General features: G+C 39.5%; 2 protein-coding genes and 1 pseudogene across 8 annotated transcripts in view; 1 reads left to right on the plus strand and 2 right to left on the minus strand.

The window, feature by feature from the left end:
• Adamdec1 (ADAM-like, decysin 1) overlaps positions 1–16,807 on the minus strand; it is an 18,686-nt gene extending 1,879 nt beyond the window's left edge. The window contains exons 1-13 of the mRNA NM_021475.2: positions 16,694–16,807; positions 15,272–15,390; positions 13,889–13,965; positions 12,586–12,664; positions 11,822–11,898; positions 7,814–8,000; positions 7,561–7,620; positions 6,488–6,559; positions 6,067–6,233; positions 5,627–5,708; positions 4,806–4,936; positions 3,446–3,620; positions 253–335 (exon numbers count right to left, since the gene is read on the minus strand). Of these exons, the coding sequence (NP_067450.1) occupies positions 253–335; positions 3,446–3,620; positions 4,806–4,936; positions 5,627–5,708; positions 6,067–6,233; positions 6,488–6,559; positions 7,561–7,620; positions 7,814–8,000; positions 11,822–11,898; positions 12,586–12,664; positions 13,889–13,965; positions 15,272–15,390; positions 16,694–16,781 (1,397 nt within the window). The 5' untranslated portion in view covers positions 16,782–16,807. The remainder of the gene's footprint in view (positions 1–252; positions 336–3,445; positions 3,621–4,805; positions 4,937–5,626; positions 5,709–6,066; positions 6,234–6,487; positions 6,560–7,560; positions 7,621–7,813; positions 8,001–11,821; positions 11,899–12,585; positions 12,665–13,888; positions 13,966–15,271; positions 15,391–16,693) is intronic.
• Positions 16,808–39,732: 22,925 nt separating this feature from the next.
• Positions 39,733–90,624, minus strand: Adam28 (a disintegrin and metallopeptidase domain 28). 7 transcript variants are annotated; one of them, XR_001781095.2, is made up of 24 exons: positions 90,374–90,623; positions 84,143–84,246; positions 82,402–82,478; positions 81,571–81,649; positions 78,992–79,068; positions 76,751–76,943; positions 73,881–73,952; positions 72,797–72,868; positions 72,066–72,235; positions 69,546–69,630; positions 67,846–67,976; positions 65,340–65,517; positions 63,764–63,853; positions 61,512–61,707; positions 56,819–56,921; positions 54,452–54,611; positions 52,830–52,910; positions 52,427–52,505; positions 45,633–45,741; positions 44,593–44,671; positions 43,842–43,910; positions 42,652–42,698; positions 42,111–42,268; positions 41,147–41,331 (listed from the first exon to the last, which is right to left on the minus strand). XR_001781095.2 is itself a non-coding variant. In NM_001048175.2 (23 exons), exons 1-23 carry the CDS (start codon positions 90,423–90,425, stop codon positions 41,310–41,312), a joined length of 2,325 nt encoding a protein of 774 aa, NP_001041640.1. In that variant the 5' UTR covers positions 90,426–90,577; the 3' UTR covers positions 39,733–41,309. The 7 variants fall into 7 exon arrangements, 5 of the variants coding, with proteins under 5 accessions (NP_001041640.1, NP_034212.1, NP_899222.1 ...); NM_001048175.2 differs by lacking the exon at positions 42,111–42,268 and having other exon boundaries at positions 39,733–41,331; positions 90,374–90,577; NM_010082.2 differs by lacking the exon at positions 41,147–41,331 and having other exon boundaries at positions 41,614–42,268; positions 90,374–90,577.
• Positions 78,285–78,659, plus strand: Gm52094 (annotated as a pseudogene).
• Positions 90,625–143,849: the final 53,225 nt, after the last annotated feature.

Genomic DNA, 143,849 nt, shown 5'->3' on the forward strand with positions numbered 1-143,849 from the left:
TTAACTCGTTTCATATTAACTTGTCAACTATAGGAAATTATACCAATTTTAGCACAAGTTCCAGGAACTCTACTTTCATAAATAACAGAGTAATCCATTTTCTTATATGGGTATGATCAAGCACATAGCCTCAGTTTTGTGTATAACGCATCCTTTCTTCATGACAAAATTAAGTCATTTAAAGAGTGTAAGTGAACTTTGTTTTAGGTGTGTTGTTGAACCCAGTGGGAACAGAGAGAAGATGGTGCTCACGTGATGTGGTTGGATGCTTCACTGCAGTCAGGTTGAGATTTCAGCCTACATGTCAGGGGCTCACAGCAAAGATTGGTACATTCCTTCAAAGAACAAACAAAACAATCCCTGTATTTAGTACAAGACAACTGTTAAAGAAAATTTTACTGTTAAAGTATAATATTTATTCATTATTTGAGAATTTCATATAACTATCTATATTTCTTGAGACAAGTTTGCTCCACATGACCCAGCCTGTCCTAGAACTTCTTATGTAAACTTAGCTAGCCTTAAACTCACAGATCTGCCTGCCTTTGCCTCCTGAGTATTGCCACCATTCTTGGCTTTCTTCTACTTCTAAAATCCTATATATAACTAAGTGTGGAGCCATCCACTATAGTAAAACCAAATGTTATGGAGGTAGCCAACTGCTTTCTTGCTGGACACAGGAGAAAACTCAGATCTGGGCACTGGGAACCTAGCCAAGAATCCATGGCCAAAGAGATTACAGGATCCAAGGTTAAAGGTAACTGTTATCCTGCTAACTAGACATAATCAGCTGCCCTCTAAATTCTTATTTTTATTCTTATAGATTAGTGCAGCTCTGAGGCCTCATCAGAGAAGTTTCTTGTTTTAAACCTACTTACTCTCTTGTACCAATTCCAGTGACGATAACCAGGTAAAGTCAATAACAGGAAGAAACGCTGTGCTCAGTGAACACTGTCTTCAAAGACCAAGGGGTGGAGGTCACAATTAATTTTTTTCAAGTAAATTTTGCCTAGAGGGTATCACATTTTAATCTGTCAAAATTTTCAAGGATGAACTTTTTTAACTATCAAAATGATGTAAAAATAGAGAAAAAATAAAATTAAAATTTGTTTTTTTAATACACCTGGGTAATAATGTTATTAAAATGTGTAATGATCACATTCACATATGCACACACATGCACACATGTATGCATGTAAACACCTACACGTGCACAGATGCATATGTACAACACAAAATGCACTGTGTCTTTTAAACTCTAATTTATCAATATAGTAATTACTTCATCTGTGTGAGTTTTCTTAGTCCAAAATGTAAGGATTCCTGATCATACAAATAAAAGAAATGCAGCCCATCAAATTAAGAGATTTAAAGGAGAAACAGGTCCTGATATTTCATTAAGTAGCAAAATTAGCAGATAATTTTGGCATCCAAATTTGAGGTATTAAAACATGATTTTGCACACATATACACTGTGGATAAATGAGAGAGCATTATTATTAATAAATATAGACAACAAATAGCCAAAACCACGTCCAATAATATGAAAGATAGAGCAACAATTCTTTATAATGTATATTTTATGGAAAATTTAATAAAAGCTAAGACACAAAAAAGATAAGAAGATATAATAACCAAAAAGTGTAAACCATATTTTCATTGTGTGTGGGATATAATTCTCTACATAGAAAAACTGAAGTCAATGCTTAAAAATATTTGACAAATCAGTAAGATAATTGTTCATGATAACAATAAAATGACGGGGTGGGAAAAGTAACAATAAAATGACATCAAAGGTAATATCTATGAATTATAACCTACATCAGAAAGAAAAATCTTAGACATCACAAAAGAAAATATGAAAATACTTCATAATAAGCAACCAAATTCTGACAAAACTACATTAAAAATCGGATACACAATTCAAACTTCTGAATAAATGCACCGAGATGACAAAAACCTAGGACTCTTTCTACACTGTCAGACAGCTGTCAAAAATAATGGGTAAGTCACAAGTTTCACCTGTGTTCACCAGTTATGCACTCTGGTCTCTGAGCTGAATTCTTTGGGTTGTATGAACCTTATTTTCTTAATTAAAGATAATGGCAATCTCAAGTTTGTGGATTTGTTTTGCATAACAAATAAGATGTTGTCTATGGAGTATTTTACAGATTGTCTCATTTAAGTGTCTTCTAGCATGAATGCCTTTTTAGATCTTAAAAGCAACATAAGATCACAAAGTAGAATCCTCTAAAAGCCTTGTATGAGCCACACATGGTGGTATATGCCTGTAATTCCAGGACGCATGAGGCTGAGACAGGAGGATGGTGTACTGGAGGCCATCCCAGACTAAAATGCAAAACTCTGTCTCAGAAAAAGGAAGAAAAAACAGGAAATTGTGGGCACCAGTCTGAGGCATTCAGCTGCTGCCTTGAAATTATATAAACATTAGTGAAATCAAAATAGCCATTATCCCAGAAAAGTGGTTACCAACCTTGCTAATGCTGAGACCCTTTAATGTAGTTTCTCACGTTGTATTGATACCTAACCATAAAATTATTTTTGTTGCTATTTCTCAACTGTAATTACCTACTGTTATGAATCATAATGTAGCTATTTATGATTTCCAATGGTCTTAGGTGACTCCTGTGAAAGGGTCAATCAACCCCAAAGGGATCCCAACTCACCACTTGAGAACCAGTGTTTTATATGGTCTGTGCTAGGAGCCTATACTCTAGAGGTTCATGCAATTTTTTAATCTTTTTTTTTTTGTTATTATCAACCACCTATGTCACATGCTGATTTTGTGAAAAAAGAAAATTCCCATGAGGACACCATCCATCTCGATATGTGACTGACTGTTCAGCACATGACTGACTGTGGCCTGAAACGTAGACAGGTCTGAATACAGTGTCTACGAGGAATGTGGCATGCAATGGGTAGTGGCTCACTTCTTCACATGTGGCTTTGTACTATTAGCTCAGAAACCAGATTCTACTGTTTCTTTTTTTTTTTTAAGTGCATTTCATAGGATGGTTAACTAAAATCAAAAGCAAGACACAAAACACCAATAAATCTATGTCACACTCTGATAATGATATCGTTTTTCTCCAGAACGAATTTCTAAAGGAGCACTAGGAAAAGGAAAAGGGGGCTAGAGAGATGACTCAGCAGCTAAGAGTACATGTTGCGTAATCTTGAGGATGAAGGCTCAGATCTCGGGACACATTTGCCAGTTCAAAACCACTTGTATCTCTAGTGCCAAGGAATCTGATTCCTTCACACACACACACACACACACACACACACACACACACACACACACACATACACACCATAAAAAATCCTTTTAAAAAATGAAAAATTAAAGTGTATAATTTTTACCCAAGGAGATCTATTTTAATATCTTAATAAATACAACTTTAAACCTCGTGTATTTTCATACCTCAGGAGAGCCACAGTCACACTCTTCTCCCACATCCAGGACTTGGTTCCCACATGTTGGTTTTATTATGTTTTTAGGGTCAGGTGCCAGCAGCAGACACCTTGCATTTCTAGATGAGAGAAACCCTTGAAAATGAGAACGGCTGACGGTACTGAAATCCTTGGGGAATTTTGAACTGTAACAGAAAAAGTAGAATAGCATGATATACAGTATAGAAGCTTGTGGATGATAAACAGAAAAATCTAGTGTATCTCTCTGTGGGACTCAACTCAATGGAAACCACAAATAAGCCAACATCTAGGACCTCTCTATGCTCCTATGGTAGGGGGTGAAGCATGTGTAGTATTCCCATTCGATGTTTTCTCCTAGCAATTCAGAAAAAAAAGAGGAAAGAATTTAAACACATTGTAATTGTTCTAGTTTCATTTCTGTGATAAAACATCTTGACACAAAGCAATTTAGGAGAGAGAGAAAAAAAAGAAGTCAGAACAGTTAGTCGCATCACATCCAGTCAACAGCAAAGAGACAGATGCATGCATGCTCACTTGCTTGCTTTTGCTCAGCTCTGTTTCTCTACTTTTATATAGTTCAAGACCCTTATCCTAAGGACTAGTGCCACCCAAAGTCAGTTCCATATTCTTCCCCAAGGCAATCCCCCATAAGACCCACAATGCAGACAATACTTCACTGAGGTTCTTTCCCCAGATGATTCTAGATTATGTGAGGTTAACAGTTAAAGCAACCATCACAATAGTTCAAGGCTATCCAAAGCAACAAGAGAGATTGGCATTACCATTGTTACCATCTACTTATCCCACACCGAGGGATGAACAGTAAGATAAGGCAATCATGATCTAGTTAAAGGAAATAAATGGAGGTTTCCATAGTCCATGAGCAAACTTCTTATATGTGAGCACCTCAACAACAAAAATACTATACCTACTTTTATATCCCCAATCTTGGTAAAGTAACTGGAATTATTTAGATAATAAATAATTATGCTAAAATAGACCGTTCAGTTGGTGATGGGGATAAATACATGCTTATCTTGAGTGTCTTACAGTAAAACTATCATCTTAATAAGGCTGGTATTTTTTAAGGAAAATATGGAACCACTTTAAATTAAAACAACCCTAAGTTAAAATGATGTAGTCACCATAGTAAACTCTGTGGTTGGATATCTAGAAATCTTAATGCATGAGTCTTGAATTTGGCAAAATACATTCATGAAAAAGCTAGAGATTGAATTATTAGGATACCCATCATTTGGAAGATAATATTTCTCCCACATATGCATAGATCATTTAAACTATTTAGGAATGGTAACTTTTCTCTTTACTTTGGGATGATACCATCTTACCTCAGGTACTGATTCATCACACAGCTGCCAGAGGGACACTTGGTATAATATGGAACATCCTTCATACCAAGGGCGTGGCCCAACTCATGTGACATCAGTGCAACAAGAGCCACATTATTCTTTTTTTTAGCCTGGAAAAAAAAAAACAGAAGCATCTGTTAGTTCTTATTTTATTCAGTTATTTCTCAGGTCTTCTCAAATCATAATGTCTAACATGAATAGCTTGAGAAAAGAAGAATAGTGTATCTGTAAGCTCATTTTTCCGACATTGCTTTTTGCCTGTTGGGCCTGGTATGACTGGCTCCTATGAAGCATTGGGTTTGTGCTCAAGCTCAGTCAATGACAAAGAAACTACTAGATGCTGAATTCTCAGTAAATCTGGCTTAGACTGTTACATTCTCTATGGAAAGTGCTATTAGGTGCTATGGTATGAACTCACATCCACAAAATTGTAGTTGTGATTCTTATGCCATTAATAGCAATGGGCACATGATACCCAGTATGCACACATTTTTCTTGTCCAATCTCTGAACAGCTATACAAATGATTCATTTATAGCTATCTGATGCCATAGAGGTAACCTGGCTGCCCTTTCTACTCAACATGTGGTCCTTATTCTTTAATCCAAAGTGAAGTGTGAGGCCTTTGTCAGGCTAATATTCACAGTCCAAGGACTCTTCAGAGCAATGTTCAATAATGGTTTCATTTCTACTTTGATTTATCAATTTAACTGATGGTCATGGTGATTACTGTGGTGCAGTATATTATTCTCATCTTCATAAAGATGGAATCACAGGATGTGTTAATAGAAGTATACAAACCTCAATTACAGACACAGACGATGTAGTACAAAAGGAATTCCCAGCTGCCATTCCCACACGTCCATGGCGGAAGCTAGCTCCACTGTGTGAAAGGTAGAGAGAACCCATCACAATCTGACTCTGAAATCAGTAGCTTTGGGTAATAAAATCATACATCTCCTTTGATGTCCCCTAGCCTTCTGTATGTTCATGGGGCCCCAGGGAAGCTTCTATCTTATTACAGCCTCACAATTACAGGTGGATATTCTGTATCCAAGTATCGTTTTATTGATCTTATAAGGACCTTCACGTACTTCAAGGCCTAATTGCTAAAGATAGGAACATCAGGATACTCACAACCTCCTGGAGAGATATGACTGTGTAGAAATTCTTGTCAAGAAACCCTGGAGAAAACCATAGACTCTGCCTGTGTGTCCCCACCCTGGCAAGAAGGGATTCACCTGAGAAGCTGGGCGTGGTTATGGATCCTTTTCCCCAGGTTAGAATAATGCCATCTCATGAAGTGTGTGAACGTGGCACCAAGGTTGGGCTCCACCTTTATCTTGTCCTGGTCAGACCAGATCTCCATGCCCACCAAAGACACTTGAATATTTATGGTTTTATAAATCTGTGGAAAGAACATTTTTTTTTTTCATGAAAACACCCAGGATCACTTTCAGTGCACTTGTTGACCACAAGTGATAGATAAAGGGATGTGATATTATAAATTTACATATTGGAAACAGATATGATAGAAAAAGGCTTTGTTACTGTCTATGTTTTTTGTCTTAATAGGCTCTTGATCTTAGCCCTTCAGAGTGGAAGGCACAGGTTAGCCCCAAGCACAGCTGTAGAGACCCACATCTATGACAAATGTCTTACCATATTGAGCAGATTCAGCACCTTGAACAGAAAGGTTCTCATCTGAGTCACATTCCCATTATACAGCTTATACTGAAAATTACAAAATATAAAAGGTCAATATTAAAAGAGAAAATTGAAGCGAGAAGGCTTACGGGTACAGAATTGAATAGAAAATTCACATGTTGGAACATAGTTAAAATCTACTCAGTCATTGACTACCTCATATCATATTCTATTTCAACAAATTCTACTTAAAAATATATATCTGAAGGGGATCTAAATGAAATCACCAAATAACTGAGAAAATAGAGCCCTGATTGGCCATCTCCTGTCACCCAGTGAAACTTTCCAAGGATTGGGTTGCATATTTACATAACAGCTATTAAATTGATATTTATATTTTATGGTAAAACCGTAAAACAATCTAAAACTTCATTAATACACTTTTCTTTAATTTTTTTTACAGTTGATTGCTTTCAGGTAGGTGATGGTTGATTTTTGTTGACTTGACACAATATAGAGTCACCTTAGAAGAATCATAATTGAAGAAGAGCCTTCATCAAATTGACCTTTTGAGCATCTCTGTGGAACATTTTATTGATTGATTATTGATGTGGGAGGGTCCAGTCCACTGTGGCCTGCACCATCCCTAAGCAGCTGAATATGAGCTGTGTAAGAAATGTAGCTGAGCAAGCCAGGGAGTCAAGCCAACTGCAGTGTTCCTGTATGGCCTCAGCTTACATTCTTGCCTTAAGTCTCTGCCTTAGCTTCCCTCAACAATGTACTGTAACTTGCAAGCCATATAAACCCTTCCTTTTCCAAGTTTCTTTGGTCATGATGTTTACCAGAGCAACAGAAAGCAAACTAGAGCAGAACTATATGGCATTAAGTATATTGCCATTATATATGTATTTGGTGATTGGTGGATAGTAAGTGGATGGCATGGGTGAATGCTGTTGTCAAACAAGCAACCAGAGCAGCCAGGGAATCTAGTTGAACAAAAACTAATTTTTAAGTAAAAAGGCTATGCCTTCTTTTACTTTTAAGTTATAAGTTGAACTAAGTAAGAAGTACCCATCTTTCATACTCACATAGGCATTATCCAGCACCAAAAAGAGACCAATGTACTTCTGTCCTTGAAGTAAGTCTTCCTGTTTTCCAAATAACAAGATAACCTCATTAATACTCATCTCTACTCACAATGATTCAGGTGCTTACAATTTTTCTTCCAAAACAAATAAAAGAAGTAATTTTATAGACCAGACATTTCAGAACACACTTATGTGTCTCAGATCCTTGCTTAGACAATCAAAATACATAGTTTGAAAACAAAGCTGTACTTGCATTTGGGTTTTTGAGTGACCTGGAAGTTCGAAGATGGCTTCGTTTCCTGACAACTTGCTTCTCAGCATCCTTGTCATGAACTGTGTCTTGTCCCTTCCAGCTGTATGGGAGAACAGCATGCTCTCCCTCATCTGTGCTTTGTAGAGGCTTTATTTGATATCTCTGATCACGATGTGTGAAGTACCCTCTGTGGGATATGAGTTTGTGAATTAGGATAGCCTGACACGCCCATTCATACATCCCACTAAGAATGGAGTGATATTCTCCCTCCATCCCAGTTTCACACATAGAGTTTTCAGTCAAAGACTCTGCTATTCAAGTTACATCCATTATTTCCTCAATACTGAAATGAAGTTCAACAATTAACAAATGGGAATCTCATGAAACTGAAAATCTTCTGGACAGCAAAGGAAACCATCACTCATAAACAGCAGCAGCCTACAGAATGGGAAAAGACTTTTACCAACTCCACATCCAATAGAGGAGATAATGTCCAAAATGTATAAAGAACTAAAAATATCATATATAAAAAAAAAACAACAAGCAGTTAAAAATAGGGTAGAAATCTAAACAGATACTTCTCAAAATGGAAAAATCAAATGGCTGAGAAAGATTCAAAGCCATCAGGGAAATGGGTGTGAACTACTTTGAGATTTCATCTTACATTTTTCAGAATGGATAAGAACAATAAAACAAGTGAGAGTCCACACTGGTGAGGAGAGAGAGGAACATTAATTCTTTGCTGGTGGAAGTGCAAACTTTACAGCCTTTTATGAAATTAGCATGATAGTTACTCAGAAAAACAAGAACCTATCTTAATCTACACTTCATCTTACCACATAAACACTTGCTCAACTGTCTTCACTGCCGATCTATTCACAATAGTCAGAAACTGAAAACAACCTAGATGTCTCTCAACAGATGAATACATTAAAATGTGCTACATTTACACAATAAAAAATTGTTCAGCTGCTTTAAAATGACAGGCAAATTCATTCACAGGCAAACTAGATGGAACTAGAAAAAATATCATCCTAAGTAAGGTAACCCAGACTGAGAAATATATTTATTTGCTTATATATGGATATTAACTGTTAAGTCAATGGTAATCAAGCTACAATCTGTAGAACCACAGAGGTTAGATACAAAATCTATACCAACAGGGGGTACAGATAGAACTCTCTAGGAAAGGGAAATAGAATAGATAGTTATGAGTATATAAGAGAGACTGAAACAGGATGGTCAATGTTCAACTGGGAAGGGAAGAGAAGACAAAGGAAAGATAGCTAAAATTAAGAACCATTTGAGAGGTAGTATGAAAACTTAATACAGATATATATATATATACATATATATATAAATACAGATATATATATATATATATATATATATATATATATATATATATATATATATATGAGAAGGGGATCTAAATGAAATCACCAAATAACTGGGAAAATAGAGCCCGGAGTGGCCATCTCCTGTCACCCAATGAAACTTTCCAATTTCAGGCTTTCCAAGCTTTCAGTTTGGGTTGCAGCAAACTGAATTGTTGGACAAAAATGTCTCATGGGAACCCCTAAATAATCCAGCCTGTTGTCATGGATATAGACTAGTACCCACAAACTGACAGCAAGGCCCCATTACTGAAGACAACACCTACCTACACCACACATTGAACGTGGAGAAGCTGAACTGGTGCCTACATAGAGCCTTTACCCCTAAGGACTATCATCTTTGATACATGAAATTATTCTACGTGTTAGCAAGAGAAATGTTAACATCAACCTAGTCATAAACACTTAGATCTATGATGCGATTCTGTCTGCCAGATATGCTAAGGCAATGGGGAGCACAAATTTTGTGAGAGTAACCAACCAATATCTGATTTGACTTAAGATATACTCCATGTGACACTGCTTAGGTGACCAAGAATCTGAAACTAGATAGCTCAGAGGCCTAGAATACAACCAAAAACTACTGTTTTAAGCAAACAAAAACCAAAACAACAACACCCTCCCCAAGCACATGTAGCTATAAAATGACTTCTAAAGACATTCTGCTATACTCATATAATAATTGTCTTCCTCAGTCATCATCAGGGAAGCACTCTCCTGCAACAGATGGGAACAAATACAGAGACCCACAGCCAGACAATATGCAAAGAGTGGGAGACCTTGGAATAATCATCCTTACACTGACTGTCTTGGTTGAATCCCCTCCCCTTGGGGCTCAAAGAACCTTAGGAAGAGGAGGCAGAGAGAATGAAAGAGTCGGAGGGGATGGAGGACACCAACCAATCAAGTTCTCTGAATCAACAGGAGTGGTGCTCATATGAACACAGAGAGACTGGGGCATCTTGCACAGGGCCCGTACCGGTCTGCACCAGATGAGGTCCTAGAGCTGAAAGAAGTAGACATATGTCCCCTTCCTTAACCCAGAAATCATCTCTTTTATTAAGCACTTGGAAATGAAAAGTTAGTTTTCTCCAAGGGAGTCTCACTAGGAAACCACTCTTAAAGGCAGGCTGCATGCCCAGCGGTAGATGGACAACAGAAATGAGCTCAGTGGTGTCGTTCCAGGTTCCTTGTCTCACGGTGTCCTTTTAAGGTTTATTTTTTTTTAAGTTTGTCTTCTTTTTATCTTATTCTACCTTACTTCATTCATTTTTTCTTGCTTTTTACCTTACATGCCTGTTGAATATATATTATGGCTTCCAGTTTAGTGTTTTCATGAGATTCTTGAAGTGTGCAGGTGAGTGGGTCTCTGTCTCTGTATCTGAATCTGTATTTATTGTATCTGTATCATCTGCATCTTTAGCCGTATCTGTATCTGTCTCTTGTGTTTCTTCTTGGGCTCTTTTCCTTCTATTTGTTTGTTTTATTCTATTCTAATGTAATCGCGTTCCTTTTGTCATGTTATATTATCCATTAGAAGAATTATTTAATTATCAGGAATTATTATTTGAGAAAAAAGTCTATTTTCAACAAAAGTGAAAAAAGAAGAGAAAAAAATGAACCTTATGTCATTTACCCAGAGTACTCTTAAGACTTATTAAAATGAAGCAATTTCAAAGACTTTGGAGTTAATACCATGAGTCTATTATTCTAATATTAACACCATGAGTCTATTAGTCCAATATTTTCCAACAGTTTGCTTATTCATTCATTACACATTTCTTGGCAGTTGCTATGACTAGAGTGGAGAATGGAATAAATGACTCGTCACCCAGAACCCTAGAGAGAACAAAAAGGGTTCATTAGAGCAGCCTGGCAACAAATTAGGACCAAGAGTAGCTTAAAGACTCTCTGTCTCTTAAATTGTTTAGTTAAGAACTAGAAAGTCACTCCATATGTTGAAATATTTAAAGCCTATTTAAATATTTAAATCTACATCCACGGAGGTATTTTTTATTAGATATTTTCTTCATTTACATTTCAAATGCTATCCCAAAAGTTCCCTATACTCTCCCCCCACCTTGCTCCCCAACCTACTCACTCCTGCTTCCTGGCCCTGGCATTCCCCTGTACTGGGGCATATAATCTTCGCAAGACCAAGGGCCTGAGGTATTTTTATAACATGGGAAAAGTGAGGTCATGCTAAACATGAACCATGCTAGACAATTACATATTTTATTTCACACTTTAATCACATGTTAGATAAAAAAGCTATACCTGTGATATATTATTTAAGAAGATATGGCATAATGGATTCCAGGGGTAAGGTAGATAAACTTGGTAATGGACACATGTCATTGAGGCCATTTAGCCCAATTATGAAATGATTGGCAGACTTTCCACAGTCAGGATGTAGCTTTGACAGAGCTGGGGCTGAATTCTAGAACAACAGTTAATGAAGTGACCTACCATGATAATTTATTCTTCACTTTAATCCAGCAATTAATGATGAACAGAAACAACTCAAATAGTAAGAAGACAAAGGGAAACATGAGGAAGATTAAAGGCTGTGTGACAAATGTCCCTTAGCATTTACTACTTCATTTCTCACCTCAACCCATCACAGGTACTGATCCTGGCCAGAGAGCCCCTTGCATTTTGGATGTGGCCTTCATAGTAGCAGGGTTTCTAGAGTAGAAAATACATCGCACTGTTGAAATGTAGACATTATAAATGCATGCATGCGTGTGTGTGCATGTATACAAAGAGGCATGCCATTAATGAGAGTGTATAGGTCACAATTGTGACAACTACCATTTTGGCTATATAGCTAAGCTCAAAGACTGACCAGGCTCTACCAATCCCCAGGAATGAAATGAAAAGGATATCAGAGGATTCCTAAACTGCTCTACAGCTGGCCCTGTGGCTGCTACATCTGAGCTGTTGCCTAACATGTATTTGAATGAAGATAGAATCCAGAAGGTTAATATTAGTAAGAATCTATTCTTTTCAAGATTTATGATATGATTGGCAGACTTTCCAGAATCAGGCTTAAACTAGCTAGGTTAGCTTTCCATTTTACTTATTATACTAGTGTGTGTGTGTGTGTAAAGGTGCATTGTGTTAGTGAGTGTGTTTGAATGTGTTAAAATGAAGGTTTTTCTGAGTCTGTGAGTATCAGTATGTGGGTGTGTCTAATTGAGTGTGTAGATACATGAGCATTGTGTATGTGTGTTTTATTGTTTGTCCACTCCTATCTTTGAAAAGTTTGCTGTGATTTCTGACCTGTTGTCTCACTGGCCATGTTAAAAGCCATCCTCAGACCTACTTATTTTACAGGGAAATGGCAGATCCCAGGATGAATTCAGAGCTTACCACATCCTGAGAGTGTCTGGTGCTCTCTTCTCCTCTGGGTGAGTAAGATGTTTCAGTGTAGTCTGGCCCCAGAAGATGCCTGTGCAGAGAATAAAGATGCAAAATGCACTCACAATACCAATAAGCACTGATTTATCTGACATCATCTTCTGTACTATAGGAATAATTGTGTGTACAGTTAGACTGTGCTGACTCTTGACCATTGATAATTTTCCTTCATTAACAGTGCATTTTTACACACACACACACACACACACACATACACACACACACACACACACTGGTATACCAAGCTAAGCCAGCTAGCTTAAGCCTAATTCTGGAAGGCCTGCAATCATATCATAAATCCTGAGAAGAATGGCTTCTCACTAACATTAGAAGGCTGCTTGGACCGTCCTGCTAAAGTAAATCAAAGTGTTTAGCTACATCTTTAACCCCAAAGGGGGATATTCACACAATTGCTTTTCTCTTGGAGATTCTTCATCTGTAAATATGAATGAGTTGGGCCCTGACAAGATTCTATGGAGCAAGGACATGGTCTTTGGAGGGTGCTGTGTCACAGTTGTGAATAACTGTGAGGACCAGTAAGAAATGCTTACTGACTTAAAAACTTGTGACACCCTTTCACTCTTACCATAGAATCTATTGCTAAGATGTGTACCTTCATTTAGGCTTAGGGATAAATTCTTGTGTACCTGTGTGTGATTAGGAGAGGGTAGGTCTGTATATGTATGTTTGTATATAATTCCAAAAGTTCCAGCACACACATGGAGATCAGAGGACAAACTCACGAGTCTCCTCTTGCTTGGGACAGGGTTTTATGTTTGTCTCCTGTCTCACTGTATAAGACAGGCCAGCTTCTGGAGGTTCTTCTGTTTTTGCGACTTGTCTTGGCATCGGAGTCCTTGTGGGTCTGGTTATGGGAGATTGTCTTGGGTATCTTAATTGATATGGAAAGACCAAGCCTGAAAGTGAGCTGCATGACACCACTCATTCCTGGGTTTGTCATCTTGGAGTGCATGAGGACAGACAAAGTGACCTCAGGAGAAGCATGCTTGAATTTCTGGCTATTTTTTTGAATACTGATATGATATGGCCAGTTGCTGCTAGTCCAACCACTGTGACTTCCCTGCAGTGGTGAACTGCCATCTGGAACTGTAAGCTAAAGCCACCCCTCCCTCCCCTAACTTGCTTCTGTTGCTTTTATCAAAGTCGCAGAAATGAAGCTACAGCCAGGGAGAAGTTTCCCAGTATTCTGCTGATACAACCAGTGGCTGGGCTTTCGGGAAGAAATTGTCCTTACTTGGTTCTCTTTAGGTGAAAAACAATTTCTTCTCCATTTAGTATGATCTGATATTGAACTTCTGGTGCATATTTTTCCTGAAAATATTTAATGATATAGTTATAACATGTAGTTCTCAGGCAATTTAAAAATAATAACTATTATAATACACTGTGTATACTATGCAATACAATAGCAGAAATACAGAAGTTAAAAGCATTTCACTTACATCTTATCTCTTTCTTATATCTAAAATAAATGTTATTGGCACATTCATATGGAATTCACAAAATATATTCACTTGAAAACCACACAGATTAATGAGGCTCTAATTTGTGACATAGAGACATGGTGTCTGCTTTAATGTGTAATATACTGTCCTGTGTACCATAAAAAAATTACCAGCAGGATATAAGGTATCTATTTTGACTTTAAAATAAATAGAATATATATTTTAAAATGGTTTTTAAAATCTACTGAGAATCAAGCGATAAATATTGCAGAATGAGAGACCATTGGCAACATGGTAGACTGCCTTTACATTGTAGAAAAGTGTTATCACTGGGGAAAGGAATGAGTGAAGAGAAGACAGGAATGAGAAAGGCTGAAAAGAAGCAATGTCTCCCTCAAGAACTATCTGCCTTGTTTGTGATCTCTTCTTCTCCTCCCACAGATTCGAGGAAACTGGATATCCAAACAGCTTTACCTTTATTATCTAGAGAGGCAACGGATTCTCTGATGTTAATTTATAACCAAATTATGAGAAGTCCTGTGCTCTCTCCTCCATAGTGTTAAGACTGCTGCTTAGACCACAGGACCAGGGGTGCTGGTGGAGGGGGCCCCCTCTCACAGTGACTGACAGGCTCCCTGCTTAGAGCACTGCCTGTGATGTTCTAGCTAGCTAAGAGACTTCCAGGTGACTGGATTCCCCACGTAAGGAAATAAGTGTATGGTTTGAGATACATTAAAGGAATGCCAATGGCCAAGCATACTGTTCCCAGCCTTGTTCCCTGTTCCCTAGGAATCAAAAAGTCTGGCTTTTCAGACATTGCTTTGAACACCCCAACTTCTTCAGAAATCTATTAGAGGGGACCCCCAAAGTTTCCTCTTGAGTCTGATGCCCTCCCAGAGGCCTGCCATACTCTCTTGTGGCTGGGTCACTAACTTTCTTTGGACACCTACCCATGCAGTTGTCTATTTGTTTGTCTGTGGGTTTAATGACCCTTCTAATAAGCTTCATACCCCAACAACCCTTCAGTGTCTCCCTTGATCACTACATCCAAGAACTGTCACACTCAGCTGATAGCTGTATTCCAAGATGAAGCTGCTGGTGTTGATTCTGATCTTACACTACTACCCAAAGCCTTCGCTTTTGTCTTCAGATGATTGTGAAACATAACTTACCTCTTTGCCATATCTCTCTGTCTGGTTGTTCTCAAGCCCTCTTTTCTGTGAAATGGGTAGTTTTTTAGGACGAACTATTTCGTGAGGCTTTAACTCGGGGGTTAACGTTGCATCTATCACTAGAGAAAGTCAGAAAACACTGATAAAGAAAGTTTTCATTTTGTTTTGTTTGGTTGATTGCTATGTTGTATGGACATGAATTAAGCATTCAGAACAAATTGGTTAGACTGATTCAACTTTAATGAACTTCCTTTACAGTTTTACCCTCAAAACAAAAACGGCATGAAACTCTGCAGTAGCATTGTAGAAAAACAGAAACACATCTTTTATGCATTTTGGAGTTTTGCAATGTTTTCACATGAGGTCAGTCTCACTGCTGAATGCTGTTTCCACAGCTCCAAGATAGATAGAGGGCGTTCAGGGTGTGACTTAATTAAACTACCATGCAAATTACAGCCATAACTGTCACTGCAGAGTGCACGAGGATGGACTAAAGGGACCTGAAGGATTCCATCAGTATGTATGCACATATGACGCAATTAGTGCCAGCGTTACTCTACTTTACCATCCTTGGGGATCTTCACTAGTGATTAACAATCTAAGAAACATAGAGACATACAAGGGCTAGAGCCAACCCTAGATAGAAACCTTTAGAAAGTATCACTGAACACACAGTGGTTGTTTTGAGCTTATGCAAACTCTTAGGTGTATTACTCAAGTGTTTCAGCGGGAGATTTACTCGTAATGTTTATGAATGGAGATGTGCAGGCTCCCAGCATTCGACTTCTTAGCCTGATTATGATGCCACCTGTAGCAAGATTGCCAGTGATGGCACCATCTGTGCAGTTAGCTTATCCACGGTGCAGTAAGGGAACAAATAACAGTTGTCAAGTTGTTGGCTCATCTCTCAATAATCAGCTTAAAGTGGGAAGGACTGACCATTTTGGGACTTTTCTTTTGACTATATTCTACTACTAAAAATCATTCCCAGGAAAAGATCCCAAAGTACCAGTTCACAAGCAGCCTTGATTAATGACTATAGTACCACAATTGTACTTACTAGTATAATGTAAATACAACAATAATCAACATACATTTTATCTATTTTGAAAAATATCACATCATACTCAAACATGATTTTTAGTTAGTGAAGTATATGAAATTTGAAAATATATAGAGTGGGATTTAGAATTCATGTTTCATGTGCGATCTAAAAATACCATCACATGTGCATGTATGTATGTGTGTGTCTGTATACTATTATGCATGTATGTAAGCATATAGTTCAGTAGAGAAAGACACAGAAAATGTACTGTATTAACTGTAGTGACCTTTACATTGTGAATGAAAAAGGTAATTTTTTTCCATGGGTACATTCTTCAAACAATCTGATTTTTTTTTCTGTAAGATGCCTATTCTTACCTTGGATTTGAATGATAAGCCACAGGACTGAAAGCAGGACCCAAGACATGCTGGCTTCTGTGGGTAGCCGAGAAGTCCCAGGCAGCATACAGCTATGGTCTCTCCAGTGGCCAGTTTTATCTCCTTCTAGTTCTCTTTAGAAGTTGAGAAGAAACATAAAGTCTCAAATTTTACTTTCAGTTTAAGGGATGTTTCCTAATTGTGTTGCGGACTAGCCAATGAGCTGCAGCACTGAAATCCTGAGACTGTTCCTCCTTTGAGACCAATGTTTACATCTGTGCATCTGTGGGGAGGCTCATTAAGGGCTCACAGCTGGGCAGTTCCTTATGTTGAGTTCCATCCCGATTGGAATGTGAACTCAGGGGCCCATGCACTTACACATACACATACACATACACATACACATACACATACACATACACATACACATACACATACACATACACATACACATACACATGTATAAAATGTCATTGTGGTTCCCATATTCTATGAAATGGACACAAAATACAGCTCATCTTTTTCTTTTATGTGCATGAGTATTTTGCAAGCATGTGTTTCTGTGTACGATGCACATACGCGGTGCCTACTAAATCCACAAGAGGGAACTGGAATTAGAGATGGTTGTGAGCTCCTATGTGGGTGCTGGGAATCATTGAACCTGGTCTCTCAGGAAGAGCAGCCAGTGCTTCTAAGAATGAGACATCTCCTCAACCCCAAGGGTGTCATTTTAAGAACATACCACCAAGCAAATTCTTACAAACTTGAATAATATAAATCTCTCTGTTTTTTTAAAATATGAAAGGAGATTCTGGCAATATCAACTACAAAGTTTCTTTTAAAGTTCATTAAGAGGTTATACAAACATGAAGGCATATGCACACACATACAGAACTGCAAAGTACCATACTATGTAAATGCAATGTTAGCTTCCACCCAACAACATGTATATGAACCTATTTGAAGTATACAATGAACTTTGCTTCAGCCAAATAATGTGCCTTTCTGATTACTCAAATGTTGTATTTTCATTCCTTGGAAAGAAGCATAGAGAACAATAAATAATCATACAAGGGCCCAACAACAAAAATGAGCTCTGTGGACATCTGCCCCGTTCATTTGTCTTTCATACAGTGATATAAAAAGGGACTAGTAAAAGAACACCAATCCCACTGCAGAAAGGTTTTAAAGCACTTGAAATTTTTCTATAGCATTATAATATAAAAAATCTTTATGATATTGAATAATAAGATGATACTTTAAGGACCTTTGGACATTTCCTTGTGCACATGTTACATGTAGCTCTGTGCATTGCTTTAATTCTTAGAATTTTTTTTTTTTTTTTTTTTTGTTTTTTTGAGACAGGGTTTCTCTGTATAGCCCTGGCTGTCTTGGAAGTCACTTTTTATACCAGGCTGACCTTGAACTCAGAAATCTGCCTGCTTCTGCCTCCCGAGTGCTGGGATTAAAGGCGTGTGCCGCCACGCCCAACGTTAGAGTTAATTTCTAAAGATGGCAATCCCTAGTTGAAAAGAAAAAAATCAGTTAGAAGTTAGTGTTTCAAATTGATTCAGTGTCTTCCGGGAGTGGTGAACTAAACTTACTTTTGGAAGCCTTCCCCAGCTTGCAAAGCTCCTAAGTGCTGACCAGACTTTGTGTCCTCATACTTAGATCTGTCTGCCCTTCATCTTCATCCTTCTCTTGAACTGATGCTGTGCAAGCCCATGTTTCTTTTTCTGGTCCAGATGGTAGGCATCATAATTTTAGCCTTTTCCACTTGTCATTAAAATGGTGATAATAGGTAATAATTTGACTTTTAGCAAAAAATACTAAAAAAGTTCCAGGAATGCCATAACACTTATCAATTTCCTATCTTGCATGCTATTTTCAAGTGTTTTAGTATCAATGAACCTGAGAGAGCAGATAAGGGGGTACATGGGAGGGGTTGGAATAAGGGAAGGGAAAGGGGGAATGATGTAATTATATTTTAATTTCAAAAGTTAAAAAATAAAAATACAACAGTAATAAGGATACTTCTAAAAAGAAAAAAAAAGTTAAGTCTGGGAAATATTTAGTTCATAAAGACTTGCAGGCTGATTGGTTGAAGAAGGGATACAAAGATCTGGAGTAGGTTCCACTGCTCACGCTTGAGTCCTGCATGGATTTTATAGCTGATAATTTCCTGTTCAGTGGATTGATAAGAGTTGCAATCTGTCAACCCACAGGAGAAGCCCCTCTCGGCATGGCCCTCAGGAGCACACACTGAAGCACATATTTTTGAAGGTAAAAGTTTGATAACATTCAGCGAGCAGATCTCCATGTAAAGATTTTGACAACAAGTCGTAAGGACCACGCAGATGTTTATGAAGTAGCTGAATATCAGTCTATAAATTAAAGCTGTGGTAAAAACAATGAAGAAATTGTTTACTAAATGCATCTGGAGGGGAGATGAGAAATGGCATGTGTACACACTTCTTGTTGGATATGATTCTCAAGAATCAACTAAACATAGACCTTAACTTATGAGCACAGAATTAAGGAATTTTAAACAATATCTTGATTATAGAGAATTTGTTCCCATAATCCTTGCAACATTTTCAGATATTTCATAATAAAGTTTTTGGGTGGCTTGAGGTTGCTGCCTAAATACTGTCTAACAAGAAATACATTCAGAATTTGTATATTCATAAAATTTACAATGATTCTCTTGTATATTTACAGACTTTCACATATTTTTTTAAAATTCTTTTCATTATAACAGTAGCTATGGAGTGTAGTTGAAAGACCATAATTCTCAAGTCAGTAAGAATTCTTATTCATAATTCTTAAGTCAGTAAGGTGTGGAAAAGATACTTGGAATCACAACCAAAGGATAGCAAATATTCTATGATGAAGCTCACGCCAAGACTCCTTGAGAGTGCAGGAGTTAGCAGAGTGGGAAGTGATGTCCTTTCTCTGAAGCAACTACCCACGAATTTATTTGCTCTTGACTGGTGTTAGGATAAAGATGGACTCATTGCCTTGGTTGATACATCAGAACATTGTCGTTACCCAAGCTGAACTTATCCAAACCTCTGGGAATCCACAGGGAGGCAAGTTATTTGGATAATGATCATAGCAAGCCACTGTACAGCTATATCTTAGCCGTTCCAAATACTGCTGAAATAAGCATGAACATGCATGTGTATCTTAAGGGCGCCGACTTCCTTTCCTTTGGACATACAGTTAGAAGTGGGACAGGTACATAATACAGTAGACCTAATTTTAGGTTTGTAAGGAGCCTCCATAGTTTTCTAACTCAGTGAAGAATGAGCATACAGTTGTTCATAAAGGCTAACTAATTTACTTCTCCAATAGCCAGCATAAAGTACCTGTTTCCACATTCTCCATTTTTTATGATTTTAATAATAAATATTCTGACTGGTGCAGTATAATCTCGGTTATACAAGTCTTGGTTTTCATTTCCCAGTGGCTGACTAAACTGAGCACTGTTACGTATCTGTGCACCATTTGCCTGATTTCTTTTGCAAAGAATCTATTTGGATCATTTGTTCATTTTAACTAGGTTGAGGTTTTTTTGTTTCATTTCATTTTGCTTTTTTTGGGGGGGGGTGTTAATTTTGAGCTCTCTGAATTAAGTTAGTATCACCCTTTGTCAGGCAGGTAGAAACCAAGTGTTGCCTGTCATGGGGCACTTTCTGTCTTTGTCCTGCGGATTGTTCCCTCCACTGTGCAGACTTGGGGTTTGATGGAATTCCACTTGGCTGTTTTTTGGGTGTGTTTCCTGTACCATTGGAGTCATATATTTAAAACAGAATTCATTGCTTATTCCAGTGTCTTAAAATTTTACCTGTATTTCTTCCTAGTAGTCTCAGAGTTTGGGGTGTTATACATTTAGGTCTTTTATCCGTTGCAGTTTATTAGAATATAAGATGACAGGTTGTGGTCAAATACTAATACTCTGACCCTGAACAATTAATTTTCCCACTATCATTTACTGCAAATGTCATCGTCTCTGTGATTTAGTCTTATTTTACTTCATAGGAATCAAGTGACTATGAAGGTGTGGGTTTATTTAGGGGGTCTCTATGCTTTTCCAGTGGTCTGAGTGTTTTCTGAAACCTGTACCACGCTCTTTGGTTGTATGGCTCTGTGACATGTTTTGAAATAATTTACTGTATTGTGATGTCTCTAGTTCTATTTGTTTATTTTCTTTGACTTATTTGGGTCTCTTTGTGCTACTATTAAATTTTAGAGTTTCTTTCCCTCTCTATTCAGTGAAGAATGTCATTGCTACTTTGGTGGAGAGTCCACTGAATTTGGAAATTGCTTAGGTCTTACAGACATTTTAATAAAATTGTACTACCCAACACATGAATATGTGCATGAGGGATGTTGTTCTGTTCCATTTTTTTTGTTTCAATGTATTTCATTTTTTAAGAAGATTAATTTTTTATGTGTATGTATGAATGTTTGCCTGAAAGCATGCTCACCTCACCGTGTAAGCACAGTGCTCATGGAACCCAAAAGGGGGCATAAGGTCTCCTGGAACTGAGCCAAGCCTGGCTGTTGTTAGCCACTATGTGGGTACTGGGAATTGAAACTCAAAGAGCAGCCAAGTACTCTTAACTGTTGGGCTCTCTCTCCAGCCCCATCATATTAAACAATAACCTTCATTTCTTCTCCTTTCCTAATTTCTCTGACAAAGATTTTTCTATTATTTGACTAAGTGAGTTAAAAGTTGACATCTTTATCCTGAACATGAGAGGATATCGTGTTCCCCACTCAGTCTGATGTTGGTGGTGGGTTTGTCATGCATTTTTTATTATACTTATCATGTAAGTTTTAGTATACTGAGGAATAATCCTTTAAGTCTAATTCATTCAGAGTTTTAATCATGAAGGGAATTTCACCTTACACTTTCCTATTCCTATTTAAATAATATAAATGTTTACATTCATTTCTGCTTATATCGTATGCTACATTTATTCCATGTATGTGCATTTTTTGGTATAAATCTCATTTGGTCATAATGAATAATCCTTTACACATGCTATGAGATTCAGTTTGCAAGTATTTGGTTGGGGATTTTGCATCTGTATCATTGGGGAAGTTTATCTGTAGTTTCTGTGTTGTTTCATTTCTGGTTTGGCAAGAGTAGAGAAGTAGTTTAGAAGTTTTATGGAGTGTTTGCTCTGCCTTCTTCTTCTAATCCTTTGGCTAGATTGTGTAGACTTTCATGGGTGGTGGGGTGGGCGTTATTGATATTTCTGGATCCATGGCTTCTTGAAATCTAGTCTGAGCAAACAGAAAATTTAGGTAACTTACTACCCTATCATACTTGTGGTCTGAGGTTCCAGAAGGCCTGTCTTCTGCACTTCATCTTTACAGTCTTATGTTGGATTTATAAATTCCATCTGGGTAGGGTTTTAGTTGGGAGTAAAGTAATAAAGGTCATTTACTCCGCCTATCTGATGGGATTGTTCTTCAGGGACGTTTCCCTCTTTTATTTAAGACTTACGTTTACTAAGACCTGGTCATCAACCTTTTGATATCCAAAGATCCATTCTCACACTTCCCATCCCCCATGTTAGCATTTTAATTTCCTTTTGTAGTTGATATGTTTTGGTAAAGGCTTATCAATTTAATTTTCTTTTTTGAACAATCTACGTTTGACTTTGTTACCTCCTTTAATATTTTATTATAGGCAGCTTTATCCTTTTTACTTTTAAAATTATAGTTCATGTATTTATTTTAATTTTTAAAAACTTTCTATCTGTACTGTTTGAAGTAATTGGGTCTCAACTCATGAAACATAGGCATTGGGGGCTATTTACTTCCTAGGACTGATTAGCAGAGTGTTCTCATTATCAATCACTTAAAATACTTTATATTTCTCTGACTCATGAGACGTAGTTGTACTACTGTGCCATGACTTGTGAGACTTATGCTGTCTGAAAATTTAGGATTTTTCAGTATCTCTTACTTAAATACATTTTTATTGTACTTCTGGAGTATCCTAAGAAAATGTTTCATAATAATTCTATTTATGAAGATATATGAGGCAGGTCTATTCTCATATTATGTCCTGATATAGGATCAATGTTTTTCTTTTTTAAATCATGTTTTTCTAGGTCCAAAGCAGTACTGTTGTTACAAGTAACTTACATTAGTTACCTAGGTGATGGCCTTATTCAAATGTTCTATAAATGTGATGTTCATATTCTTCTTGTTTCTTAATTTCTTAGAGACAGTCATTAAGTTGACTACAATTACTGGAGGTTAACGATTTTCCCTTAGCTTGGCTATATTATATTTTGAGCTTAATTACTAAGCATATAATTTTGGGATTATTATGTCTTCAAGATAAATTGAGTTGTAAGAAGTACTTGTATTATGCTGTCTGTACTAAAAACACTTGTACTAATATTTATCAAAACAGCTTTCTCATAAAACATGTTTGCATCATAAGATTTTTATCTTGGAGTTTATACTAGTCATTTTTCAACTCTTTGTAAAATTTGCATGTTATCAATTTAATCTGACCATTTAAAGCGTGTTAAATTATTAATATGGAAAAGAAACATACTGTGTGTGTGTGTGGCTTGCTGCCTTTGGGGTATCTAAATATTAGTCAATATTACAGTTTGATTTTTTATTGAATATTTGGTTATTTTTCATTGTAAACATTGTATAGATATTTGTTATTAGGTGGAATTCTAGGTAAAAATACAATAGGTCTAGCACTATAGGTGTGTTGTTCAAATCATTTGAAAAGTTTTAACAAACTCATAATCATAAGGATGAATACATTTAACAAAATAAGAAGAAAAATATCAATTTATATTTTTTCTACAAACTTGTAGGAGAAATATATAAAGTCTTATATTCCTATGTGCAAAGGAGAGTGCTCTTTGAAAATGACATTACACAGTAACTTTCCTCTCTGTTCCTTAACTTCCAGCTTTAATAATACTTTCACCCACAAAGTAAGTTAATTTGATAATTAAATGCCTAAACTCTACTTTTTATTCTTAAGTTTGGCATGGATCATAATTTATATGTGTTATTTATAAGCAATGTATTTCTGTATTTAGTTTTCCCCACGATCTCAATTTTGTCATTTCCTTGTGTATTTAAATTTACTGTTAACATTACTATCTAGGTTTGCTTATTTTAATTGTTTTGTCTGTACTTTTTTTTAGATTTAGGCATTTATTCCTCCCCCTCGCCCTCCCCCTCTCCCTCTCCCTCTCCCTCTCCCTCTCCCTCTCCCTCTCCCTCTCCCTCTCCCTCTCCCTCTCCCTCTCCCTCTGTGCATTATGTGTTCATGCATGCATCAGCCATAACATGTGTATTCAGAGAATAACTTGGGCAACCTAAATTCTCTCTTTTTAGCATGTGGGGTTGGAATGACTCTCTGGTCATCATGCTTGACAGCTAGCCCATTATCCACTGAGCAATCTCTGTGGTTCCATATTTCTTATTTTATATCTACACATAGCTTGCATATACTACAACACTTCACCCTGCATTCATACCCTTGTTCTTCCTGAGCCCTTCCTTCTGTTAATGATCTGTAAATGTGTATTGTCCTCAGTAGCTGATGGCCACATAGGCCTATTAAGCAAAGGGTTTTAAATGAAACAAAGTTTGGAGCTAAGACGAAAGGATGGACCATCCAGAGATTGCCCCACTCGGGGGTCCATCCTATATACAACCAACAAACGCAGACACTATTGCATATGCCAGCAAGATTTAGCTGAAAGGACCCTGATATAGATGTCTCCTGTGAGGCTTTGCTAGTGCCTGGCAAATACAGAAGTGGATGCTCACAGTCATCTATAGGATGGAACACAGGGCCCCCAATGGAGGAGCTAGAGAAAGTACCCAAGGGGCTGAAGGGGTCTGAAACCCTATAGGTGGAACAACAATATGATCTAATCAGTACCCCCAGGGCTCGTGTCTCTAGCTGCATATGTAGCAGAAGATGGCCTAGTCTGCCATCATTGGGAAGAGAGGCCCCTTGGTCTAGCAAACTTTATATGTCCCAGTACAGGGGAACACCAGGACCAAGAAGTGGGAGTGAGTGGGTAGGGGAGCAGGGTGGGGGGAGGGTATAAGGGACTTTTGGGATAGCATTTGAAATGTAAATGAAGAAAATATCTAACAAAAAATAAAATAAAATGAAACACAAACGAAACATTCCATTCTGCAGTTATAGAAACCATAGTTTAATGCTCAGTAACCAATGATGAGTAGCTAGTGTGCAGCACAGTGCGGATAGAGAATGCAGAGATCTCTGGCATCATGAGAAATCCTGATACACACAAGGAACCAAGGCCTTTGAATCACTGCAGTGAGAAATATAGTTTCTGCTTTTATTTGGTTGTTGATCACAGAACTTCACTTTAGGACATAGAAAGCTTATCAAGGCATCTGGTTATCCTGCTTCTTCTGCCTTTTACAGTACAATATGGGTTTATTCTTACTTGTTAAATTACTTAGAGGACCTCCTAGTGTTATTTTATATAATTTTATTTATAAGGTCCAATACAATGTATGTATTATGTAAATACAGCATTGAGAAATATGGCAAAGACAAATATTCAGTATTGATGCAATGCACCTGCATGTGTACCGTCCATCTATTCCTCTTTCTCTGTTGTATCCTTCTCAGTGTTCCTGTCCCATGGTTCCTGAGTCCTCTGCCCACCCCACACTTATTTATCCTTTCCAGATTTGATGGGTTCTCCTCACATTTTCTTCTACATATATATATATATATATATATATATATATATTTTAACTCTTTGGAGCAAGGAACTGTGTATGAGAAAGAACATTCAGTATTTGTCTGTCTGAGACTGGAATCCCTCCCTTAATGTAAAGAAGATTTAAGCTTTGATGACATAAATTAAATTAAATTGCCCCTCAAAATCTGTGCAAGCAGTCCTCATATTCTCAAGAGTTTGACTAGATACAACATCCTAACCTTTAAATTCTTTTCCTCCAAGATTTTAATAATAAACTTTCTGCTTTGTGGAATAATATTCACTTCTTTATTAATATTGCAACTCTCACAAGCCATATATTTCCCTAAAAACTCCTTTTAATATTTTTCTTTATTTTACTTCATTTTTATACTAATAGAATTTAAATTGACTTGGTAAAATAACAATAATATCCTGTATACTGATATGTTCTTTTATGCCTTTACTTAAGAGAAAATGTTTATGTCTTTTAAAACTCACTAATATTCTATACTAAAAAAATTAAATATCTTTCTGACTAATTAGTAGTAAGTAAGGTGCCCTCATACAAAATATAAAATGCATTCAGCATTATGAAAAGAAATTTTCTTTTGAAAAAACTTATGTCAGGCTCCTGAGCACCTCCCTGATCTGAATCTATTTATTTATATAAAATCCCTCCTTAAAAGATTCCTCGTCATTGATTCTTAGCAATCAAACATTCTTATTGTCACTAAGCATAGCCTCCTTGATTTGGTAAGAGCTTCTGACCCTGTAGCATTCCCTGAATGAAATACAGTCTTTGTGCTTGCAACAAGAATCCTGTGAGGCTGATTCAGAGGGAAAGCCTCCATAAAATGATTGCTCAGAGGGCCATGCCCTTCAGCCATACAGACTTCATTCTCTCCACCCAGTTCACTGGCTATATTTTCCAACTTACCCACACTAAACTCAGAATAAAGGCTGATTTCTTTCTCAAATGATATAATTACATTGTAATATTTCCTATATGCATCACAATAGTTCTGAATAGGTCCAGTAACCATATGTTAAATAGTTTCATACATTAAAATGCATTTTATTTTAATGGTTTTTCCTCTATTTGTGTGTGTGTGTGAGTATGTCTCTCTGTGTGTCTGTTTGTGTCAGAAGATGAACTCATTTGGTTACTGTTGATACAGTAAATAATCTATGCTGAGCTTGAAGCTAGACGCCATTCTAAATTCTTACAAGAATCCTTTTTGTCCCCATGTATTGTGTATTGTGGTATTCAATAAGATTTATGGTAGATCATTTAAATTATCAGCACTGTTACAGAGACCCTGAAATAAAATTAGACTGCACAATGTCTGTTCTGAGACAAAACAAAAAGAATGATCCCTGAAGATATAGTCCTCCTATACTTTAAAAAAAGCACAAGTATCAATATGGTAAATATAGGTGCACAGTCTTTACAAGTTTAACATATATGATATGAATATATATATATGGATGGTAGATCGTCTCTGGATGGTAGATCATCTTGCTCTGTGCTTTGTCTTTCCTTTCAGTATTTGTTTTTGTTATTTGATGCTCTCATAGAAAAATATCTCACTTTTATATGAAATGATTTTCATTCTCTCTAGCAATGCCTATAGAGAAGGGCGGGCCTTAGAGCTCAGCTAGAAAATCCTAGTCTGTAGGAAAGGCATGGATAAATTCTCCCCACTGTGGATGGACACACACACACACTTTTGAAATCTCTCTTTTTCTGGGTTTAGTATTACTTTAATTTTAGCATTTTCATCCTCTATAATCTCTGCTCTTCCAAATTTTCTTTCCTTTTGGTTTTTTATTTCCTTCTGCAGATTTTCTGTATTTTCTGACTTTCTACTTAATTTTATCTACCATCCTGTGCATCCCACACACTTTATTGTCCATTTTTCCTCATGCAAATTTCAAGACCTAACATGTCTCCCCTTTGCAGCTTGTATTCCTCCCCGACTGTGTTCCTCAGTTGCTACTGCCATCGCGGTCACGTCTGGTCTGGATGGTAGATTATATCATTCTCTGCTTTGTCTTTTCCTTCAGTATTTGCTTTTGCTATTTGATTCTCTCATAGATAAATATCTCACTTTTATATGAAATGATTTTCATTCTCCTTAGCAATGCCTGTAGAGAAGGGCAGACCTTAGATCTCAGCTAGAAAATCCTAGTCTGTAGGAAAGGCATGGATAAATTCTCCCCACTGTGGATGGACATTCTAGACATATAAGAACTCTATCACCACTTGCCAACACAGAGCCGTCACCTCAGCTCCTCACCTCTTGGCCTCAGATTGTTACTTATTTTATTGGCTTTAGAGGGGTTGGGTGCTAAGCTATCTGGTGTGGACCTGTTAGACACATTCCCCTAGGCCTCAAGATGTGGCTGTTTTTCTTTTACACTGAATTTACTTCTGAGTTCACCAGGCAGAGTTCTTGCTGCAGGGTTGAAACACAGTAGTGAGTACAAGGCAGTGACAGCGACTATCCAGAGAAGTATCTGGGTGCTTTCCATGACCCTGTGCCTCTTATAGAGTTGTCAAGCTGCTCGTTTTCTAAGCCAAAACCCAGGAAGGTCCCAAACAGCCCACTACATATTTTTTGAGGGTGTCTTGGTTTTAGGACAAGAATAAAACTTGAACTATGTCTTGCTAGCAATGTGCTGTACATTGTTTTTACAATGGTGCACACACACAGGCTCTCTTCATGGCCAAATTTACCTTCATTTTTCCATGCACTGGATCCTTAGAAGCCAATTTAGGCCATCTGAGCTAGAATTCTTCCTTTTTACTTCTCCATTTATGTTTTAAGAGGAAAGTCTAGATCACATGGCTCATGTGGTTTCTGTGGTGAGACCCTGCTGCATCCAACCTCAAAGATTGCTGAGGTTGTGTCATTCTGAGGTCATCTGAGTCAATGGGGAGAGAAACTGAAGAACTCAAATCTTCTATTTGTGGATTATCTCCAGTTCCAACAAAACAAAAAAGTACCTTCAATAGCTCAAGAGTCCTTGTCTGTCAAACATGCACATGAGAAATGCTTTCCAGCCATGTTCTTAGGGATTCCACACTGAAACCACACAGCTTCTCAAAGTGGCACAGAACACTAACAATGTGAAATGCTGGTGTTGTACCATTACACAGAAAATTTTGATGCCTACATTTGGTCAAAAGCCATCATTACATGATGAATACTTTCAAAGTTAATTGTTTTGTGCACAGGAAGAAAAAATTTTATTACTTCCTTATTTAATATCACTTGAGACAGAATTAATGACAAAGTGATTATAAAGATGAGATAAAGTTATTCTCATATGCTCAGTAAGTATAAATGAGCAAGAAGTACTTTCAGTCTAAGGGTGAATAAACAAAAAGTAATTAGATGTGGGTCTTTCAAGTATTTCTTTATGCTTAATTTTGGTGGGGAGTGGATACTGTCATGAATTTTTATATTCATATTCTCCAAATTTCAGATTTCTACTTCTGCAGTTCATAATTTCTGGAACCAAAATGTCTACACAATGTTTCAAATGTTAAAGACAATGACTCTACAGTAAGACAAAAATGTAGCCACGATCACTAAGATTGCTATGACTAAACTTTACAGATGAGAGGAAGCATCATTTTACATTTGCTTGGTGCTATGAATATCAAAGCTACTATTTTGGTTCTAAATTCATGGATTTTAGTTCAACTGTAAATATTTACTCACATGCCTATAATCCCAGCAATGAGGTTGAGTCAGGACAAACATGAAATATTGCATCCTGGACTATGCGACTATGCAGTGAAACACTAACTCATCAAAGAAAAAAAGAGACAGGAAGGGAGGTGGACATCAGGGGTCTCCATTTCCTCCCTTACTCTTGGCAATGCATAGTTAATGATAGAAGGGATGGATGGTGGATGTCCTAAGGTATCTGTTAGATTGCCTTTCCAAATGGCTGTGATCTGAGCGTGGTTCATGATAAGGAGATGCTGACTGCACTTACAGAGTGTCCATAGACCACCAGAGTGAGAATGTAAGCAAAAGATATAGACATGTCTCTGGCTTTATAAAACAGTAAGGGCATCCTGGAAAACTTCAGGTTTCAGAGCAGGAAGAGCCAACTCCTTCTGATACACCGTGTGTTCTAGCTCTCTGGTCATGCTTTGCTTCTGTGGTTTTCCTGTCTCTCATCATGGCTTCTTCTTCTTCTTCTTCTTCTTCTTCTTCTTCTTCTTCTTCTTCTTCTTCTTCTTCTTCTTCTCCTTCTCCTTCTCCTTCTCCTTCTCCTTCCTTCTCCTTCTCCTTCTCCTTCTCCTTCTCCTTCTCCTTCTCCTTCTCCTTCTCCTTCTCCTTCTCCTTCTCCTTCTCCTTCTCCTTCTCCTTCTCCTTCTCCTTCTCTTCTCCTTCTCCTTCTCCTTCTCCTTCTCCTTCTCCTTCTCCTTCTCCTTCTCCTTCTCCTTCTCCTTCTCCTTCTCCTTCTCCTTCTCCTTCTCCTTCTCCTTCTCCTCCTCCTCCTCCTCCTCCTCCTCCTCCTCCTCCTTCTTCTTGTTTTTTGTTTTTCGAGACAGGGTTTCTCTGTATAGCCCTGGCTGTCCTGGAACTCACTTTGTAGACCAGGCTGGCCTCGAACTCAGAAATCCACCTGCCTCTGTCTCCTGAATGCTGGGATTAAAGGCGTGCGCCACCATGCCCAGCTTCATCATGGCTTCTTTTGCTTGCACTTTATGGGCACTTGGCTGTCTTATCTTTCCAGTTTAACTAACATTTGTTTCTGGTAATGAATGCTGCTTATAAACATGTAACATTGTGTGTTTGATACTTCAAGAATCTCATCTGACCTGGGTTTTAAATTTCTGAAGTTTCCCTAAATTTTTAAAAAAATTTTGTGTTTTCTTTGTGCTATAAAGTTTTTAAATATAATTTTATGTACAAATAATATATGTGTTTATTTAAAGAATACTGCCATATGCAAATTCAGAAAAGCTACTCTAAACAAAACTCTTTGGTTTACTTATAGTCTTAATGATCTGTGTGCAGTGCCCTGAACATGCCATACTTTTGCTTGTAGTATGGCTTTTATTAGTCTTAGCATCTGTCTAGAAGGCCATATTTCATTATAAGTATATGATAATTTTCATAATTACATGATATATTTGTAAGTATATGTAATTCAATATTTACATGACAACTCCACTGACAAGTGTCTCCTGCCCATTTCTACTAAACATTCCCCCATGCCTCCTTGGAGCCATTTATCTCCATTGCAGCAACTATTTTATCCTCATATTTATTTACATAAAGCTTCACAATCCGGCTGCACAGCATATAAAGAGGTCCAACATCTTCCTCCTAATATCAGCATGGTAAATGGATGCTTTGTAAATATTTACCTTGGAGAACTAAGGGAAATAACTAGCCAAGCAAAACTGCACAACATGTTAAGTTTACAGAAAGCTTTTTTTAGTTGATAAAGTGAATATTAATCATCTCTATAATAAAGAAGGAGGATGAGAAGTAATTTTAGAAGGGGCTCTTAAATTGGGGTGATGTTATTTCAGCAAAACAAACTTCACAAATGTCTGTAAACGTTGTTAAGAGATAAAAATACTAGAGTTTGCATGCTTAACACTATAGTATTGCATGTGTTTTCTGTGCAAAATAGTTTTGCAACTGGTAAGATAGTGCTGCAGATGGTAAATCTGGAGTGAGGTGGGAAGGGTGTATCTTAGTGGTAGAGCTCTTGCCTAGCGTGCATGGCTTCCTAGGTTTGATTTTTGGTACTGAAAGAAAAAGTATGGATGAAGGTAGTTAAGTTTGTGTGCTGTTCCAATGCTTAGTAGCTATGTGATATGGGTGAAAACCATCACTTTTAATCTTTATATCAACTTTCTCAACTGAAGTATGTGACAATTTTTTCCATAAGATTCTTATAAAGTTAAGTGAACATAACACCCCCAAACCAAGGCGCACGTGTATACTTGTGTGACTACATTATGGTATCCTGTTTAAATGAACACTTGACCACAGTTTTTTCCTCTAAACACTTCTCAAATTTATTGTTTGTTGACTTACCATGATATAAATACAAAGTCATTGCTCCACACAGCCTCAGAGCAAGGAGAACGTTCGATTTGACATAGAAATTCTAACTGAGACTTAGACTTGATAAAAGAGAAGAAAACTGACTAGGGATATGAAAAAAAAATTCTCTAAGCAAAATTATATAACAAAATGGAAACAAAGGGACAATCATAGAGGGCTTACCAATATGAAATGTAAAAATCACTGAATATTCTAAGTCCACATCATTCTCAAATGTATGTCACATAATATCCTGTACAAGGTGGTTCTGTGATTGACATTTAATAGTAGTCCTCTTCCTGGTAAGTTATTAATGCCTATATACTATGTACCTTTCCAGATTATCAGAATGCTTCTCTATATATTTTGCTTTATATTTTCTTTACATGCTTCTTAGAAACCCCTCAACATTAATAAGAAGCAGCTATAATAGATCACCATGATGATCAACTAATGAAGAGAAAATATCTATATATTGGAGGTTTCAGTCAATGGTCAGCTGGACATATTGCTTTGACCATATTCTGACCCCATAATTTATGGTGGCAAGAACACAGTCATTCACCTCATGGCTAAGATGTGAAGGAGAGAGAAAGTAGGGTGCCAGGGTCTCCCAATGCCATTTAACGTGACTCCAATGACCTGACTGCTTCCCTTTGGCCTCTACTACTTAAACGTTGTACCCCTTCCCAAAACATCAAAACCTTTAAGTCCACAGAACTTTGAAGACATTCAGTATTGAAATTATACAACCCTCCTTGCCAGTGGAAAAGTTATGAATCTTATCTCATTTCACACATGAATAGATCTGAAGATGCTGAGAATGTTTAAATGATGGGCATCAGGCTAAAAGTTGGCTCTTGGCAATAACTTGACTGCTGACCCTTCCTGAGTGTGCTGTGGGCCCTGTGACATGCACATTTTCTGTTTTCCAAGTCTCCTGATTTCTTCTCATCATCTTTGCAGCATGTTTTCCTCTCATGTTCCCCTTTCTGCCCATTTGACTCTTCAGCTTTGTGGTAGATCGGCTCAATCATACTAATAGCATGAAAGGTTAAGAATATCTTGCTGAAGCTGGATCCTGAAGGCTCCATGCCCATTATAGGCACAGAAAACACACATGTCCCAGCAAGTTACCATGACAGCCAAAGATTTTAGAAGGTCAGTTTAGTGTCAGACATTAAGTTACATGTGGTGGGGGGTTCCTTGCTGAGTCCTAACTCTTGGGTTTAAATGGAAGCTTTCTCTGAGAGAAATATCGCAACTTTTGTAGGTCAGTGGCTGGCACTTCCTTCTTTAAAAGCAATTGGGACATCAAGGGGAGACTGACAAGCACAGCCATATTTTTTCTGTTTCCTATTTCACTTAGTTGAATTTGTGAACTTCCTTAAATCTTCTTTCCCACGACAGTTACAGAACTAAGATGTCAACATTGGTCTGAAGACCGATTCTTGGTAATTGCTCCTCCAACAACCTTGGAGATGGTTTATTTTAAGAAACAGATGTCTTTATCACAATTGCTCTATAGGAAAGCTTTAGGTCAGGCATGGTGATTCCACCAGAGGTTCTTTTATCCTTGAGAAAAGTTTTTGCTAACCTAGGTTTTTTGTTATTCCAGATGAATTTGCAGATTGCTCTTTCTAATTCGTTGAAGAATTGAGTTGGAATTTTGATGGGGATTGCATTGAATCTGTAGATTGCTTTTGGCAAGATAGCCATTTTTACAATGTTGATCCTGCCAATCCATGAGCATGGGAGATCTTTCCATCTTCTGAGATCTTCTTTAATTTCTTTCTTCAGAGACTTGAAGTTTTTATCATACAGATCTTTCACTTCCTTAGTTAGAGTCACGCCAAGATATTTTATACTATTAGTGACTATTGAAAAGGGTGTTGTTTCCCTAATTTCTTTCTCAGTCTGTTTATTCTTTGTGTAGAGAAAGGTCATTGACTTGTTTGAGTTAATTTTATATCCAGCTACTTCACTGAAGTTGTTTATCAGGTTTAGGAGTTCTCTGGTGGAATTTTTAGGGTCACTTATATATAATATCATATCATCTGCAAAAAGTGATATTTTGACTTCATCTTTTCCAATTTGTATCCCCTTGATCTCCTTTTGTTGTACAATGACAGACAAGTAGACCAATGGAATAAAATTGAAGACCCAGAAATGAACCCACATACCTATGGTCACTTGATCTTTGACAAGGGAGCTAAAACCATCCAGTGGAAGAAAGACAGCATTTTCAACAAATGGTGGTGGCACAACTGGTTGTTATCATGTAGAAGAATGCGAATCGATCCCTGCCTATCTCCTTGTACTAAGGTCAAATCTAAGTGGATCAAGGAACTTCACATAAAACCAGAGACACTGAAACTTATAGAGGAGAAAGTGGGGAAAAGTCTTGAAGATATGGGCACAGGGGAAAAATTCCTGAATAGAACAGAAATGGCTTGTGCTATAAGATCGAGAATTGACAAATGGGACCTCATGAAACTGCAAAGCTTCTGCAAGGCAAAAGACACCATCAATAAGACAAAAAGACCACCAACAGATTGGGAAAGGATCTTTACCTATCCTAAATCAGATAGGGGACTAATATCCAATATATATAAAGAACTCAAGAAGGTGGACTCCAGGAAATCAAATAACCCCATTAAAAAAATGGTGCTCAGAACTGAACAAAGAATTCTCACCTGAGGAATACCGAATGGCAGAGAAGCACCTGAAAAAATGTTCAACATCCTTAATCATCAGGGAAATGCAAATCAAAACAACCCTGAGATTCCACCTCACACCAGTCAGAATGGCTAAGATCACAAATTCAGGTGACAGCAGATGCTGGCGAGGATGTGGAGAAAGGGGAACACTCCTCCATTGTTGGTGGGATTGCAAGCTTGTACAACCACTCTGGAAATCAGTCTGGCGGTTCCTCAGAAAATTGGACATAGTACTACCGGAGGATTCCCCAATATCTCTCCTGGGCATATATCCAGAAGATGTCCCAACCGGTAAGAAGGACACATGCTCCACTATGTTCATAGCAGCCTTATTTATAATAGCCAGAAGCTGGAAAGAACCCAGATGCCCCTCAACAGAGGAATGGATACAGAAAATGTGGTACATTTACACAATGGAGTACTACTCAGGTATTAAAAAGAATGAATTTATGAAATTCCTAGGCAAATGGATGGACCTGGAGGGCATCATCCTGAGTGAGGTAACACAATCACAAAGGAACTCACACAATATGTACTCACTGATAAGTGGATATTAGCCCAGAAACTTAGGATACCCAAGATATAAGATACAATTTGCTAAATGCATGAAACTCAAGAAGAACGAAGACCAAAGTGTGGACACTGTGCCCCTTCTTAGAATTGGGAACAAAACACCCATGGAAGGAGTTACAGAGACAAAGTTAGGAGCTGTGACGAAAGGATGGACCATCTAGAGACTGCCATATCCAGGGATCCACCCCATAATCAGCTTCCAAACCCAGACACCATTGCATACACTAGCAAGATTTTGCTGAAAGGACCCAGATATAGCTGTCTCTTGTGAGACTATGCCGGGGCCTAGCAAACACAGAAGTGGATGCTCACAGTCAGCTAGTGGATGGATCACAGGGCTCCCAATGGAGGAGCTAGAGAAAGTAGCCAAGGAGCTAAAGGGATCTGCAACCCTATAGGTGGAACAACATTAAGAACTAACCAGTACTCCGGAGCTCTTGACTCTAGCTGCATATGTATCAAAAGATGGCCTAGTCGGCCCTCACTTGAAAGAGAGGCCCATTGGTCATGCAAACTTCATATGCCCCAGTACAGGGGAACGCCAGGGCCAAAAAAAAGGGAAAGGGTGGGTAGGGGAGTGGGGGGGGGAGGGTATGGCGGACTTTTGGGATAGCATTGGAAATGTAATTGAGGAAAATACATAACAAAAAATATTAAAAATTAAAAAAAAACAGATGTCTTAAATTCAGATTGGAAAAAAAAAAAAAACTTTATCCCAAGTATCATAAAACATGAGCGCTAGATAGTATAAAAACATCAACTTAGGTTTGTCTCCAAAAAAGGACAAGTCGAAAGGAAAAGTTTACAGCATTGTTTCAACTAGGAATGGGACAAGAACGAAAGTGGTGTTGATATGTGTGGGCTCCCGGAGGCACACACATAATCTGTAGCAGTCCGATGCAGGGAATAAATAGGAAGCATTAAGTTGATTATGTTTTAAAATAGGATGTGGCCTAAATAAATGCCGCAGCAATGGATAAAGCTGGAAAGCATTGTACTAAGAAAAATGATCAGGGACAGTCATACACACACAGACACACAATTAATTAATCATATATATATATATATATATATATATATACATACACACACACACACACACACACACACACACACACAGATAAAGATGCTCTCGAGAAGATTGGCAAGGACTAGGAACTGGTAGAGGTTAAGGTTGCATGGTACGTTGAATGTAGTTAAAGCCACTAAATATATCATATATTATATGCTCTGTATATTTTATAAAATTAAAAATCTAAGAGGAAATTAACTGGAATTGCTGAAGCAAGAATATAGAGAAGGAAGCTTGGTGGCTATGTAATCTGAGCTTCCAGTTCTCCTTATATAAAGTGGTCAGAATAGTACCCATTTCACCTCTGCCTCCGTCGGGCAGCTTTTACTGTGGACACCATCTGTACTAGGTAGAGCTTGAGCTAACATCCAGCCCCATGCCAGGGCTTCCTGAAGCATTCAAACTCAACATCCTGTTCTCCACCATTAGAGACAACTCTGTTTGATGCTTTATCTCTGGAAGGGTGTATCTGGAGAGCAGATCCTTAGACACAACTATAATCAATACAGAAAGGCTGGGAAAGAGCACGTGGAATAGATTTTATGTGCTGTAATAGCAGAAATGCCCGATCTCAACCAAGACACTCAATGTGAGTCTCTTCTAAGCATGGAGAGGTTTAAGAAGTAGACATTAAGAAGGGAAATAGCTGATCCTATGATGGGCTAATTGTTGTTTTGTTTTGTTGTTCTTTGCAGTGTTATGACTCTTGTGCATCCCAGTGGTTATGATGAACTATGCTTACTTAGGTAATTGTGCACTAACCCCATTTGGGGCTTGTTCTTGTGGCATAAGCCGTGAGTGAACCAAGTGATTGGCTCATAGTCATCCCTGGGTGGATTCTGACAGGTAGCCACATTGAAGAGCCTTCATTGTACTGAAAATGAAATGATGCTCATGAAGTTCACTTGTCAACCTGGCTTCTGAAGCTGAGATACTGCAAATCTCAGGACTCAAAATCCCAGGCCCTTCAGACTGGGCATTTGACAGTTTTTCCTGAGACCCTACTCTTTACTAGTCCTCAGTTTGAAAGGTATCAGTTCATGGAACTCTGTTCAAGTGAAGAGTCCTTAAACTCATTGCTGAACCCTTGGTGGCATCCTGGATCAGAGTGAAAACCACCATGTTCCAAGCCATTCAAGGAATTTCACCAGTATTTTGTAACCAATCAGTTTTCATTGACTTGTGTCTTCATCTATTCCTTATTCTGTCTTTACTTTTTGTACTTTTGTGTGAGTTGTGACAAACTGACCTGTTTGGGTACCATCTTTGTTTTATTAGTCATTAACTTCTGGTGAGGCAGACCTTTGGATGCAAACTTATATATTAACTCATCTTCACAATATCTTTGAATGTTTCTCAGCTACAACTTTGGAGAAAGCTAAGGGTATACAGAAACATCCCTGCCTACCATTTTTATGATGTTAGCTGGGCATGCTTAGAGCCATTTTTGCATGCCATCATTATCACTTAAACTGAGCATGTTCAAAGAATTCCTATCTACCATTTGTCCTTTTGGAATATATGTTCTATTGCCTTGAACTAAGCATGTCCAAAAATGTGTCCGACATCTTTCTTTATGTAATGATGACATTATGCTGAGCATGCTTAGGAAGAGAGTCAGTCATCCACAACTTTCTATATCATTATTTATAGAAATTATAAAGAAAAATCCTCATACTTCCTTGTTTTGGGGTATACAGTTATTGCTTTAGATACAATTTCAGGTTCTCCTCCCTACTGTAGGAATAAATATTTATTGTTTTATTTCTTGGCTGCACTTGTCTTGGGCTTTGTATTCAACAAGATGTAAGCTCCCTGAATTAGGTTACAATTTATTTAAAGAATAAAATGATTTATCCCTCTTGGAGAAAGCATAATTCTTGAGGTTAAAATTGCCCTCTCATACTAGAGGACCTTGTGGTCTAGTGTGATACTTATACAAGGAGACTGTTATAACTGTTCAATATATGTCAAAGCCTTCAGATTTCAAGAAAACTACTTAATAAATAGGTAATACACAAAGAAAAAGTGTATAAATAAAAGCTCACCTAGGATATATGCCAACATACCCATCTAGCATTGAAAATTTCCCTTGTGGTTGCCAGTGTCACCTGCAAAGAGCCTTCAGCCTTTCTTGGAAATTACAACCATTTATAAAAACAATCCTGCCTAAGGCCTCATCTCCGTTGGTAGAACTGTTCTTTGTGGTTGATTGCCATTAGAGAATAAAGGCTTTTTCTTTTTATTCTGATTTTGCTCCATTCTAATACTCCTGCCATGATCAAACCTGGAGACTGGCAAGTTGAAGCCTTCACTGAGACATACTAAGCCCTCCTTTTATGCTGCCCACTCTTGCTTCCTCACTTCCCATCACACCAACAGTAGCATGAACACACTTCAAAGTCAGTTTGCTAACAGTCCTCAGAATCTGCTCCTCCAGTAACACAGACTTCAACACAAGGAACTTCAGGAAGATGATATTTGTGTGATTTTCCATCATTGCATGTACTTTGCCCTTAACCTTAGCCAAAGGGCTGAGAAGTGATACTGTATTAACTTTGGCAGAAAAGAGTTTCTGAAAAGGACTATCACTGCTAACCAAGCAAATTTGAGAAACACTGACAAAATAAATTAGAACCAAGAAAGAAGACTGACAACATAAAACCAGTAATTGTGAAAACAAACTGAAGTTCTCCATACTGATAAAGGAGTCAGACAAAGAAGAGTGAGAGATAGTGTGTGAGATAAATGAAGGAATGGGATGTTGGCAAGCTCAAGAAGATTGTGCTAATTTTTAAAAGAGAGACAATAAAGAACATACACATACACACCCGCATACACATGCATGTGCGAATACACACACACACACACACACACACAGTGTGATTAGTGCATGTTAGATGTATTAAGAACTTTTGAACTATTTGGCTAATCAAGAACAAAATAACATCATTTATTAAACCATAGTACATTCAAACTCTTTGTGTGTGTGTGTGTGTGTGTGTGTGTGTGTGTGTGTGTGTGTGATATTAAATGACTAACTTTTAGCTCCAGGATACTTGAGAGTTCTAAGCTCAAGATTTTTAATTATTCAACATTATAAAAGATAAAATGAGGGCTGGTAAGATGGTTTGAAAGGTAAAGGTGCTTTCAGACCAAGCCTGGTGACCTGAGTTCAATCCTTGGAACCCATATAAAGATGGATAGAAAGAACGGACTTTACTAAATTGTCCTCTGAGCTCCTCATATATGTATGTAGGATGGAGACAACGAACTCCTGAGAATTGTCCTCTGACCAGCACATCCACATATAGCAAATAAGTATAGTTGCTTCAAAAGCAAAACAAAACAAAAATGACAAAGTTATTTGTGTCAGAGAGTTATTAACACAAGGAAACAAGCAAGCAAGCAAACAAAGCCAGCAGAGGCTTAGTGGTTACTCACAAGTAGATTAAGACGTCACGTGAAATAGGAATGTATTTCCAGGTCAGAAGAAAGTGTTATAAGTTTACAGTCTTAACCTCAAGACGCAGCCATACTTAAGTAGCTCTGTTCTTAAGAAACTCCCACAGGGAAAGAAAGAATCCAACAATGAGAGCTGATAAGTGGACTCTAGAATTACTGATTCTGGAATTCGGGCCTTGAGATACAGAATGGAAAAAACTGTCAGAAGCAAGGGGTGTTGGCAATGGATGCAAGGACACAAATATAACAAAGGGGAATGCTACCACGATAATAGAGGAGCATGCACCTTAGCAGTGGTAAAGCCACTTAGCTCGTTAGAGTGATTGCAGCTTCATGTGAGAGAAAACCCAACTCGACATGCTTTGGACAACAAGGAAAATTTATTGATTGTACAAGAAGTCCCAGCAAAACGTGGACCTAGTTCAACAATTGTTCATCTACCAGTTCATAACATCTTAGAAAGTGCACTTGGAGTTTGTTTATCTCCCTGCTCTATCTTGTTCACATCATTCTTGTCTCCAGATCACAGCACAGCTGCAGCAATACCAGATGTCAACAACCAGAAGAAAAGATGAATGGAGAAATACTCCTCAGAAATTTCCCAAAATGCTTCCTCCCTCATCCACGAGGCCACAATGGGGAGGTACCCATCTACTTACAAATCTATGGCAAAACAAACTCATGATTGTTATGAGTGTGTTAGCATAACATGTACGGAGTGGTGCCCATCATTCTAAAGCTGGACAGCTAGAGTAAATTAGAGTTCTTAAAGCAAGCCAGTCAGTATTTGGTACCGATTCAACCATGTTGGTTCTACCATATGTCAATGAAGCTGAAGATGTTAAAGACAATGTGGTTATGCTGTTGACAGGCTCTCTGATTTTTTTTTCTTTTAATCCAGGAATTTAGATGCTTATGCAAGATCTCACAACTTAAAATTTATTTCTATGAAACCAAAAACAGTTTAAAAGATAAACTCTGTGAGGTCAACATCTTTAACTTAGACCAAATAAAACACATCTGCCATCCAAACCCAGCCAACAGGTCTCCAGTTTGTAACTTCTGGTTTATGCTCATTTCTCTAAAGAAACAATCTCTATTTAGAAAAAGAAGCTCATTTGTTGGCATACTACATTTTCTAATAAACATATTTTACTGGATTGTAGAACACTCCCAAAATAACAAAGTGAATAAAAATTTCAGAAGAAAGGGAAGCAAGGACATAGAATAGGGTGCTTACATATTTTTTTTAAACAAACTGCATGTTCCAAGTTGACAAATTAAAAGAATCAAGACGCTGCTACTTAACTCCCCCACCTCAGTGGTTTATGATTTTGTTTTGTCCTCTCTGTTCTGTTCCGTTTTTTTCTTTTTCTTTTTCTTTTTTTTTCCTCTTTTCTTTTGTTTTTGTTTTGTTTTGTTTTATTTTGTTTTGTTTTTGTTTTTTTTGAGACAGGGTTTCTCTGTGTAGCCCTGGCTGTCCTGGAACTCACTCTGTAGACTAGGCTGGCCTCGAACTCAGAAATCCGCCTGCCTCTGCCTCCCAAGTGCTGGGATTAAAGGCGTGCACCACCACTGCCAGGCTCTGTTTTATTTTCATTAGAGGGCACATCAATCCCCTCCAAATGAGGACATTAAGGGCTTCAATATATTTGAGCAGTCAGTCAAGATCATAGTAAAAATAAAGGGGGAAATCAACTAGAGTTTTACAGTTTATACATTCCTTTAGCCATGTCCTTAGGAATATGGAAAGGAAATCATTTAAATTAGCACAGAGATTTTCAAAAGTGTATCTTTCTTTTAATCTCCTCAAAATACAGCACAAACCAGAACATGCTAACCCCTGAGGGTTAAGAGCGCTAGTAATAAAGAACTAAGCACATCTCTTTTTCCATCCAAAATTTCGAGGCTTCCACTCTGACCATCTGATTAACTGTTGTTTCAGACTTTTGCATTTGGGTCCCTTAAAGAAAAAAAAAAAAAAACCTCTCAGATGATCATAGCATCCTGAAAAATTAGTTAAGTAGATAAACAGATGTAAGATGATACTAATAAAAAAGAAAAAACTAAAAATTCCATTAAACTCTTTTCTCTAGTGTATAAACTAGGTAATGCATCAGCAATGAAGAATTAGAAGTAGTAGTAGCAGAAGGTCAGGATGTATGTCAGGATGGAAGGTGAGAATCTCACTCTGCAATTCAAATGCTGGTGCAGGTAGTTAGCAGAGTAAGAACAGGGGCAGGGAGGGGGGAGTTAAGGGCATAGAGAAGTGGTCCATGGCAAGTAGCCTACACAGAGGATGAGGTGCAGAGTTATGGATGTTGGGAGGTTGAGTGTGGGATGCTTCATTTATTCCCACCATCCTTGTGCACTATTATTAAAAAATGAGGAATTGGGGGTCACCATGACTTTGTAGCTGAGATGTTTTTCAGTGTCCCTTATTTAGGGTATTGAGAAAACTTAGAGTCAAGACACTTATGCCAGTCCCTTCCCCATAGTAAACACCTCAGGTGATATGGTTGGGGCTTTTCTCCTTGGTATTAGTGCAGTGGGAAGAAAGACAATCATAACTTCATTATAGATATCTTATGTGGGTGCAGAAGTGGGCTTACTCTAGAAATAGTAAAGGAAGTGCTTTTGTGTTGCTAGGATAAACCAGAAAATAGGTCTTCACTTAAATGTAACCCACTTTCCAGGGGTCAGTTCACACTCCGAACACCCTGTGAGTGGTCTTCTGCTCACCAGCTCCATTCATGTTGATACCACAGTGCTTTCTCCTCAGCATCTCACACTTTGGCACAGATAACAGTTAAGGAGCTAGTTACTTCAGGTACACGCGGCCTATTTGCTGACTAAAAGGATGAGGTGTCTTGACAAAAGGAACTTTGGCTCTTCCTGTCCTATATACAACAGAGAGCTAGGCATAAGGAACTACGCATGAGTGGATGAATATTCGTATGTTTGCTTTTCATATCTGACCTCTTGCAAAATTAACAATAATTTCATAAATATCTAATTTTATAGCCTCTAGAATGAGCATCCAGAAACAATTCTTTACAAGACATTTGCCTTATATAATAGTTATATTAATTATTTTTCAAAATTTATAAAATAACTTTATTTATTTATTTATTTACAGCAAAGATTCAGTGGCCATGGGAAATCAGTACAGAAGGAGGCCTTGCCTTTCCAGGTTCCCCAGAACAAACATGCTAGGATGACATTAGGTTAGCCTAGGGAGCACTGACAATGAAACTGTGGATTGTGAGCATCTGATACTTACAAGGAAACAGGAATTGGTGGTGGTGGGAAATTTGGCTTTGTGATTAGCTAGTAGGAAGAAAAAAAGGGAAAATCAGATTGGAGTAGTTTCTTCAAAAACAGGTATGCATGCTGAAAATGGCTAGCTAGTTTTCAGGGAGAGAGACTTTATAAACTCACCCACAAGAATATTTCTATACCCACGAATTTGACCCTTTCAGTTAGTTCTGAGCCTATTGTTCAGATATGACCACAGTGCCAACAGCTATGTGATGATAAGGGTTACTGTGGACTTAGTTTTGTACGTCCACGCAATTCGCATGTTAAAAACCTAAGCCCTGGTGTGATGATTAGATTTGGGGCATTCACACCTTGGGGGTGGAATGCTCACAATTGGATCCATGTCCTTAAGTGCTAAAATGCAAAGAGATGATTTTATCTCTCCTTTCCCTAATCTTTCCCCCCTCCCCTTCCTTGTTTTTGTTTCTTTCTCCTGTCCCCTCAATTAAAAAAACCAGAAAGCAGCCCTCTCCAGACACCAGGAACTTGTAGCTCCGTAATCTTAGAGTTCCTAGACTTAAGAATGGGCGGAAATAAATGTTGTCTAATCTATATAACCTATGCTGGTTTTGCTGCATCACCCTAGAGTAAGATTGTACTGGTTGGCATTTGTCAACTTAATACATACCTAGATGTATCTGGGAAGATAAAATATCAATTAAGAAGATGCCTCTACAGGATTGACCTGTAGGCAAGTCTGTGAAATATCATCTTAATCTATGATTGATGTGGGAGAGACTAGGCCAATATGGGTGGGGCCGGCCTTGGCGGGTAGTCCTGAATTGTATAAGAAATCAGGCTGAGCAAGTCAAGAAAAACAATTCAGGTAGCAATACTCCTCCTTGACTTCTGCTCTGATGCCTGCCCTGGCTTTTCCCAGTGACAGACTTATAAGACATGAATATTCTGTATTATCAACTTCCATCTCTAGGTTCTTAATTTAGGGGATAAGTTCGGAGGTAAAATTGTAGAGGGATATTCTCACATTTAGCATTTTAGAGAAGACTTGCGGAAGAGTCTGTGTTTTATGTTAATATGCACACAAATCTCAAGACTCCTCTGAATCAGTAACTGAGCAGTGTGGGCTATGTCTTTTGGGAGCATTCCCTTGAGATTGGACTGGGTGGAAGAGAAGAGAAGTTGCTAACTCACGACATCAGGTGGAGGCTCCGGCTCTTCAGAGGGCAGATCAGACACATGGAGCTTTTTCATCTGACTCATCTAAAATGAAGAAGTCAAACTTTACAATGAAACCATCCAGTGCCTAAATACAGCTTGCCAGCAAGTGACCCTTTCCTAGCTTAACATCCTGTAATAAGTAAGACAAACAAGATCCTAGTAGCAAAGCTGGACCATTTATAGGAGGATTTCCCTAAGCATACCATGGATAACTTCCATCAGAAACATCACTACTGATGCTGTCCTATTGGTCTACTTCAGCTGAAAGCCCTAAACATGTAAGACATGGCAAGGGCTATGTCATACATGTTACATATTAAATATACAAATATATAGATCACTATATATATAGAGAGAGAAATTTACCAGGAGTATGAATAAACTTAGAGTCAGAGTAGACAGAATGAGAGGGGAGAGGCAGGGGAAAGAGAGGATGGGGGGGAGGAGAGAGGGAGGGAGAGAACCTATAACATTTCCACCTTTATTCCCTTTGTATTTCATGAGCTCTACAGAAGCTTTTTTTTTTTTTTTTTACTTTCTAGGATTCCCTTTCGTGTTAACAAAACACTAGGGAAGATTGTCAATGTGGGTGTACAAAGCTCATAATTCTTACTATTTGTTGATGTGTGGTTGATTTCTAGGCATTGCTATGCACAACTGACAGACATATGGTCATAATGTAAGAAGGGTGGAGATGACAGACTCAGGCCAAACTAGAATTCACCTCCTGGGGTTGAACATCCTTCACCTTTTGGGGTCTACACTTCTGATTGTGTAGCTTGGCATCCTTGGTGGATGGTAGCCTGTAAAAGAAAACACATCCTGTGAACTGGACACCACCAGCCAGAGAGATCTAACAGAGATTTGACAACTTCTTTGGCCACTGTGCCATGCTCTGCTACCAGGGTGGTTACTTCTGCTTCCAGATCATTCCTCAGCTTTTAGTTTTAAGTTAGGCACCATCACTATCCTGCAATTCATAACTACTACTACTACTACTAGACATTTTCTTTTGTTTCTTGGCAGAACCCTGATCCCTAATAGCAATGGTGTTAAGTCAACCTTTGTCTAAATCATGAGATTTAATTATTCTTAATTCATCAAGTATTTACCTAAGAGTTATTTTGTGTGAATAAGTTCTACCAAAATAAGTCAATCTTGGAAAGTAATGAAAAAAGATCTTGTTGTGTTAAGATGGTGTGTGCAAGAGAAAGGATCTTCATACCGACGAAGCCTCTGCTTCTTACATTGGAAGCAAAGGGCTTCGTTAACCTTTCACTTGCCCCCACACTCATTGAAAGTGATTTCCATACCCTTAGGAGACACAGAAATCACATTCATCCAGAAAGTGGGAATATTGCAGCTCACTCATAGAGAATCTGCTGCACAATGTTTACTAGACAACTGTCAATCAATAAATGTGTTCTCTTATAATAAAATGAGAAAATATTTAATAATGAGGGCTAATGTCAACCTTGTCATTAATTAAAAGAAAAGGATGCATATCTTGCTGTGAAAGATTACCTGGTAAAAGGGACACTTAGACTCTGCTTTGGAAAAAACAAACAAAAAGCAAAAACAAACAAACAAAAACCACCAAACCAACAACAACAAAAGAATGCAAAAAGAAAAACCCCCAAACCCATGATATATGGTTTTCTTACTATTTGAAATAAAATAAAATTAAATCTGAAGGATTAAGTCATAGACTCCAATGTCAGATGAAGTAGATGACAGAGGGTCCCCAAAGCACAGGAAGCTTACCTCTGAACTCTCCTCTGCTTCCTTCTGGCACTTTGGCGCTGGATCACTATAGCAACCACCACAAATATGACTGCTAGGGGGAAAAGCACGCCAACCACGATGGAGAAGTCTATAACAGAGAGCACATGAATCATGTTGAGGACACAGGATCTTACTTCTCTATAGTCTGTCTCTTTCCTTCCTTTCTTTCTTCCTCAATTCCTTCCTTCTCTCCACCCCTCCATTCCTTCATCCTTCCCATTCTGCTTTTCTTTCTTCCCTCTCTTCCATCCTCTATCTTTCCTTCCCTCCCTTTCTTCTTCCTTTTTGTTCCCAGAAAGAATCCAGTCATGTAGCCCAGGATAGCCTTATACAGATTATAAGACTAGTCTCAAACTTCCTGTGATCCTCCTACCTCCAGCTCCCATGTAACAGAATGGAATGCCAATGAGCCTGTCCTAACACTTCTATATGTCACAAAATTTATATAGCTTTTTCCAAATGAACCTGTCTCACTGGAGAGTTTCTCACAAATATTATAATGGTTAATCTTCACTGCCATGGTGTCTATGAAATGGGAAGGGGAAAGACCCACATGAACCCAGACTGAGCTGAAAAGGGAATGAGCAGAAAAACCTTTGGACACTGTATTTATTTCTCTCTGCTTTTCTGACTAAGTATCATGTGACCTGCCACTTCCTTCTCCCACTACTATGTGTCTTCCCCCACCAGGATGGACTGTATACAAAACTGTAAGCTAAAGCAAGCCCCCCCCTCCTTAAGACACTTAACCAAAGAAACAAGGAAAACTAACAGAATTGCTAAAATGAAAATAGTGTTGATGAAGATTACAGTGCTAGTGTTTAATAAAGAACAAGTAAGACAGAAATCTATAGGACACCTTCCAGAGAAGGTGGGCTAAATGTCTTCTTCCTGAGAGGTCTTGGAAGAGAGGAAGGGTGGCTGCAGTAGTAGGAGAGTGAAGGCTGGGAGCTTGCAAGAAGATTTGGACTAAGGAGGATGGCAGAGCAGAAACAAAACATATCTTAAACCCAGCCTTGAAATGAAAAGAGAAAGAAATTAGAGCCCTTAGATAGCATTGCTCCCGTTGCCAAATAAAGAGTCAAGGCATGAGCAAATACTGATGGAGACACAGTTCCTGTTTCATCTTTGTTCCTTACCCACCAGCCTAAGCAATAAATTCAACCTGAATCCCTTGCCATCTCATGTATTCATTTCTTTCATACCTATCTGAAACCATCAGAGACCAGAAAGTACACACATCTGAAGAACAGAATAGTCACTCCTCTTAGCACATAGGTTAGTAATCCAGTCACAAGAGTAACAGTTTCAAAAATGCAAGTAAACCTTACCCGTGTGAAGACACAACACACAGGAGGAGGTAGACATTCCAGAAAGCAGAATTCAAAATAAGAGAATGATGTTCATTCAAGTATGTAATTCTCTTCAACTTCATTAAATTATTGTTCAATGAAGTCAAAGGAAAATAAAACTGGCATTTCTGCTAGATACAACTAAGCTTCAGAATGGGGGTGTGAATGAATGCATTTGAACTAACATTAGAATAATAAGTATTTAAAGAACACAAAGGACATAAATGGAGTGCTTACAAACACTTCAAATCAGAGAGAACAAAGTTGTGGCTTAGGGAAACAAACAAACAAAAACAAAATAACTCCAAAAAACAAAAACAAAAAACCAACTAACCAAACAAACAAAAATAAAAGACAAAAAAAAAAAAAAAGACAGTGTGTAATTTAAGATAGAAATAATTAAACAGCAATACTAGGTTCTTCTATAGCGAATAATGATCTTCTTGATCAGCATACACCATGAAGCTTTTACATAACAAAAAAGTCCTCAATCCATGAAAGTACTAAAACAGGAAATCTTTCTTTGTAGGCATTAATGAAGGGGTAAGCATTTAGACCAACAAGGGAAAGAGTCAGTTTCCTTTGCTGAAGTGGCCCCTAGGAGGTCAGCACACTCCAGGGCAGGCCCTACCTCCAGTCACAGGATGAACTAGATGGCAAAGAAGAGAAGACAATGCCTGGAAATTGGGTTGGGAGGGAAGGAAGGGTAGGGAGGGTGAAGCTGGGAGGAGTTGGGCAACATGGGTAAATATGATCAAAATACATTGTTTGGGACTCTCACCACATTAATACAAATACAATTTAAAGAGAAGACCGAGAAGAAAATGATCAGAGAAAGTGGGTTCAGTTGTTGCTTGGTGGGAGAATACTTGTATAGTGTGCTCAAGGTCCTGAGTGCAATCTCTAGGACTGACAAAAGAAAAAAGAAAAAAAAATGAGAAGGAAGAAGAGAAGGAGGAAGAGAGGACGAATTGTATAGAATCACAGAAAAGCAAAGAAAGCAAATGAACAAGGAAAACCCAGAAGAACTGTGCTTTGGATGGCAATGTGGTCTCACTCTAGGTTTATTGACTATAAAATGTACCACTCTACAGTAGGGGCACAGGGGCATAAAAGAACCCTTGAACATTGTACTCAATGGATACACAACTACTTTAAAACCAAAATCTACTTAAGCAAATACAGAGAGGTGGAAAATTTTAGGACAACTAATAAAAGAAATTTTAAAAATGCCTATCCTCCAAATTAATAAAAGAATGGTTACTAAAATGGCCAACTGGCTTATACCATAAAATGAAATAAGAAAGAGTAAAAGGAAGCTTAGATTAGGCAAAACACATAGAGACTGTGCAATATAAATGAGGATTTGTGTCCTATCATATTAGTAATATGTTCTTCAGCTTAACTTTGAAAAGTAAAGCTAAACTCAATGGTGTATGAGACAGCAAGGATTTTAATACTACATGATTTTCTTAAAAGATGCAAGCTTCAAGAGGACTCAGAAAGGATGAATGTAAATGTGAAGATGTTATAGCGACACAAACACACGAAGGATTATGTCTCAGCCAGCTTGGCCTCTGGGAACTGTAGACTTTGAAAGGCAAGAAGCAATAGAGATGGACAGTGTAAGCTCAAAAGATGGCTGTGTACATCTACTGAGAACATATAACTATTCTAAATGTGTATACATTAGATAACAATATCTTGGTTTCTAATCAGATAGTAACTGACAGTACCAAAGGTGTAATATATATAAAAAAAATCAGTCAATGTTTTATTTTATTTTATTTTATTTTATTTTATTTTATTGATGAATGAGAGTTTTATTGTATGTATGCATGGGCATCATGTGAAGAAGCTGGGAGAACTTGACAGGTCCCCTAGAACTGGAGTTACAGATGGTTGTGAGCTGTCACATGAGTGCTGCGAATCAGGACAGCATTCTTTGGAAAAGCAGCGTGTGCTCTGAACTGCTGAACCATATCACCAACCCCCCAAATACACCTTTAGATTGGTTAGTTTTAAAAGTTCTACACAGCAACAGGCATAACAAAGAATCTCAACTATTAGTTGGGATTATATGCAAGCAATGGTACTGGCCAACCTGAACCAGGTAGGCATAGGAGGACATAGTGCAAAGTAATGTTAATTTTTCCTGTTCATACACAGAACACCTGCATACATGATTGCATGCTTAAGCCATAAAGTAATCTTTAATGAATTTTGCCATATGCTCCATATAATATGTTCTCTGATTGCCATGTAATCATTCTTGGTGTTAACTAAATAATTACTAGAAAAAAAAAACACATTTTCTTGCATGGTAGGAAACAGGAGGTGGTAGGATGCTGGTGGGAAGGGTCATGGGGGATACTGAGATATGTTGTAGTCAGCTAAATTACACACTAGGAATAATATAGAAGGAAATTTACTGGTCAGCTGAAAATCTGGCAAAGGGATTTATTGGTACCTGTTACCATACAGAAATGATGAATGTTCCTCAATGAATTTATCTGATAATGTATGTATGCATCACGTTGACCTTTTTGTACTTATGGCTCATTTGATGTTTATGAGAAGTTTAACTTTTGCTTTTAGAGAGTATTATCAAGTGACTGGGTAGGGAACTTGAAACATGGCAACCATGTTTATAGAAACTAAAGTCTGTTCAGAGGCTTTTGCTAGGATGAAAGTCAGATTAAAAGCAGCGCTTTGCATATCACATAACTATTTAAAAGCTGTAAGTCAAACTGGAAAAATCATAATATGCTTATGTTTCTAATTAGTGGACACAAAATGATTCATTAGAAAAAATTCATGTACCATGACTTTTCAAATTTCACTGAATAAATTTGAAATATTTCAGCAGAAACCAGGAAATGTAACAGCAAAGGGAATATTAAATGTTTGAAGAAGCAAATGTGTTTAAACTTACTCCAAAGTTATATAATATAAAATGTACCAAAATATCACATGGGATCTCATACCCAAATAGAAATATTTTGTGACATAAATAAATGTTTTAAAATATATTTTAGATAGTTGGGTGAAGATAATCTTTCTGAAAGATTACTCATAGGCTTCTCAAGTTTTACTGTCCTAAATTGTTTATTAGGTATAGATTTTACCACAACCATCACGGATATTAATGGTGGCAATGGGCCCCAAAGGTGCTGTTTCTTCTCCATGCTGAATGATAATCACCACCCACTGAAGGGTAGAGCTTGAGGTCTTTCTCCAAGACCATACATAAATCTTGAAGCCTACATATGCCAGCCCACCATGTCTACATGTCTGTGGACTGGTTCTGGTGATCCACTGGGTGTCAATATTTCTTCTGAGCTTTATAGAATGGATCAGTGAGGATAGTATCAAATTTGTGTGTGGAATCTTTACCAACAACGTAAGACTGAAGAACTCCCATAGGTTAATGAATACATAAAAATAAAGGTTGTGAGAAGAGCAAAGTCATGGTGTAAGGCTATTTTAGTGAAAATCAGAGTCATCAAAGAGTTTTCTAATTAAATAGTTGATTCTGTTCTTAGTGTACCCTGCAACCCCAGCCCAATCATGATAATCTGAAGATAATAATATATTGCATAATAATATCATCTAACCTTAAAAATAATGGAGTTTAGGATCTCCATGAAGATAGAAAGTAAAGGAATTTGGAAAAACAGAGTAAGTTGAAATGTAAACATTAAAATTAAGTATTATTATTTTGTTTGAAACTCCTTAAAAAGCAATTGAACTTGGGACAAGCAGTTCATTCAGGCCTCTTCCTAACCACATTTCCATTCCCACCCTGTGAATATAGAACAATATTGGTTCATGAAGTCTAGAGACAAAGCTCCAGGAATCTTTCCCTGAACACACTGGGGCTCGATACACAAGTAACCAATGCTGGTTACAGACAACCACCTGGAACCATGCAGAACAAGGAGTTGAAGGGGAACACTCAAGAAAAAAGAAGAGGAAGGAGAAAAAAAGGAGGAGGAAGAGACAGGGGATGAGGAAGAGGAGGAGAAGGAAGAGAAGATGATGAAGTTCATAGAACTCTCTTCTCCTTGTGGAGTAAGTATTCTTTACGATGGCAAGTGGGAACAAAGTTCCCAGTCCATCTCATTCCCTCCTTTAAGACCTAGAGGGAGGCCTGCCTCCTGTTCACAGCTTGATCATCTACCCAAAGATGTGTCAGTAGGAGCATCAAGCAATCCAAAATGCAAGGAAAAGCCATGCGGCCAGTTTCAGTAATCCTATCACTTGTTCTAAAAAAAGATGACACACTCCAAAGAAGAGTCCAATGAAATGTGGGCAGTATGTGAATGAATAGGACAGCCTACCTGTAGGTCATGTGAGTGACCAGTATAGCTGAACTGTAGGCAGCTTGTGAGTGAGCAGAGCAGCATACTTCAAAATACAAGAATTCAGAGAACAGAACCCAGAGCTACCACCATAATCCAAGTCATGTTCTCAAGGAGTCCCGTGACTTAATATTAGCTAATATCTTATCTACTGTACCAAAGGGGGGAAAAAAAAACAGAAAGCAAGAAAATGTGATATATTGAAGATAGCTTTCTGTATGAAAACTGACAATGCAAGAGTGCTGAAAATATGATTTGAATATTGCAAAATTGATCTTGGGGTTGGATAGCACATGTTCTGTAGTCATAGTGGATGGCTCCAGGAAGACAGCATGATCCAGACACACATGAACGCAACGAGAGGGTGACAGCATGCGCAAGACCTGAATAAATCCACAAGAGACAAAATCCCAGCAGGGAGAAGAGAAAGTAGACACAATGTCCCACTCCTAACCAAGAAAGCTCTTTATAGTCGATATCCACTTAGGGAGGGAAGTCAGTTTTCCCAAGTGGAGTCTCACTGGGAATGTTAATCAAACTCCAGGACAGACCCTCATGTCTAGTTGGTCAACACAACATAGAGTCCACGTGTTTCCATGAAGTTTTGTATTATTTATGTTTTGCTCATTTCTTTAGTTTTGATATTTGGCAAAGAGAGAGAAAAAGAGAAAGAGTATCAAACAGGGTGAGTAAGGAGGTAGAGAGGATGTGGAAGGATTTTTTTGAAGGAGAAAGAATATAATCAAAATACATGCTATGAAATGAATTGTAATAAAATAATATTTATAACAAATGAAGAGAGGTGAGCACTAGAATTCATGTTTTCTGACTGTGGCATCAACGTGACCAGTTGTCTCATGCTCCCCCTGCCACAATGAGTTTACCCCATAATAAATGTCACCCTTAAACTGTGACCCCAAATAAGCCTGGCATGTCTTGAATCACTTTTGTTGGGTAGTTTTAATCACAGCAGCAGGAAAATAACTAATACAAACAGATGGGAAGAGCTTGGCAGAAGGGAACAGTTTGCTCAGGCCGGATGTGCAGTGTTACCTACGGAAGACTGTGGCTGAATTCTCGCAGTCAGGAGGGGCCCATCCTTCCTTGCACTGACACTGAAGCTCATGGTCACACACCTAGTGGAAGATGGATGCTGTGAGTGCCACCATAAGACTTAGGGGACCCATCAAGGCCCCATACTTCCACATGAGGTTGGTTTTGACATGAGAGAGACCCCTGCTTTGTTGGCTTGCCTCTGCCAAGATGAAGTTTGAATGACATACAAGGATGTCAGTAATGGACGCTCAGAGGAAGTCTCCCATCCTATATCCTCCTAGAGTGTCAGATAAGCATAATAACTGTCATCACTAAGTGCTGAAGGTATTCTCTCTGCTTCAACAGAACATAACTAAAACTGCATAAGACACAGTGAACTGGAGATGCTGGCTTCCCACACTTACTGCGTGCCCCTTGCACTTTGAGGAGCAGTTGGCTGACTTGTAAGTCTTCTCCATGTCCACACACTCAGCATTAATGCACACCTGAAAGGATGTGGAAACATGAGCTTGATGAAACAGTTGCAACATTTCCATCTTGGTCAACACCTGGGTGGAATTGAGTCTTAATTTTTTCATCAACTCTGTCCTCAAACATGCCTTTTTAAAGGACTTTTTATTACTTCCTTGGTCCTTGAGAACTTTCTACAATGTGTTTTGATCATATTTATTCCCCTAACTCTTCCCAGCTCCAGTCTCTTTCCTACCTACTCAACTTTGACTCTTTAATACAAAAAGTTTAAGACCAATTTGTGTTGTGCAAATATTCTTGGGTGTGTGGCCTTCCACTAGAGTATGGTCAACTTTCAGGGGGTAGGGGGTAAATGCTTTTAGAGAGAATTGACATTCTTTCATCCAGCAGCTACCAAATTCCAGTGGGACCCCCAACTAGGAATGGGACTTTGTGCCTACCTTCCCTCCATCTGCTGTGATTTTCTATGGCTTGAGCTTACACAGGTCTTGCTCATGCTATCACAATATCTTTGAATTCCTATGTGCAGATGCCTTGATATGTTCATTTGAAATTTGTTATTATTTATCCATGTGTCTGTGAGTGAATGGCATGTGTGTGTTGGTGTCTGTAGAGGCCAGAAGAAAGTGTGAGGTCACTTGGGTATGGAGTTACACATTGTTGTGAGCTATATGGGTTCTGGGACCCAAATGTTGGTCCTATGGAACAGCAGCATGTGCTCTTAACCACTGAGTCATCTCTCAGTGACCAAATTCAAACATTTTATTAGGAAAACACTAGCAGGTTTTGAAAGAGAGAGAATAAACTATAATTTTTAGTAAATAATAAAATATTTTGAAAGCCTTCCTTAAAATGGCTTTGCTTTTTCCTGATAGGTACTTCAATATACTACAAGTTGACACTACAAACAACTGGGTCATAAAATTCTACTAATGAAAACCCATGTTATGTTGGTAGTCATATTATGCTTCAGAGGAAAACATCCTCTTTTTAAGAAAAGATGCACAGGCTAGAGAGGTGCCTCAGTGGTTAAGAGCACTAACTGCTCTTCCAGAAGTCCTGACTTCAGTTCCCAGTAACTACCCACATGGGTGTTCATAACCATCTGCGATGGAATCCAATGCCCTCTTCTGGTGTGTGTGGTGACAGTGACAGTGTACTCACATACATAAAATAAATAAATCTTGAAAAAAGAACAAGAAAGAAAAGGTGCACAAGGACAGCCTTGTGTTTCCTGCTTCTACAGTACTGGGTGGTGAGCACGGGGCATGTTGGAAATGTCAGGTGGCAAGGAGAAACAGCATTGGTCCTTGGTGGTAGCATTGCATCGCCAAGTTTACCGTGAAGGCTCTTACATCTCTGACCTTAGTACGGTGTGTGTTAACAACTGTACTAATAGTTTTCATCTCTTTTAGTTTCTCTTTTGTGCCTCTATAGCCTTTATCACCCTAGGAACATGTGGACTGTGATTACAGAATTTGTAATAAACAGCATTGAGTTAAAATCAAGGTCCATATGTGGGATAATCAACTGCCAAGGCACAATTTTGACTTGCCTTGTTAGTTCCACACTTGGTTCCATTGGCCACCATGTCTACTCCTTGACTTGTGTCTTCAGGATCAAATAATTTACATGTCAGGAAAGATATGGTAAGTCCTTTCCAGGGCAAATCACCTGATCCGCCTTCACAGAACAATTTCCCACACATGGCATCTCTACAAACAACAACAACAACAGCAAATTACAAACTTTATCCCAGGATTCAAATTTCAGTTTTAAACAAATGTAAACCAGCATTGGCATTTAATAAGTAATATCTCCCTTATAGCTTCTAGTTGTACCCATGCAATGTCCTTATTCTGCACTAATAGGATATATATATTGTTTCCCAAGTAGAGATTCCTTTACAAGTAATTTTTGCCAACTGGCTAAGTTATGGCTAGTGGGGAGAGGGCAGAATCTTAATCCTAAATCCTAGAAGGTGGACTTGAATAAGGGAGCATGCCCCATTTATGGGTACATTTTTCAATCAGTTTTGATGATGAAATGTGTACTGATTAGTTTTTATCAACTTGACTCAAACTGGAGTCACCTAGGAAGAGAGAACCTTAGTTGAGGACCTAACCCCTTCAGACTGGTTTGTGGGCATGTCTGTGTGGTAGTTTCTTGATTAATCATTGCTGTAGGAAGGCCCAGCTTCACTATGGACAGTACCATCCCTGGGCAGGTAGTACTGGGTGGGGTGTGTAAGAAAGCAAGCTGAGTAAACCGTGGTGGCAGTAATTAGAACTCCTTAGAGCCTTAGCATCAGTTCCTGCCTTCAGTTCGTGCTCTGGCTTCCCTCAATGATGGACTGTAACATGGAAGTATTAGTCATTCAAATCCTTTCTTCTAAAAGTTGCTCTTGGTCAGAGAGCTTCCTCACAGAAGCTTATAACAAATTAGGAGTGAATGTGATGGGTGGAGCTGGCGAAGCCATCACTGACTGAGATAAGTCCTTGGGGATGAAGCTAGAAGATGCTCAAAGGGCAGATTCCTGACCTTGCAAAGGTGCCTAGATAGTCATTTTTTTTTTTATTTTTCTTCCCTCAGAGAAGCTCCAAAAGTAAAATGCCTCAATTTTCCACAAGAGAGTGGTCAGCACAAAGCCAGAGGTCTCTTGACATTTCAAAGCATTAAGTATGGCGCTCAGAGGTCTCCCTCTAAACCTGCAGATTAAACTGCACACGGGGAAGCCATCGGCTGATCAGCACAACATGTAAGAAAAGCCAATCAAGCCATAGTCAACTGCTTTATATGACATTCAGGGGAAGCCTGTGACCGCGTAGTCTGGAAGGGAGAGAGAGACTGTGCTGCTAGTGCTCATGGTTAGAGAAGAGATGGGTGGTGAATTAGGAAGGCACAGCTATTCCACACTCTGCTGGGTGCTGTTCAAGAATCAGACAATGATTCATGACAAAACTGTAAGGATGGTACTGGACATAGAAAATGGGGAGATGAATGCCCACCCCAGACAATGGCTACTTGGTGACTAGGTGGTGTCTGAAGGGGGATAAAATGTCTGAGCATCATGTTACACTCGTTATCTGCTGTTATCACAGTTAAACAGGCTAATATGATACTCATAGGCTACAGAGGAGGGATGGACCAGCCCTACGACCTTCCTGCACACCCTCCCATGTATTGCTTTGCTCGACTCTGTGTATTTCCTTTTCCATAACTGTTTAATTCACACACTAATATATGAAAATAAAATGAACACATAAAGTAACATATTTAGGTTGAATTTAAGTTGTCTTAAATTTGCAGAATAAAAAAAAATGTATACAAAACTCTCAAGTTCATCTGGTGTGGTTTTTATCCTCTTTTTAGAATATCAATACTGAAATTAAAATGAGTTACTTGAGTGCATTGTTATTCACTTTTCTTGCTATAATCTTGCTCATGCAAATGTCAAGACAACTTTAAATACAGTTATATATGTTCTGCAGTGGTTGTTTTCTGTGTAGATAAATATTTTTACCCAGAAACTCATAATGAAAAGCACAAACTTGAAAAAGTACCTAAAGTGCATCCAATCTCTTTTCAAAAATTTCTAATCATATTTATTATGGGTGTATGACTGTTTTGTCTGCATGTGTGTATGTATACCACATGCATGCGAGGTGCCTGACAGAAGTCAGAAGAGGGGTTCAGTTCCCTTGGAATTGTAGCTACAGGTGTTTGGAAGCCTCCATGTGGATGCTAAGAATTGAACCCAGGTCTTCTGTGATAGCAAATAGTCCTCTTAACCTCTGAACTATCTATCTAGATTAGAAGTCACTTTCTCTTGAACTAGAATAAGACAGCATATGTGGGGAAAAATGTGCCACTGTCCCGGTGGGGATTGTGGAGAGAAGATTTAAACAATACAGCCACTTACTTTGCTTTGCAGGGCATGTGTGTGCCATTCTCCACATGACAGTATCCGTACTTTGTCCCACCTTCATTCTGCTTGTAACATGATGTATTTGCAACCTTGGTTCCTGGGATCAGGCACAGATGAAAGTGGCATATTTGAAGAGAAAATCAATAAGAAATATAATACTATGAAGTATTAACAAAAGAAAGTTAGAATTAGAAGTACAGATTGAATATCCCTTGTCCAAAATCATTAAGACTGGAAAGGTTTTAGGTTGCAAATCCTTTTATACTTTGAGGTATTTTCAAATAAACCTTGTGATAGCTACAGAATAGGGGTCAAGCCCATACATAAAGTTCATTTAATGTTTCATATATACTTTAAATGCTTGAACACATAACTGATGGTCATCATGGGCTACACCATAACACTATAATTCATAGGATTGATGAGACATTTAAATTTAAATGAGTTGAACGTGTGTGTGTGTGTGTGTGTGTGTGTGTGTGTGTACCACTGAGAACCAGGCCTATTCAGTAGTATGTAGGTGGTAAATCCTAGCCATTCTTACTGCATCTCAGATTATCAATAAGGAAGTGGAGATTCCCTCCAAGTAACACAGAAAGATACAGAAGCCAGTTTCACCCACCTCTTCCCAAGCTGAACCCCCAAACCCTGACTATAAGCTGCCCCACTCAATGATAAATAACTCTTATACACTGGCAAACATTAGATAAGCCTTTGATTGATAATTAACAAAAGTAAAAAGGCAAAAATTTGTAAAGAGTGTATTTTTGTTTTCAAGAAAAATAAATAATGTTGATTTATAAACTTGTAACATTTTTAATGAATTTCATGTTTTGATAGTCAAGATGATATAAATATTTGTGATTATATTTCCTGGATCATTTGGATAATTCCTTATTACAACAAAACAGATGTATACTGAAAACAAATAACTTCATGTATAATCAAAGGAAACATAATCAAAATCCCTAACTTCTGAGTTACTGGTTCTAATACTTTGGAAAGTATCATTCATATACCCACCATCAAGCACCTTCATTGCTACCTTTCCTCAACCAGAAGCATCCTTGTACTTTCCCTAGATTTTAAACATCCTACAATTCAAAGAAGCAGGACTGATATTAGATTACTGCACTCTCAATTGTTTGATACATCTTTATTCTTGGACTTTAAAATTCTTCTTCAATTATTCATTGCCATAAAAACCAGCTTTGGCTAGGGTAATAAAGGGCAAAGCAATATCTTTAGCTGTGTGTTCCTCCTTCTTGTTGCTCCTTACAGAATTCTGTCCCATCTTTCTTAATGCCTGTCACAAGTCTTTACTGGGTCATAAATGTAGAAGGTTAAAGGTTAATTACTACTCCTTGTAGAACCATGGAGTGAAGATCGTTTTAGTCCTTATTAATTGAGCATTTTTATTTATTTTTTTATTAAATATCTGATTATATCATAATCACATTTTTGGTACCATGAGTTTTGATTTGCAGGATTATCTTGGGGGCTAAAACTGTGATTTTTATTATGAAATCATGTTATGAACTTTTTCAGATTAATTTAAAATAAATATGAACATTTGTGAATCACAATATTTGGAATTTGAAGACAAATCTGCTTTTCTCATATTTTATGGTGGCTACCTTTGAATGAACAATTTAATGGTCTTCTCCATCCAATATCTAATAAATATGTTCCATATTTATTCAATAAATAATTTTGACATCAACTAAAGTGAGGCACTGAAAACAAAACTATGGATAAAACATACTAGGTCCCTGGATAAGGTGGTAACAAGATTTGGAATAGAGTCAGATAGAAGAAATTAATACCATAACCATCCTTTCATAACCAACCTATTAATCAACATAACCATCCTTGAGGGTTACTAGGTAATAAATGCACAAGGTATGTTGAGCTTCACTTATGCATGTAGAATTTTCTTTCCTTGGATTGCTGCCATCTAAGGAAGCTATGCTGCAATAATCTCTTGTGCACTGTATAAAGGTTGTCTTTGTGTCCAGCACATCTGGACACCTGTCTCAATGTTTTGTAAACATCTTCTCCATCACTTTTAGCTTTATAAAGAGATGAATGCTGTGTAGCAAAGCAGAAGATAGGTGAACTTCTGGGCAGAGATAGGAACTCTGAAAAAGGGTCAGAGAGGTTAGCCAGATAGCCATGGAGAAAGAAACAGGTGCTGTGACTTAGTGAAAAGTAACTAGCAAGCCATGTGGTGCCATAGAGGAAGGCCACTGATTTGTTTGAGTTAATTTTATATCCAGCTACTTTGCTGGAGTTGTTTATCAGATGGTGGAATTTTGGGGGGTCACTTAAGTAAACTATCATATCATCTGCAAATGGTGATATTTTGACTTCTTCCTTTCCAATTTGTATCCCCTTGATTTCCTTTTGTTGTCTAATTACTCTGGCTAGGACTTCGAGTACTATATTGAATAGGTAGGGAGAGAGTGGGCAGCCTTGTCTAGTCCCTGATTTCTAAATGCCCTCATCCAGCTTTATTCCTCCAATTCCTGTGTCTTAAGTGTATGATACCCTCAGCAATAGGTCTTACTTTCAAGTTCTGGGAGGCAACCAAAGGTAGTGGCAATAGCATGTAATATTGAAGGGATTCTATGGGATATCCCCTGAGCTACAACTCCAAGAGAATTTTCTGTTGCTGCTCTCTAGGGTATTTCATAAATATTCTATGGCTCCTGGGGGGAAGTGTTATTACTCAATGTTACACAATTTCTTACACACACACACACACACACATTCTTAGGTGATATTATACAACATGTGTCCCTGTGACCTAGAATCCTTCCCTCAGAAGTATCAGAAGGTGCTTTGCAAACTGCCAATGGAGATGTTGTTCCTTTGACCACAAAAATGACCAGCTCAACAGGATTTCCCCAATGGTGCAGTAATGGCACTTATATATTGGACATAACCAGCACTATCTAATTAAATTTAATGGCTAGTTCAATACAAGGAAATTCATAATTGATACTACCAATAATTTATAGATGGAAAGGTTATAGACACTAGAGGAGAAATTACTATTGCAATTTATTCTAAACCAATACACCATCTAACTTTATTCTAAACACTTATTCTTATACCCATTAACAACTGTAGCTTCAATCCCCTTATCAAAGTAGCTTTAATTAATTAATTAATTAATTAATTTTGTAGCAGCAAAAGACAGAGGCTACTATAGAGATCCAAATATGGTCAAAATTTAGAGAATGCATGACTGTCCTGGCTGGTTTTGTGTGTCAACTTGACACAAGCTGGAGTTATCACAGAGAAAGGAGCCTCCATTGAGGAAATGCCTCCATGAGGTCCAGCTGTAAGACATTTTCTCATTTAGTGATGGGGGGTTGAGACCCAGTCCATTGTGGGTGGTGCTGTCCCTGGGTTGGTAGTCCTGGGTTCTATAAGAAAGCAAGCTGAGCAAGTCAGGGAAAGCAATCCAGTAAGTAGCACCCCTCCATGGTCTCTGCAACAGTACCTGCCTCTAAGTCTCTGTCCTGTGAACTTACTGTCCTGACTTCATTTGGTGATGAACAGCAATGTGGGAGTGTAAACTGAATAAACTATTTCCTCTCCAACTTGCTTCTTGGTCATGATGTTTTGTGCAAGATTACAAACCATGACTAACACAATGACTATGGTGTTCCTATCCTTAGAAGATCAACACCACAATCCCTACACTTCATGCTCCAAGAAGATTATGAAAAAGAGGGCAGAAAAATATAAGAGCCAGAGGACCGAGATGTCTGCTGCAAGATAGTGTCTTCTAGATATGTCCCCATGAAATCTCAACAGTTTCATTGCCTAAACAAGTAATGACCACATCATTCAATACACAATGGAAATAGGAGACTACATAAGACATCACCCCTAGATTAAAAAAATAAAATTACAGGAGCCAATGGCTGTGGATGGAGGAAGAATCAGTTTCCATCACGTATGAGTACCTACTATGTTATGCAATATCAAGTGGTTAACTCTAAACATGTCTATGTATGAACAACACTAAATGGATTCAATAGGTTGTGTGTGGGGGGGTTGTAGGAATATAGGAGTTGAGAGTGAGAGAGGTGTTAGATAAAGGAAGAGGTGGAATTGATGTAAATACAGTGTACTCATGTATAAAACTTCCAATTAAATATGTTAAAGGCACTTATTTATAATTTTGAGAAGTGACATAGTTTCTAGGAGGAAGGGGATGGCTTGATTCTTTGGCCAAAGTCAAACCCTGTTACTAGGCTGATGTAAACATGGAGAAGAATTTGTCCCTGTGATACTCATCCTCATTAACCTGATGAGTTAAGGGTTGAGATCACCATGGAAACTCACTTCTGGGTATATGAAGGAGGATGTTTCCAGAAATATTTGACTAAGGAGGGAAAGCCCATCTTGAGTCTGGGTGGCATCATCCCTGAGCTGTAGTCCCAGACTGCATTAAAAAAAAAAAAAAAGAAAAGAAAAAGAAATAGCTTAACTGAGCCTGGGATTCATCTTCTTCTGCTTCCTGTTTGGGGAAACACTATAACCAACTGCCTCCTTGACTTCCCCTTCCTGAAAGACTTCCCCTGGAACTGGGAGCCAAAATTAACCCTCATTTTGTTAAATTTCTTTCTTTAGGTGTTATATCACAGCAGTAAAAGATCCAAATCCTTACCTGGACCCCACATGTCCATGCACTGCTGCTGCAGGGTGGGACATTTGCCCTTCAAGCAGTAACCATGCCCATTTTGGCAAGGGGAGCCATTGACTCTGAATCTGTCACCTGGGCAGTGGCTGGATTTACCATCACACACTTCAGGCAGATCACACTCATCTTTTGCTGCTCTGCACACAACCCCAGGTTTTTTAAGCTGCAAGGAAGCAGAAATAGAGAGCATGTGTCACCCTGTCCTTTGCCCCAACACCTTAGATTAATACAAACAAACCGTTTAGTCTTCGGGGCCATGGCGTAATTTTAATGTGATTCATTTTTGCACTACATCCATATCATGTCACTTGTGCTGATGTTGGCCAATAGTCTGAGTCTTCAAACAACTAATTTTTGAATTTGCAATACAAACTCTGAAGACACATACAATAATATAAGAGACACATGGGCAATATCTCAGATGGCAGGCAGGGAGTTGTATCTCTCCCTTTGTTGAATGCTTCTTTGTCGTGATTTACAAGATTTAAGCTTGTAACTTCAGGATTCTCTAGTGAAGTGAAAGGGAGACAAATCTGCAAACAGCAGATCCGCATACCTCAAGACTTTCCCAGGCATCGAGTTTCCTCAGTTCTTTTCATCGAAGTGTAGGGCATTTCTTGTCACCTCTTGTTATGGAATGTTGTGTTGTGAAAAAAGAAATTGCCAAGTACTGTCTTGCTATATGAATTCTGTTGCAACAGTACCATGAGTTTTGCCCTTACATCCTTAGAAAAATCTTGATAAACCAAATTCTTCTTCCACTTCAGCAAATCAAAGGAGGGCCATCCTTTGCTAGCTGTGTGAGACCACATGCACCAAACCACTTCCACTGTTTTACTGGTTAAAGGATCAGACCAAAACTGCAGCCAGAATTTACCAATCCTCTGAACATAAATCTCAAAGCTCCAGCCTGCTTGGTTCTCTTAAAACAAACCACACAGAGACCCTCCCATCCTCTCTTATCATTTAGACATGCTTTCATTTGGCGCCTAAATCTAAATCTAAAATCAAATCATTCCGTTTCCTGATAAACAAAAATGTTTTCATGTTAAGTATTCTCTGATCCCTCCAGTATAGATTTCTGGGCTATGAATGAGGATGAGAGAAGCTCCAGTCAATTTAAAATACTTTTATAACAGATCTATCAATATAGGCAGGTGTCGTATGATGTGGTCTATCTAGGGAGGCCCTGCAGTATGAGAAGCAGGGTAAAGAGAAACTCTCAATGGCTGGCTTTGAGCGAGCCATGTTTGCTCATGTTGCTTTGTCTATTAAATAGTGACCACATTTTTATTTCTCAAAGATTATACTGTATGAATTTAATGTGAGAAATATGGCATTTTGGTGTGTGTGTGTGTGTGTGTGTGTGTGTGTGTGTGTGTGTGTGTGTGCATCTTTATAGTGAAACAATTATGGTCAACAAGTTAGCATCAATCTCATATAGTTAGTTACCTTTGTGTGGATGTGTGTGGATGTTTATAGCAAGAATATCTGAAATCCACTCTCAGCAAACTTCCACTACAGTACCCATTACTTTTTCATGCATGTAGGCACTATGTACCTGCTGCACACTAGACCTCCAGTTCCATTAAAAATTGCATGTTGCTCTCCCTTTGCCAACAGCCCCTTATTTTCAACCACTGATAACTGTGGCTTTACTCTGTATCTGCACAGTCAACTCTTTTGTTAAATGGAGTCTGATATATTCCAGGCAACCTTGAACCCTTTACATAGCCAGGGTATAATTTTGAACTTCTGATTCCCTTACCTCCACCTCCTGAATGCTGAACTTAAAGGCATGTGCCACCATAGCTAGTTTATGGTAAACAAACACTCTGCCATGAATCACATACCCAGCCCTAATGTCAACGTTTTAAGAGTCTGTATCAACAAGAGAGCATGCAGCATTTGTCTCATGGATTCTCTTTTCTTTCACTTGGTATAATGTTCTCATGGGTTATCCTGGCTGTCACTAATAGGAGACATTCTATGTTTCACAATTTCTCCCCTAAGACTCCATTTACTCAAAAGAAAATGAGATAATATCTTATTTGCATTATTGGATATCTGGCTGAATTTGTAAAGTACCCAGTGAGTGATTGAGTCTTTATTTTCAAGGAAGAAAAACGCTGCCCTGCCTGTTTGACTTAACGTAATCACTGAAACATTAGTATAGAAAAATAATCATAATTATAAGAAATGAAACATCTGAATCTTACTTGGCATTTCTCACAGCATTCCCCCAGGGCACACTGGAAACCTGCTTTAATTTTACAGGTCCTTGCATCACAGCATTTGTTAGTACACTCCTAGGAAATATCAGCCACAGATGAAAGCAGATATTATATTAGTACAATTCATTATATAGATTATTTGTCACATATAATTTTTATCTATTCTCCTTCATGGTTTGCAACCTCATAGGAGGAAGAACAATATCAACCAACCCGACCCTCTTGAGCTCCCAAGGACTGAACCACCAACCAAAGTGTACACATCGAGCAACCCATGGCTCTAGTCACATATGTAGCAGAGGATGGCCTTTTTGGGCATCAACGAGAGGAGAGGCCCTTGGTCCCATGAAGGCTTGATGCCCTAGTATAGGGAAATGCGAGGCTAGGGAAGCAGGAGTGGGTATGTGGGTGGGGGGACACCCTCATAGGAAAAGGGGTATAAATATTAATGGGTTCTTTTTTTCTCGATAAAATAAGAAGAAAAACAAAAGGAAAAGGATGGTTTTCAGAAAAATCCAGCTTAATTAAACCCAACTTATCAGTTATGCTTCTCTCTCATCTTCAATTCAATTCCATCCTCAACATAGATATTGAATATTATTAAATTAGTCTTTGACATACATGTTTTGTCCATTAATTCAATTCTAGTACATATCCCAAAATAACCACTAATGTGGTCCAACACGTTTGTCAGGGACATCATATCCCCATGTCAAATAGTTGGACTCCCATGAAAGCAATATAATTTATTTTGGTTTTGGTGTTTTTGAGAGATCCAAACTCCAAAGCCTTTCTTGGAGATGCTTGATAACCAGGACCTCAGGCAACTTTCATTGCCTTGGTCAAGATTCCTACTGAAAAGAAAGACTTCAACGGTTGCAATATTTTTAGAGCTAAAACTACTTCCCTTAATTTAAATATAAACACCATCAGGGGAAGATAACCCTTGAAGGAAGAATGAATAAATCTTTAATCTTATTCTGAATTCACTGAAGAAATCATGCATCACTCCTGATAAATGCAATAATGGGGTTAGGGCAGAACCCTACTTAGAATTTTGGCTGGCCTATGAAGAGGATGAGATCTGGACAGAGATTGTGATACCAACAACTTCTGAATCTTAAAGGATGTGAGATATGTGAAATAGCAATCCATTCTGCAAGTGGGTGTGGAAGTCATTAAATAAGACCTGGTTCTATATCTTGATTCTTGCTCTAGTCAATTCTATCAGCCTTGGAGAGCAAATGATTCACTCTGTCTAAATAGTGCCATATTGCTACACCTAAAGTGATGTTCAATGACATACAGTCACTTGAGCTACCTGAAGAATTTCAACCAGAATGCTAGAGATGAAGACACAAAGTCCATATTGGTAAGGGATGTTGCAAAGGATGGAAAGGGATCTAGTGAGGAGGATAAAGAAATAGTAAGCTCTGCACATCCCATGTAATTAGCCTGAAAAATGCCCATCTATCCGAAAGCCCTAAGATGTTCAGTTTTATGATGGGCCACATAATCTTATTGGCAAATGAACTAGATTATTTTAAAAGTCTAGCAGTACCTTGGGTGTGCCACAGTCACAGTCCTCATTCATTTCCAACAACTGGTTCCCACAGACTGGGGTGGATATGATATCTGATGGCAATGGGCTATTAAAGAGGCAATGCGATAATTTTTCTTCAAGAAACTGTTTGTAATTGACACGACTGCAGGAGCTGAAGTCTGTAGGCATATGGAACCTGTGCAGATAGAGAAGGAGAAAAACCAGTGCAGTCATGTTTTCCATACAGGAAGTAATGGCTAATATCAGCTACAAGGATACTTACAAATTACCTCAAAGGTCAAATCCAACACACCAGGTGCTAAATGTGAGACCATCTACATTTCTAGACTCACCCTCCTGTGTGAACATAAACATCTCAGCTTAGTGCGAAAACAATTCTCAAAGTGTAGCATGCACCTTGACCTGTCTATGTCATACTGTCATCCCTAGGTTATTTTGGGATAACTAGATCATATTTACACATAGATCTAAGAACTCATATTCCCTTAAATAAGTACTAGTTGCCATTTTATTCGTTTTGTTAATGAAGGTAAGGGTTAAACATATTTGGGAGAGATGACAACTGTGCAGCTGGAGGAAAGCCAGATCCTTTGTGTGGAAGGAACATGAAAAAATAACCTAATAGCATGTGCAGAAAGGTAAGAATAGAAAAGAGGAAGTGTGTGTGCACATGTGTGTGTGCACATGTATATGTACACATATGTGTATACAGAGAAAGAGAGAGAAAAAGAGAGAGAGACTGAGAGAGAAATTTTTTCAGTAAGACATAGATATAAATATCTTTTCCATTTTCTTTCCCGTGAGAAGTTTCTTCTTTTTCCCCTTTTACTGAAAATAGACTTTTCCCTCACATAATATATTCTGATTATGATTTTCCCTCCCTTTATTTCTCCCAATTCTTCCTCTCCCATCCAGAAAAGAATTGTCTTTTAAGAGATAATTCCAAATATATAACAAAACAAAATATAATATTATAAAACAAAAACTATCACGTCAAATTTGGACAAGACAAACCAATAGGAAGAAAAAAGACCAAGAAAAGGTACAAGAATCAGAGACCCACTTGTCTGAACACGAAGGAATCCCATAAAAACACTACACTGGAAACCATAATATACACACAGACAATGTGCAGGGCCCCTGCAGGCCCTGTGCATGCTGCCTCGGCCTCTGTGAGGTATTCTCTACCCCCTCTGGCACTAACGCCCTTGGCACCTCATCCTGCATTGATTTCTCTGAGAGGAGGAACAGGATCTCACTGAGGGCTAGTAGTTCCGAATTTCTCACTCTATGTCTCACATTAAGTCTCTTTATATGTTCCCCTACGGTGGTGCAAAAGGAAGTGTCTCTGATGCTGGCTGATCATGTTTGTCTCTCTGGTTCTGGGTTACCTCACTCAGAATGATTTTTTTCTAGTTCCATCCATTTGCGCGCACACTTCATGGTGTCCATTTTTTCTTTGTTTATTCTTTTTTTGGTTTGTTTGGTTTTTTTTAACAGCTTCATTGTGTATTCATTCAATATTTTCTCTATTCATTCTTCTGATGAGGGACATCATTAGATTTTTCTTCAAAAACTCTTTCCTTATCATCACCCACTCTGAGTTTATGGAAAATTTGACAAAAATCTAAGCATATTTTGGCACCATACACCATGTAGATGACACAAGAAAAAAATGACAAGCTGCCCTACCCCAAAGAGATAATGTATGTCTAGTATGACACATTTCTTTTTAATTACATGTTGGGGCTGGAGAGATGACTCAGCAGTTAAATCCATCCACTGGCTTCTCCTCCTGAGCATCCTGGTTTGACTGCAACCCCCCACATGGCAGCTCCACAACTGTCTGTAGCTCCAGTCTTAGGAGATATGAAGCCCTCTCCTGGCCTCCAAGGGCACCATATGCAAGTGGTTCACAGACATACATGCAGGCGAAACGACCACCCACATGCAAATAATTAAAAATAACAGGTAGGTGCAGGTTAGCTGGTATGGTACAGGTTTGCCATAAAAGGAGTCAAACATTAAATTATTATGAACTAAATGAAATGAAGTAAAATGAATGACTTTTAAAAACTTACATTAATGTTTGGTTGTCAATATCATTTAGCCTTATGCATCCTTTGTCTGCTTAGGCCTATCCAGTACTCTTACAGAAGTGTCACCGAGGCTGTGGGAACGGTGTTTGAGTCCAGAGCTGAGGGGCTCTATGAGCTGTGTGCTACCCAGTGTGCCTTTGTGGTCACACTTCTTCACAGTGGCTCTTGAAAACCTGGGTTATCTCCTGATTTCTGAATGTTTTCCCATACAAACCTTTGTCCCTGTGACATTGTCCTTTGCTCATTATTGAGTGCTATATAGATTCAAGTTATAAACATATGAGCTGGTTGATTTTACTAATATTCTTCTAAAACATAAAATCTTGAACAAGTTGATGACTGTGACCTTGAGGATAGCACCAACCACAGTACCAGGATACACAGCTTATCCCCAACACCCTCACCTTAGTGACTGCTCCATTACACAGACTTCAGATGGACACTTGCAGCTCAAGTAGTCATGAATCATGCCAAGATTGTGACCCATTTCATGAGCCATTGTTCCTGCGACTCGAAGATGGTAGTTACTGTGGTCCTAGGGATAATAACGGGGAAAATGTCATGTACTTCTCATGCCCAGTTCAGCAGAAGAGCTCTCTCTCTCTCTCTCTCTCTCTCTCTCTCTCTCTCTCTCTCTCTCTCTCACACACACACACACACACACACACACACACACACACACACACACACAGAGGAGGAAATACACGTAAGGAAATAAATTTATTATTTAAACAGTAATACCAAAATGTCAGTGTATCTGTTTCAACATGAGACAAAGTGGACTCCCAAATAATCAGTATTTCACTGATGAATTTTAGGGATGAAGGTTTGTGAGGATGAGGAGATAATAAAGGGAAGAGACAATGATTGTACTTATCGAAACACCTAATGACAGAGCTTCAAAACCCAAGAAACAAAAACATGCAGTTGAAAGATAATAATGAGCAAACTGGCAATTATGCTTATATAGTTCAATGCCTACTTTCTTTTAAGACTCAACAGACCCAACAGTGATATAGATTACCTTGATACTATTGACAATTATAGAGCACTAACAGAAGACAATGTCGTGTCAGTTTATATGGAGTTACTAACTAAAGACCAATATCAAAAAATCAAAGTTGTACAGAGTATGCTCCAATGAATAAAAGTAATAATAGAAAGTGTTATATAACACTCATAAATAATATATGAGTTAAAGGCCAAAAGAAAAATTATGAAGTATTTAAGGTTAAAAGAGTCATCTGCTCAATGCATTGGTGCATCTAAAATGGTGTATAGTGAAGCATTAATTGTGTTAAAGAAGAACAAATTTAATGTGGTATAAATAGAAGAGAATTTTTAATACAAAAGCAAAAGTCAAGCTTAGAGGAAGAAACATTGAAAACATCAATGATCTTTATAAAGATAAAGGAAATTGATAAACACTAATGGAATCTGACCATGACAAGCAAAAACAGTATACACAATCAATATTATAAATAGATAGGCTTATAAGTTAGTGATATGGTAACTATTGTGGTAGATATCGTCAATCGATTTTGCTCATTGAAATATGTGGACATTCTTTTTTGAGAAAGATGAAACTCCCAAGGTTACTCAAGTAAAGATAATCTGAACAGTGCAAATAAATCAATGAATCAATAAAATATGATTTCAGAATGCTTTCCAAAGGAAAAGTACAGAGGCACACAGTTTTACTGGTCAATTTTGTTAAACATTTGGGAGAAATGGTAGCAATTCTATTCTAATGGTGTAGAAGATCAGAGTGCGGACTATATCCCAACTCTCTGAATGTGGCAACTTTCCTATAACATCAAAACCTTTAAAAATTATGTTACACACAAATAAAGCTGCAGGCAGATAGATACTGCCCTTGAGTCTAGAATGCAGAGATCCTAAAGTTGCATTACCATTGTAAATAAAGACAATAGTTTATGAATACATTGGATTTATACCAGAATACAAAGTTAGGTCAATATTTGCTATTTAGTTATTGTATGTACTCAGAAACAGACAGTAGGTAGCACTAGAGACCTTCTCTATAGATAGGGTAGAAGAATTTGGGAGATGCCTAGAACCAGCGTTTGATCTTCAAACAGACCTGAACAATGCCAACAGAATGGTAAGGTGAACACATCGACGACATGAAGGCTAGACCCACTGTTGATCCAGAAAAGTCTGTTGATCTATAAGGAAGAAAGTAACGGAAAGAAAAGTGAGAAAACTAACTTTTTAAAACTGAGCAATTCCTTTAGAAGTCTAAACAGGGACTAGAGAAATTTAAGTTTCCAACGATCACTTAAAAATTCACTCTGGCTTTGAAACAGTGAAAACATTCAATGTTCACCATGTGTTCACGATATTTTAGTTTTCATTTTAAATTTACCCCTTATCCTTTGTCAAGAAAGGAAACTTTTTGGCCTTTCGTCCTAACAAATGCTCCCCTGCAAATAATTGTTTAGTTATAAGCTAAATATAATGTTTTTTCAAATTTGTATCTTTCTCATACTTTATTTTAAGCGCTTATTCTTATGTTCTTTTTATAATGTTTTTGTTGGAGTAATATTTTAAACCTATTTATGTTATTAATTATTTTGTATCAAATACAAACAGATTAGGATCAATTACATTTATTTGATAATGGATTTTAGTGACTTTAATTTTGCTTTTGGAGTTTATTTTTAATTAGCAATGGAGACAGTGCCTTTCTTAGCCAATGTTCTGTTGCTATCTGCACAAGGCTTTGAGCCTTGTTGTTCACTTATAGAAATTTTAAGCACCTGTCAAAATTTTAATTCCATTAGTTGATTCAACTTACTTTTTTTCCTACTAAACAACACCAATGGGGTAAAATATTTATTCTGCCATGAAAAATGAGAAAATTAAGAGAATTTTTCCCTCAGTTTCCATTCCCTGTATATTTTGTTATTATTTAATCTGATTTTGCATACTTTTTATTTGGAAATTGTACTTCTGTATTTTGACATATTTAAAGAATTATTGTGTTGGTAACTTATTTTAAATTCATATTATAGATGATTTAATACTTGATTCTATGTTTGTATCATATCAGTTCTCAAATTGATAACATTTATAAAAATAACACCTTCCCCTATTCTGTAATTATCTATTTTGGCCTCTTTTCTCCATGAATAGAGTATACTTGGACATTCATATTCTTATTTGGTTATCCCTGCACATAGGCATCTTGTTAATTTTTCTAGTAAATAGTAAGACTTACAGTTTAAAATTGGAACAGTTAATCTTCCATCCAGAGAATTAGTGTCTTTCTTTTTCTTGTTTGAGCTCATCTCTTCAAGAAATCTCTTCTCAGTATTCCATTAACCTTTGCCTACACACTTAAATCTTGTCTATAATTTTCCTCTTTTATGCCATTACTCTGTAGCATATGAATATACAGCAATTTGACTGACTTAGGAGAGTTCAAATCATTTAGGTTTCTAGCTACTAGGATCATAGCTCAGGAACTTGCTAGGTTCCTTTTTAAAGAACAAACTCCACACCAAAGTGTGTCTCACTCTAGAAATCACTTTTCTAAGTGAAGGAGTTGTGTCTGCTATTCTCTACAATGTCTTTCAATGAGTCCTCCTTGTTGTGCTCACAGCCTGGCGAGCACCTTTAGCTGGGCCCTATAGTATGGAATTTTAGTTATGTTCCTGAAATCACTGTGGTTAAGAGCATATGACCATTGTGGTATACATCCATTGTGGTGCTGTGTAACCTTGAGGGTTAGGTCACAATGATCCAGGTTTCTCCTGAGCTTCATGGAATGGTGGTGTGGGAGAACGCAAAAACTTTTGAAAGATCCTAATATGTTGAAATGGCCATATTAAAGGAAGTCTATGCTAGTCACATGAAAGGTATATACAGAAATACAGCCTGGTCTCTCTCTCTCTCTCTCTCTCTCTCTCTCTCTCTCTCTCTCTCTCTCTCTCTCTCTCTCTCTCTCTTTCTCTCTCTCTGTAGTTAGGTTTATATTAACACATAAGTTTTGATCTGATTTGTTATCATCAATACAAATTACAAATTAATTCTACAGGACATAGGACACCCCTTCCCTCAAAGTGTTCCCCGAGGAAGCATATTCTCTAGCTATTTCAAGTCTACAGAGGCAGTTTCCGCCTGTCTGATGCCCACTGTAACTATAAACCTGTGCTGGGGGCACATTCTTGATTTCATACACCAAAGTGCAAGGCTTTTTTATTCATTATTTTTGTTTTAGCTCTTCTTATTAAATGCTCTTTCAGCCAAATAGTCTTAAATGTGGGGTTTTGATATAATACTCAATATTACTTTGATTCTATAAGTTTCCCCTAACTCAAGGCTAAAGTCAATCAGAGCCCCAATTCCTTTTTTCATGATCTACATTTGCCCTTCTTTTGTGTAGACTCAATAAAACAGAATTCTGATAAATGCTCGCCTTATCTATATTTAAGAAAAAAGCCACTACTTTACTTTTTTTTAAAAAAGCAAAGACATATTCAACAAAGACCCATTTGAGTATTTTTAAAAACTAACAAATAATCTCTGTGTAGCATTTTACATCTTACCTATGCCCTCATATATCACTCTCATTGTACCAAGAGGAAATCATACATACGAGATTAGCTGGGCAATATCATGATGCTTTCGTTTTAGCAGATCATTTCCCCTCCACTTAGAGAAGTTTTCCAGGGTGGTGTTGGCATCTGGTGTTATCTTTATTTTATCCCCATCGGTCCAGATTTCCACTCCAACTAAGGCCACGTGGGCATCAAGCTTATTGTAAAGCTGTCCAAAGAGAGTACATTGCAAAGCAATGAAGTATAATAGTGAACTCAGTTTTTAACATTCCCAATGTACTTTGTTTTTCAAAAACCATTGTATATCTTAATTCCTTTATCACCTTGAGCATTATTGGACTTCTCCAGATAAAATCCTCCTGAACAATTATAGTTAAGTAACTTCTTGAGAGTTATTTTCAAGATGGAATGAGAAAAATGTGGGTTAAGAGACATTCCACAGCTCCAGAGATGATAGGCCTATTTTGTTTCTTGTTTACTTTAACTCCCTGAAATGATTTTCTACTAGAATTTGGTTATCAGAATTTTCTTAAGTAGATTTGAAAAAACAAAATTCTTCCAAATAAAACTTGACTTATTTTTTGATCCTAAGAGCACATAGTATTAATAGCTAATGAAATAGCATGATACAGAGTCAATCCTTAAAGTCCCTGGTACTCATAGCCCCACAAGACTTGTTTTCCTTCCTAGATTCATGTTCATCCATAACAACGCTCAGGAACACCCTTCACAAAGTGTTTAAAGTTACATTTCCTAAATTATATCATACCATGTTGATGTAATTGGCCATCTCAAGCACTATCTTTCGTATTTCAGCAAGATTTTTATTGTATTTCTTAAACTAAAAGACAATGAAAAGACATAAATAAGAGCTGATAGAAATTAATATAATTGGAAGATTTAAAAAGACAGTTTAACTTAATTTACTGTGATTATAATTGTCAGTTATTAATAATTTACAATTAAAAGCAAATGGAGTCATTTTTCAATGTAAATTAAGGAGCTTGGAGAAAATATTATGTTTTCTCCCTTGAAATAGCAGGTCAGTATACAGATCTTAGAAATTTAGCCATGCATGGTGGCACACCTGTAATCTCAGAAGCAGAAGGCCAAGGCAAGGGGACCATGATTAAGGACAGTCTCAAGGAAGTAGCAAGACTGTCTCAAGCAAGACCTCAATAAAATAAAGCAAGGGATTACTCTAAGTATGTCTTCATTTAATTTCCATGGTTTCCTAAATATGTAGAAATAATACAAAGCATGGTTCACCATGTTTTAAATCTATGCACAGTAATTGAGGCCGACACAACAAGGCCAGAGATTTGAGTTCTGAGATAATTATTTTCTCAATCGTCTTGTGATCCAAGCACTTTCCTTGTTGTCATTAAACACACAGAGAACCTGTTTAGAAACTCACAATTAGAAAATGTGTACCTAGAAAAGAAATTAAATGATATCTATCACCAAGGGTTGCCTTTCTCCAAAAAGCCCACTCACTGGGCATTTTTTTAATATATTTGACTGCTACCCCCAGAGTATAAATTACATTACAAATGCACAAATTTATCAATAACAACATGACAAAGGAGTTTAAGTAAAAACTAAATTTCGATCTCTAAAGATAGTAAGAAAGGAGATTTTTAGGGCCAAAAATAAGATTTATGTATATTTGTCAGTTATTTCTGAGAAGAAACATCTGTAAGTTTTATTATAAATATCAATTTCTTAGACAGAATAATATCTCCATATGGTTTATATTCTTGATCTTTCTAAATGGGTCTAGGCATTTCTTCTTCACATAATAAATTATGAACAAGATAATTTTGTGAGATGTACTTATCTGATGTAATTACCTCACCATTATCCAGGACCACATAATATTCTATGTATTTCTTAGGTTCTTGAACCATCCCATCATTCAACTTCTGAAATAGAAGGAAGACCATGACTAAGGCAATATCTTTTGCTGTTGATCTTTTATTTAGCATGTATGGTCTTAGAAGAGTTTGGATTGTATCTGAGAATCAAGACAGACAATATTACTATTTTCACTTTACCACAACACCCCGGCATGTGTACAGACAAGGCTCAGAATGTTAGAAAATGAAGAGAAATGGTTGTCTTTTATGATTCCTTCATCAGAAACAAATTATATATGATAGATTCAAATACATTACCTAGTGAGATGTATATACCTCCCATTTTCCATAGGAAAAAATATTTACTATCAATTTCTATGCATTTACAGTACTCTAGAGATTGGAATAGATAAATAGACTTGGTCCATCAGTACAGCAGTTCACAAGAGACAAACAAATAGATGTAAGTATCAAGTGTGATTAATATTGTGAGTGGATTCAATGAGTGAGTGAAGGTGTGCGATTAGATAGTAATTTCAAAATAGACAATTAGAAAGGCATTTTTAAAGGCTTGGTCTATACAGCATAGTCATAAAAACGGGAAGCAAGCCAAGAAGTGAAAACGATTGGAATGTAATCCAGAAAAGATAAAACAAACAAACAAATAGACAAAACCTAAAACACAAAGATCTGCAGTTAGTTGCCAGTGAGAAAGTTGTTGTTGTTGTTGTTGTTGTTGTTTGTTATTGTTGTTGTTTTCAGAATAAATGGAATGTAAATTTGTAGGTGCAGGGGCAACCAATGTGGGATGCTGGGCAGAATCAAACAAACATTTGTAACTCAGGCAGTGGCCTGGATCTTACATCACATGTGGTGGTTGGAAAGACATCCAAGGGTTTTAACATGATGCATTTTATAATGAAACATCACTCAACATAGTACAAGGAGAGTAGACGCTGCTAAGGTGGGAACAGACATAGAAAGGACCGATGCAAGTTGTTGTCATGACGATCCTGGGAGACTGCCCGAGAGCTCAGTGAAGAAGTGAAATATGTGAAGAGATGGATACCGTGTGAGGGAAGAGATGAGAAACCAACAATAATTCCAATGCATGGGCCACAAGTAGTAATCAACCGTGGCAGTTTTTAACTGGGGTGAGGAAAATGGGGAAGAAGCATATTATATTTGGTGCATAAACAAGTAGTTCTATTTTACCACATTAATATTGTAAAATCAAGTATTTAAATGGCCACAAGACTGAAAATATGTGCAACAATAGCCAGTACCTAGCTCTCACCACCCCCCTTTATTTTTACAACCAAGGACTCATATATCCCATGCTGGCTTTGAATTCATTACATTGCATTGCCTCCATCTTCTAAGTGCTGGGATTTACAGGCAAATTCCATTCATTGTACCTGGTTTACAAAGTGCTCAGCATGGACCCTAGCAAAAATTCTACTAACTGAGCTACCTCCCAGCCCTACAGAGTCCCATTGAAGGAAAAAAGTATGGGTTGAATTAGACTACTGGGGATGAATTCCAAAGAAAAAAAGCAGAAAACAGTTTAACCAGGGCTTCTAGTATCCAGTGACCAACCAGAAGAGGGTGACCAGCAAGGCGCTTCAGAAAGCCAAGCAGCAGCACATTGGGAAAGCATGACCACTTCTACATGGCACCCAAAGACTCGAGATGGAAGACCAGAGGCTGGTGCCAACCAGAACCAGAGGTATATTAAGAGAAACATGTAGCCAGAATAAGTTTGTCTGGGTTCCTAGATAAGGCTGGCAAAATTTAATTCCATGGCAAAGAGAAACAACCTTGGGTTTTCCTGTTTGCTTATTTGTTTGTTTATTTGGTTTAGCCCTTGTTTGGGGTTTTTTGTTTGTTTTTTAGCTTAGATGGTTGAATGATTTTACTTAGAACCAGTCTGCCTGGTGCTTGCAGATTCTGAGAACACTTGGAAGAGATAGTCAAGCAATGAAAGTGAAATGACAGAAACATTTTAGTGCACACCTCACAGCTGAATACAGCTGGGTTTGTTTTTTTTTTTCTTCTGTGGTCATAACAGGATTCCACATAAGAAAGAATATTCTATGTTCCAACAGGTAGATCCTGTGTTTATGTTGTTTGCTACTGCATTCCCAGTTCACTGAACATCTCTGAGGACAAATTTCTCATATTTCCAGCTCAAAAGAAAAGTCTCTACACATGTGCGTTGTTGGGAGATTTACAGGGTAGGGTTGTCTACTCTTAGCTGTCAGATATTATATTTCAGGCTTCTTTTTAGCCCTTGCACATTGTTGATGATAAAAGCTTATGCACAGATTCTTACTGAGTAAATAATTAATGTGCAGTCATGTTTTACCGTGAGTGTAACTACAAACTATTAGTTTCAGTAATAACTATAAAATGGCAGCCAAGCTGACTGATAAGATTAGATCCAAGGGCTGGAAAAAGTGACTGAGCTGATAGAACCCTGCCTGTGACAATGTGACAATTTTCAAATGTCCAAACCCATTGTTAAAGATGGATGAGTATAGTGGCCTACCTCCAATCCAATTACAGAAAGGGAAGGGACCAAGGATTCTGTAAGCAAAATGGTTAGTCAGACTATCCAAGATGGCAAGATCTGGGCTCGTTGGGAGCCAATATTGTAATCATGCCTCAATATATAAGATGAGAATCATTTAAGAAATGCAAATAACAGCAATCTAGAGTCTCTACAGACACACAGACAGGGTCATGTATACACATATGAAAGCATATACAGTGCGCGCACGCGTGTGCACACACACACACATGAAAAGGACAAAGGTAAAAGATTAGAACCTAGGTCAGGACACAAAACAAACCCTACGCACAATCAACCTGGTGGCAGGGAGGGCCACGTCCTGATGCAGCCCTTGGAGCCATAGCGCATCATCCACACCACAGTTGCTCTTCTCCTGGTCTTCATTGGAGTCGTCCTTGAAGAGTGCATGTGCCTGTTCATCCAAGTTCTCCGAGCTCAAAGGTTCGATAAAATACTTTTCATCTCCTTGACTGATGTAACCCCTGAGGAACATAAGCATTCAGGTGTCTTAGCACAATGGTGTCGCTTTGGAGTTGTACAGCCAGAGTGCTCAAAGTCCTCTTGACCAGAAAATAACCCAGATCACCTGCTGCTGACACTAGAAATGTTTCCTCACTCATCCCCTACACTATAGGGACCTACACTACAGGGTTTGGAGTCTTAGAAGAGATTAAAATTCTAGGCCTATTTCCGGTTAGCTGTGAATTTAAAGTAATGTTATTTAACTAAGCAGCCTCACTTTTAAATCTGTAAGATAGAAGAGCCTAATGAGTAATAGGAGAGTGGGATGAGGTGGAACGAGAGCAGGGGAAGCACAGATTTCCAACTTCTTCACAAACCCTGGGACTAAAGTCCAAGCTGACTCAATGACTGCTCCACTCTATTTCCTGTAAATGGCTGATTGCTCATTAGATCATTTTTAAGATTTACAATCTTTGGTGCAAATGAAGAGTAATTTCAGTTGTAATTTCATCCCTTAATTAACCTAGCATTCCAATGATTTAAAATTAGTCTGTATTATATTTAATAAGACTCATTCTAAATTAAACACTGTACTAAAAACAGAGGCTAAAGAGATCTGCAGTCTCTTCCTCCATAAATCCTTCTATTCAAAGTGAGGAAAATAGACATGTAGAAATCATTTTTAAACTGTATATGTAATTATTTAGCAAATACTCATGTATCAACTATATCTAATCAGCATGAAGTAGAAATGCATGAGAATGCAGTTCCTAGACCTGGAAGACGGCGAGTGTGGGTGTTTGTTTCAAATGGTTTAGTTGAAGTACAAGGTAGTTGAAGTAGATGTCTCAATAGAGGCAGATGTAGTGACTAAGCAGGAAATAGTTAGAAAATACAGTCACTGGGGCTTGATAAGGAAATGGAGGCTGGAGGAATGAGACAGGGAGTCTTCAAAGAATTCATGATGCCTGACTGAGTAAGTTATTACTTGATTATTCCAGCCATGAGGTCAAAGATACAGGAAAAATAATGGATTGATGAGACAATCGATTTGCTTGGTTTAGAACACAGAGAGATTTAGCTTCTTTAAGAAGTACAGAAAAGGATATTAATCAGTTCTTGGTATTGATGACGTACCAGAGGGTAGACAGACACATATGGGGAGTCAATAACAGGCAGGAGGATATAATATTTGTAAGAATAAAAACTAAAGAGAAATAAAAGTGAGGAGAGAAAGAAGAGAAGCTGCACTCCCTCCAAGAGTCTGACCATAAAAGTGAGTCAGGAATAGAAACACAACTGAAGGCAATTCAGTTCCATAAATTTCATGTTTAAAAAAAAAAAGGCCGGCTGGAGGTGTCATGTCGGGCCGGGAAGGTGGTAAAAAGAAGCCTCTGAAACAGCCCGAGAAGCAGGCCAAGGAGATGGACGAGGAAGACAAGGCTTTCAAGCAGAAATAAAAGGAGGAACAGAAGAAACTCGAGGAGCTAAAAGCCAAGGCTGCCGAGCAGGGTGCCCTGGCCACAGGTGGAATGAAGAAATCTGGCAAAAAGTAAGCTGTTCCTCACATCTGGGGTGATGGTGACCCTCCTCTTCCATTCCTATTTAGACATCTGGATTCCCTGCCATAGCATCTTTGCCACCTACAGCTAGAATGAAATGTTATCCTGAAGCCTGTTGTACATTGCAATAAACTTTTGTAAAAAAAAAAATGAATAAAGTAAATAATGCAATGGTGAAGAAGAAGAAGAAGAAGAAGAAGAAGAAGAAGAAGAAGAAGAAGAAGAAGAAGAAGAAGAAGAAGAAGAAGAAGAAGAAAAAGAAGAAGAAGAAGAAGAAGAAGAAGAAGAAGAAGAAGAAGAAGAAGAAGAAGAAGAAAAAGAAAAAGAAAAAGAAAAAGAAAAAGAAAAAAGAAATGCCATTTGGATGCAAAATTTCAAAATGTTGTAGCCATTAGATATCACAGTTAACTGTATTATATAACTAATTATACTTGAGGGTGTTCAGACTTATCAAGCAGGAACTGTGCATCCGTGGGATGCGAACAAAGCGCTCAAGTCTTACCCACCGTAGTCCTTGACAGGTGCTGATGCTGGCTGCAGAAACTTTCTCATTTACGATGTGTCCTTGGTAGTAACAGCTATCCTAAGGGAAACAAAAGGGAATTCTTGAGAATTCTTAGACTCCACAACCAACTAGAATTTGAAACCTTGGAACAACAATTTTCTGTTGCTCAGTAGTTAAGATAGAGACTTTAAAAAAATTAAATATAAGCATTTTGTCTCAAATTTTAAAAATAGTTAATAACCCCCAAATACTTATATTACACAGTCTGCATACTATATGTTACCCTAAATATAGTGTAGTATATAACATTATACACAACAAATAATGTATTTTATATTTTACTATAATACATTCATAATGCTGACACAGCATAAAATAGCTGTGCACTATTTAGAAAAAAAATTGTACTTAGTTATCTGTTTAAAATTTAATTCTCTGAACATCTGGCTTTTTTTTATCTTCAAAAATTATATTTTTTTTCCAGTTAGGACTGATCACCTTTGCCCCTCTTTTAAACTTATGAGTTATTCAGGTCGTTTGTCCTAAGAGGGAAACTTGATTTAAGTGAACTTGCACAACACACAATGATTTTATTTGGAGCCAAATACCATAGTTATTTCTCCATGTGGCCCTTCTATCTTGGAAGAGACGTGGCCTTAGCCTATGTAACCCCAGAAGGTTTGACGATTTGCAACAAAAAAGGGGTCCCTGAGGAGGATGCTGAGCCACACAGTTGTGGGCTCCATGGGAGTGAGGGGGATTTGGGGAGACAGATCTAGAGTGGAGTTACTTAGGGCAATATGGAAGTCTATATTTGATGTGGAGGGAGTAGTCTTGAGTGTTACAGACCATAATTGAGAGGTGTGATAATAAAGAGCTACATATAGCAGACATTCTTAGCTCTCTATGTTACAGAGTCTGTCTGCAGAAATCAACTCTAAAGAGGAGGAGGTAGGGAGGAAGGGACCTGGAGAAGACAGGGAGGGGAAGGGGGGAACATGATCAGATAATGGGTCGGGGTGGGTGGGGGGAGGACGAGGACTGAAGCCCTGAGGGCCAACAGAAAGAATGGAAACAGGCCACCTAGGGAGGTCGGAGGTGAGGGGACCCTCCAGAATGGACCAGAGACCAGAGACCTGGGAGGTAAGAGACTCTCAGGACTCAAAGTGGGGAGGGGGAGGGAACCTTAGATGAAATGCCCTACAGTGGGGAGCAGGAACTTGTAGAGCCCACCTCCAGCAGAAAGAAAGGGCATTAAGTAAGGTTTGGTGTTGCCATCTGTACTGGCTAGTTTTGTGTCAACCTGACACAGCTGGAGTTATCACAGAGAAAGGAGCTTCAGTTGAGGAAATGCCTCCATGAGATCCAACTGTAAGGCATTTTCTCAATTAGTGATCAAGGGGGAAAGGCCCCTTGTGGGTGGGACCATCTCTGGGCTGGTAGTCTTGGGTTCTATAAGAGAGCAGGCTGAGCAAGCCAGGTGAGGTAAGCCAGTAAAGAACATCCCTCCGTGGCCTCTGCATCAGCTCCTGCTCCCTGACCTGTTTGAGTTCCAGTCCTGACTTCCTTTGGTGATGAACAGCAGCATGGAAGTGTAAGCCGAATAAACCCTTTCCTCCCCAACTTGCTTCTTGGTCATGATGTTTGTGCAGGAATAGAAACCCTGACTAAGACACCATCCCACAGTCAAAAACTCTGACCCATAATTGTTCCTGTCTGAAAGAACTTTGGGGACAAAAAAATGAAAAAGAGCCTGAGGAAAAGAAGGTCCAGTGATAGGCCCAAATTGGGATCCAGCCCAAGGGGAGGCCCCAAGACCTGACACTATTGAGGCTATGGAGTGCTCACAAAAAGGGGCCTATCATGACTGCCCTCTCTCTGAAAGACCCAACCAGCAGCTGATATAGGCATTTACAGCCAACCAATGGGCAGAAGCTGCTGACCCCTGTGGCTGAATTAGGGAAAAACTGGAAGAAGCTGAGGAGGAGGGCAACCCTATAGGAGGACCAACACTCTCAATTAACCTGGATCCCCGAGATCTCTCAGACACTGGACCACCAACTAGGCAGCATATGCCAGCTGATATGAGGCCCCCAACACATATACAGCAGAGGACGGTCTGGTCTGGGTTCAGTCAAAGATGCACCTAACTCTCAAGAGACTAAAGGCCCCAGGGAGTGGGGAGGTCTGATGGGTTGGGGTGGGTCAGGGTAGGGGGTGGAGCCATCCTGTGGAGACTGACTTGGGGGGTGCAGAGGTATGGGATATGGAACAGTCAGACGGTGGACCAGGAGGGGATAAAATCTGGAGTGTAAAAAAATAAAAGATTAAATAAAATTTATAAAAAAAGAAAATGTATGCTCCTGCCTGCTTCTCATGAAAGCTGGGAATGGTTATTGGTCCTTCATCAATCTTAGTAAAATGTAATATTGTGAAAAATTCATTAAATCATTATTGCTGTTTGGGAAAGCAATACAAAACAAACAAACACCACCAAGGCTGTAAAAGCAGTTTTAGTTATATTTGCCTGGCAAGGACACTGGCACACTCCATTACCAAGGGACCTAGCAGATGTTATACCATGATTTGCGGGCTTGTGGTGACCTTGTTTCCACTGGAATTATAGTATGTTTCCGAGTAGTCAGGCGCAAGGAGCTTGCTGGAGAAAGAGAAGGGAGGAACAGGGTTACACAGTGAACTGCAAAGTCCAGCAAACAAAGAAGACTTCCCAGACTGCCCAGACAAGTTTCCACTCTTCAACTTCTCTTGTGCTCCAGACAAGTCTACACAGGAAAAGGCTGAACAGAGAGATGCCGTGTGTGTGTGTGTGTGTGTGTGTGTGTGTGTGTGTGTGTGTGTGAGAGAGAGAGAGAGAGAGAGAGAGAGAGAGAGAGAGAGAGAGAGATTAGAGAGATTCCAGAGGGCTGTTCACATGAGACCTGGTTGTTATTTCCAGGAGAAACTTGAGAAGAAGCAGAACAGAGGTCAGAGGTGACAGAAGTAAGAATTGCAACCAGTTTGGTGAGAAGGCTCAACATTACCCCTGCCCCAGCCCTTTGCAGGGAACAGTCCTGAGAGGTCCTCTTATCAAGATGCAACAAACAAAATCGAAAGCAAATTACATAGGGGACCCACTCAGTCATTTGGTAAAGTAATGAAATCTGTCCATCGGCACCTCATCGTGTGTTATTTATAAAGTCTCAAAAGCCTAGTAAACTATTATTATTCTGCCTAATGTGTTTCTACCATTGTAAGAGAAAAAAATTCACCGACTCCTTGGGTCCACTAGAAGTAGAGTGAAGACTGTCGGGTCAGTTTTGGGAGCACTGATGCAGATGGCAGCCTCACCAGCCACTTTGCACACTTGGACTTGTAGCTGAGGAGGACAATAACAGAGGGACACACACTCACTTGTTCTTCTTCAGATACAGCACAGCAACCTTTCCATTTACTGTCATTTTGTACCTTAGCTCAGTTTCAAATGTTTCCTGCAAAAATACACAAAAATACACTGGTAATCCAAAGGTGGCTATGTCTACTGATTTAATTAATCCTTAGCAAGTAACGCTTGCTTTTCTCTAGCAGTGGATGGTGAGACCAACTATCTGTCTAGACCACAGGCAACAGATTAATTTGTGACCTAAATAAACAATTTAGCTCTGTGTTTGTGTGCATGCATGTGCATGTGTGTGCATGTGTGTGTGCATATATTTGTTTACTAATGTGCATATGTATGTGCATGTGCATATGTGTGTGTATATGTGTGCTTATGTGTATGCATGTACGTGTGTTTCTGATCATACATGAATGCGTGTCCATGTGTGTATATGATCATGTGTTTTTCTGAGTATATGTGCATGTGTGTCTGTATGTGTGTGAATGATGTGTGTTTGTGCTGGAAATTGATACCAGGGTCTTGCAAATGCTTGCTAAGGATTTTACCACTGAGCCATATTCTAGGCTCCATATCTGATATCTTTATATATAGCCTTGATGTATTTAGCAAGGTTTTATTTAGATCACTGATTATGAAAATAAATATTTATATTTCCAAACATAGATTAGGAGATGTAGTGTGGGGGTAGATGGGTGTAGAGCTATGTCAAAGACATAGAAAGTCTCCTTAACTGGGCCAGCTTAGTGGGTGGCTTAGTGGGTGAAGGCACTTGCCTCGCAACGTGAGCTCCATCCCTATGATTCATGTGGTTGAAATGAGTACCAACCCCTGCCCATCCACATTCACCCTTTACATTAGGTCACCATGCATCAGATTAGTGTAAATCTTCTGTAGCTGTTTAGAGGTAACCTAGGCAAGCAATGTGTCTCCAGTAAAACCAAGCTCATCACATCAAACACTTGCCTCTGCAAAATCACTCAAAAATCAGCATTGTGAAGCTGGAGCAATGGCTCATTCATTAAAAGCACGTGCTGCTCTTTCAGAGGACCCTAGTTGGACCCCTAACACCCAAGAAACAGTGGCTCACAAGTACCTGTAACTCAATCTCCAAGAGTTCTGATGGCCTCCTTTTTCCTTTACACGTATTTACTTGTACATGCACATACATGCACACACTCACACACACACACACACACACACACACACACACACACACACACATGGCACAAATACTTTTTACAGCTACCTACCTGCACATGCATATGCATACTCAGAGACACATGGCACATACAATTAGCTTTACTCTAGTGACCAATTAAAAATTTAAGTTAGTGTTGGCTGACAATGAACTGTTTCCTTACAATGTAAGACTTGTACAGATTTTAATGCTGTCTACATAGAAAAAGCTCTAAATTTCAGATAAAAATGCCAATTCACATTCATTTGCATTTTTTATTTTCTGGTTCAAATTTAAGACAAATTGCATAGTATGTATGGATAGATGGTAGATAGGCAAATAATAGATTAATTTATATATAATTATTTAGAGGCAATATTATTATAAAATATCAAAGTCTGCACTCACTAGCCAATTTAGTTGTGAATGAGTCTACTCCAATCCATTGAGACTCAGTCTCCACAAGTGGATAGCATGACAGTGTAAGAATAACCTATGACCTCACATGTATTCACATGTCAACAGACATACACATAAAAGGCATGTACAAGAGCTAAGACAATCATAGGCATACTAACCTTTGGCTCTGGCTCTTGGGTCTCTCTTTTACGCAATGGATGAAGTCTTATGGGATAAACCACTTCATATTTCTTGGCTTTAGGGAGTTCTTTTATTGCACTTACTGGGGGAGAAAGAAGGAAGAGAAGACGTAGCTGTTCAGTAATGGTAGTCATGCTTACTCCCATGGTTGATGTCCCACAGAGGCCTCCAGTGATTTATGTCAGTGGTTCCAGACACAGGGAGAAGTAGACAACCAGAAACCCACCCCCAAACTTTAATTTCTGACTTTTAATATTTTTTTCAAGAAGATATTTGTAAGTGCATTTCTGATGACAGTATTTCTTGTCAATTCTCCCATTTCTTTTTACTCTTTGGATCTAAGCAGCGACTGCCCAGCAGGAGAATGAAGTAAGGTAAAAGCTAAGCAGAAGCTTGGCAGAATCCAGTTCTCCTGGAAGCTGACCAATCACTCCCATAATAAGACAGAAACACTCCACACCACACTGCTATGAGATTGGAAGCAGCCACCCACCATTTCTGATTGAAGACATGTTCCATGGAATTTTCAATAGTAATATTTGAAACATAGTCCCAGTAAGAAAAAGCTCCAATGTTAGGCTCATAGAGAGGGCTGACATGAGCAACACTGACAAACCTTCATTTTGGACAGAAAAAATTATGAAAATGAGAATAGAGGGTCTGTACAGAGTCATTGACCAGGGAAGGGCTATGTGGTATCTAGAGTCACACAGGGAAGAAAGTGGAAATTAATCTCAAACAACCAATTCAATGAGGAGACTCATGTCTAAGAATTTCCTGGAAATTAGGCTAAAGAGAAATATGGGGCGTTCTAATATTTTTATTAGATTTTAAAGTTTTCTTTTTGTTGTTCACACGGATGCAGCTCCCTGTGGGTACCTGAATGTTCCCACTCTGGCTGCCACAGGGTTCAAGGTCCACTTGGGATGAAGACACAGTGAAACTTAGAGAACTGAGGCAGGATACTGGCAGCAGGGTTTAGGAAAGATTCTTTTTCTTCTCTGTGTTGTGATTTGCAACTTCTCTGAATGTAATCCTAGCTCAATGAAATACTATACTATCTTGATTCGCATAATAGCAGATATAACTGAGGGGGCTCACCAACCATAATTGCCATTAGTCACTTGGAATTATAGCACTTGATAGCCTAGTTTAGTGATGTCCCAGATCATAAAATAGTTATTTGTTTTATTTTATTTCTCTGAGAACTGAAACAATTTTTTTTCTAATTTCTAATGAGGTCCACTTTTAGGTCAGTTTGGAATGGTTTTAATTTATTTGATCACTCAAGAACAGTTTAACTTGGTAGGTTAGACAATGCTTATTAAGCTCTAAGGATGCACTCAGAGTCAAATAGCAATTGAGGTAGTAAAGGAACTCCGTGGCTTAGGGTTCACTCTTAGGAAATGTTTCAGAAATAAAGCTAGAGCTGAAGAGATGGCTCAGCAGTTAAGAGCACTGGTTGCTCTTGCAGAAGACCCAGGTTCTCCTCTCAGCACCCACATGGCAGCTCACATCTGTAAGTAGCTACAGCTCAGAGAATCTGATGCCCTCTTGTGTCTTTTGGCCCCCGGGCATGAAATCTGAGTATAGACATACATAGAGGCAAAATATTCACATACATAAAATTATATATATACATAAAGACATAGTACAGATACTATAATATCTTAATTCAAGCTTTGAAATTTTAACTGCTTAAAAAGTGAGGGCCAATTAGGCTGTGTCTATCATGTATCATGTAGTCTATAGCACACAAATAAACACAAACCACTTTTCTGTCTTCAAAAGGGCCATAGTCATTCAGGTACATTTTCATCAGCTATGACAAATAAGTCACTGTCATACTTCTGTAGCAACTGTACAAAAGTCTTCTTTTTCTCTTCTTTTGTCTTTTTTCTTCTTGTATTTTTGTTCATTTGTTCTTTGTTTCCCCAGGGCCTCAAATTCAAGCTCCTTCTGCTTCCCCAGCGCTTAAAGCATGCAGGAGGAAGCCCAGCACACAAAGTTCTTGAGTTGCTTGCTTTTTTGCAGTCCTGAAGTGATCCTGTGCTCTTTATGTTTATGGAATTTAATATAAATCTTTATTAAATATATATACAATCGATTGTAACGTTGGTAAAGAAAAGTAATAGTATTATTTACAAAAAAAAAGTTTGAAGCTCTAAAATGTGGGATGGTCATTCTCTTCCTGTTAAAATTTCACAATTACTTCATAGCAGTAAGATGCCACAGCTCATGCCAGAAATGAACTAGTGACATGGGCACAATTCCTTGCTGCCTACTTTCATTCACGGACACAGAGCAAACACACCCTAGGGAGCCTGCATGCTACCTGGTGTACTATGGTGAATAATCAGCACAATTAGCCCCATAGACATTGAGTCACAAAGCTACCTCTCACTGATGCAGCCTCAACAAATCTCTTCCTTAAATGCCATTGTAAGGAGGAGTGGGGCTGTAGAGATGCCTCAGTCATTAGATGTACTTCTTGCTCTTCCAGAGGACCCAAAGTTTACTTCCTAGAGCACATCTTAGGTGGTTCAGAGCTGCCTGAATCTGCATCTCTGGGGCACCTGACGCCCTCTTCTGGTCTTCACTGGCAACTGCACTCTATGTGCATGTGCACACAGTCACACCACACACACACACACACACACACACACACACACACACACACAATTAAAAAGTAACAATATTTTTAATGCCATGTTGGAGGAATGGAGAAAGGGCTTGGTGTTACTTTTCCAAAAGACCCAGGTTTGATTCCCAGCACCCACCTGGAGATCTGACAGATCTCTTTAAGATCTGACATCTTCTATCAGCCTCGGCAAGCAGATATAAAACACTCATACACATAAACATATATATTTTTTAGTTTTATTAAAATGCCAAAAATAAAATAAAATAACGCAAGCCCCTCATCTGTGGGGTTCATCCACAACATGTGTGACTCTAACAGGAAACCAGCTGACTTGTCCTTTGAGTCCTAAGTGCTGACAACTTCCACCTGGGCCTTCCTATACATACAGAACAGGCTCACAGTCCCTCTCCTTTTGACAAGAAAAGTGAATACGGAGCTAGGTCATCCTTTCCAAACGCAAGCAGTTGTCTGTGCCGTACCCACAATTTTAGTTCGTCTGAAGTCGAATAGTGCATGAAACCAGAAATCACCAACTGGGTTTTAAATAGTGAGTCAAAACATAGAAGCTACCGAATTTATTCCCAGCTCACTCTTTGGTAGGGCAACCCTTCCAAATAGAAACCAAAACAAACAATATTTCTTCTTTAAAGTCTTTAGCTAATTCTCTTAGCTAAATGAAATAAGTTTCCAGTTCATGCCGAACTCTTACAACACAGTCAGTTCTGTAAAGAAACAGATAGAATTTCTCTTAGAGAGCTCTGGTTCTTCTGAAAGCTTGTAGGGCCCTGGAATTGAGATATTTGAGATGGAGGGATTTCCACACCACAGAAAAGATGGAGTAGACAGATATTGTTTGCCTCACGTGTACTCGCATTTGATGGAGATGCGGTGACCTCCTCCCAGGTGAATAAAATCAAGTTAATTATTTGGAAGCCAGTAGCATAAACAGAGATAACTGGCATCCAGGGATTACACAAATCCAAGATGTAACACAATATGTTTCTTTAATTTATGTTAATGCTTGTTTCCTCTCTCCCACAGAACTCATGTGTTGGGTAAGTTTCTACTGGCAGAACTGGATCAAGAGAAAAACAGTTATTTTGGTTTGAGTTAGAGGTGTGTGAGTGTGGGATTGTGGGTTAGATACTTTTAATCATTCATTAGTTTAAAATAAAGCAAAGCTCATTAATGAGATTGATGTAACTGACCTCAGTAGAGAATTCTGTCCTAACTGGGTCCATTTGGGGTCATTTGTATATAATAGCGGTTAAATTTCCAGTTAAATTTCCTTCAAATCTGTTAAATTGTTTCAGGGTTGTCTTTGCAAAGGAGACATCCAGCCTTTAATGCAAGTTTATGCATTGACATTGACTCTCTGTTCCCTCAGATACTTGTACTACTAAATGTTATTCGGTAAAAATGAGAATGGGGAAGACTAGAACTCATATTCTAATGAAGTTATTAGTTGGCTATATAGATTAAGTTGTGCCTACTGCCTTAACTTTTTCCAGTCACTAGAAGTAACTGCTACTTTTTTTTTTTAAGCCAAAGTGCCTCCCTGGACCTACACCTGAAACAGAATGGAGACTTGCCTTTGTCGATGCATTAATGTTTGTTGCTCTTCCTCTGAACACTTGCTATGTCCTTTTAAATATTTGGTTTTTTTTTTTCTTTCCCTATGATGAAATCACACATCACTTTTCTCAGGGGATGGTGAGACTCATTACAAGCACCAGGCCCTATTTTACATATCCATCATTTATTTAGAAATAATTGAAGCAGGTCCAAGTTATTGGCAGAGGGCACGTGCAAAGGGTTCTGACGATGGGGAGGGAGAAGTACGGAGGGAGAGATAAGAAAACAAAACTTTGTTACTTGCATTTTGGCTGTGAAACCAGTCCCCTTGGAGTCTAGCAAGGGTATTTCAGAGGCAGGGGGATGCCTTGGAAAGCACATCATGGATGAAAAGAGAGGCAGTGAGACATCCAACTCAAGACGAATGCCCCCCTCACGAGAGAGCAATCAGAATGCCGATTATCACATTCTCAGAATGATATCACACTTTTAGGCATGACTCTAAGTCTTTACATCTCTTGCTGCCATGTTCCTGATGCAGAGTTGTGGGGAGTAGGAACAGTTTGTTGCCTGATTTCCTTGGAAAGACAGTGGCATCCATAGGTCCCACCGTTACCCATGGGACTGTGGTACTGGAGCCTCCTGATAAGTTACTTCCTCTCCTTGAACAGAACTTAGACCCCAAGTAGTTCTTCAGCTTCCAATGAGAGTTGGAGTCCCCAAGAGTCCTGGGGATCTTGGTTTTAGAAGATGAGAAGAACGACTTCCTATTTAAATAAAAAAAAATGGTGCTAGAGATAACGGCTCAGTGATTATGAGCAGTGCCTGCTCTTCCAGAGGTCCTGACGTCAATTCCCAGCAACCACATAGTAGCTCAAAACCATCTGTAATGGGATCCGATGCCCCCGTCTGGTGTGTCTGAAGACAGCTACAGTGTAGTCTTACACATAAAATAAATATATATTTTTAAATTCCTAATAAAGGAAATACTTCGTACTCTCTGATTTGTATTAATCTAGAAATATGGAGTCAGGGGGTAATACCTTTAAGGATGTATTACTATCCTAAATATTTAAGGATATTAGGAACAATTTTTACAAGTCTGGAAAACAATGGAGAAGCCTTTTTTGGTAAGAAAGTGTCACGGGGATTAGAAACGAAAACAACCCTTCTGTGCTTTATGGCTTCACAATTGTTCACAGTTTGTTTATTCCTGGGTCCCAGCAAACATTCTATGGTCTAAGAAAACATTTGCCAGCTAGTGTGAAGACTGACGCTCCAAACACAGAACAAGCCAGAGAAATGTGTCAACGGATCCCAGGCATGTGAAACCGAGCTGAAAATTTATGAAATGGAGAGAGCTGCATGTTACGGCATGTTGTTAGGAAGCAGTAGTCACCTCCTCTAAATTCTTAGATGTTCGCTCTAACCAGTGAAACGGGACTGGGTTATCAGCCACATGGGACTGAAACTCCTCTTCACCAATAACATCACAATGCTTTGTGGGTACAGCCCCCTACCAATTAATGATATCTATTCTCTGTAAGCATAAAATCGTGCAGTCCTAAATAATGTAAGTTGCTGAACTTGTCCAAATTATAAGAGCAGTTACTTTCCTCCAGTATTGAGAGTCACAACCATACACATCTGCTGTTTTATTGAATTAAAAATCAATGAAATTAGTTCTGATAGATTTTGCTTTTGAACTCAATGATCATATTCATGGTTTAAATATACGAGAGCTTTCCTTTCTCTTTTTAAAGATATCAGAGCTGACATGTAAATGTTTCAAGAAAACCTCTAATTTTCTCCTTCACATCCATCACAGTTCCCAGATTGCAGATTAAAACCAATCCAAATGGTTAGAAAAGCTAGTTAAAGGAGGGCAAGGAACCCAGATAGCCAACATATTATATACCGTAAGACCAAGAGCAGACAGCATGCAGTCCTATGACATCCCAAACAGAACCCAAAAGGGGTTAACACTTACCTGGAACTGGAGAAAGAAGGAAAGAGACTACCAGAAGACTCCATTGCTGCATTCTGCGATCCCAGGAGCAGTGGCTGCCTCCAGTCACACCTGTGAGGTTGCTTCTGCTCCAACCTCCTCTTAAGGGAGACAGAAAGAAACTCCCTGCTTCATTGTGTACGCTTCAGCAAGTGTTTACCGAAGGTGTTGCACAACTGGGGAGCTGTGGTTCTGCCGCAATGGCATGGCAGGCGGAAGTCCTGGCTGCCTCTTGGCTGCCTCTAAAATTTCCTCTATTAGGAGCTATTGTTTCCTTCCCTTTCTTCTCTGTGTTACCCATTCAAACTTAAAATAGCAAGTTTTCAATGAACTATTATAGCTCAAGAGGTCACAAGGCGGCAACTGCCTTGATATATCTTGATATATGCCAGGCAGTATATCATATATATAATAATATGGAATACAATTTTTGGAATATGTGTGTGCTATATAGTATACACACATGCATTATTATGTATACATGTGATATGTGTATATATATTTAAACATATAAATTTGTCATTTTCAGCTAAACCAATAAAAGTTGTGAGTAATACTATTCTACATATATACATTTGTTTTATAGGGTGATTTCTAATTAAATCTAATATATGTGAAATTCTTATTTCCAATCACCTCGCACTGTATTCTCACACAATGATGTTCACAAGAAGCTTAGGTTATCCTGAATTAAGATATTTCTAAAGACAGAATTTTACAAATTCTAGGCTAGCCTCCAACATGCTGTGCAACTTACAGTGAACTTGAACTCTTGATTCACCTGCCTCTAATCCCTGACCTCTGGGATTTGTAGGGTTTACCTTCCCACTCAATTTTTATGCAGTGCTGCAGATAAAAATATAGAGTTTGATGCATGCCTGGCAAGCATTTTGCCAACTGAGCTACATGCCTTCCCCTGAAATAATAATTTTCAATAACACAAGTACAAGGCTCTGCACATCCCCAAGCTGTTTGTATCCTAACTGAAGGCTTGGATAAGATGAGAGAAGATGACTTAGGGATGGAAGAGGGGCATCTCTGAGTCTGTTGTTGCCATTATGAGGCTAAAGTGGATATGTGCAGAAATCATACTCTGTGATCAAAAGATTGTATTTAGTTGTTTATTAAAATTTAGGTGCCCCCCTAAACTAGTATTCTTATTATATTAGTCCTACTGACACGTTCGTGTTTCAAATACCATTTTATTTCCACTTTGTATGTGAAAAAAATGGAGTTTAAAAACACTAAGACTCCAGAAGATTAAGACTCTTCTCCATTGTGTAGATTAAGAGGCTTAGGCTGGGTGCTCACATTACTCATGTAGAAAATAGAAGGGGTGGAATTTGAACTCCATGCTTTAAAGTCCTATTGAATGGGCTGTCTTGAACTATTATTTTATACATAAATAAGTATTACTTTAGTAGATTTCAACATCCCTGGTTGGGATCAATACCCATTATCTGTTGTGAACTGGGCAATGTCTTCTTTACTAAATATTTCAAGATTTTCAATCTACCTATAACACCAGCACTTGAGAGCCTAAGGCAGGAGGATTGCTACAAGTGTGAAACCAATTTGGGATCCATAATGAGTTCTTGGCCAGCCTGAACTAAAGAATGCTGTTGCAAATGAGGAGGAGGGAGGAAGAAGAGGAGGAGGAGGATAAGGAAGAGGATAAGGAAGAGAAAGAAGAGGGAAGAGGAGGAGAAAGAGAAACAAAAATTTTAAACATTTTTTAAAAATTTTCTCCCGCAATAATAATCCGGGAACCATAACTCTTCCATAAGCATGTGACTTGGAACCCAGTCACCAACTGTTTTGAACAAGAATATGTGGTCATCTGTAAGTATGAGTTATTGGGTGTCTTTACTCTATGCTCAGTGCACAGGCCTCTGATATAAGATCACAACCATGTCCTGAATGGTGCCATCATCCACAGAAGTAACATTCCCCAGTAATTCTCTGACAGAGGAAAACTATCTTTACTCAGAACAGTGATTAAGTGTTACACAGTCGGCCAGGCATGGTGGCTCACGCCTTTAATCCCAGCACTTGAGAGGCAGAGGCAGGCGAATTTCTGAGTTCGAGGCCAACCTGGTCTACAAAGTGAGTTCCAGGACAGCCAGAGCTATACAGAGAAACCTTGTCTCGAAAAACAAAACAAAACAAAACAAAACAACAACAAAGTGTTACACAGACGCCGTGGAAGATGCTGTCAGAGCAGAGTTCCAGAACAATTTGAATGAACTTAGAATTTAATAAAAACCCAATGATGAATAGAAGTGAGGGGAAAGAATAATGACAGAAATTGTCAAAGTGGATCTTTGGGATAGCTAAGAATTGCCAGAACCCTACATGATGCTGCAAATGCATGGTCTTCCTCGCACTCTCTAGAAGCCAGAAGGTTACAGAATAGATGCCCCAGCAAGAGGAGACTGAGCACAGGGCTCTTGAATGGGAATACTCATACAGAGGTACAATTCCTCCAGTGTGTACCTTCCTCCTTGCTGTAGCTCTTTTCATGTCTCACTGAGTGACTTTGTCTTAGATCTCGTATAGATATCAGTGAGTTCTGATGTTGCACAATAAGCAGCAACCAGCAGTTGATTCAAAACTGCTTTATGGGGAGCAATCGCCGTATACATTGGACATTTGTTTGTAAAGTGAAGTGACTACATTGTTCCCTATAAACTCTGGCTTCACTGAGCTAAAGATCATCTGAAGAAAGATCCCCTACACGATAATCACTTTTCAAGATTCATATTACAAACAGTGGGGATGAAACTGGATCTGAATTTGGCAGAACCTTCCCCTAATGAATTAAGATTTCAAGGAGCCAATCAGTGGGTGAGTAGGTGGGACTTCCAGGTCAGAGAGAGAAAGAGGGGAAGTGGGAGAAAAGGACAGGGACTTTTGGATAGGAGGATGATGGAGGACAAAATGTAGGCAGAGAGGCCTCCAGTTCGGGTATTAGATCCTGATGAAGGATTTGTAACTTAGAATAGCTTACAAATTAGGATGCTAGTTGCTGCACCCAGTGATTGTGTTACCTGCTGATTCTAAACTTTATATGGTGTTTTCCTTTATGTGGTTGGTGACTCAACTGGGTTCCAGAAAGGTACTGCAGCAAAACATGGGTTTGCAAGAAGTCCACCCAAACTAGTCATGGGAATTTGGCAGCATGGGGCTGGCATGGCAACAACCTGCCATGGGAACTTAGAGAGCCAAGTGGAGAGATTTCAGTGTTCTGGGTCAGAGAATCTTCCAGTCTGAGAACAGGCTGGCCTGTCTGCCAGTGCCTTGCCAGTGGTAGCATGGAATTCTTATTTAATATTTCCTGCTACACCTGGATGCAAAACTCATCAATGTTTTAAATCTAAGATGCAACTGTGAAGCTCTTTCTTGCACACTGTGATTTGTGGAAGGGATGCTGGGAAAACCACCTCCTTTAATACACGTCTAAATACAATTTTGAGTACAATTTTGTAATTTCACCAATTATTTCTTAATTTTAACATTTATTTATCTATTTATTTATTTATTTATTTATTTATTTATTTATTTATTTATATGTGTGTATATATGCAAGGTGTGTACAGTGCCAACAGAGGCCAGAATGGGCATGAGATGCCCCTGAAGTTGAGTTAAAGGAGGTTGTGCATTTCCAGGTATAGGTGTTGGGACCTAAAATCATGTCCTCTTGCAAGAGCAATGATCAGCACTTAGATGCTGAGCTAGCTCTCCAGTCCCATGCCATAGTGCTTAGGAAAGCTTAATGATACTGCAAACCTCAGTGATACATGAAGAAACCAAGGCCCACTGGCACTGTGAGAGTTTGAGGCACTTACCAGCAGATCTGTCCAGCTGTCAACACCCTCACTGAGGAGACACCGTTCACTAGGAGGTCATTGTAAAACTGTCCTTCAGGGATGCTGGCTGGGATGTTCTTGCTAGAGAGAACACTCTGCTAACACCAAGCAGCAGGGAGAAATTGAGGCTGTGGATTCATTCTGTCACATGCCTAGCCTAAGAAGCTGCATTGCAGGCATGGGACAGATATCTGCAGTAGGAAACAATGTCCCTTTACCCCCCCCCCCCCACACACACACACACTTTCCATTTTTTTGGTGCCCATCTCAAAGAATAAGCTGCTGGAGAAAGATCCAGAGAAGTAGGTAAAGGGATATAAAAGGTCTGCATTGTTGACTTTTCCAGCTGCAGTGATAAAATCCCCAACAGAAACAACCTAAGTGTGGAACATTTACTGTGATTCATAGTTGAGCGTCCAGTTCATCCTAGTGGGAAAGGTGTAATAACTGCAGTTCCCGAGGTAATGAGTGATGGTGGTGTGGTTTGTTCATACGTGGTAGAGTGAGCCCAGGCTGGAAGTGAGACAGGGCTATACCTCTCTACTGTCTACTTTGGAACCCTAAGTTCTAAAGTTCCCCTAAACTTCCAAGGCAAAGGTACAAACTTGTGACCTTGTAATCAATCACATGAGCCTGTAGAGAGTCTCATATTCAAACCTACAGTTAGATATATTGTATTTGTGGTAGTGCCAAAAATATGGAGTGAGAAGACTGACCCAGTTCAGGTTGACCTCTCCAGACTTATAGATTAGCTTTGGTTAAATAAATATATTGCTGTGCTGTGTTCTCTGTATGCTTACCTTATTAAAGAGCTTAAAGATACTTTTCAAAATTCATTACTTCAGATGAATGAAAGACCTTGCCTTGTCCTCTGACCAACTGCTTCATGTCCTGAACCAGAAGAACTGATCCCCTATTGTGGGAAGCCGCAAACGCCATTACAAGATGGCGCTGGCTACCACTGGCCACCACCCATGATTATGGGTAAACAACCAATGTGCGCATGTGTGCATAAGAGTTTTTTTGCCGAGTCACTGCCTGGCCTGACGCATATTAATGAGGTACTGGTAGCATAACCAATCAGGTATGGACACATCACTCCTAGGCCTATATAAGCAGCACCATTTCTGGGCTTAGGGTCTTTCGCCTATGCAGTCAATGCTCTCCCAATAAACGTGTGCAGAAGGATCCTATTGTGGCATCATTCTTGCTGGCGAGTCGGGCGCTCACACTCTATCTTTCCACTAAGGTGGATGACAGGTGAAGAGTTGCACAGTGCAGGAAAACACATCACCATCTATGTGTCCCACGTATTCTGTTGATGAGGAGGAGATTAAGGAGCTAGTTGAGCACATGATATCCTAGAGGTGGGCAGATGAGAATGACACAGTAAATGTCCCATATTCTCACCTTCTAGGGAAGAGGTCACCATATGTCATGCCGAGCCACCTGGCCTACTTGAAAATGCTGAGCAACCAGGGCTGTGGGAAGAAGACTTTTGGCATCAGAGAGGGAGGTGAAGCCCAGTTCCTGTGATTGACTCACCTGAGTGGTTCTGTAGATGACACTGAACTGACTCCCATCACTCCTGAATGCGCAGGAACTGAGAAGGAGGCCTCTTTGACCAGAGAGCCACATCTGTGGGAACAGAGTGGGGGGAATGCCATCTTATGCTTCCAGATCCAAAAGCACCAGGAAACTCATAAAACTGACTCAATTGTGTCTTTCTCCCACACCGGAGTGAAGGGAGAAGGCACACATGTATCACAGCTCTGTGAATGGGCAACATCTGCCCTCCCTCTAGGTAGCAATGTTCTGCCAGGATGTAAGTGGTATGTCAGCTTGATCACACACAGAGCATTTTTGCCGATCAGCTATCACAATTTAACCAACAGAATATATAATGAGAGACATCATATCCTACTACAGGGGAACAAACGGAACATGGCATAAATACTTAGCCTTCAAATCCAGGGCTTGAAGGCTTGTTGGCAGGTCATAAATTAGACTCTAAGCAAGAAAGTATCACCTTGTGCAAATACAGGTAACTGAGCTGGTAAGAAAGACTCACAGCTTTCTTTCTTTTTTTTGTTTAATGTATTTACTAAGCTGAAAATCAAATAGTTTCAACTTACCACAGGTGGAGCCTATATTTGAACAAGAAACTGTAAGGCTCTGAATTGTTTTTGTTAATAAAAGGCTCACAGCCCTTTCTCTGCATTTCTTTTGAGACTCAGGAGTTTGTGATGTGTGGCCTTTTGGCTCTACTTTTTTTTTTTTTCCAGTTATCCTTCTGTTAGTCATAAAGTCAGCATGGAAACATTTGCTCCATGGGTACCACATCCTATTCTTAGCTGTTTATGTGTTGTGTGTGTCTAGGCAGGTACAGAGCTGTTAGTAAAGCTGGGAGAATTCAAATAGAAAGGAGTGTCACCCTTCTACCTAGAGTTATTGACATGCACTCCTGTTAGTGTGTGACGTTTATGCAAATATTGTGTATGAATGACAGACATTCACATATTTATAGATTCTATTCAGTTTGAACTGAGCAACAATAAACCCATGTTTGAAAATTGTTCAGCAGCATAGAACATGAGTACAACTAAATCTTAAAAATTGAAAGAAGAGTTTACAAAAGTTAAAGATTAGAGTTTGACACATGTGGTGTTTAGTCTCATATGTCAACTCGATTGAGTCTTCATGTTCAGACATTTGTTCAAATATTCTTGGGCCTATTTCTGTGAAGGTGTCTCAACATGAGGATAAGGCTTAACTTAAAGGACTATGAGCAAGCAGATTACTCTTCTCACTGTGAGTGAGCCTCATCTAATTAGCTGAAGGCTTCAACCAAATAAGACTGACTCCCCTGAGTCAGGATAATCTATGGACTGTCTTTCAAACATTCTTGAGTCTTCTGATAACTTTATAATATTTTTGCATTTAAGTGTCTGTAATTATCACATATGTGGAGATTTATGCCACCTCTCCCTGCCACAGCCACACTATTGATTTTGTTTCTTTGCAGTATTTATTGATATAGAGTGTATCTTGAATATAGCACTCTCCTTACACATTGGCAGGGTCTCCTTTCTCCACCCCTTTAGGTGAAAGACAGAAAATATGTGCATAATATTTTCACCAAGATTCCGCCACTGGCCACATACAGCAGTCTGTAGGGTATAAGAGTGAACACACTATAACAACAGTCATAAGAGCATCGCACAACTTCAATCACTCAAAGAATACAAGAAGGGGAAAACAAGCCTTGAAGAAACACCCAAGAATAAGTAAGTCAATGGGATGAGAAATTAGGGAGCATTTATAGAAGAGAGTTTCTACATAAGTAATTGTTCAATAGCACCAAATACCCCCCACCCCCAACAAATTAACTATAGAACCAGGAACTAAGCATGAGGCAGTAACAGATGTCTTTTCCAAAGACAGTTTCCATGGAGAGATAAAGACACATTTGAGCAGATACTGTTCATAAATATGTATTATTTGTAAAGCTGTGCTCTGAAGGGTGGAAGAAATATCAGGATAATACTTCCCCTCTAAAAAATGTTAATAGGCTGGAATGAAGAATCCTGGAATGATGAGGGCCAAGAAAGTGAAAGCACGAATGAAGAGATGGAGGGAAGAAAGAAGAGAGGGAAGGAGGGAGGGAGGGAGGGAGGTTCTAGAATCGAAGATTACAGCTTGTCTTACTGGGTTTAAGATGAACCGGGTAAAATTATGTGATAAATCGTGTAATTTCTCCAGCACCCTGAAGAAATTAAAAATTCTTATTTAATAGAAGAGCTAAAATAATGATACATATGGTATAAAACACTATATTTTAAAATTATGTCTTACTCTAACCCTTGCCTACTTACTCAGCTACCCATTGAGCCTGTTTATCTCCTACCTTCTTAAAGATAATTTCAGAGTCAATTTATACAAACTAAGACAATTAAAATCTATTTTGACTAAATTCTTTTCGAACAGTGGCACCCTTGGATTTGATCATGACAGTATTTAATGCATATTGAATTTATTATGTTGTTCTTTTCCTTTTATCATATTGTTCTTAACATTATAACTTAAGTCCACCAAGATATTTGTCCAATTTCTCCTGCAGACTTTCAGTTATGCAAATGGCTAGGCTAGAATTTTTACCTGTCTATTTCAAAGATTTGACTATTAACAATTTCTCTTCAGATACCTGACTGACCATAGATAGCCCCATCTTTCCATCATCAATACTAAGGCCAAATTCACTTCCCTGATAGATCAAATATCTCCAATCAAGTTTGTATTATGCATAGCTTAGTGTATTTTAAAGTCACTGATAAAACTTTTGCTAGAATAGACTTTCTGAACAATTGGAAAAAAAATGTTATCCCAAAGAAAAGAAATGTGAAAATGGCTGTTAAGTTCAGAGAGGAGCTAAGAGCTGGAGAGTGGTGGAGTCTGCTGGTGTTACCCAAACACTCTTGAGTTTTCTGTTGCCCACCACGGACCCTGGATCACCACTACTTCTGGATCCCCTCTTCTTTATAACAGTGCCTACCTCTTTGTTGTCTTTAAAGTTTCTCTGAGACTGTGTTCTACTTTCTGTGTTATGCTCCCACCCTCTGGGATGAGATACTAGTTCTGTTTGTTGCTGTTAATACTATATTCCATAGCTCCTTCATTGTGTTTTTTCTATTCTTGAAGTCCCTGAAGACTCCTTTCCAGTGCCTGAGATTATTTCTAATAATCACAGTGTTCCCTAGACTTGGATCTTGTTATTCCAATTCACCAAATAACCTGCTCCATTCTGCCTGTGTTTCCTACTAAGTTGACCAATGTGGCCTGCAGTGATGGACTTTGTTCATGGCTCACGGAGGGTTGACCAAAGCGGACACCATTAAAGGATAGGAAGATGGTGTAGAGTATAGCCAGGACATTTTCCATTGCACTTTCCATGCAAGGTCTTTATGAGCTGGCTGCCTTCCCTTACTGGAGACAATACCTCTCTATGGGAGTCTTTTCCAGACATGCTTCTCTGTGGATTCCTGCAGTGAGCCTTTCCCCTCCCCCTCCCCCTCCCCCTCCCTCTCCCCCTCCCCCTCCCCACTGAACTTACTGCAGATAAAGTTTCTCTACTTTCAGCAAGCTCATGCACAGACTTTTGTTCCCTTAAGCTCTGTGCACACTCTTGCCTACACTTACCTTGTTAAACTCTTCAAATTACTAAGTATTGTCTTTTGCTCTTTTCCTAGAAATTTAACAGACATACATGTTTTCTCTGAATTTTCTTTATTTGCACATCTGTTTTCATGTGTGTAAAACAAATATCAGACTTATCTTTGTCTCCCAGTTAAATGCCTGAGCCCCAGTGACAACTGCACCCTCCTTCAGATTACTTATGCAGCACTGATGAAAAAGGCAAACAGTTTCTCTATGCCTGTTTCTCACTGACATTGTATATAAGATTAATGCACATATACAGGAAGAGACAGGAACCCCAATTACAATAGTTAAAGTTGTTCTCAAGATGAAGAGGAAAGAGACAAGGCACACTGAGGACATTTTCTTAATACCAACATGGGGAGCAGTTGGCCTGCCTCTGACCTCCAGCTTTACTCTGCAGGAAAGAGGGGAAGGCTGCTGCCTCAGTGGACATCTGTATCTCTGCTGGCAATGCATTTTTAAAGATTGTTTTGTCTTCCTAAGTTTTGAATGTGGGGTCTAGGAACTGTGAACAAACACTGGGAATCTGAAATTGAGTGAGGTTAAGGAAGAGGTATTATTCACAAAGATAATATAGGGGCGCAAGGAAAGCAGAATATGAAAGTATGAACTTCAGTTTTATAACACAACTCTGTTTCTCTTAATTGATGTCCTACTAAGTAAGTAAGTAAGTAACAGCGAAGTCTCCCTTGGTTCATAAAACACTTTAGAAATTGAGAGGAATGTTGTGGACTTTAATCCCATACAAATGCAAAACTAAAAATATAACTGGAGGCTTCATAGACTTTCACATAGGGAGTGCTGTGTCTCTGAAGTCCATCTGTGGACCCATGGAAAAATCGACGTTCTGGAACACATACTGACTCTGGGTATCAAAGGCAAGCTGTAACATAGGAAGCCACTGTAACTGGGTTATTATGAAAAAATTCACCCCTAAAAACCAGCCAGGCAGGTCAAAGTGAAGGCTGGCTTCCAGCTAGACTCCTACTCTCCCACGTGGCTTCCTCTGTCAGGAAGACCTGCTAGGCCAGGGGTCTGGTCTTGGATCATTTCATCCATTTCCTAGAACATCTTCTTCCTCAACTGCAATTATCCAATAATTTTTGAATACTGGGTGGCCCTGCATAGACATAGGGAAAGGCCAGAATGTGGGGTCAATATCGACTTGAAGATTTAAAGTTTTTCAGGGACTGGATAACTTCAGAACCTTTGCTTAACCTGTTTGGCTTAAAATTCTCTCTGGACCTCAATATAGCCAGATAAAATTATTTTAAATCAGTGTTTTTCTTAGGCATATTTAGTTTACGTGTATGATTGTTTTGTCTGCATGTAGGTCTCTGTGCTACATGTATGCTCTGCTCCTACTAAGGGCAAATGAGAGTATCAGATCCTCTAAAACTGGAGTTGCAGGCTACTGTGAGCTACCATGTGGATGTTGGAATCGATCTTGGGTCGTCTGCAAGAACAAGTGGCTTTAAATGCTGAGCTGTCTCCAGCCTCAAGATTAGTTTAAATTTTCCTTTTTAAACTGTGAATGAGTCCAGAAGAGGAAAGTTCAAAGTCTACAGGGTCTGACAGGATTAACCAACAGAAGATGTAGCTAAGTGTACATTTTTGTTAGCTTTGGTTTTGTTTTAAAAATGAGTTAGAAGTTGGTGATAAATCATATCCAAAATAGAAATAGGAATAGACACACTTAACCTGTCACTCTAAGGTGATAACAGACTTAATGTCAGTCCTTCTTCTTATAAGATACACTCTCTCTCTCTCTCTCTCTCTCTCTCTCTCTCTATATATATATATATATATATATATATATACACATATATATGTATATAAAATGTATGTATACCTAGTATATATGTACACATCCATGAATAGACATATATACCTTTAAAATATGCCAACCCTTTGTCTTGGAGCCAGTGTCACAAAGATAAAATATATTATCTCCTGAAGATGAATGGAAACATCCCACTTAGTGCTAAGAAGGGGCTAATTCTCTGTATTAGAATTCACATATGCCCTGAGCTGGCCCATATCACCCAATACTTCTATAAATTACATACATTATAAGAACCCTAATATTTACATGCTCATATGAAATGTTACAAAGGTTATTGCCAGCAATTCTTCATTTAATTTGACTTAAATTTGTAGCATACACTCTCGATATTGAATTCTAAGTTTTGCTCTCCCTGTGTAAGCTGAAAGGTCATGGAAATCAGAGAAAAGTCCTCATTCCTGACCATTCCATTTCTTTGGCTGTTCATTTCTTTTTACATTTATTTCTTGCCTGGTAGAGTATTTATGTGTCATGTGTAATTCTACAAAACAAAAATTTAAACTATCAATTTGAAACCTCTATGATATTTACATTAAAAGGATTGCATTTAATTTTTCACATTTATTTATTTAGTGTATTGTGTGAGTGTTTGTGGGTGCATGCACCCACAAGCAGGTCATGATGTGTGTGTGGAATTCAGAGGACAACCTGTGGGAATAGGTTCTCTCTTCTCACCATGAGGGTGTCTCAGAAATCAAACTCAGGTAGTCAGTCTTGGTAAATAGCCTTCACCTATTGAGCCACCTCATCAGTCACCAAAATTAAGATGAAAAACTCTTCCTAAAAATCTACAACTGAGTGGGCATGAAGGCAGAGGGCATCTCCAGGAAGAGATAGAGACCTGGGATAAGGGAGGCACCCAAGAATCAATGGGATTGACCTTGGCTGTTACTCAACATTGGGGATAGGGAACATGAAGAGACTACCTCCCATAGCTATACATACGTAGTGATAGGGACACCAACCCACCCACAAAACTTTCAACCCAAAATTTACCCTGTCTACAAGAAATGCAACAACGTGATGGAACAGAGACTGGGGGAACAGCCAATCAATAACTGGCCCAACTTGAGACCCATCCCATGGGCAAGCACCAGTCCAGAAAACTATTAATGATACTCTGTTATACTTGCAGACAGGAGTCTATCATGGCCATCCTCTGAGAGGCTCCACCCAGCAGCTGATTCAGACAGATGCAAACAACCACAGCCAAACAATAGATGGAGCTTGGAAGCTCTTATGGAAGAATAGGAGGAAGAATTGCAGCCTCTAAGGGAATAGGAACTCCACAAGAAGTCCAACAGAATCAACTAACCTGGACCTTTGGGACTCTCAGAGACTGAACCACCAACCAAGGAACATACGCAGGTTGGACCTAGGCCCCCCCAAACATATGTAGATGATGTACAGCTTTGTCTTCTTGTGTCTTCCTGAACAACTGGAGTAGGGAGCTATCCCAAAAGCTGTCGTGGGCCATGTTCTTCCAGCTGGGCTGCCTTGTCTGGCCTCAGTGGGAGAGGATGCGCCTAGTCAGGGTGGTGAGATACCCAGAGGGCCCCCACCTGCTTAGAGGAGAATGGGGAAGCAGATAGGGAAACAGATTGTGGGAGGGGTGCCTGGGAGAAAGGCAGTGATTGAGATGTAAAGCAAATAAGTAAGATGATGATGATGATGATGATAATGTTGTCCTAAAATTTCTTTTACCATGCTTCAAGTTTTTATCAGCTAGTCTAAGCAGTAGCCACACCTGTACACTTGTGATCAGAAAATTGTAAAAGCCCATATGAATCTTATTCCTACAGTGAGAAGGATGGAGTCTGTTGGGAACAACAAAAGGAAGGGCCCTGGGGAAGAGGGGGAGGGAAAAGACCCATGCCCCACCAGAGTTTTACCTATTCTCTAGTCTGCCAGGTGTGGGAGGGCTGCTACCTACCTTCCACTCATCCCTGGGTGGGCATTCAAGCCTCTGCCCCTTGGCCACCCCCTGAAGTGGGAACCCCAGAGCTACTTTGCTAAAGCCACCAGGGTTATAGGAGATAGAGATGAGGGAAGAGGTTCCCAACACTGACAAGAGTGAGTGCAGCGGATCTTGATTGGAGTACAGGAAGGCCTTCTAACGGGAGATTAGAAACGGCTCATTAGGAGAAAGCTTGCCCCATCCTCCAAGCGCAGTGGGCCTTGATGAGCAGAACAGTCTATGGTTTTAGAACTTTATTTTAGAAAGGCAGGGAGAAGGAGAGAAGGTAGAAAAGAGAGAGAGGGAGAGAGGGGAGGAAAGAGGAGTGGAGAAAACAAAGAGAAAGGAAAGAGGAGAGAGGAGTGAGTGAAGTGAGAGGTAAGAGAACAAAGAAGTGAGAGAGCAAGGTGGGGCTGAACAGCCCTTTTTAAGGTCTTTACTGTTGCTAGGTAACTGGAGAGGAGTTTAGCCTGAAGGTCAGAAGTTTGGGCCATTGCCTCCGTGACTACTGACCATGCTTCTCTTGTGGGGGCTGTGGGGGGCGGTAACTTAGGCAGGAGCCAGAGTTCCAGGAGCATGAGGGAATGCCTACCGTGTCATGAAGGTGAATTATCACCATTTCCAGGGTCCAGACCTCAGCGCAACTAGAGACCAGCCTGCAATTCCCCACAGGAGTCTGTGCTTAAAGTATTACTGATATTAAGGCAAGAAACTGAACTTTCTGGACACTTCCAAGCATGTACTAGAGTCAATGTCAAGCAAACCCATGAAAAGCTGTGGAAAAGCCAACCACAAACGCCACATAGTCCACAGGAACCCACTTCCAATGTAACTATAAGTGCTAGAATTTTCTCCTTTAAAAAGTCTCAATAGTTAATTCTGGAATCTTAAGGAAATGTACAGTTTTAGATATTAGTCTCTCTAAGCTTATCTTACTCTTGGCCTAAACAGCTTTAAAATGTCTAAAGCAGAGGTTTTCAACCTGTAGGTCACCCTTTCAGAGGGGTCACATATCAGATATCCTGGGTATCAGATAATTGCATTATAGTGCATAACAGTAGCAAAATTATAGTTATGAAGTAGCTATGAAGATAATTTTATGGCTGGGGGTCACCACACGATGAGGACCTGTATTGAAGAGTCCCAGCAGTAGGAAGGTTGAGAACCACTGCTCAAAACTTTATCTACAAGCTCATTCACTACCACTGCCTGTCTCCATCCTAACAATCAATAATGCTGTGAAGTTATTTGACCTGTTCTGATGCTTCTCATTGTTAAGTAGTTCTTCTCAGAAGTGCTGATAGTTGAGAAGTAAAATTACTTAAATGTCAAGAGGAAACATGATATTTCTGGAAGAAGCAATAATTAACTTAAAAGCACGACTTGCCAATGATGAGGCAAACCACTAGGCTATGAGACATGTGTGGTGGAAACTCACAATAGAGCTTCATCTCTTGTATTAACTTCATTCTCCTCTTGCTAAAGACATCATGTGGTGGCAGAGCCTGGGAGTAGGGCGGAAGGGAACAAAGTCATTTATTCTGTTTATAACATTGTCTCTGGCCATTCAATTGAGGGGAGATTACTATTCTCATTTTTTTTTTCTCAGTTCATAAATGTCTATGTAACTTTAGTGGCTGTTTATTATATTATCTATGGGCTCATAGCTTTTTATTGAGCCTTCACATTTAAAAAATCAAAATATACATCCTATAGAGACTTGATGCCCCAGGGAAGAAGATGCTGTGGGAGGGGGATGAGTTGGGAGGGGTGGGGAGAGCACCCTTTCAGAGACAGAGAAGTGATGGGGTGAAGAAGTCTGGGAGGGAGGACCACTGGGAAGGGCAACATTTTGAATGTGAATAAAAGAAATAATTTAATAAAAAAAGACTGGGTATTATAGTACTATGATATATATATATATCTCACATTAAATAGTTGACCAGATTAGCTCCTTGCTAATTGTATGTAACACTGTAGTCAGTCTGCACCTCTTTCTCATGAGCATAGTGCTATTGAGTGAAATTATTCCTTGTAATTCATTTCATACTAATATTTACACTATATCTATATTATTCAAAGTACTTTTCTATTATACATAGTCATATATATGTATATTTACACCATGTCTATATTATTCAAATTACTTTTCTATTATACATAGTCATATATATGTATATTTATACCGTATCTATATTATTCAATTACTTTTCTATTATACATAGTCATATATGTGTATGTACACACACACACGCACACACTTACACACACACTGTGGGTTTCAGGTAACTTCTAATACGGTGATGGAAACAATGTTGATCCGTTCCCATCAAAAAATGACAGCCAACTAATCTCCTAAAGAAATGATAAATTGCTAGATCAATATTATAAATGTAAAGAACAAAGGATTATTAAAAGAAACATTTGAAAAATTGAGGCATTAGATCCCAACTTCTCTGTCATCATCCTGAAGCACCAACTCTAACGCTATCTGTCAGCATCTCCTCAGCTCTGCTGTCAACAGACAGATCACCCAAGGTTCTGCAGCCACAGTTGGCCCCCACTGCTTTGAGCTACAGCACCTTCTGGGTGTGGAGGGCTGGTGGGAACTGTCCCTCACCCAACTGGCTCACTTTCATCTCTCATGTCTTCACCTTCAAGAGGCAGTGAGTAACAGGATACTGACAGCCATGCTAAAGGAGGTGCCATGTTTTTCCAATGGAGAACTTGAGTTACTTTCTGATATTTGGAAGAACACCCTTGCAGTTGTATGAAAGACCAACGGTTATCACTGGAATAACTGTTCCTACATGGAAAATTTGAACAATAGTCTTTAAAGATCCTATTAAGAACCAAATCCTCTGGGTTTGTCTAGAGCCCAAAATCATCCCAGACTTTTACTGTGTTTGTGTATTTAATGACATCGTTTACTGCGAATGCAGGAAGTTAAGGAGCAGTTAATCTGAACTTCCAGTAAAAATGCAAACGAAAGGCAGTGGGAGTACATCACATGGTTCTTAGACATGAACAAATGACACATTGATCAAGCCCAATAATCCTCACTCTTGACTGAATATTCTATTTGTCTGGAAAGGCCTTAAAAATACCACTGCCCAGACATCATCATGTCAACTGAACTGGAAACCCCAGAAGTGAAGATCACGTTTTCCTGTGTATTTAAGATTTCTCGAGTTCAACACTCAGCCCATTTTGGGGGTCCTTAATCTCAGCCTGTGGGCCCTTCAAACAACTCGGCCAAAGTATCCAGGTTAGGAAACGTTAGGATGATGGCTTTGTTTCTCTGCTGCTTTGCTTCACTTTGGAGACACACCCTTTTTTGTGGAATCCATTGCTCCTGCTTCCTTGTTTCACACTGTCACTCTTTTCTGAAGTGCCTGGTGCCATTGTACAGCTACGTGACTCAAAGGGGGTGAGACGGAAGGAAAGGCTGCTCCCCAAACTTCCCTGGGAAAGTCACCCATGTGGAAACTGAAAACGGACATGTGAGGACATCTGTCCTCAACTAGACAAAGACCAGGGTGTTTTACAGGAAGCTGTCACTAGCATTTTGAGGATTTAGAAAGCCTCATGCATTTCCTTCTGTCCCTGATGACTATCGGGGTCACAAGACTTGAGGCTACAGCACCAAAAGAGAATAAGACGAATGAGCTAGCAAGATAAGAGCTTCCTGGTACCTGCAATGAACAGCCCACCATGGATTTTCTCACTTCAAGAAATGTCAAAACTTCTTAAAGAACTGGAAACTAGATGAGATGTGTATATAATCTTACTGAAAGTGAAAGAAGCAAACTAATTTAATTCTTAAACAGCATTCTCCCATGTTTATTTCCACCTTACCCTGTCTCCTGCTTAATGATTTCTGTTTTCCTTTAAATCCACATAACAGATGGTTTTTCTAAGCATTATTTATTTATTCTGCATGTATACAATATATTTTGACCATATGCATGCCTCATACCCAGGAATTCCTCCTAGACCCTTATAACATGTTTTCCTCCCAAATTCACGGCCTTTTTTTCTTTTATAACCTAGAGTCCAATGAATGCTTCCACTATGCACGTGGGGATTGGGTCATCTATTGGAGCACAGCCTGGAGCTTTATCACCAAAGTAAAACAATTTGCTGCGTCCCCGCAATAGTAATCTATGGCCAATAGTTACTCAGCTAATGTTGAGGCTTCATGAGCCCCTCCCTAGCAACGGAATTTTGACTGTATTGATCTTACACAGATCATTTTCAGCTGACCATAAATACTGTGCGTTCATGAACACAATGGCCATGCCATATCCAGAAGAGTGTGTCATATCTCTCTTTCCTATCCCCTGCCTCCCTTTTCATCCCCTCTTCTTCTATGCTCTGTGAGCACTGAACAAAATAGATGTCCCATTTAGGGCTGAGCATGAAACCATCACTCATTTTAAGAATTTTGAGCAGTTACAAGTCTCCACATTAACCATTTCCCACTACACAAAGGAGCTTTGCTGATCACAGTTGAGAGTAGCAAAGATTTAGAGATGTAAACATAAATACCAAGGCGCTCATCTGACAATACGCCCATTTAATAAAACAATAGTAGGTTTCCCCCTAGACTGATAATTTCTCAGCCATTACCTTTTGACCAAGTTTATAGTAATAAGCATGAATTCTCTAAGAAGAATGCCTCAACTCTGCCAAAATGAGTTTGGTTACCCCCATATCATTGCACCAGGGGACACTTTTTGCCTGGACAATCAGTGTTAAAACATGCAAAGTCCAGAGCCAGTAAGAACACTGATGAATTTTTGCCCACATAACACCCTCTGGCACTATGAAAAAATTACCAGAAGAGAGGAAGATTTCAGGTCAGTTCTACTTTGATTTCTTTATGACCTATAACAAAAGCTTGTGGGTTTTTCTGCAACAGAGTCTGAACCATCACATTATGGTAGGCAACCAAGAGCCATGGAGAGAGCCTAGATAGTTTGGGAGGTTTCTGAGGGTCTCCAAACAGAATAGATGAGAAGTACAGGTTTGGGTCAGAAGACTCCTGGCTTTCTTCCCACTAAGATGACCACCTCTATTGTGTTATAATTGAACTCATCCTGCAGATAACTGGTTAGGAAAGGACACAGAGGTTCACATTGTTTCATTCAACTACTCTTCAGTAAGTTTATGTCAGGCTTGAAAAATATTATTCTGTCTTCCAAGACCCAGGACACATTGTCCTTACCATAAAGGCCCAGTCTCTGGTTCTTCAGTTTTAAGGGATTCTATAGTAGTCATGACCTCCTTAGTAACAGTTTGGCAAAAGGTTTTTACATCGGTCATCTTTACATGGATGCATCTCAATGCAGCTCCACTGTAGACTAGCTATAGTGTGTAACTTCTCTCTGCCTCAGAGGTGACATGCAGCTTGTCTCATTAATTTAGTGAGAGATTTCAATAGGTTAATTCAACCTGTTTGAACAGTGTACATAGTTAGTGAATTATTAACAAACAAAACAAAAGTTTGTATGTAATATTTGTGAAGTAATATGTAAATTGTGTTTTTCCGGTGAGTTTTAGTGAGGTTTTTTTTTTTTTTTTTTTTTTTTTGCTGCTGCTGGCACACCACAGGCTATCATGAGTGTTCAGTACCTCTGTGTAATAGGACTCTTCAGTAGCATCAAACCTGCCTCCCCCAGAGGGTTATGCACCAATGGTACCTACTGATGCATTGCTCTTTGCAATTGTCGTCAAGTTATTTCTTCACTTCACTTTAAATGCCACAATTCGTCATGATGTCAGGATAAAGTATATCTATCATTTATTTCTCTTATTTCTCTTGACAACTTTCTCTGTTTTATCCCTACCAATGTCTCCCACAACTATGAGAAAACACACACTCACACGAGGCCATCCTAAACTTTTCTACCTCAAAAAGCAAAAAGGGATATATAAAAAAGAGCCCTCTAGAAGATTGTACTCATAATTATTCATTAGCATAACTCTTAAGAATTTACATAAAATTAGGAGTTTTCTTTTTTTATGGATGTTTTGGTGATGATCAAAATAAGATCTAACTCAGCACTTCTCAGCCTGTGGGTTGAGACTCATGTATCAGATATTTACATTATGATTCATAGCAGTATCAAAATTACAGTTATGAAGAAACAACAAGATAATTTTATGGTGGGGGGGGGGTCACCAAAACATGAAAAACTCTATTAAAGGGTCAAAGTGTTAGGAAGCTTGGGAGCCACTGCACTAACTAAAACTGAGTAAGTAAAGCTTTTACCAGCATGGAGTCAAACCCTTCTTTTCTGCTCTAAGAAGCTTCTATCCAAAGCACATGCATATGTATGGACATGCTTATAAAGGTCAGAAGAGCCTTGGCTGTCAGGGCCTCTCATTGGAACCTGAAGCCTAACAATTCAGCTAAGTTGACTGGCCAGTGCAGCCAGGGATCTTTCTATCCCTACCTCCTAGTGCTAGAATTACAAATGCATGTCCACATCTGGATTTTTATATACATGCTGAAAACCTGCCTGCCTGCACTGCAGATGTTTAAATGACTGAACATTGGCCCAGTATGCAGAAAAATGTGTTTAAATAAATATTAGTTAACACTGAACTCAGGACTTCACATCAGTCCGGCAAGTGCCCCTGCACTAAGCAAGATTTCAGCTCCAAGTCCTTACTTCACAGTCTATTTTTTTTCTTACCCTTCCTCTTCCTCTTCCTCTTCCTCTTCCTCCTCCTCTCCATCCTCCTCCTCCTCCTCCTCCTCCTCCTCCTCCTCCTCCTCCTCCTCTTCTTCTTCTTCTTCTTCTTCTTCTTCTTCTTCTTCTTCTTCTTCTTCTTCTTCTTTTCTTCTTCTTCTCCTCTTCTTCTTCATCATTTATGACTTTTTGCTCATTTTTACATTATGCATCTTCTTTATTTCTCCAAGAATAGATTTCTGAGAGGGTAAACATTTTAAATAAATACCCAGCTGCTCACTGACAACCTTGGGCAGTAAAGCTACCTTCATAACACTTAGAAAAATGACAAGGAGTTGGAAGGTTCCACTTCTGGAATTGTCTGGAGATGGAAAGGAGTAAGTAATGGCTTCCTGGGTGTTGACTCACAGGGCAGAATGTCTAGGGGATGGCTTTGACTGCTTATACTATAATGATTCTGGAAATGTATACCAGGTTTCTTTTTAGCTTGGAAATTCAATGTTACAGAATAGATATCTGTATATTATGATTATGATGGGAGACAAGAACACAGTTGTGAGTGTAAAAAATGTGGAAGAAGCCAGCACAGCGACAGACTTCAATTTCTCTTCCCTGATCCCCTTGGAACACTCAGCACATTTCCTGGTGGCCATCTCAACCTCTCATCTCGCTTGCTTGACAAACACATTTCTTTGACCACTTTGGCTGCTGGGTGTTATTAGACGCGTTCTCACGACCGGCCAGGAAAGACGCAACAAACCAGAATCTTCTGCGGCAAAGCTTTATTGCTTACATCTTCAGGAGCCAGAGTGCAAGAAGCAAGAGAGAGAGAAAACGAAACCCCGTCCCTTTTTTAGGAGAGTTATATTTCGCCTAGGACGTGTCACTCCCTGATTGGCTGCAGCCCATCGGCCGAGTTGACGTCACGGGGAAGGCAGAGCACATGGAGTGGAGAACCACCCTCGGCATATGCGCAGTTTATTTGTTTACCACTTAGAACACAGCTGTCAGCGCCATCTTGTAACGGCGAATGTGGGCGCGGCTCCCAACATCTCCCCCTTTCCTTTTAATAAGAGCAAATAGGCCACCCATATTAATGAGAGTGGAGATAGAGGTCAAATCCCCAGTGTGTAGGTAAAGGAGCCATGTACAGGATTAGCTCTTAGGCTCACAGGCTTTTACCCAGAGCAACCCTGACCTGCTCCCGTGTCGTTTTGCCTGGGGGAAGGGAACTAGGACACTGAACCTTCATGAAAGATGACATGTCTCCCTAGAATAGGCTCATATATGCCGCAGAGCCTTTCCATTGCAGTGCTTAGCCGTGCAACTCTCTCGGGCTGCTGAAGCACACTCACTCTATCCCGTGCAATGAGTCTAGCCTCGTGAGATGTAAGAGCTGAGTGGCCAGCGACCTATTGCCTAAGCATAGATAACCATATATCAGGGGGAGCTCCATGTTCTAGTCCTGCAAGCGCCTGGGCAATAACCACCTTGTCTCTCCTAGTTTGGGCCTTAAGCTTACAGACCAATCAAAGAAGCAACACTAATCCACAGCAAAGTGTATCTCCAAATAATATTAATCCCACCCATTTTTTAAAGAAAGAAAATGCTGAGGAGATCCAATTGGGTAATCCTTTGGTCAGGGACAGGTCCAAGCGCGTGGAGTTGACCTGAAGTCTCAATTCCCGAAGGGATCTGTTCAAATTCAGCCATCCAATTCTGTAACATATACTGAAAAAGACTTTTTGACAAATTAGCTGCCCTAGTAAATTTAACATACTGAATGGAAATAACACACAATCCCGGAAACTTTTGTTCACATCCCAGCTGAGTTATTTGTCATAATACATCTAGTTGTATCTGGACAAGATCTATGAGTTGATTAACCAGCATGAGACCTCTCTGTATCTTGACATTAGCTGAGGCCTGTTTATCTATGACTGTAGTCACTGAGGCTGACAAAGTGTTAATGGTGTCAGTCGTCTGGACCTGTCCAGACAGAGCCAAGGCTGTCTGAATTAAGGCTAAACCCAGTTCCTAGTTAGTGGTAAAAAAGCAGGAGAATACTTGAGCATTATACATCACCGTCATTGGGAGTGGAAATGTCGACATTATCCCCCAACGCTGCTCTCTCTTTATTATTGACGCCCTGGACATCACCAAGACGAGGGACATTAGTATTCCCTTGGTCAGTCTGGATTTTTCGGGTGAGTCTTTCTGGTATCCAAAATGGGTTGTCTTCATTCTGTGGGAAAACACAGACAGCTCCCCTGGATCTTATCAAGATAGGATCCGGGCCATACCATTTATTATCAAGGACATTTTTCCATTTAACCATCTCATTGGGCCTATCTGGCTCTGAACAATGACGTTCAGCCGCAGTATGGCCATGAGCATCAATATTTAAAAAATTGAGTGTAAAGAGTGCCAAAGACACAGACACTCTTGGTGCTCGGGGTACAGTCTCCTCAAAAGTTCCCCTCTTCTGTTTTATAAGATAGGCTTTGAGGGTGCGATGCGCACGCTCAACAATACCCTGTCCTTGAGGGTTGTATGGAAGTCCAGTCAGGTGGGTTACGTCCATCTGACGGCAGAACTGTTGGAATTTTTGAGACGTATAAGCTGGTCCATTATCAGTCTTAAGGAGTCTGGGTTTCCCCCAAGCACTCCATGCCTCAAGACAATGTTGAATCACATGTGAGGCTTTTTCTCCGGTTAACGGAGAAGCAAACATGATGCCAGAACATGTGTCAATGGACACATGGAGATATTGAAGTTTTCCAAAGGAAGAAACATGTGTAACATCCATTTGCCAGACCTGTAGAGGTCGAATACCGCGTGGGTTAATTCCCACATGAGGAACTGGCAAGAACTCACAGCAGCTTTGACATTGAGTAACAATGTCACGGGCTTCTTTTCTTGTCAAGGAGAAACGACTGCGTAATGTTTCAGCCGTCACATGAAAATTGTTATGAAAATTTTTTGCAGCCTCTACCGGGGATGATAGGGCAGCAGCCACCACTTTAGTGGCCTTATCTGCCAAATCATTTCCCAGAGCCATGGGGCCAGGTAGGCCTGAGTGGGCTCTAACATGAGTAATATAAACAGGAGATCTTCTAGATAACAAAACTAATTGTATCTGCTGAAAAATATTGGCAACTCTACTGGAAGGCTTAATCACTCCAGCCACTTCTAAAAGATTTACTGCATTAACCACATAACAGGAATCTGACACAATATTAAGGGGTTCTAAAAAGGTTTTTAAAACTTCTAAGACCACTAAACATTCTACCACTTGAGGTGAATTTTCATTATATTGTTTGGATACCACTTTACCATTAGCCACATAGGCACCTATGCCAGTTTTTGATCCATCAGTATATACCACAATCCCATTTTTAAGTGGGTTTCTTACTGTTATTTGTGGAAAAACAACAGATTGATTTTGGGCAAACTGTAAGATTGGATGCTTTGGATAATGGTTATCTATTTTTCCTGAAAAGGAGGTAACTAAAACTGCCCAATCATTAGATGTGGCTGCCAAGGTTTGAACCTGTGCAGCGGTATAAGGTACAATTAAAAGATATGGACTTCGCCCAAAGTGGGTGATTGCTGCTTTTAGACCTTTAAGGGCAAGCTGTGCAATTGCATCAGGATACCAATCTATTATTTTAGCTGGGGATACGTTTGGATGGATCCACAACAATGGCCCATTCTGCCACAAAACTGCAGTTGGCAATTGTGCTGTCTTAAAGACACACAAACTGAAAGGCTGCGAATCCTCAATACGTTGTAATTGTGCATTTTGTAAGGCATTTTCCACTTTTTGTAAGGCCTGGTTAGCAGCTAGAGTAAGAGTCCTAGGGGAGGAGATATGAGGATCTCCTTCTAAAATACCAAACAAAGGCCTTAACTCAGCGGAAGGAATCTTTAAAAAAGGTCTAAGCCAATTAATATCTCCCAACAGCTTTTGAAAATCATTTAAGGTATGGAGGTGATCTCTTCTTATCTCTACCTTTTGGGGCACAATCTTATCTGGGGACACCACAGAGCCCAAGAATTGTCCTGTATCAGAAATTTGGACCTTTTCTGTGGCTATCTGTAAACCCCACTGACTTAAAGTTTTAAGTAGAAAAGGATATGCCTTTTGTAGCATGGTAAGGTCTTTATGGCACAGGAGGATGTCATCCATGTAAAGGAGCAAAATTAAAGAGGGGAATTGTTCCCTCACTGGCAAAAGAGCTTCTTGCACATAAAGTTGGCACATTGTAGGACTATTGGACATTCCCTGTGGTAAGACCTTCCATTGATACCTCTTATCAGGTTCCATGTGATTAATAGAGGGGATGGTAAAGGCAAATCTGGGCCTATCCCTTGGACACAAAGGTATAGAAAAGAAACAATCTTTAATATCTATAATAATTAAATTCCAGCCACGTGGTAAGGCGGAAAGTACAGGGAGACCCCTCTGTACTGGGCCAAATAAGTTCATTTGCTCATTAATGGCTCTGAGGTCATGGAGCAGTCTCCACTTTCCTGACTTTTTCTTAATTACAAAAATTGGAGTATTCCAAGGTGAGGTAGATGGCTCAATATGGCCTAGTTTTAATTGTTCCTCTACCAGTTGAATCACAGCTTCCAGTTTTTCAGAGGATAGGTGCCATTGAGGAACCCACACTGGGTCCCCTGTTTTCCATGGTATGGGTCGTGCTGCCCCAATGGCCACTAAGGAAAAACCCAGACCCTGTCTGTCTTGGTTTCCATTAGGTAAGATAGGCTCTATCCTTCCCTGTTCTTGATGTCCTAACCCTTTTCCTTCTTTATAACCCATCTTTGCCATGATATTTTTTGCTTTAGTTGAATACCCTCCCGATGGGGCGTTTTCATTGGACAAAATAAGGCCCAAATGCTGCATAATATCCCTTCCCCAGAGGTTAACCGGGAGTGGGAGCACATAAGGTATGAATTTCCCTTGCTGCCCTTCAGAGGATTCCCACGTCAAGGCAATGGAGCTTATAGTGGGACATGATTGATATCCTAGGCCCTGTAATGAATGAGATGACTCTGTGGTGGGCCATGCTTTGGGCCACCAATGTGTAGAGATTATACTTTTATCTGCTCCGGTATCAAGGATGCCTTCAAACTCTTTTCCGTTAATCTTAAGGCGGAGCTTAGGTCTATCATTTAAAGATACAACCAAATAGGCAGAATCATTTCCTGAGGAGCCCATCTTCTTTATCTCAGGTCCTGCAGATTTCTCCCTGGTATTATCAGGGAGGAGCAGCAGCTGAGCTATCCTATCTCCTTTACTAATAGAAAAAACGCCTTTAGGGCTTGAGCACAGGACCTGTATTTCAGGGGAATGTTGACAATCCATAACTCCAGGGTGGACTACTAAGCCCTGCAAGGTGAGTGAACCCCGGCCGAGAATAAGGCCCATGGTTCCCGGGGGCAAGGATGGTATAGGCTCCACTGGCACCGGCTGAATACTCATTTGAGGCATTAATAGGAAGTCGGAGGCGGCACGCAGGTCCACCCTTGTGGGTCTTCCTGGGTCGCCTCTCTGACTGCTTCCTGGGTCCTGACAAACCGGTTCCCATATCTTTGAGGGCCCTGGGACCGAGGGCCCGATGACCCGTTTTTTGGCACATCAGTTGATTGACTATCAGGTGGGGGAAGGACTCTGCCCTTTATATCCCTCACAGAGCGACACTGGTCAGCTCTATGATAACCCTTGCCACACTTAGAGCAAAGAGTGAGAGTCCCTCCCTGTTTATCTGGAGCTCTGCAATCTTTCTTAAAATGCCCAGGCTTTCCGCAGTTAAAACATGTCCTCTGATTATTTCTGCCCATGGAGCGGTTCTGAGATTGGAGGATGGCGGCCGCTAAGCCTGCATTGGTGAGAGGTCCCCCAAGCTCTCGACAGACCCTGAGCCAGTCTTGTAAGCCTTTGTTCTTTCTTGGGGCTATAGCCGCTCGGCACTCCTTTGTGGCTTGCTCATAGATTAGCTGTTCTACCAGAGGCGCGGCTTGCTCTGAATCTCCAAAAATACGCTCTGCTGCCTCTGTCATTCTGGCCACAAAATCTGAGAAGGATTCCTGAGGTCCCTGGATTATCTTTGTTAACTGCCCAGTGGTTTCACCTGCTCGAGAGAGCACCTTCCAGGCCCTAATAGCCGTGGAAGAAATCTGGGCATAAGCTCCCCAATGGTAGTTTGTCTGATCAGCAGAATAAGCTCCCTGACCCGTTAACAAGTCAAAAGTCCAATCTCTCTGCTCTGGAGTCAAAGCAGCTGCGTTTGCTCGGGCCTGCGCTTGTGCAGCTTCGTGCCAAAGCGCTCTCCATTCCATATATTTGCCCATACTAGGGAGAGCGGCTTTTACAACCGTTTGCCAGTCGGCAGGAGTTAGTGCCATGCCGGCAAGCCTGTCTAACTGCACCAAGGTAAAATTAGCATTGGTTCCGTATTTACGGACCGACTCGGCAATTTCTTTAATTTGTAAGTATTCTACCGGATCGTGGACACGCCCACCCTCGGCTCCTTCAAAGACCGGAAATGCCTGTTGTATTTTCCTTTGTTCCTCTCTGGGAATGAATGAGTCTGCGCACTGCCTCTCTGCGCATTGCCTCTCTGCGCAGGGCTGACGCACTACGCAGGGCGGGGACTCCGCATAGGGCGGACCTTGAAGCCGACTGCCCTGAGGCCAATCAGCAAACTGGCCTTCGCCAGCCGCTTTTGGCTTCCTTAACTGATTAGCTAGCACTTTACCTGGCTGGTACCCTTTTTTCTCATAATGAGCTGCTTCTTCCTCCCAGTCTGTTTCTTCAGAGGAGAATTCTTCATCTGCTTCAGAGCTACTAAGAGCTGGCTCCCCGAGCCCATCCAGCGATGAGCACAGCTCCTTTTCCTAGAGACCTCCGCTAATTGATCTTTCTTCTTTTCCCTTTTTCCTCTTTTTCTTCTAATCTCTCTCCAGGTATTCCTACCTAACCTTAACTTTTCCTCGGGTTCAAGACCCTTGGAAAGGCCTGTATGCTTATTTTGTGTACCATATTTCCTCTTTGTTCCTACTCTCTCTCCCCACTTTACTTCTGATAGCTTGTCCTGAATTTCCTCTAGAATCCTCCCTGCCTTAACCACTTGATAACATGTGAAAAGGAACAAAAGGGCTTCTAACACTAGAAAAAATTCAAGGCCAAACATATTCCACTTTACTTCTGATAGACTGTCTTGAATTTCCTTAGAAAGTTCAAGATCAGACTTACCTCGTAAAGCTGTACTCACTGGTACTCTCGTTCCCCAGCTGAAAAGTTCTGAATTCATACAGTTGAATCCTTCTTAACAGTCTGCTTTACGGGAACCTTTATTACCGCGACCCGCAGTTCTGGTTCTGGAATGAGGGATCTTCCTTGCGCCAGTCCCGAGTTTTTTCTCGTCCCGGAATTCGGCACCAATTGTTATTAGACGCGTTCTCACGCCCGGCCAGGAAGAACACCACAGACCAGAATCTTCTGCGGCAAAACTTTATTGCTTACATCTTCAGGAGCAAGAGTGTAAGAAGCAAGAGAGCGAGAAAACGAAACCCCGTCCCTATTAAGGAGAATTATCCTTCGCCTCGGACGTGTCACTCCCTGATTGGCTGCAGCCCATCGGCCGAGTTGACGTCACGGGGAAGGCAGAGCACATGGAGTGGAGAACCACCCTCGGCATATGCGCAGATTATTTGTTTACCACTTAGAACACAGCTGTCAGCGCCATCTTGTAACGGCGAATGTGGGCGCGGCTCCCAACAGCTGGGAAAGCCAGCATGACTATGCTATGTTTCATCACAATTCTGAAAGTGCTCACTATTATTCTTTTTTCAAGAAACTCCAGGAAATATACTGATTTTTTTTCCTTAAAAATGTCAGTTCATAAATTGGCATAGACATTGAGAGCTATTTTTAGCCTGGACTACCAAGTAATACCTTGAAGAAAGTAACTGAATAAACTCCTTTGTGTATTTTTTACTACATTTTCCTTGCATTTTTGAGATTATAATAACATCACTTACCTCTTCTCATCACTCACTCCAAACCCTGTCATATACACCTACTTGTTCTCATTCAAATTCACCAATTGTGTTTTCATTCATTGCTGTGACAAGGTTTGGATAATCAATTCTTATGCTCTTCTTGGGACAAGATGGTTTCTCCTACTCTCTGCATTTCTTAATTGCCTATAGTTATTTTAGTAAGGCTCAGGCCTTGTGGACTTTCCCAGTCCACTTTGTCATGTCTATTGTTGTCTTTGTTCATCTCATATTTAGGTTGTTATGTTGGTAAGCCTTTAATAGGTATCACTAGGAGATACAATCTCACAGCAAGCTCCTCGATCTTCTGACTTTATAATCTTTCTTCCCCATCTTCTTCCATGTTCCTCGAGCCTGAAGTACAGAAAATGTTTTGTATTCATTGGGATGAAGTTCCACAACTCTGCATTTTGATTGGCTGTGAATTCCTGTAATAGTCTCTATTTGTTACAAAGATCTGTTTCCCTGATGAGGAGTCCATATTTTATTTAACCATCTGTCTGCTGATGGTTAAAGAACCTTGACTGATTCCATATTGGATATTATAAATGTTCATCAGTAAAGGCAGATGTGCAAATATCTCTGTCGTCCTTCAGATATATACCCTGTTGTAGGATAACTGTGCTGTATGGAAGTTCAAATTTTAGATTTTCTGAGGAACCCCCATACTAATTCCATAGTGGTTAGACTAATTCGTGTTCCCAGTAGAAGTGTATAAGTGTTCCTTTTCCCCGCCTCTCCACCAGCATGTTCTGTTAAATGTTTGTTTTGTGATAACAGTTCTGACTTTGGTGAGCTGGAATAGCAATGCAGGTTTAGACACATCTCAACCTCATTCTTGTTCTCTCTCTCTCTCTCTCTCTCTCTCTCTCTGCATGTGTGTGTGTGTGTGTGTGTGTGTGTGTGTGTAGAGGAAGAGTAATTATCTTTACAAAAGCAATTTGTAAATTTGTAAATGTGCTGTAAATGTGCACCAATGAAAAGGATGCACTGTCACAAATATATATATATATATATATAAAAGAATGAAATGTAACAGAATTCTAAATGGATTTTATTTGAAGACAGAAAAATGAGAAAAGTGAAAGTAACAGAAAAGGTAACCCATGCTATCCAAACCTATTATGCTAATTAGAAGACTTAGATAAACATCAACATGTTTTACTTCATACACAAAGAAAAAAGGCTGTTGGGAATTTAAAAATCCTATTGTATGAATTTGCTCTGTGTCCTTCACTTGAGTGTACACATCTAGCACATACATTCTTCCTTTTTCTTTTCTTTTATTTGTTCATTTACTTCCTGAAAGGTTCTTGCTATGTAGTCCAGGTTGGTTTCAAACACAATATCCTGCCTCCACTTCCTAAGGGCTAAGACTGGCACATGAGATCACCCTTGGTGAAATTAAACACGTGTGCGTGTGTTTATACACAAGTTTCTGTGTTTTCAGTAATAAGTACAAAGTCTAGAGATTTGTGCACACTAGGCAAGCAATTGTTATGAACTATACCATAGCCCTTTTATTGACATATTAATTAATAGTATGAAATATACTGGTTATGTGTTGTGAGAGAACATGAAAGTCAACATACAATTTTTTTGTTTTTGAGGGTTTAGTTGGGGGTTTATTATGTTTGGTTAGTTGGTATGGTTTGGTTTGGTTTGGTTTGGTTTGGTTTGGTTTGGTTTGGCTTGGCTTGGTTTGGTTTTGAGACAGAGTCTCACCATTTAGTTTTGGCTGTCCTGGAACTAACTTTAAATACAAGGCTAACCCCAAATTCACAGAAATACTCCTGTCTTTGCCTCCCTAGTAGGGTTAAAGGTGTGTACTACCATGCAAGCCCAGTTGGAATGAAAGGGATAGAGGTTGTTCAGGCAGATGGGTTTGTAGGAACTTTGTTATCTTGAAGGCTGGGGGGTTGGGGTGGGGTGGGAGTGGAGGTTCAGTGTTACAGCTCTGTTCATTTGGGGATTATAAACCTTGGGGAATGGGTAGGGGTTTTTGAGGTGAGTCTAGATTATTGTCTGGGACTGAGGTGTTGTGAATGCTTTATCTACATGAAGAGGAATTCCAGGTGATTGCTGGACATGTCCTTTTTAGGGAGAAAGGAAATTAAAACTGTAATTTGACATGAGACTACATGACCACCTCATGGTGGGCTGAGGTGAGGATTACACAGATATATGCACTGTGGCATCCAGGTCCAGAACAGAGAGGGAGCCATCCTTACTCCTTCCAGTCTCAAGTTGAGGTTTTGGGGTTTGGACACATTTCGACCTCATTCTTGTTTCAGGTCCACTCCTCCAGTCACAGGATTCACTTTGTCCCAACATTTCCACTTATATTTATTACTTTGCATATTTGTGTGGGGGGAGAGTGTGCAATACATGCACATACATATGTGTATGCACACACACTTGTGAGTGCTCATACATATGGAATATATAGGATGACTTTTGGACAGAATCCCTTCTGTCCTTCCAACATATGGAACCTGAGAATCAAACTTGTATTTTAGGCTTGGTAGCAAATAACTCAGCCTACTGAGCCATCTCACCAGCCCAATATCCAGTTTTGAAAATTTCAGATGTAGCTGAAATAATCACAGCCAGATATAGCATAGAGATGATAGTGTCTGAAAATGCTGGTGACATGGGTTAATGGAAAGGGCCTTCAGTGCTAAGCAAAGTCCTGAAAAGAATGTCCCATTTATGTTCAGTGTTAACTGGAGCCAGCTGATAGCAGAACTAGGAAGAGAAGCTTAGGTCCCCTTTCTAAGGAGTGGAGGGTCTTGACCAAAGGGGCTTCCCTAGGAAATAAGAAAACAGTCTTTCACTGTCAGTAAGACAAAAAGGCCACCAACAGATTGGGAAAGGATCTTTACCAATCCTAAATCTGATAGGGGGCTAATATCCAATATATACAAAGACGTCAAGAAGCTAGACTCCAGAAAACCAAATAAACCTATTTTCCACCCCCCCAAACCTATTTTTTAAAATGGGGTACACAGGCTGGAGAGATGGCTCAGAGGTTAAGAGCACTGACTGCTCTTCTGAAGGTCTTGAGTTCAATTCCCAGCAACCACATGGTGGCTCACAACCATCTGTAATGAGATCTGATTCCCACTTCTGGAGTGTCTACATTGTACTTACATATAATAAATAAATAAATCTTTTTTTAAAATGGGGTACAGAGCTAAACAAAGAATTTTCAACTGAGGACTACTGAATGGCTGAGAAGCACCTGAAAAATGTTCAACATCTTTAATCATCAGGGAAATGCAAGTCAAAACAACCCTGAGATTCCACCTCACACCAGTCAGAATGGCTAAGATCAAAAATTCAGGTGACAGCAGATGCTGGTAAAGATGTGGAAAAAGAGGGACACTCCTCCATTGCTGATGGGATTGCAAGCTTGTACAATCACTCTGAAAATCAGTCTGGTGGTTCCTCAGAAAATTGGACATAATACTACCGGAAGATTCAGCAATACCTCTCCTGGGCATATACCCAGAAGATGTTCCAACTTGTAATAAGGACACATGCTCCACTATGTTCATAGCAGTCTTATTTATAATAGCCAGAATCTGGAAATGTAGTTCATTTACACAATGGAGTACTACTCAGCTATTAAAAACAATGAATTTATGAAATTCTTAGGCAAATGGATGAGTCTGGAGGATATTATCCTGAGTGAGGTAAACCAATCACAAAAGAACACACATGATGTGCACTCACTGATAAGTGGATATTAGCACATATATATATATATATATATATATATATATTCCAGGTGATTGGCTAAGATCAAAAATTATATATATATATATATATATATATATATACATGTATATACATGATGTGCACTCACTGATAAGTGGATAAGTGTGCACTCACTGATAAGTGGATATTAGCACACATATATATATATACATGTATATATACACACACACGTGTGTGTGTGTGTGTGTGTGTGTGTGTGTGTGTGTGTGTGTGTGTATTACTGTGTCAAATTTAAAGATTGATCTCTGCCTTTGCCTTGCCTCTAGAATAACCCAAGGAACATGTAACAATGTATTCGAAACTGCTACACTAAGACTGCACTCTACTTAGAGCCAGGAACAGGAGCAGTAAAGAGCTGGCCCCAAGCTAAAGAGTGGAGGGAAATGGGCATAAATTACCCTGGACCTGTGTGGAACTCAATGGCCACCAATGTGTCTCAAGTGTCCTGGGCTCTGTAAGTCTATACCAGGTGTAATTAATTGGACCCATGGACACTTTACCTATAGGTCAGATATTCACCAGAAACTCCCAGATCCCAGCTTCTCAAACATGAAAATCAATATCACTGGACACTTAAAAAAATATCTTCTTAGTCTCAATATGGCCTGTTCTAAAGCCATAGCCCTATATAAACCTCTCCAGGTGATCTGATGCCAGGTAGAAGGACCTAGCTTATTCCAGGCATACTTGTTATTTGGACTCGTGTGTTTCTTCTCCTCTCTGGTAACACCTGGTAGATTTCCATTAAACATATTTTTTCTGGAAAACTACATCCTCAACTCTATTTCCAGGTCTTAGAGTATTCAAGGAAGAGAATTACTCTTTCCAACCAGCATCCTAAATACACTGGACAAGCCTCCGCCTTTGCTTTTCCCATGTACCAAGGAGGTACCTGAAACATTAGGCTACAAAGAAAGATTAGAATAAAAAGCTATCTAAAGAACAAATGAGGGGCTGGGAAGTAGCTTAGTGAATAATGTGTTTGTCACTCATGCAGGAAGACCTGAGTCCAATTCTCGGCATACACATGAAAAGCTAGGTGTGGTGGTGCTTGCTTGAAATCTCAGCTTGTTGGGTGACTTTTCCTTGTTAGATATGAGCAAATATCTACTCATTGAACACAGAGCAAAGTCCACCAGAGTCTGTCTTTTCTAGCTACTCAGTTTATCATGTTACTCCCAGGGATGTGGGTGATGGTTTGCTTATAGGAGCATAGACAACTCTTGGCCAGTCCTAAGAAGGGGGCAATTGTGCTATCTGTGTCACAATCTACAACTCTACATTTACTCTTTGTAGGAGACGCCTATGTTTCATAGGATATTTACCTGTACCTCTTGCCTTCAGCCTCTAGATGTCAGCATAACAGTCATTCTCCATCCATGAACATCAACAGATCCACACATTGCTGATACAGGAATGTTCTCCCACTTGGGAAGTATTGCTGCAGACTTTCGACCTTATATGACTTTGAACAATGATTCTAACTCTTAGCCTTCAAATCGGAGGTTTCAGAAATCCCCTCTCCCAGATATGAAAGTAACAAGTGATAAAACCAATACTGAGCAGTAAGGCTCTTAGATGCTCTCTTAGAGGCAGTGTTTGAAATTACCTTGTAAGGGCTTAAGTGAGCTCCTGGCTATTTTGATTAGTCTAAGGAGAATACAGACAGTGGCTCCATTCACAGTTAATAGATGTCTAGGCAGAGGAAGGTAGAACTCTAGCAGAATCATTTCAAGTTGAGAAGGTCATTGAGGACACCAGGCTACAGGGGACTTGGTGCTTTCTGGGAAGAAGTTTTGGTTCTAAACCCATTAAAACGCATGGGACAGTTGCTACTGGAGCAGCACTGACCAGTCCATCATGTTCAGTCTCTGAGCAGGTTGAGACTTCATTCCCTACGTGGTACTTTTACTCTGCTGACCCAATTCTTCACAGTTCAAGTAACCTAAGATCCATTATTTGCACTGGTGAAAACTCATCTACTTAGTAGTCACATGCTTAGGGAAACATGCTTAATTCCTGGTTAGTAAAATCCAGAAAGCGCATTGGGTATGATTCCTCATGAAAGGCTCTGATGCTAAAACAAAACCAAATCATTGTTTAAATCCTACTGGAAATGTAAAGGAGGAAAGGTTAGCTATGAGTGAGCAAACATAACTGACGGGGAATAGGTTGAGCAACTCTGAAACCAGAGGCACAGTAAAGAGGACACAGTTGGCTGACTGGCCCAGCCTCCCTGTCTGTCTTCTCTGCATGAAGTATTCAGAGACTCCACAGTGTCGAAAGATACTCTAGCTTGTGGCTTAGAAGGGATCAGTCCCTTCCATCTATAAGAATGACCTTGGGTGGTTCAAAGTCAGTCAGCAAACCCTAAATCCTGCTTATGAATGCTTTCAGTAGTTGTAACACTTAATTCAAACCACACAGAAGAACAAATGAACCCTAAGATTCGTTTTTCTCCTCCCCGAAACAGAACTCTGTCCATGCCCAAATGATACAGTGTATACTGGGAGCATCTGGAACCATGCAGGCCATAGATGTGATGAAATGAGAGATTAGAGCAGTGTTAAAGACAGTCGGCAGGGATAACCTGATCTGGAACAGAGAAAGATGTTCACATTGAATATGGGAGCAGAGAATGTCCAGACTGAGCATCTTCTAAAAACGAATCATTCTTGAAATTTTATTTAGGAGCCACTACAGTTCCACTGCTGTGAAATGCAGAGTGGCCTGAATTTTCAGTCCAGGGTTTTGTGAGCAAGGATATGACAAGGGTATGTCGTGAGTGTCAGATGGAGATACAGTCTCCATTTGTGGAAACTGTACACATTTCTCTTAATAGGAGATGATGGAACCATTAGAACCGTTTTATTCAAAACAGAAAATAATACTGTAATCCCAGCACATGGGAGGTAAAGGCGGGGCATCGTTTATGGCGTTTGCAGATGACACCATCTTAAAAAATAGTCAAAACATACAAGAAACATCCTCATCAAAAGCTTATAGCTATAAAAATGAATCAACAAAGGACAAGCACACGGTGTCAAATATAAGTCTCCCATGTAACACTAAAGATGGCTGAAATCTCCGATAGCATACTGACAGGGCTGCTGGGGCAGGGAGACGTGTTAGAGGGTTCTATGGGCATCTGTGGGGAAGTGCATTCTCACTGACCAGAAGTACTGGGACCAATAGCAGGGACAGGAAGTTGACAACCTGTCTGGGCAGAAGCAGCCACCTTGCCAGCACCAGTCAGATCTTTTACATGTTGCTGCCATCTAGTGTATAAACATTTATGTGAAGCACCAAGATTTGAGAAATCTAAGCACTGTTTAAGTTGTCTTTTACTTTTATGCTTCTGTAAACACACCAAGTGGCAAAGGGGTATAATGTGTTGAATAACTGTTTACATGGAACACATCTGGATTCTTTGGAACATACATAGATGCAATCCAAATAAAGCTTGCAATTTATTGATTGAAAAAAATTAAACTCTGCAGTATTAATAGGCCACAATTATTGCACTTCCACATGTTTTGGTACTATTCATATAATTACACATGTGAATGACTTCCCTTTTCATATGCTCCATTGTGGGTGGCAGTGGGCTTTGTGCTTAAGACAAACAGCATCTGTGGTCCTCAAATCTAACTTTGACGGAAGGCATTATTGAGCCAGAAAAAAAAAATAAAACAAAAAACAAAAAAACAAAAAACAAAAAACAAAAAAAGGCTCAGTAGTTAAAAGCACTTTCTGCTCTTCCAGAGGCCCTGAGTGTGGTCAAGTGGCTCCCAACTGTCTGTAATGCCAGCTCAGGGGATCTGATGCCTCCTCCATGGGCACAAACACTTATGGCATTCACTCACACAGACATATATGCAAACATGAAAATAATTCCTTTTTTTGTAAAGTAAGACATTATTTATATGCTTAGCTGTGATAAAACTTATTCTTCTGGAACTCTCTGAAGACAACACAAGGACTGACACACAGTATAGCTGTGCTTGATACAAGCACACATTGAATATAGTATACAGACTCAAGTGGGTAACTGGGATGCCTAGAATAATGTTTTCTTGGATATTCAGTATTATAAATTGGATATTCAAGATTGCAACTAAACTAACACATAAATTAACACAACTTTCCCATCAAGGAAGCTGGTAAAGTTTAGGATTCCTACAGTGGCATTCTCAGTACCGCTGCTGGTTTTTTCTTAAATAAAAACATCCATACAATTAAGGACTGATGCTGTGCATGTGCTGTTCAGAGCCCCAACGACAAAGGCCCATTGAATATCAAGGTTTGGAGGTGGAGCATTTGTGGAGTTGAAGGAGTAAAAGCTAGAAATTCTTACAAGTAACGAGGTGACTACTTTCTTCTGACATTGGGCAATCTAAGCAGATGGCAACAGCTGAGAAGCCTTGAATTCAACTGAAAGCACTGACAGGGAAGGGGGGGCATTGATACTACTAAAATACTTTATCACTTGCAACCCCAAAGATGAGGAAATAAGTTTTCCAGGTTCCATAAGGATTTGACCCCATAGAGGTATTCTCTTATTTACCTTTAAATTTTTTTCTCAGATAAGTTCCAATTTTAAGTGGTTTTCTAAAGTAGATTTCATAGGATATTTTCCCATTTACATTATGAGCTATTATTTCTTTCAGAAAGAATATTTACCAATTTTCATGTACAAGTACTATAATCAAATTGGTTCTAAACAGCCATCAAATTTCTCTCTCTCTCTCTCTCTCTCTCTCTCTCTCTCTCTCTCTCCCTCTCTCTCTCTCTCTCTCTCTTTCTTTCTTTCTTCCTTTCTTTTTTTGATGCTGTCATTCAGTTTTTCATTCACTCTTCCATTTCTTGCTTGTGACAATATTACTCTGCAACCCAGGCTAGCCTCCTATGCATTTTGTAACCTAGGCTGGCCTTGAGCTACTGGCAATCCCCCTGTGTCAGCCTCCTCCTGAGGACTGAGATTGCAGACATGTGCTACCATATGGGGGTCCAGCAATTTCTTGATTTTCCTGCTTTGTATTTAACCTGTATGTAATAATAACTCACAATTCTCTCCCAAAATATCTTTACATTAATTTATACATTAATGCATTCATTTATTCTGATTGCAGCCACCCTACCCCAAGTCCCCTCTCACATGGCTTCTCCCCTCACATGGCCACTCCTCTCACCTCTGAGAAGAGGGAGGTTCCTACTGGTAACTAACTCACCTGGGTGCCTCAAGTCACTGCAGCCCTAGGCACATCCTCTCCCACTGAGGCCAGACAAGGAAGCCCAGTTAGGGGAATAGGATCCACAGAGTCAAGGTAAGTCCTGCTCCAGTTGTTGCGGAACCTACATGAAAACCAAACTGCACATCTGCTACGTATGTGCAGGGAACCTAGATCCAGCCCTTGAATGTTGATTGTTTGGTGGTTCAGTCTTTGGGAACTCCCAAGACTATAGGTTAGTTGACTATAATAGTCTTCTTGTAGAGTTCCTTTCCATTCTGGGTCGATTCTCCCCCCAACTCTTCCACAGACTTCCAAAGCTCCATTTAATATTCACCTGTGGGTCTTGCATCTGTTTCTATAGCTACAGGGTGGAGCCTCTCAAAGGACAGTTATGCTAGACTCCTGTCTGTGAGTCTGGGATGACAGATACAAACATAGCTTGAGGCTCCAAGGTAGTTGAAGGAGGAAGACAGACCTGTAATTCGTCCCTATTAATCCTCTGAGAACAGCTTGGAACATCCCTCCCCCCAGATTGGCAGAGGTTGCTAGCATATTCATTTATGCCCATCTCACACAGGGCACCTGTATATCCAGGCCAGAAGTGATGAATATAGCTGTCAATAGCGTCTTCACATGTTGTGTCATTGTGACAAGGCTTTGACTAACAAAGTCTCAGCATGTCCTTATAAATCCACTACCTGTGCAGTCACAGTCGTAGCTGTTTCTCCCACCCACAGACCTCCATGTGAAACGTGACTGATTGGCATACTCGTCAAAGTTGAGTTCACAGTGGTCTCCAAGGAATCCCAGTACATAGTTAAGAAGGGTCCAAGGGAGAGTGTGAATCTCACTCAGAAGGTGAAATAAAGTTGTCATCTGAAGTGGATGTAGGGAGATAACTGAATGGGAGAGGGGATGTAAAGAGGAATGGATGGGGAAGGGGATAAGATGCAGGTAGGACAGGAGAGTGAACAGAAATGGGGGATGGTGGGTAGGGAGCATTTCTAGGATGCACCAAAGACCTTGGATGGGGGAGGCTCTGGGAGTCTATGAGGGTGACTCTAGGTGAGACTCTTAGCAGTGGCCTAACCACAGGGACACATGTGAGCACCTCCTACTGCCGATTTGTTCCTCAGTTGGGAGCACAGTGCTTTCCCGAAGCAAGTCAGGAACTAACTGAGCGGATGTCAGCGAAAGTCCGGAGCTGACTTGCGTGAACACCTTCATGTCCTCAGCACTTCCTAGTGCTGAGCTGGAAGGAAACAGGGTGGGCAGAGCAGTGTTTCCTGTTCTCAGTCCACTCCCATCCAGAGCCAGAGGCCTGTGAGTGAGCCAGGGCATGGAAGAAAAACTGTAACCATGGCAACCCAAGCTGAGCAAGCCAGTTAAATTGACTAGTCATCTGGGAAAGGGCTTTTTAGCGTTCCCTCGCTAAGTACAATAGAGCTATGGTTCTGTCACATGGATGAATTTGCTTCCATTTGCTTCTTATATGCCTAGATGGGCTTTGTCCCTGAAGATGGCACATGGATGGGAACAGGGGAATGGACTTCTTTTAAAGTTGCCTTTACATCTTACTCTTGAAAGGTTGGATTTCACTTCTTGGGTGGTTGGTACCTGGTAACTGACACTATCTATCCAGGGTAATGCTGAGCTGACTGAGAGTGCCCAGTGCCTTAGTCATGTGTACCTGGAAGGGAGAGAGTACTCACAAAATAAACTCACCCACATTTGAATATATTATATAAGCTCTTCCAACTCTATAGCTATGGTTAAAACAGAACTATCTTCCAAATACTATATGCTCATAGATTAAAACTTAAATGATAACAAATATAATCTCCCATTTTTTTCCCCTGTTAAAAATGAGTGGCCATGTTTTTTTCTTGGATCATCATCTAAGGGATGAGATGAATGAGTTTGAGCACAAGCTAGTCCGTGTCTGCATACTCTTTCTTTGACTCACCAGGAGAGTTCATAGTTCCAACGCCTCTGCACACATAACCCCACACCGCCAGGCCCTTCCCTGTTCTGCCTTTATTAAATGGCTTTACCAACCTTTGGGCCTTACTGTCCAGTCAAAGCCTTCAAGGGTCTTGCCACATTGTCCTTTCTCTGTCTCAGGTAAAGTCTGCCATTCTCTGCCCTCTGCACAACTGTAGAATCCCAAACAGCTGGATCTCAGCACTTGGGTGTCCTTCAGGATCATCTAGTGTGCTGTGTTAGTATGTTGTGTATGTTGGGATGGACTTCATGGCTTTGTTTCAACTCCTTGGTTTGCTCTGCCGACATCTGGCATCACACTGATTGTTGGCACAGGTGTCTATACACTCACACAGTATCAAAAGAGTGAGCAAGGAGGGGGGCTTTGAGAGTTTGTTCTTGTGCTTCATTGTCTGTGAAATCAATTTACTAAAGAATAATAGAAAAAAAAATCAGATTGAAGTAATGGTGGGCAAATTTATATGAAGCATTTTAATTGAGTCTTAAGTAAAAACAGAATAAAACAAAACAAATAAAAACCAGTGATAACCAGGCCAGTTCCTGCTTTCCATGATGCTTTAGTGATCTCCAAAGAGGTATCAGGACCTTTGGGAGAAACCAGTACAAACCAACAGTCAGCTTCTGGAGACCCAAGCCACTATGGTTCCATTGTCCTTTGCCAGAGAGAGACAGAGAGAGGGAGAGGGAGAGACAGAGAGGGAGACAGAGACAGAGGAACAGACAGAGAAAGCCTGGTGGATCAATGAATAGCTTTAACAGCCATTCATTTCAATGTTTTCCTTTTAAGAATTAATGATCTTTGGGTCAGTAAGAACCAATAGCTTCTTTTGTTAAGAGCTTAGGCCTCATCCAACTGGATCCTGGTAGATTAGAGATAAGATAAAACTCCAGAAATCATTCCTCTGATAAGCAGCCATAACCCCTAAAATTGTCCATAACATAGACTCTTATGTAAGGATGGAAACATGTGCGCTAAGGATATGAATGCTTGGATTACCAAGAAAATAAAAGGGAAGAAAAAAACCTATGCCTTCACTGCTCAGAGGCTGGCGATCTGTTTAAATTTGAAAATTCATCAGCATTCTCACAGAATAAATATCTTATTGAAAACTATTATTCTAAAGGACTGAAGATATAGCTCGGGTTAAAAGTGCTTGTAGCTTTTGTGGAGAACCAAGTTTTGAGAACTCATGTCCAGGGTTCACAACTGGCTGTATCTCCCCCTCCCGGGATTGACGTCTTCTGACCTTATCTGGCATCTACACTCATGTGCACATACCCCAGACCCGGACTCAGACACATACACATAAGTAAAATTAAAAACTAGTCCTTAAAAAATAGAAATATTAATCAAGGGCTAAGGACCGTCACCTTTGAAGCACTGGGTTCAATCACCATTGAGATTAAACTGGTGTGACGGCGTGCTCCTGGGTTCCTCCAGTGCCCTGGAGGTGGAGGTGGGAGGAGATAGAAGCCTGAGATCTAAAAGTGATTTAGAAAACTTTTGTGTATCGTTCCCTCTTCAAAACTAGCATGTTTTAGAATAATTTGTCAGGCTCCTGCACTCTGTTGATTACAGAGAGGAAACCACTAGGGGGCAGTAAAGGTACTGCTCTCAATCCGTACCAACAAGGAAGATGCTGTGGTTGCCCTTGTCATTTTAGAGGAAGTGGGTGGGAAGCCCAAGGTCTGGGAAAATGACCATAATAACAGTACCTAGTGTTTACATAGCACCTTTCTTCAATTAGCTCAGCGTGTTTGGATTTGATTATTCAGCTGGGAGCTTCCAGTTGTGGGAAATGAAGCACAAGGCAAACACGTGGCCTAGGTGGGACAGAGTGGAAGACTAACTCTTACTCATTCCAAATGCCCATTCATTATTCTTACTCAGAAACGCTGATGCGCGATCCTTCCTGGTCATTTCCTTAGAGACAATAAGCTGAGAGGTCAAGAGTCCTGAACTGAAATGAGTTAAGTTGAAAGATTCAACCAATGGGGGGAAGGAATCCCATGACTCAGAGCCAAGAGAAAACTAAAATAGAACTGTATAAATTGTGTGTCTGCCTATAAGTTGTCATGCTGAACATATCACTTTCCAATGAAGAACATTTTTAAAAATATAATAATGCTTGTAATTTTTGAACTAATTTTTATTTTTTAAGGAATTCCCTTCTAAACTGAGCCCCATCCACCCAAAATAAAATTAACAAAAATTGAACTTGCATTTTGAAAGCTAAATAAATCTTTATCACACAAGGAAAATGCTATGTGCCAGAATAGTTTAGTAGAGAAACATTGTGACAGGCAACCCCAAATCGATGAATGAACAGATAGATCAGTGCCTGAGTCACAGGGGGCATTGTGCCTAGTGAGTGCATCCAGTGTGAGCCTTTGCAAGGAGTGATGTGTGATACATGATTAAGATGCCTCCCCACTTAGGGGATCATTTTCTGTGCTAGCCGTGTGCTCCTATAATATGAAACAGCTACCAACAGTTAGGAAGCAAGGATCGGTTTTGGCTCACAGGTGCGGGGCAGCAGGCAGAGGCAGGTGGATGACCACAATCGGGAAGCAGAAAAGTTTAAGTTAGTACTCAGCTCACTTTCTCTTCTTACTCAATCTGGGTCCCCAGCTAGTGGACAGAGGATGCCCACATTTAAAGAGGGTCGTCCCACCTCAACCTAATCTAGAAACCCCTGTCAGAGGCAATGGCTGAAATGTCTTTGGGCCCCAACAGGCCCCAACTTGGGATTCAGGTTGGCCTTGAACTCACAAGAAACCTATCTGTTCCTGCCGTTGTCTCCCAAGTATTGAGATCAAAAGCCTAGAATTATTCATTTATCTATGTATCCTTGAAAATACTTATATCAATTCCCATTTCTTTGGAATTTCTTTGGAGTAGCCTGAGGAAATTAAGGTCCAGTGACAGGCCCAAAGTGGGATCCAGCTCAAGGGGAGGTCCCAAGGCCTGACACTGTTACTGAGGCTATGGAGTGCTCACAAAAAGGGACCTAGCATGTCTGCCCTCTGAAAGACCCAACAAGCAGCTGAAAGAGTCAGATGCAGTTATTTGCACCCAACCAATGGACAGAAGCAGCTGACCCCTGTGGTTGAATTAGGGAAGGCTGAAAGAAGCTGAGGAGAAGGGAGATTCTGTAGGAGGACCAGCAGTCTCAATTAATCTGGACCCCTGAGATCTTTCAAACACTGGACCACCAGACAGCATACACCAGCTGAAATGAGGCCCCAAACACACATACAGTAGAGGACTTCCAGGTCTATGTTCATTCAGAGATGAAGCACCTTGTGAGGAGCGGGTGTGGCAGCAGTCCCAAAGGCGCCAGGGACTGCAGCTAAGTCGTATGACTTGCACCTAACTTCCTCATATAAGCCACAAACATCTTGAGAGCTGCGCAGGTGTACCAGGATACTGGTGAATCCATTTTGATGGAGATATGCCCCTGCTGCTCTGATTAGCTGAAGCTGCATGCCTGGTGAGGTGGCGTGGCCTGCTGTGCGTGGATGGGAACTGAGAGTATAAAAGAGTGAGAGGCCCAGGGTTCGGGGGAGATATAAACAAGGGAGATATAAACAAGGGAGATATAGAGAAAGAAGAAACAGGACTGAATAAACGTGTGCAGAAGGATCCTGTTGCAGCGTCGTTCTTCCTGGCCAGTTGAGTGCGCGCAAGAGCACCTAACCCTCAAAAGACTGGAGGCCCCAGGGAGTTTAGGGGTCAGGTGAGGTGGAGGGTGGGGGCATCCACATGGAGATGGGGTGGAGTGGGGAGGAGGTATGGGATGTGGAGCAGTCGGAGGGCAGGTGGGGAGGGGCGGGGAATGGAATATGGATTGTAAAAAATGAATTACAAATATAATTAAATTAAAAAATAAAACACCTCTATTAATTCCCATTTCTTTTTCCCTTCTTTGGAAATCAATATCTCTGTGGATAAATATACCTATACCCCCTTTCTCTTTATATATAATTGAGAATACTTTTCTATATTCAACTTCATTCAAATTCCTTTTCATTTATGGTACAAGCGTATTCCCAAGTCATCATGTATCTGCTGAGTCTTATGGCTTGGACCATGTGCTGTGCGCCAGGCTGGGCAATTACCAGTTCTCACCTGACAGATGGCATTATGTTATAGAGACTCGTGGTTCACACTCTACAGCACACTCCCTCACAATCAACTCAGAGTCAGAAGACAGAAGTGCCACTGTGTGGACATCTCATTACCACCCAAACATGACTTCAATCAACAGTTCACAATCCCTAGATTCTAGACTCTTTCCTGTCGACAATATTAGCCATCACACCTGTTAATAAAGTCTGCAGTCTCCTCCTCTTCCTCCTCCTCTTCTTCCTCCTCTTCCTCCCCCTCTTCTTTTTCTTTGTGCTATGTTTCTTCCACTTTACAACTGGGATGTTGGAAAGTGGCTTCCTCTTTATACACTTAACCCTAAGTGTACTGGCTAGTTTTGTGTCAACTTGACACAGGCTGGAGTTATCACAGAGAAAGGAGCTTCAGTTAGGGAAGTGCATCCATGAGATTCAGCTGTAAGGCATTTTCTCAATTAGTGATCAAGGGGGAAAGGCCCCTTGTGAGTGGGACCATCTCTGGGCTGGTAGTCTTGGATTCTATAAGAGAGCAGGCTGAGCAAGCCAGGGGAAGCAAGCCAGTAAAGAACATCCCTCCATGGCCTCTGCATCAGCTCCTGCTTCCTGAACTGCTTGAGTTTCAGTCCTGACTCCCTTGGTGATGAACAGCAATGTGGAAGTATAAGCTGAATAAACCCTTTCCTCCCTAACTTGCTTCTTGGTCGTGATGTTTGTACAGGAATAGAAACCCGGACTAAGACACTAATAGACTCACCATCTGATTTCACCAAATTCCTGCTCTTCTTTAAGTTTAGAAGGTAACTTTAATATAGTTTCTAAAGAGTTCACAGGCTCTTCATATTCTAAAGAGGGATTGTCCAAAAGTGGTAGACCATCTGAGTCCTAGGTGAACTGAGATTTGCTTTGTAAAAATGCATAAGTAAGAGACTCCATGTCCTAAAACAGGAACTGTGTGCTGTTCTTTATGAGCTAACTTCTCTCCTCCCCCATGTTCACTGAATTTCAGAAATACCAATGTTTGATTGGATTTTATTTTATTTATCTGGGTACTTACCTTAGACATCTGGTCTGATTTCCTAGAAAAGATAAAGACTGACTCCAACTTAAACTGGTAGTAACAACAATTGCTTCCTCCTTCCCTCCCTCTCTCCCTCCCTCCTTCCCTCCCTCAGTCCCTCCCTCCCTCCCCACACATTTTGTGTCTCTCCTTTCTCCTCACAGATGTATATGAAAAGTTTAACTTGGAGGAACAGCACTGCTATGAATGGGAGACCCTGGAAACTGAAGACAGAAGTGTTGCTGTCTAGGTATCTCATTACCATCCAAACATGACTTAAGTCAATAACTCACAAGTATTAATGCTGGACAACCAATCGGCAGCAAGCTAAAGTTGTTCATACACAATCAATAACAGGTACAAAACTTTTCATAATGGTCAACATACAGAGGTTTGCTATGAGTTTAAGGCTATTCTGGTCTACTTAGCAAGTTCCAGGGCAGCCAAGCAGTGAAAATCTTATCTCAAAAAAAAAGCATTTTCAAAAACGAAGTCTGTATAGAATATAAATAAGATGAATAAAGGTTATTTAAAGAGACTTGTAGGCGGGACATGTGGCCCAGTGGTCAGGTTAAAGCTACTGCTGCTTTTGCAGAAGACTCCAGTTTGGTTCCCAGGAACAAGGTCCAGTGGGAGAGGATGCCCAACAACCTGGTAACTCCAGTTCCAGAGCCTCTTCTGCCCTCCTCTGGCCTCTATGGGCAACTGCACTCATATGCACATACACCAACACAGACACACATTCAAATACACAATTCAAAATGCTTGAAAAGGGAGAGTCTTAGATGAGAGATTTGGATCTGTTACTGATTGTGTATGAACAGCTTTATCTTGCTGCCGATTGGTTGTCCAGCACTAACACCTGGGAGCTGTTGATTTCACTCATGTTTGGATGGTAAGGAGATGCCCACACAGCAACACTTCTGTCTTCAGTTGTCAGGGTCTCCCATTCATAGCAGTCCTGTTCTTCCAAGTTAAACTTTTCATATATGAGATTACAGGCACAGACCATCATGCATGGCTTCTGTGTGGATTTTTCTTAATTTTTAACACACATGTTAAATATATTTAAAAGAACCATGAAATGGGCTGATACATAAGAACATACATGTTTTAATCATGTTCAGCACTTCTGCCTTCTCAACGAAATTTATTATAGAAATGAATTGAGAGGTTTTTTTCCTCTTTCTTTTTATTTATTCTTCTCTCATACTATACATCCTGGCCACACCCTTCCCTCCCTCCCTCCACTCCTCCCAGTTCCCCTATCACCTCCTCTCTGCCTCAGAGTCACTGTTCCACATTGAGAGTCTTTAAAAGGCTATAACTCAGAACAAATTGTTACATCTTAATCAACTGAGAGAAAATGAAGAAAAACTAAATCTTGACATCTGTCATATTAGATTTCCAGATCTGAACTTTTTTCTCAGCTGGGAAATATCCACATTCTATTTAAATCAAAATAAAAATGGCCAGCCCTGTGGTCCTTCCTCTGAGATGGTTCTCCCTGAGAGTTCTGACGTATGAACGTCTGTAGAACAAATTTCACACAACAGAAAGGGAGCGCACAACAGATCCCACTGAGAGCTAATGTTATCACTTTTTATATTTAAAGTAGAGTTTTATAAAAGGAATAACTTTGAATTGGCCAGATTTCAAAGTCTTTGCTTATTTTATGCATTGGAATTATAGGGGTTTGAGGGGCAGGGTCTCGCTCTAAGCGCAGGCTGGCTGCAGACTCCCATTGACGTTCACACTTCAGCTTTCCGAGTGTCACAAGGCAGATGATCATATACCATACAACTCAGAACATGCAGTTCACCTCACTAGAACTGTCTGACCTTTCTCTTTCCAGCTAATCTGGGACTTCCCTGAAGGTAGGAACGTTCTTAGTCACATGTTCCATTAAACAAATAGGACAGGTGATTCACGGCCTGTAAGCAAATGACGACCAGGAGCATGTGTCGATATCTGAGTATAATCGTCAAGTTCTTTGAGGGCGGAGAGAGAAGTAGAAACGAAGAATGAACCAGGATGGGAATGTTAGAACCTACTGTGCTTAAGTCATGGCACAAAGAAGGAGCCTGGAGAAAAGCACAATAAACAATCACTGAGCTAGAAGGAGAAGCCATTGGCACTTTGCGTTGTGGAAAAGAAAGAAAATATTTAGAGGTTTGAGTTGGCATGACTGCAAAGGTTAAAAATGATAGGAAATGTGGTAGCTATTAGAATGGTCCATAAATACTCAAGCTCACTGCCTCTGCTCTGTGCAACATTAAAGATCAGGTCTCCCTGACTTGGTTAGCATAATGAAATGCAATTGAAAGTCATGTGTGACATTTCCTACAGAGAGCTTTGTGGGCCAGTGAAAATGTCCCTTTTTAAAATTCCTTTGCCATGCCAACTAAAGGTTTATAGTACATGATTTAGGATTAAGCATGGCATACGGTGTGACAGTCTACTGTCAGCCACATAAGGGCAGGTACAGCAGATAAAAATTACACTGTAGCTCTATCACTCCAATGACTGTGTTGTTGATGATTGCAACATAAACTCCCTTATTCTGACATAGGAACTAAGAGAAAAAAAAAACTTTTGTTGTTAAATTGGATTTGAAGAAAAAAAACAAAACAAAACAGAAATCAGATTTTCAAATTCTATAGTCGGTTATTGGAAATCAGTAAAAGATCATCTGTGAATAATATTTTGAAAATACTTAATGTAAAAACAAAAAGAATTGTTTTTCTTTTTTTCCCTACTATTGTCAAAATCCTTTGGAAAAAAATACCCCCAATGCATAAAATTAAGTTGAAATGTATCCTGACCCTTAAGACAAGGGAGTAGTTCCATTCGCATGCTGACGCTGAGTGACAAGGAAGGACATTAGCAATGAACTCGCAGCTGAGTTAGAATAGACTCAAGGGTCTAGTCTTAACTGCTGATAATCTCAGAACAGTAAAGGTGATGGAATCAACACTCGCTATCTAGCAGCTACGAAAACATCTAGTGCAGAAAAGCAAGCATCAGAAGGGAAGACGTCTGGGAGGGCAACTGTTAAAAGCCAACTTTTCTGTCTCACTTGAAAGACACAGAAACTCCTATTTTCAACTTACTCCTGAAGATGCTCTCAGTAAAATCAGAGTGCTATCCCAGCAGGCTGCTAATGGTGTTAGTTGAAGAAGAAGAGACCAGTTAATTAGGTTATAATCAGGGCACCATAATAGATACATAAAAGAAGGATGCGCCCTCATCCTGTTTTCCTCCATATCTCCTAGACTATCTGGTAAAAAGCCCTCTGCACTGTGTCATATTGACTTTGATTTCCAGAGGCTGCTGATATGAAACCAGCTCAGCCAATCACAGCTACAGGTTGTTGTTTTTTTGTAGAGGACTCTGGAAAGCAGACACAAACCCTAAGGAGTTTGGGGTTCTTGAAGGCCAATTTCCCCAGGAGATGATGCATCTGAATGTGTGAAGCTTTTGAATGGAGTCTTTACTGTGACTTCACTATTACCTGTTCAGAACAGCTGTGCAGGTGAGAAGAATCATCCACAGAACCGGCAGAGGCCATTGAAAGTTCCATCCCAAGATGGGGATGTGGCCCAGAGCAGGTTGCTCATGCCCATGTAGATGGCGTCATGAACCCATGCATGTACGACTGAGACTTGGACTTACTACTGCAATAAGATGAAGCCATGGGACTGGGAAGGAACTGAATTGGGTGCTCTGGGAAGAGTTGGATGGAGAAGATTGGGAGGTGGCTAAGACTGAAATATGACTGAAATACATGGACTTTCCAAAAAATAAATTTAAAGTGTTATTGTTAATATGCAGGTTTTTTTGAGTGGGGATTTTCACTCTGGCCTTCATGATTGCTAAATAAGCACTCTGACCCTCTGGGTCATCTGCTTAGCAGAATTTACTCTCTGTAGTTCAAGAATTTGCTTTTTTTTATATCCAGTTTCAACTGCATCAAGACTGTTGACATCGTGTAATTAAATTGAATATCGATTGACAGATCGTTCTTATCTTCTTCAGAATGTTTTTCTGAGCCTGTCACCATGGTGATGCTTTTGTACTTTTTTTTTTTTTTTTTTTTTTTTTTTTGTAATTCTGTCATCTTTTCTTTGTACAAGTTGTAGCTTTATTCTTTCGTTGCAAATAAATTTGCACTTTCCTAAGCTGTCCTTTCTGTAATGTGTGGACTTTTTCTGGGGATCTGAAAAAATAGCTGCTTGCCCCAGAGAGTGTACCAACTGTAGAAACAAATAAACTCTTGCACACCGGTACAGCTTGGAGAACCTATGGGTTTAACTGGGGTGACTTCTGGGAGCACACATGGGCAAAGATACCTCTGAAGAAAAGAGCCCTCTCCTAGCAGGCACAGCTGTTCAGAAGGGGTCCTCTCTGCTCCATGATAAAATATTAATGGGCCCAATCTTGTGCAGATCTCCAGCAGAGCCACATCACCCCAGGAGAGTGACGCATGGTTATAAGGTGATGGTTTTTTGGTCTCTAAATAGTTCTCCTAATAGTGCTAAGACTCACCTAGATTGCCTGTGATTTGTTCAGAGTGAGTCTTTATGTTTGCTTTGTTTCAGGTGTACGTTTTAAACAGGGAGCCTCTCATTTCTTCCTATCAAATTCGCCAGGTGTTCAGCTAACATTATTTTGTGTTTATGCTTATGATGATGTTTCTAGGGGAGCTTTTTTATTATTTCTTCTAAGTCTCTCAATTCAACATTTGTTTTCTATTTTTGTTGCTAGCTAATTGCCCCAAATTTGTAGCATATATATCCTAAGCAGGGGCTAATTTCAATTATAATTTCTACTCTTCTCCCAACAACCTAAGAGTCTTAGATTGCTTTTCTTGCAATCATCTACCCTTTACTTTATAGCACGTTATTGACTAATGCACATTATCTATTAAAATTATTACTCTGTACAGCTAATGTTCATTTGTTTTCCATATGTTTACATACTCGCATGGTCACCATAGTGACTTGCACATTTCCATTTTCAAAGAAAGGAATTCTCTTCTTTTCCTCTCAGAATTATACACCTCGCAGATATATATATATATATACAGATATAGATTACATACATATATATCTGTGTGTGTGTATGCCAATATATGCTAATGCTAAATATATTCTTGTAATTTGATTTTCCTTTTTGGATGTTTAGAAAACTTTTTTCCTTCTGCTGTTTTGAAGTTCATTATGCTTTATGGACCTAAATACTGTTTTATCTTCCCTTCACTGGGCTCCAATAGCTTCCTGAATCTGACATACTCATATATTCTTTTATTTCTGAGAGAATTCCATGTTCTTAGTAAAGCATCTCTCCATTCTCTTTATCATGCTAATCATAACTATCCATAACTAATCATCAGCCTAGTTGAAGACGCCACAAAAGAAGCTCCGGATTGGGACTGTGTACTTTAGAGGGTACCTTACATCTCTGCATGTGCATGCACACACAGAGATTGAGAGAGATGGAGAGAGAGACAGAGAAAGAGAGAGAGAGAGAGAGAGAGAGAGGGAAAGGGAGAGGGAGAGAGAGAGAGAGAGGAGCGACAGGGTGGCAGAGGCAGAGACTGTCACACAGAAAAAAACACATTTAAGAATTATTATCTTTAAGGAGTCCTATTCAATATCAATACAGTGTAACCTGTAACTACATGTCATGAGTATCTGAGTTGTAGGGCCGCCATCATCAACAATATATGGTACTGGCTAGTACAGAGCGTTTGTGCATAGGAGACAGTGATAACAGAAAATTTAGACAATTGTTCAAGCCCCTTTTCTGTAAGAATGGATATAAAAGCTTCTCTCATCGCTAAGTCCATTTCCAGTCAACACCTTCGGGCTATTCTCTCTATTTTAGTTTCTGGCATGGTTTCTGGGTAGCTAGCAGTGCCTGGGCTACACCATTTGCACACTGGCAGAAGGACACCTACAAACATATTTGTAGATATTAATTTTATGGAGTGTCATGACTGGGATAAAGGACACTCACACAATGGGACAGTTGGTATTTCTATGTGTTATCTGTGAGTGTTTTCTAGAAAACATTAGCACCACAATCGATAGATTAAGTAAGATGCCCCTGCCTCTGTGTTAGTGGGCACCAAAGGATGGAAGAAGGACAGACTCACTCTCCTGAGCTGGAACACCCATCTTCTCTTGTTTTCTGATGTCAGTGACTTGTGTTTAGAAATTACAGCTATTTCCTCCATCCCAGCTCATAGAGGCCAAGGTTCTTAGGCTTCTGTCTTTGAACAAATTATACTATTGGTTTTCCTTGTTCTTCAATTAATAAACAGCATGCCCTGGAACTATGGGGCCTCCATAATCACAGCCAAAGTAGTTAGTAAACCTACTCTTCCATCTATGCTCATGTTTAGGCTTCTACAACATCCTATCAATTCTTGTTCTATTGAGAACTCTAATCATTATATTATTCTTCAGCAAATCCTACTGGCGTGTACCACCACTACCAGCTATTATGTTATCCTTAAATTTATATTCTTATGTGCAGATAAACCAACCCATTATATCACTGTACAGATTTAAAACTACCCTAAAAAATAGTGAATATCATTAGTGGAAGAAATTTATCAAGCGTAATTAAAATCTTTAAATATCATTTACAATAGTCATATATGACCTTATTGATGTGTCTAAATATACTGTAAGCTTATTAATTTATCAAGATGAGAAGTTTTCTATTTCCAAACTTTATAATTATTTCAAAACCTAGTAATTTTAAAGACAGAGAACTGCCCAAGGAGCAAATTTTTGTCTTTTTTTTTATTAATAAACTAGTGAGCTTTTGAAGTAAATAAAATAGAAATAATGTATGTCTATTACAATTTACAGATCATGTATACATTTTTTATACCATAGATCTTTTCATCATGTTTGACAATCTGCCAATATTTCATCCTGTGAAAATTATAGATTCACATATTTTGTACTGTTATAAAGGTGTTATCTATGCAGAAATGACAACATACATTATTTAATAAGTTGCCTGTTAGCTTGCTTAATAACTTTAAGGTATTTATAGATTCATCATATTAACTTACATTATTCCTTGGGCCACACAAACATATGATCAATAAGATAATTATTTGATGTTCTACCAAAGCAGTGCTTTGAACTTCTCCAAAATGTCAAATAATGGGAGATTGGGTTGATGTAAGAGAAGATTCCTTTTGGAAGTGGTAATAAATACACTTATGTCCTCCTCTATGGCTCTAATATTTCTATTGACATTCTATTAACATTTCTTTCCAATCTAGAACTTCTAGTTGATTTCAAGTTTGTTATGCCTCTTGAGCCTGATTTTGAATAGGTAGGAGAATTCCCCCTGCCAAACCGTAAGATTAAAAACAGAATAGAATCATGGTATTTGATGATGCATGATAGTATCTACTGCATAGCACCCTAGTGCTACACAACATTAATCTGCATTGCAGTGTTAGTGTTCTTTTTCCTAATTAATTAATTAATTAATTAGTCTTCCCCTGGGTACCAATCTATCCTGGCACATCAAGTCACTGCTGGACTAGGCACATCCTCTCCCTCTGAGGTAATGCAAGGTAGTCCAGTTAGGGGAACAGTATCCACGGCAGGCAACAGAGTCAGGGACAGCCCCTGCTCCAGTTGTTGTCAGACCAGCATGAAGTCCAAGCTGCACATCTGCTACATATGTGAGGGAAATTGAGATCCAGCCCATGTATGCTCTTTGGTTGGTGGTTCAGTCTCTACGAGCCCCCAGAGGTCCAGGTTATTTGACTCTGTTGGTCTCTTTGTGGCATCCCCATCCCTTCTGGGTCCCTCAATTCTTCCCCCAACTCTTCCAGTCTGTCATAGGGAAGGAATAGCAGAGCAGCACAGCTCATGGTAATGGGAACTTGGGGTGATTTGTCAAATGTTCACCTCATTGGAGTCTGGGAATCAGAAGGCATGCTAAGAAGCAAGGCTGGCATAACCTTCAAAAGGCTGACTTACTTCCACTGTCTAGCACTCATTCCTTCTAGGGGATTTGTTACTGGGGTCTGAGGAACTTAGATAGGTTTCTACCAGATACGATTGTGTCTCTATCTGGCATCTTGCCTAAGAATTCTGGGATGATTATAAGGGTGTTTTCATGTTTGGCTTTATGTGGATACTGGAGGTCTGAACACAACTCCTATGCATGCCTGGCAAGTGCTTTACCCACTGAGCCATCTCCTAAACCCCCATATATTTCTTGCATTTAAAAAATAATCTAGCTAGGCATGGTGGCACATGCCTTTAGACACAGCAATTGGGAAGAGAAGCAGGTAGATCTCTGAGTTTGAGGCCAGCCTGGTCTGCAAGGCAAGACCAGGACAGCCAGGACTTGTTTTAAACACCACACACACACACACACACACACACACACACACACACACCTATACTATATTTTTAGTTAGTATACAAAATAATGAATTTCCCTATACTTTCATATACACACACATATATTATTGTACCTTAAATCTCATATTTGCATTCTTACCCTCTCTGTCCATCGTTTGTGTGTGTGTGTGTGCATGCATGTGTGTTTATGTGTATGTGTTTTACACCAAATTTTGTATATAAGATACAATATTTGATATTTGTCTTTTTCCCTCATTACTCTCTCTTGCCCTTTTTTTTTGTAAAACAACCCTCTACGTGTGTATGTGTATATATATATGTGTATATATATATATATATATATATATATATGGCTTAAATCTAGACTCTAGCTGATCTGGGGCACAAGTCCCTTCCGCTCGACTCGAGACTCGACCCCTGGGCTACCTTGCCAGCAGAGTCTTGCCCAACACCCGCAAGGGCCCACACGGGACTCCCCACGGGATCCTAAGCCCTCTGGTGAGTGGAACACAGTGCCTGCCCCAATCCAATCACGCAGAACCTGAGACTGTGGTACATAGGGAAGCAGGCTACCCGGGCCTGATCTGGGGCACAAGTCCCTTCCGCTCGACTCGAGCCCCGGGCTACCTTGCCAGCTGAGTCGCCTGACACCCGCAAGGGCCCACACAGGATTCCACACGTGATCCTAAGACCTCTAGTGAGTGGAACACAACTTCTGCCAGGAGTCTGGTTCGAACACCAGATATCTGGGCACCTGCCTTGCAAGAAGAGAGCTTGCCTGCAGAGAATACTCTGCCCACTGAAACTAAGGAGAGTGCTACCCTCCAGGTCTGCTTATAGAGGCTAACAGAGTCACCTGAAGAACAAGCTCTTAACAGTGACAACTAAAACAGCTAGCTTCAGAGATTACCAGATGGCGAAAGGCAAACGTAAGAATCCTACTAACAGAAATCAAGACCACTCACCATCATCAGAACCCAGCACTCCCACCCCACCTAGTCCTGGGCACCCCAACACAACCGAAAATCTAGACCCAGATTTAAAAACATTTCTCATGATGATGATAGAGGACATCAAGAAGGACTTTCATAAGTCACTTAAAGAATTACAGGAGAGCACTGCTAAAGAGTTACAGGCCCTTAAAGAAAAGCAGGAAAACACAGCCAAACAGGTAGAAA

The sequence above is a fragment of the Mus musculus genome, chromosome 14 (assembly GCF_000001635.26).
Source record: "Mus musculus strain C57BL/6J chromosome 14, GRCm38.p6 C57BL/6J".
Classification (NCBI taxonomy): Eukaryota; Metazoa; Chordata; class Mammalia; order Rodentia; family Muridae; genus Mus; species Mus musculus.

Excerpts from the sequence above, each read along its gene's own strand:
- Adam28 (NM_010082.2), bottom strand. The coding sequence starts at position 90,425 with ATGCAGCAATGGAGTCTTCTGGTAGTCTCTTTCCTTCTTTCTCCAGTT. Across the intron at positions 61,708-63,763 it reads AATGCTGTGAGAAATGCCAA|CTTAAAAAACCTGGGGTTGT; the intron begins GTAAGATTCAGA and ends GCTTCCTTGCAG. Across the intron at positions 42,699-43,841 it reads CGGAGCCTCCACCTGATGTC|CTAATCACAAAGCCAAATTT; the intron begins GTGAGTTAGCAA and ends TCTTCCTACTAG.